At 35.4% G+C, this 142,033-nt stretch overlaps 14 protein-coding genes, 2 long non-coding RNA genes, 1 other non-coding gene and 1 pseudogene across 33 annotated transcripts in view; 11 read left to right on the top strand and 7 right to left on the bottom strand.

Moving 5' to 3' along the window:
• Positions 1-4,094, top strand: part of LOC122280413 — a 7,686-nt gene extending 3,592 nt beyond the window's left edge. The window contains exons 4-6 of one of the 2 annotated variants that reach the window (XR_006229897.1): positions 1,329-1,382; positions 1,475-3,080; positions 3,167-4,094. This is a non-coding gene — a long non-coding RNA (uncharacterized LOC122280413). The remainder of the gene's footprint in view (positions 1-1,328; positions 1,383-1,474; positions 3,081-3,166) is intronic. The other variant, XR_006229898.1, reaches the window with a different exon arrangement.
• A 3,597-nt stretch (positions 4,095-7,691) lies between these two features.
• On the top strand, positions 7,692-8,712 carry LOC122282839. The gene is made up of 2 exons (XR_006230475.1): positions 7,692-8,365; positions 8,449-8,712. It is a non-coding gene; the product is annotated as an uncharacterized LOC122282839 (long non-coding RNA).
• Positions 8,713-15,641: 6,929 nt separating this feature from the next.
• LOC122280503 (deoxycytidylate deaminase) lies at positions 15,642-19,316 on the bottom strand. Of its 2 annotated transcripts, XM_043091422.1 has the most exons (9): positions 18,926-19,314; positions 18,656-18,731; positions 18,079-18,118; positions 17,923-17,981; positions 17,809-17,846; positions 17,502-17,565; positions 17,156-17,209; positions 16,128-16,229; positions 15,642-15,889 (listed from the first exon to the last, which is right to left on the bottom strand). In XM_043091422.1, exons 1-9 carry the CDS (start codon positions 19,108-19,110, stop codon positions 15,833-15,835), a joined length of 675 nt encoding a protein of 224 aa, XP_042947356.1. In that variant the 5' UTR covers positions 19,111-19,314; the 3' UTR covers positions 15,642-15,832. The 2 variants fall into 2 exon arrangements, with proteins under 2 accessions (XP_042947356.1, XP_042947357.1); XM_043091423.1 differs by lacking the exon at positions 17,156-17,209 and having other exon boundaries at positions 18,926-19,316.
• Positions 19,317-21,161: 1,845 nt separating this feature from the next.
• On the top strand, positions 21,162-22,074 carry LOC122280779 (protein indeterminate-domain 16). The gene has a single exon (XM_043091798.1). It carries the CDS (start codon positions 21,281-21,283, stop codon positions 21,806-21,808), a length of 528 nt encoding a protein of 175 aa, XP_042947732.1. The 5' UTR covers positions 21,162-21,280; the 3' UTR covers positions 21,809-22,074.
• Positions 22,075-35,922: 13,848 nt separating this feature from the next.
• On the top strand, positions 35,923-37,057 carry LOC122281287. Its single transcript, XM_043092655.1, has 2 exons — positions 35,923-36,155; positions 36,439-37,057. Exons 1-2 carry the CDS (start codon positions 35,923-35,925, stop codon positions 37,055-37,057), a joined length of 852 nt encoding a protein of 283 aa, XP_042948589.1.
• A 7,519-nt stretch (positions 37,058-44,576) lies between these two features.
• Positions 44,577-50,602, top strand: LOC122281589 (TITAN-like protein). 3 transcript variants are annotated; one of them, XM_043093215.1, is made up of 7 exons: positions 44,577-45,088; positions 45,421-45,547; positions 45,725-46,052; positions 46,300-46,373; positions 47,058-47,103; positions 48,426-48,879; positions 50,153-50,602. In XM_043093215.1, the coding sequence occupies exons 1-7, from the start codon at positions 44,742-44,744 to the stop codon at positions 50,199-50,201; spliced, it is 1,425 nt and encodes a 474-aa protein (XP_042949149.1). In that variant the 5' UTR covers positions 44,577-44,741; the 3' UTR covers positions 50,202-50,602. The 3 variants fall into 3 exon arrangements, with proteins under 3 accessions (XP_042949149.1, XP_042949148.1, XP_042949150.1); XM_043093214.1 differs by having other exon boundaries at positions 44,578-45,088; positions 47,049-47,103; XM_043093216.1 differs by having other exon boundaries at positions 44,579-45,088; positions 47,049-47,103; positions 48,426-48,850.
• A 237-nt stretch (positions 50,603-50,839) lies between these two features.
• LOC122281590 (glucuronoxylan 4-O-methyltransferase 1) lies at positions 50,840-51,914 on the bottom strand. The gene has a single exon (XM_043093217.1). The coding sequence runs from the start codon at positions 51,817-51,819 to the stop codon at positions 50,860-50,862; it is 960 nt and encodes a 319-aa protein (XP_042949151.1). The 5' UTR covers positions 51,820-51,914; the 3' UTR covers positions 50,840-50,859.
• Positions 51,915-52,753: 839 nt separating this feature from the next.
• On the top strand, positions 52,754-56,637 carry LOC122281160. Its single transcript, XM_043092466.1, has 3 exons — positions 52,754-55,224; positions 55,300-55,392; positions 55,491-56,637. The coding sequence occupies exons 1-3, from the start codon at positions 55,177-55,179 to the stop codon at positions 56,217-56,219; spliced, it is 870 nt and encodes a 289-aa protein (XP_042948400.1). The 5' UTR covers positions 52,754-55,176; the 3' UTR covers positions 56,220-56,637.
• A 585-nt stretch (positions 56,638-57,222) lies between these two features.
• On the bottom strand, positions 57,223-59,472 carry LOC122281159 (acetolactate synthase 2, chloroplastic). The gene has a single exon (XM_043092465.1). The coding sequence runs from the start codon at positions 59,390-59,392 to the stop codon at positions 57,407-57,409; it is 1,986 nt and encodes a 661-aa protein (XP_042948399.1). The 5' UTR covers positions 59,393-59,472; the 3' UTR covers positions 57,223-57,406.
• A 5,083-nt stretch (positions 59,473-64,555) lies between these two features.
• Positions 64,556-70,316, bottom strand: LOC122280940. Of its 6 annotated transcripts, XM_043092077.1 has the most exons (3): positions 68,590-69,738; positions 67,717-67,732; positions 64,556-67,645 (listed from the first exon to the last, which is right to left on the bottom strand). In XM_043092077.1, the coding sequence occupies exon 3, from the start codon at positions 67,565-67,567 to the stop codon at positions 65,075-65,077; it is 2,493 nt and encodes an 830-aa protein (XP_042948011.1). In that variant the 5' UTR covers positions 67,568-67,645; positions 67,717-67,732; positions 68,590-69,738; the 3' UTR covers positions 64,556-65,074. The 6 variants fall into 6 exon arrangements, with proteins under 6 accessions (XP_042948011.1, XP_042948009.1, XP_042948013.1 ...); XM_043092075.1 differs by lacking the exon at positions 68,590-69,738 and adding an exon at positions 69,754-70,316 and having other exon boundaries at positions 64,556-67,732; XM_043092079.1 differs by lacking the exons at positions 67,717-67,732; positions 68,590-69,738 and adding an exon at positions 69,754-70,316.
• A 217-nt stretch (positions 70,317-70,533) lies between these two features.
• On the bottom strand, positions 70,534-74,610 carry LOC122280942 (protein NUCLEAR FUSION DEFECTIVE 4-like). 3 transcript variants are annotated; one of them, XM_043092081.1, is made up of 3 exons: positions 73,929-74,609; positions 71,471-72,402; positions 70,534-71,365 (listed from the first exon to the last, which is right to left on the bottom strand). In XM_043092081.1, the coding sequence occupies exons 1-3, from the start codon at positions 74,262-74,264 to the stop codon at positions 70,867-70,869; spliced, it is 1,767 nt and encodes a 588-aa protein (XP_042948015.1). In that variant the 5' UTR covers positions 74,265-74,609; the 3' UTR covers positions 70,534-70,866. The 3 variants fall into 3 exon arrangements, with proteins under 3 accessions (XP_042948015.1, XP_042948016.1, XP_042948017.1); XM_043092082.1 differs by having other exon boundaries at positions 71,471-72,409; positions 73,929-74,129; XM_043092083.1 differs by having other exon boundaries at positions 71,111-71,322; positions 73,929-74,610.
• Positions 74,611-83,205: 8,595 nt separating this feature from the next.
• On the top strand, positions 83,206-83,287 carry TRNAS-UGA. The gene has a single exon. It is a non-coding gene; the product is annotated as a tRNA-Ser (tRNA).
• On the top strand, positions 83,240-85,246 carry LOC122280808 (mediator of RNA polymerase II transcription subunit 30-like). 2 transcript variants are annotated; one of them, XM_043091846.1, is made up of 3 exons: positions 83,241-83,837; positions 84,474-84,575; positions 84,872-85,246. In XM_043091846.1, the coding sequence occupies exons 1-3, from the start codon at positions 83,448-83,450 to the stop codon at positions 84,968-84,970; spliced, it is 591 nt and encodes a 196-aa protein (XP_042947780.1). In that variant the 5' UTR covers positions 83,241-83,447; the 3' UTR covers positions 84,971-85,246. The 2 variants fall into 2 exon arrangements, with proteins under 2 accessions (XP_042947781.1, XP_042947780.1); XM_043091847.1 differs by lacking the exon at positions 84,474-84,575 and having other exon boundaries at positions 83,240-83,837.
• Positions 85,247-87,429: 2,183 nt separating this feature from the next.
• Positions 87,430-90,336, bottom strand: LOC122280807 (non-specific phospholipase C6). Its single transcript, XM_043091845.1, has 3 exons — positions 88,813-90,336; positions 88,102-88,278; positions 87,430-87,994 (listed from the first exon to the last, which is right to left on the bottom strand). The coding sequence occupies exons 1-3, from the start codon at positions 89,921-89,923 to the stop codon at positions 87,696-87,698; spliced, it is 1,587 nt and encodes a 528-aa protein (XP_042947779.1). The 5' UTR covers positions 89,924-90,336; the 3' UTR covers positions 87,430-87,695.
• Positions 90,337-92,007: 1,671 nt separating this feature from the next.
• On the bottom strand, positions 92,008-98,385 carry LOC122280806 (CBS domain-containing protein CBSCBSPB5-like). 4 transcript variants are annotated; one of them, XM_043091843.1, is made up of 15 exons: positions 98,082-98,385; positions 97,587-97,740; positions 97,066-97,234; positions 96,797-96,929; positions 96,550-96,660; positions 96,306-96,384; positions 96,054-96,167; positions 95,563-95,629; positions 95,258-95,363; positions 95,116-95,174; positions 93,771-93,877; positions 93,531-93,664; positions 92,991-93,076; positions 92,793-92,882; positions 92,008-92,504 (listed from the first exon to the last, which is right to left on the bottom strand). In XM_043091843.1, the coding sequence occupies exons 2-15, from the start codon at positions 97,700-97,702 to the stop codon at positions 92,328-92,330; spliced, it is 1,548 nt and encodes a 515-aa protein (XP_042947777.1). In that variant the 5' UTR covers positions 97,703-97,740; positions 98,082-98,385; the 3' UTR covers positions 92,008-92,327. The 4 variants fall into 4 exon arrangements, with proteins under 4 accessions (XP_042947777.1, XP_042947774.1, XP_042947775.1 ...); XM_043091840.1 differs by having other exon boundaries at positions 96,490-96,660; positions 98,082-98,384; XM_043091841.1 differs by having other exon boundaries at positions 96,490-96,660; positions 97,587-97,737; positions 98,082-98,384.
• A 6,542-nt stretch (positions 98,386-104,927) lies between these two features.
• Positions 104,928-106,343, top strand: LOC122280825. Its single transcript, XM_043091871.1, has one exon. The coding sequence runs from the start codon at positions 105,792-105,794 to the stop codon at positions 105,999-106,001; it is 210 nt and encodes a 69-aa protein (XP_042947805.1). The 5' UTR covers positions 104,928-105,791; the 3' UTR covers positions 106,002-106,343.
• A 14,783-nt stretch (positions 106,344-121,126) lies between these two features.
• Positions 121,127-129,676, top strand: LOC122282039 (MADS-box transcription factor 23-like). Of its 2 annotated transcripts, none has more exons than XM_043093950.1 (8): positions 121,127-121,738; positions 121,954-122,032; positions 123,243-123,304; positions 123,406-123,505; positions 123,647-123,688; positions 124,222-124,263; positions 124,380-124,459; positions 129,309-129,676. In XM_043093950.1, the coding sequence occupies exons 1-8, from the start codon at positions 121,557-121,559 to the stop codon at positions 129,322-129,324; spliced, it is 603 nt and encodes a 200-aa protein (XP_042949884.1). In that variant the 5' UTR covers positions 121,127-121,556; the 3' UTR covers positions 129,325-129,676. The 2 variants fall into 2 exon arrangements, with proteins under 2 accessions (XP_042949884.1, XP_042949885.1); XM_043093951.1 differs by having other exon boundaries at positions 121,128-121,738; positions 124,386-124,459; positions 129,309-129,670.
• A 3,078-nt stretch (positions 129,677-132,754) lies between these two features.
• LOC122280647 lies at positions 132,755-136,842 on the top strand (annotated as a pseudogene).
• Positions 136,843-142,033: the final 5,191 nt, after the last annotated feature.

The following is a 142,033-nucleotide window of genomic DNA, read 5'->3' as shown; positions in this document are numbered from 1 at the left end:
AACCCATCCAACTCCTCTTCCACTGTCCCTATTACAGTACTACACCATACGTTTATGTTCTCTCTCCACACTACAAGTACCACAACTTAATGATTGACAAAAAAAAAAAAACATAAAAAAAAAATAAAAATAAAAATATATGAGTGAGTATATTAGGTGAGTGTCTTTTTCATGCGCCTTTGTTAGGCTTAATTAGCTTTTAATATTAGGGGGCGTCCCTCGTCGGAAGAAAAAGTCATATTATTTTTTTAATTTTATTCTTTCTAAATTAATTAATATATTCTACTTTTATCCATATACTATATATTTAATAACAGAAAAAAAAATAAAAATGATGTATGGTGAATAGTATAAAAATGATAGATAGAAGCTTTTATTATATAATTTTTAATTGGTTCTTTCTAGGAATTTTTTGACAAAATCTATACCGAAATGACCCAAACTACCACAAATATGCGTGATCCCAATTGGGAAATGCAAGAATAAATAAAAATAAACTTGAAACAATGAATAAATTAATTTGAATTAATAATAATATTAAACTAATGTTAGATATAGTTAAATATTGTGAAAATATTGTGTGATTATTCTTAAACATTTTTTGTATGTGATATTGAAATATGATTTTGTTAGATTCTAGTTTCATTGTATTTTATCATTTGATTATTTATTTAATTGAGTGTAGGAAATAATTGTTATTTATTTCTTTCATGCTGCCTATGTAAAACAGTATACAACAGTTGAAACAATCATTTCCTTCATTAATATCTACTGAATGATTGATGCACATCTAGCTTTATTATTATTATTATTATTATTATTATTATTATTATTATTTAGCTAAGTTCATATATATCCACTGATGACACACTAATATATAAATCCAAACACTTAATTTATATAAATTGAAAGATACAAAATTTGAAAAGATAGTAATTAAAAATTTTAAAAATGTGTAAATTTAAATGATCTAGGTATAATAAAAGACCAATTGATACAAATCATATGTCCCAGTAATTGATTTATTTTCTCAAGACTCAAATCATCCATTTTTCTCTAAAAATTAACAATAAAAAACTAAAAAATCATAACATTGAAATAAAAAATTAGTAGAGAAACATTTTAAAATAATTAGTAGAGAAATAGTTGGTAGTTGCTTAAAATAGGGAATTAAGTTTGACAAATAGCTTCTAAAATATTTTTTTTGTATGTGATTTTGAAATATGCTTTTGTTAGATTCCAATTTCATAATATTTTATCATTTGATTATTTATTTAATTGAGTGTAGGAAATAATTGTTATTTATTTCTTTCATCTTACTTGTGTAGAACAATATCCAACAGTTGAAACAATCACTTCCTTCATTAACATAATGAGAAGTAGTAAGATTCTGTAAATAATTTTTTTTTAAAAAATTTACAAACAAAAATATAAATTTATGTAAAATTTAAGTTTGTAAACTATTTTTTTGAAGATCATGGAAAAGAACCTGCAAAAAGAATCTTGTATAGAGATTTACCAGAAGAGAAAAAGGAAGAGATCTGTAGAAAACAAAGAGAAAGATATGCTAAACAAAAAGCATCCAAAAGGAACTTGATTCGTATAAATGATATCGATACATCTGTTGGTGATCAAATGACTACGTCGATTGCTCAATATTCAAACAATGATGTCCAATATGCAGACAACATTCAAGACTTTAGTATTGTTTAAAGAGTATTAAAGAGAAAGCGAAATTCTAATGTTCATATTGATATCGTTGAAGAGGATTCGTCTCGTGAAGTATGTGTTATTCCTGGTGTTGAAGTCTGTGTCATTAATTCAAAGACAAATTCATCCATAAACAATGTCTCCGAATCTTCTAATCAACTCTTTATCCAGCAGGTTCTCCTCTAATCATTTTTCGATATTTCTTATTCAACCATCATTCTATTCTTTTCATCTGAGATTTTGAAATATATTATACAAATAGGATCCACATGTTTTTCGAGAGGAGTCGAGCTACAATACAAATATGCTGACACCTTGTAGGGGTAAGAAACAAATATAAAATAGTTGGTTCTTTTAATTCAGTCATCGAATCTAGCAACTGTACCAGTAATGTCCTTACTCAAATAATTTAAACAATATGACAAGCTTGTGTCTGTTGCTTATTTTCATTTTTTAACCAAATAGGTTAGTCGCATCACGGTTATGCCGGATTTAGACAATTGTTGAAGGTAGTGCCATCTGAATCATATTCTCTGCCATTAGTCCCCAGCTGCATACATTGTAAAGTAAAGTGATTCCACCATGAAACAACTGGCTTTTGCTGTGCTGATGGAAAAATTTCTTTAGCCATAAATGATGTTCCTGATCAGATTTATGCGTTGTTTACCTCCAACATAGATGAATCTACACATTTTAGAACATACATTCGAACTTATAATAACAAGTTCGCTTTTACATCCTTTGGAGTGAAATTTGATAAAGATCTTTGCAGGAGAAATAGAGGAATCTATACTTTCAGAACTCAAGGACAGATCTATCACTATATCAACGATTTGGTTCCTTCAAATCGTCCTTCTTATCTCCAGTTGTATTTCTATGATACAGAACATGAATTAGAAAATTGCATTTCTGATTCAAATCGAATGTATCCATCAATTGTACTCAACTCATTGATATTTTCTACATCAATCCGTATTCTATTTTTTTCCGCTCTCTTGGTGATTTGCCAAATTTGAAAAATCAAATAATTCATATAAGATCAGAAGCTGGCCTAGATCAACGTGTATTCAATGCACCCACATCTTCACAAGTTGCAGCAATATGGGTAGAAAATGATGCTGAAGATCAACTAAGAGGATGTGGCATTTTTGTCTTTAACCATTCTGGTGGAAGTGATATAGTTCAGTAATATTTTGGATGTTATGATCCATTGCAATATCCGTTGTTATTTCCATTTGGCGATATTGGTTGGCATCAAGGGATTGAAAGGGTTAGTAGAGGAAGGAGATCTACATATAACGAAACAAATGGATCAATAAATCCTCAACAATCAGTGACTGCAGAAGAATTACTTGCAAGAGAACAACGAGGTTAGATTGCAGTATTAATATTCAAAAATTTCATTTAGTATGTACGTCCAACTTAGTAACGTTTCATTCACATTCAACTTTTGTAGCGTCAAACAGAAAAAGGAAGGATCCAGTTGTTTCATGCCGTGAATATTATTGCTACAAATTACAAATCAGAGAAAATGTCAGATCAATTTTGCTACTTTCTGGTCGACTATTGCAACAATTTGTAGTAGATATGTATGTTAAGATCGAGATGTTAAGATTAGATTATTTTAGGAAGAAGCAACAACATATTCAATTAGAGTTATATCAAGGTATTGTTGATACAATTACGCTTGGGGAAACAAATGCTTCTAATATTGGAAAATGGATTATACTGCCTTCATCATTTATTGGAGGTCCAAGAGACATGAGAAAAAGATATATAGAAGCAATGACTTTAGTTCAGCGTTATGGCAAACCAGACGTTTTCTTAACAATGACGTGCAATCCAAATTGGAAAGAAATTACAAATGAACTACATCTGCATGAGGAGAGTCAGAATCAACCTGATTTGGTTGCTCGAGTCTTTCGTGCAAAATTAGAAGAATTAAAGGATCAATTATTCAAGAGGAAAATATTTGGTAAAGTCTCAGCATATGTCTACGTTATTGAGCATCAAAAGAGAGGTCTTCCACATGCACATTTTTTAATTATCTTATAGAAGGATTGGAAGGTCTATGCGCCTGAATCTTTTGACGAGATCGTATCAACAGAGATACCTGATAAAAATATAAACTTGCACTTGCATAACGCTGTTGTAAAGCATATGATGCATGGGCCATGTGGAGTGTTAAACCCATCAAATGTTTGCATGAAAAAAAATGGTTGTTGCAAAAGTAATTATCCAAAGAATTAAGCATTTGCTACAATCGTTAGAAATGATTGCTTCCCAATATATAGGCGTTCAAACAATGGAGTAACTGTCAAAGTCAGATGCCAAAATTTAGATAATCGTTGGGTTGTTCCATATAATTCATATCTGCTTGTAACATTTGACTGTCACATTAACTCGAGATTTGTTCTACGATAAAAGCAGTCAAATATCTTTATAAATACATTTATAAAGGACATGATCGTGTTGCTTTCAACTTGATTTCTGAACAAAAAAGTTAACAAGTTGATGAAATCCAACAATTCCAATCGGCCCTATGGATTGCTCCTCCCGAAGTTATGTGGAGGATATATGGCTTTACTATTAATGAGATGTACCCAGCAGTGTATAGTTTACATTTACATCTGGAGGATCAACACCCAGTGACTTTCCGAGCAAATGATGATCTAATCAATGTTGTCAACTTAGATCGTTCTAGAAAATCGATGTTAACATAATTTTTTGCATTAAATCAAGTAGATGAGAATGTATAGAGATTACTGTATAAAGAATTTCTAGAATATTATGTTTGGAACTAACAAAATAAATATTGGACTCCTCGAAAAAAGAAAACTATTATAGGTCGTATTGTTACAGCAAATCCATTTGAAGGCGAAAGGTATTATCTGCCGATATTGCTAAACCATATAAGAGGACCTTCGTCGTTTGACGATCTCAGGACAGTTGATGGTGTTGTGGCTCCAACATTTCGCGAGGCAGCAACAATACATGGGTTGCTATAGAGAGACAATAGTTTAGAAGATTGTTTACATGAAGAATCTTTATATCAAATGCCATCCAGTTTGAGACGGTTATTTGCAACAATATTGGTTTATTGTAATCCAACCAATCTGAGGGAGCTCTGGGAACGTTTTGAGCAAGATATGTCAGCTGATTTCAAATCAACAGAAGCTTCTATATCAAATGTAAGAACCCAAGTATTGAGGTTAATCTCTTTTACAATTGAATCAATGGGGAAAGACATTAATTCCTACCATCTTCTTGATGACGACATTTGCTTCGATGAAGAAGAATTTCAATCTAGAGAAATCGATGATGAATTGTCTGTTGAAATTCTAGAAGAAGATATTGCCGCATCACAATCTCTTAATAGTGAACAACAACATGTCTATAATGCAATGCTGGAAAAAGTATTTACAAACCAAAATGCTGCATTCACCTACTACGTGCAGCAAAATTAATAATTTGGGATGAAGCTCCAATGACAAGAAAACAACACATAGAAGCATTGGATAAAATGCTACGAGACATTAATGATTCATATATAACATTTGGTGCGAAGGTCGTTGTTTTCGGTGGAGATTTTTGACAGGTTTTACCCGTGGTTCGTAAAGGAACAAGACAACAACAGGTTAATTCCAGTTTGGTTTATTCCTATTTGTGGCCTACATTGACCAAGTTCCAATTAACTGAAAATATACGAGCAAGACTTGATCCAGATTTTTCAGATTATGTGTTAGAAGTTGGAAACAGAATGTCGTCAAACACAGTTGATGAAACCATAAAAATTTCGAATAGGATGCTTATTCCCTATTATGATGACAACACTTATTTAGATCATTTGATAGAAGATGTTTTCCACAATATTCATGAATATTCAATAAATATTTCAACTATGATGAATTGGGCAATATTAACACCGAAGAACAGTTATATTGATGAAATAAACGCATTATTGATTCATAGGCTCCCAGGTGAAATTCAGCGATATTATAGTTTTGATGAGACAATAGATGTATCTGAACAATCAGTTATGGAAGATTTTTTAAATACTCTAACCCCAAACGGACTTCCACCTCATCAATTATTATTCAAGAAAAATTGTCCCATCATGCTGCTTAGAAACATTAATCCTTCAAAAGGGCTATGAAACGGAACCCGTTTAATTTGTCGGACTTTTGATCGAAATGTCATAGATGCAGAAATTGCAGTTGGATACCATATCGGAAAAAGAGTGTTCATTCCAAGGATACCATTCTTACCAAATGTTGATGAAAATAGTGGCTTTCCATTCAAACGAACTCAGTTTCCTATAAGATTAAGTTTTGCAATGACTATAAATAAGTCACAAGGGCAGACATTAGATTGCGTTGGGATTTATTTACCTCAGCCAGTTTTTTCACATGGTCAATTATATGTGGCTTTATCGAGGACAAATACATCATCTGTAGTGAGGATTCTAATACGACCAGTGTCCACTAAACAACGTGAAAGAACTGTACAAAAAATATTGTGTTTACAGAATTACTTACATTATCATGTTTGAATTAATGTTATACAGGTAACTAGATTTAATTGTATAGTTTCGATTTATTGTGTATTATAATATTTTTGTCTATATGTCTAATATTCAGTCATTTATTTAAATGTCTTTGTCATTTATTTTAGTAATATATGAATTTAAATTAAGATTTGTTATACTTATACATTTGATATTTTTGTATATGAAAAGGGAAAAAATGTGGACGGTGTATGCATCAATAAAGGATATCACTTCGAAAACAAAAAACTGGAAGATTAAGATGATCGTTGCGGAAAAGTCACCTTAGTGAATAAGCCAATGCACAACAGTGAAGTACCAAAATTTGATATTAATTGATAAAGAGGTTTGATGTTTGTTAGCATATATTATGTTTCCAATTTTCAATATCCTTTGAAATTAGAGGTTCTTAAATTCTATGTTATTATAAAAAAATATCAATTACATTAAATTTTTTTATTTATCTTCTTACGACATATTTTGTTTAAAAAAAATACATAAATTATTTAAAATAATTAGTATAGTAAAATAATCCTCATAATTTTATATGATACACTACTAATTACAATTATTTTTATTATTGGTTCAGGGAAATCGAGTGCAGGCAAAAATGTTTGGAACTGATATTGAACCCTGGGAGAACACTTTAAAAATTTTACAGTCCGATTATATCATCGATGCATATGTCAAACCAGTAGATCCAAAGTACAAAATTGGAGAATATCAATATCAATGGACCCTGAACTCAAAAACAATAATAGAAGATGTTCCATAGAACGAAGAGCAAATAGATGCACTGAAATATGAGATCATCTCATTCAAGGACTTGGAGGCTTATAGAGGGTCGATTGAAGAAATAGGTAATTTAATTTAAATTTTATTATAAATTAATTATCAATAAATTAACATTTCATATTTAAATATTTAGATAGTTTAGCTATCGCAATCAAAATTAAGCCAACTAAAAAGGTAACGACAGCATCTGGACCAACAACGATTCAAGAGATATATATTATTGATGAAAGATAAAAAAATTCTTATAACTTCTTATTTTTTTTAAAATTGAATTCCAATATTAATTTAGGAATATTTTATTAATTCTTTTAATTATTTTAATTTTGTAGCTTGAACCCCATATGTTTGACTATGTGGGGTCGATTTGTCCAAGACAAATGTCAAAAAATATCAGATATTATTGAAGATAAGCCAATAATACTTGGAACAAAAATATCTGTTGGATCATATAACGGTATTTATAATAATAAAACAGCCCAGATATTTTTCCATATCGTATAACTAGCACTAATATTTATCTCAATTTCAACAAAGGATTGTCTCTATCATCACGTCCATCAAGTACCTTTATAATCAATCCTCTTCTTCCTAGAGTAGCTGCAATGAAGCAATGGTGATTCTTGAAAATTAACAATTACATATTAATGCATTTTTATTAGAGTTATTTATGTGATTTATGTAATTTACATGTATATTTTATTTCCTTACATTATTATTCTTTTCTGAATTTTAAGTGCGGAGAATAACGATTTGATAATTAAAAGTATTATTGCAAGATCCTTGACATACCCATCTGCACCACTGTCATCTGTTGGTATTCGGGAAATTGTGAAGAATTGTGATATTGCAGAGTTGATTAAGGGTTTACAATCCATGACGGTAAATATTATTTTATTAGTAATAAATTAAAATATTTACACAAACATTCATTCTAAAAATTGATTATAATTTAATGTAGAAAGCAAAATTTTAAATAAAGGCGAAGATAAATGTTATTGACTTTACCCAAGTATTTTATTACATGTCATGCATTGACTGTAATAAAGGAACTGGATATAAATATAATGAAAGCTTCGTTTGTATGTATTGCAAAAGCCAAGGGATCTTACAATTTTAATTTAAAATTGATATCTGATTTAATTCATCATTTAACACTATTCAAATTGAAATTAATATATTCAACGCATTTAAAGTGTTAGGGCATATGTTGAACTGGACGATAATAATGGAAAGCTAGCTGCTACTATGTTTGGTGAAGTAGCAGAACAAGCACTTGGTTGTTCGGCAGCTGAATTGATGGAACATGCTGGAGAGGTATCTCTTTAATTTTTCTTCAAAAGTTGAGTTTTGCTATAATGAATTAATTACAAAAAAAATTGGATTTTTTTATTTTGTAGGAAAATCGACCGTATGTTAAATGCGTTGCGGAGAAATTATCAAAAAAAATTTGGAAGATTCAAGTCTATGCAGATCCAGAGAAACTGAAGGAGAAAAAATATAAGCAATTTAATGTCCTCTCTATTGAAGCGGTGCAAGATGAGGAAAATATTGGATCGTCATCCTAAAATCAAAATTATCTTAAACAGCTTTCATAAAACTATGGGCGATGTTTATTTATAAGACAATGTTATAAATTCTATTAATGGTCTTATTTTATAATATATCACAATGTGTAATTATTTATCAATTACATAAACATTACATTGATAGTTATTTAATTAACCAAAAACATTACGCCTTTATTAATAAAAAATTTATTCTTAACCAAAAAAATTAAATATAAACTAAGCAAACGTGCATTGCACGTTGCTTTCACCTAGTATATAGTTAACGTACAAAGGTGTAAGAAAAGACTAGACGTTATACAAATGAAGAATAATTGAAATTAGAAAGGAAATTAGGTCTCTGTTTCCATATTAGGATTGTAGCCGTTGAGTATTGTTTCCTTGTATAGCTTTGTGTTCGTTTGGTGTGATTTGATGTCTTTGGTCTTGGTAAGGTTGAGGTTGAGTTGCCTTAGTTTCCACGTTTGGTTTTGTAGCCGTTGGTGTAAAGGCTTGATTATCGTCAATAGTCCCCCGCAAACTGAGCCAAAATATAAGGCCAAGTTTGGTCTGTAAAGATTGAAGCGCAGGATGTCCAAGAGGCTTGGTGAAAATATCCGCAAGTTGTGAAGATGCTGGAATGTGTTGAGTATGGAGGAGACCTAAAGCAACACGCTCGCGTACGAAATGATAATTGATTTCAATATGTTTGCTGCGTGCATGGAAAATAGGATTGGCTGTCATGTGTAATGCACTGAGATTGTCACAAAAAAGAATTGGCGCTGAAGGGAGAGTAACACCAAGATCTCGCAGTAGAAAGGAAATCCAAGTGAGTTCTGCAGTGGTGCTGGCCATTGCACGATATTCTGCTTCAGAACTTGATCGAGATACTGTATTTTGTTTCTTGGCAGACCAGGAAATGCAGTTACTTCCTAAGAAAATGCAATAACCTGTAGTAGAGCAACGAGTAAGAGGACAACTAGGTTTAATGTAGAATGTGAACTAAAATGAAGATTGGTATCAAGAGTACCATGCAAATAACGAAGGATACGCTTTACCATTTTGTAATGAGCCAGACTAGGAGAGTGCAAAATTTGAGATACAAAATTAACACTAAATGCCAAATCAGGGCGAGTAAGAGTGAGATATTGAAGGGCTCCAACAATGCTACGATAGTGAGCCGGATTAGGAAAAGGAACATCACTTGTGAGTCCTTTAGTTTTTGGCATCATAGGTGTACCCATTGGTTTACAATTTGTCATTTGAGCATGATCCAAAATTTCAAGGGCATACTTAGCCTGAGATAATGTAAGGCCATCTGAATTGTGAGTCACTTGAACTCCCAAAAAATAATGCAAAGGACTAAGATCTTTCATTGCAAATTGTTGCCCAAGACATTAATAAAAGTAATAAGGTGTGTGGGGTCGGAACCCGTGAGAATGATATCATCGACATAAAGTAGTAAGTAAATTGTGCTTAGAAATGAAATGTAAATAAAAAGAGATGGGTCAGTAGAACTACAAGTAAAACCATAAGCAATTAAAAAATTACTAAATTTATCAAACCAAGCACGAGGTGCTTGTTTTAACCCATATAAAGCTTTATTTAATTTGCACACATGAGAGTCAAGAGTCGGATGGATAAAACCTAGAGGTTGTTCCATAAACATGTCTTCTTGGAGATCACCATGGAGAAAGGCATTCTTGACATCGAGCTGACGAATATCCCAATTATGAACAAGAGCAAGGCTGAGGACAATCCGTATAGTGCATGGTTTGATGACAGGAGAGAAGGTCTCAGTGTAATTAATGCCATCAATTTGGTGGAAGCCCTTGGCTACAAGCCGAGCTTTAAGACGATCTAAGGAACCATCCACCTTGAGTTTTGTTTTGAAGATCCACTTGCATCCAATAACATCCATGTGTGGTTGGTGAGGGACAAGAGTCCAAGTGTTGTTTGCATGAAGTGCTTGAATTTCCTCCTTCATTGCTTTGGTCCAACTGGGATGGTTAAGAGTGGTACGGACAGCCTTGGGTTCCTTGGGAATTTCAATCAGGGAGTGATAGTGGGCATACTTGGGATTAGGTTTGCGGATCCCAACTTGAGATCGGGTTACCATGGGGTGAGGAGGAGGGGGGGAGTTAGGTGTATGAGTAGGGGAGGGTGGAGGGCTTGGTGTTGGAATGGGAGGTGCCTCGGGTATAAGGGGCAAGGGTGGAATAGGGATATGATCAATCTCGTGTGAGGTGGGGATAGGTGGTGATAGTGGTACCTGCATAGGAGAAACACTAGAACCATCCATAGGATTAGTAGAACGCCAAAAAATAAAGGTAGATAAAATTTGATTGTCAGGAGAGGGAAGATGAAGATTTTCAGGTTGTTTGTAAGGAAAAGATGACTCATCAAAAACAACATGTCGTGAAAATGAATGTACGATGAGAGATAGGATGATAACATTTATAACCTTGATGTTTGTCACTATAGCCCATAAAAATACAAGGAAGAGTTTTGGGTTCAAACTTGTTTTGTTTAATATCCCAAGTATAGGGATAACATTTTGAGCCAAAAATTCGAAGAGAGGTATAGTCAGGTTGATGGCCATAGAGGAGGAAAAACGGAGATTGCAATTCCCAAGTAGTAGAGGGAAGACAATTTATTAAAAAAAAGCAGTTGAAAAAGCTTCGACCCAAAAACGTTTAGGAACTCCACTTTGAAAAAGTAAGGTCATACCTAGTTCACGAATGGTACGATATCGTCGTTCAACTAAACCATTTTGCTCAGGAGTGTGAGGGCATGAATCTTGATGGATAATGCCTTGGTTTTGAAGATGCATATTTAGTTGATGGTTAGTGAATTCACCACCGCCATCAGTTTGAAAAACTTTAATTTTTTTGTTAAATTGTCGTTCAATTAAATTTTCAAATAAGATAAAAGCATTAAAAAAATCAGATTTTTTGCGTAAAGGAATAAACCACATATACTTAGTGAAAGTATCAATAAAACATACATAATATTGAAATTTACCAACAGATAAAATAGGAGCGGGTCCCTATAAATCGCAATAAATTTTATCAAATACATGAAAAACATTATTAGAAGATTGTAAAAAGGGGAGTTTACTCATTTTTCCTAATTGACAACTCTCACAAATAGAGTTGGTTTTATTTTTTCTAATAAATGAAATAAGATCTTTAGAATGTAAAACTTGAAGAGTAGAGGCTTGAGGATGTCCCAACCGTTGATGCCACACTTCCTCAGAAACAGTGCGAAAGCGGTTCGAGAAGTGTACCTCAAGGGGTGGGGACAACACATATAAATTACCCTTCCGTTGGCCGGTCAGTAATGTGCGGTTGGTCACCCTTTCCTTAATAGAAAAACCAACACTAGAAAAGTCACAATTATAAGGATAATCTAAGGTTAATTGACTGATGGATAATAAATTTTTTGCTAATTCCGGAACAAGTCAAACATCTTTCAATTTAATAAAAGAATGACCAAATTGAATAAATGTGTCTCCAATATGAGTTATTGTGTGGAGACTACCATCACCAATTAGAACAACATCATGACCAAGATATTGACGTAAATTTGAAAGCATACCTGAATTACCTGTCATGTGGGCAGAAGCACCGGTATCAGCTATCCACTCAGCATCATGAATATTATTTTCAAGTGTCAGGGCAGCCAATGCTTGGGGTATATCATCAGGTTGGAGAGCATGATCAAACCGGTGCCAACATTTAATCACAGTATGGCCTTGTTTCCCTCATATTTGACAAGTGGGTATACGGTTATTGTCCCTGTTATGGTCACGATCAGGCCGTATATTTTGAGCAGGAAAAGTTTTTGGCCCATTGGGCCCACTCGGCTGAGGAGTTTTCTATGCCACTTATGTGGCTTGAGAGAGCCCACGTCCATGAGAAGACCATGACTTTCCTCTACCTCGGTTTTGACCCATTGACTGGCCATAAAACACAATATGCTGTGCATGAAATGCACTCTGTTGTGTCGTGTACATCTCGTGCAGCTGAGTTCGAGTTTCAAATCCTTGCAGCAACAGCACCACCTCAGAGTAGGAAGGCATCGGAGGCTTGAGCATGGTGGTGGTGAAGGGCTCATACTTGGGACCGAGACCGTTGAGGTACAGATTTAAAGTTTTTGAGATGTACCTGAGGGAAACCGATTCCTCCTTCCGCATATATGTTAATTGTTCGGTAAGTTGAAACTCCCTTTCTTGTGAATCTTGAGCATGAGCTTCTTGAAGAGCATGCCACACTTGATAAGCAGAGTTAAGACCACCAACCAAGCCAAACGATTCTTCAGATAGGGTGCCGATAATCCATCCACAAAGCAATCAATCTTCCTTTCGCCATTGGAGGTAAGTAGAGCTAATCTGAGGCTGTGTGGTGGTTGTTGGGTCATCAAGTGGCATGAATTGAGGGGGAGAAACAAAATTGTTGAGATGATTCATGAGGTCTTGGCTCTCGGCCAAGGCCACTACTTGTTCTCGCCCTGATTCAATCGGAGGGTGACAAAATTATTAACAGATAGGGAAATAGCTGCCATGTGAGGAAGACTCTCTTGCTCTCACAAGGCTCTGATTACCATAAAGACAGTTGAATATAAACTGTTTGACACAATGTATCACAAAGCGTGAGAATATTTTAGAGAGCCATTTCATATATATAGTTAACGTATAAAGGTGTAAGAAAAGACTAGACGTTATACAAATGAAGAATAATCGGAATTAGAAAGGAAATTAGGTCTCTATTTCCATATTAGGATTGTAGCCGTTGAGTATTGTTTCCTTGTATAGCTTTGTGTCCGTTTGGTGTGATCTGCTGTTTTTGGTCTTAGTAAGGTTGAGGTTGAGTTGCCTTAGTTTCCATGTTTGGTTTTGTAGCCGTTGGTGTAAAGGCTTGATTATCATCAATAAGTATCACCATAAGAAAATGATAATGGATATTGAAGTGGATCATGACATCTAAAGTAGTATTGAGCTATATGACTATCGCCTAAATGATTGTAAATCATAACATTTTTTCCACGTAGTTGTTTTGAATCGTTATTTTCAATCCAAATTATTGCCACTTGTGATGCTATAGGAGCATTAAAAGCACATTGATTTAAACCAGGATTTGATTTGATATAGATTTTATGATTTTCTATGTTGGGCATATCACCAAGTCTTTAGGAAAAAACTAAATATGGATTAATAGAAAGAACCACCATGAGCTACGCAATAATTGATGCATCCATTCTTCCTGAATTAGAAATACGATTTTATAATTCATGTTCAATATTGTAGAAATATAATTGTAAATATGAAGGATGTCCATCCAAATGAGTCAGATCATTAATATAATGATATATTTGTTCTTGAGCTCGAAATGTATAGATTATTTTATTTCTTCTGCAAAGATTTCTATCAAATTTCACGGTAAAATTTCTTTGCTCCACAATATTTACAACACGACACCAATGCAAAATAGTTTGTCTCATTTGGTACAATTTGTAATATTTGCCCAAAGTGAGCGAATTGATGAGGCTGTTTATAATCTAAAGCATAAAAGAAAAATATTCTAAAAAAATAAACAAAGTTTTAAAATTTTATACAAATTCTCATAAAAAAGATTGTTGTAAAAATAACAAAATAGTAAAAAGATGATGAAAACAACAATTTAATGTTATAGAAAAAAAAAATTTCTTACCTTGCTAAGACCTTAATGTGCTACTTTCACAGTTGAATTGGTCTTGAAGAGTACAAGTAGCCTATTGAATAAAATGTTTACTACTTTGAATATAATATCAAAAATAAAAAGTTTCGTTTAAAAATATCATATAAAATGAAGGGTACACAATAAACCTGTCCAATTACAATTTGATCACATCTATTTGAAATTTCTATAGATGTATTTGTTGATCTTGGTGGCAAGGAGTCTCTTGAATTGTTCTGTTTGTCATAATTTGTTGTATTGAGTTTAGATGCATCCATTTCTTGATCAATAAAAAAAGATATTCATCTCTTGAGAATAGCCAACATCTTGTGAAATGGAGATCTCAATTGGATTGATATCATCATGAGAGATACATTGTCCCTTTTGTTGTAGAACATCAACATTTTCATTACTGTTGAGAATCTGTGTATAATCATTCAAGACATTTGTTTGATAGATGGAAGATTGTCCAAGTTGAATAGCAACATTTGTTTATGATTTATGTCGATGATACATTTTTCTACCTTCTACACGCACAAGGATTACCCTTTTACTGATACAAGAATCGATAGTAGGTAAGTTATAAAAAAAAATTCATCAACAAGTGAAATAAGAATAATACAGCGCAAACTATATCTCTCTCAAAATGAAAAAAAGTTCGGCTTGTCCCCTGCTCTCAGGCCCTGGGTCTTCATGGGCTCTATAGGCCAAGCCGATTAGTCTCAGCCCGGCCCTAGTGATAACGCCCCTCACATGGCCTTTCAATTCAGATGCTCTTTCAGAATGTCTTGTTCACGAGCCCCCAAGCGCAAACAGGCCTAAAAAAGTGTTCATTCCTAAAGCACCACTTACTTCTATCGACTTAAAAGATCTTCGGAGGCAACTAGAGGCCCTGAGGCGTATTGGACGGGAAATAGTACTGAAGACTCTTACAATGTTGTGACTTTTTTGAAAGTACGTTTTGTAATTGTTGATTTTAATCTTTCTGGGGAGAGAGGAAAACAGGGTGCTGGGGCGAGGATTACATCATCTCCCCCTAAATGAAAGTTCCATTCAGGCATTAGATCCTTACACCCAAGTAGGATTCAAACCTCATCTTGGGCCAGAAGGCCCAGCTGAGTCTGGTGGGCTGGGCTTACTTAGGCTGTTTAAAACCATTGATATTAATTAGATTTTATTTTATTTTTTTAAAATGCTAGGGCTAGGCGCTTAAAAGCCCAAGCCGGGGTCTAACTTCTCCACAGAGTGACAACCATGCTTCAAGATTTCTGGAGGAGATATGAGTCAGGTTTTCTGGTTTCCTGTGAGTATCCTGATTAGCCCTCACTGTTAACTGCCAAAAATCCTTTCAGTGATTATATTCCATAATTGTACTCAAATTGAACAAAGGAGCAAGCAAATATCTAAGTTGTAACAATCAAAAACAGACTCACAGAACAAGATTAGTCGATGGGTCTAGTGCAATAAAATACAAGTGATGATCCCGTTAGACGATATATATTCTAAATGAAAACTGAAAACTAGGGCTCCTCAAACTTGATTAAAATATCATTCATCTGGGGTTGGTGTTTCCTAACCTGCAATTTGGAAAAGATTCCCATGTTAGAGACCTGGCTAATGTACGACTATATCCCAAGCCGTATGGCACATTTTCCACATGAAGCCAACTTTTGCAGGAATCAATAAAACAGAATAATGAGGGTGTTCTTACGCCAAATCAGGCCCAAAGTTTGTGAATTTTTATATGACTGATTCCAATTAGTTGAAAGATTCAGAATTTGGAAAGAAATATACAACGAGATGTGGAAGGCTTACTTTTACACCGGCCATTGACAGTAGTTTGTTAGATGCTATATATGCAATGTCTGTATTACTTAGCCTCTTCTCCACAAAATATATAACTTCAGAGACACCTGCCTGCAGGAAAGATGCGTTAGATCTATTAACCACCTACCTATAAAGCCACGAGCAGAAGGGAAGGAAACAACTGCAGAAAGTCAATATATGCCAGGTCAGATCTCAATCTTTTTTTTTAGATAGGTAACAAGTCTCAATAATTGGTAAAAAGTTATGATCTAGAAGGCTAAGACCTCTATGCCACTGATAGCTAAATACTATTCCGGACTCATGCTGTCCAAAGACATTGGTAAGATTACTAATTCTAGAATTCTATTGAAAATGTCTAATGAAACTGCAGCCAGCAATAAAAGTTTCTGCATCTAAAATATCACAATGCAGTATAAACAGGATTCTGCCATCATTATTTGGTTGTCACAAAATATTTGTGGAAATTTCAAAACTGCCCTTTCCTAATTCTTATCATCTTGATACACTGAAATTGTATTTTAAACTTTTTTTTGGGTAAGTTGCTAATCTGACATTAGTTTTCTAGAAAAGTATTGTTTCGGAATTCGCTATGGCCTCACCAGTCTAGATTTCAGGCTGACTACAATTGCTGTTTTGTTGAGTAAAAGTTACGCATCAAAGGCAATCACTTGTGAATTGTTACAGTGGATTTAGTCCAGTAGTCAGCATCGTGTCTCACAGAAGAAGGTACAAGGGCAAAAACCAGGTGCAAGAATGGAAGGGTTCATGCTAATAGTAAAAAAAATTGGGGGTGACTGGTTATGAAATTCCTGCATTATGGCTAAACAAGATGTAGTTGAAACTCTGTTTCAGTTCCCTGACAAGTAGAAGAGTAAACACATAGCACTCCCAGCAAGCCCCTTAGGCATGGTCAAATTCTTGACATCTTTTGGACATAATAGTGTAATCTAATGGGGGCCATTCCAAATCTAAATAATCATTATTTATAACACTGAAAGGGAACTTTAAAACCAGACCTGAATAATTAACTTGGCACATTCGTTGCAAGGAAACATGGTCACGTAAAGCCTCTGCAATGACCATAAGGAGATCAAAACAGCCCTTGTGTATCATAAGTTCTCAAATGGCTATTTTTTCTCAAAAAAAAAAGTTCTCAAATGGCTATTTTCACAATGGTAGCAAGATCTTGAAGAAAATAGCCGAAAACATCGTTGACAATCATTTATATTTTCAACTTCCATTCTTTAATTCTGAGTTCAAATATAGAAAATTCTGGATACTGACTTATTGGAGCAAGCGTGTGTGAAACATGCTTACAACAGAGAATTGAAAAGAAACTCTGATAGGATGCGTGAAACAAACCTGCCCAGCAGCAGAAGCGTGATTTGTATTAAGGATAGCATTGACTTCAGCATGACAAACATAACTGCGGTAAGCAATTTAAAAGGTAAACAACAGCAGAGGGTTCAAAGAATTTTGTCCAAAATAAGATATGGAATAAGATGGTGATATTTTAGCAAAGTACCATGCATTTGGAAATTTGATCACATGGTAGTTGGATCACGATTATGAAGCAGAAGACATCAAGCATCCATTGTGAATTTATACATGTATATAATAAAACAGGTTTCAAAAAGAAGAGCGAAGATCATGAGATCACAAGACTTACGGATACTTTGTCTCTAAAGGATCCCCAGTTTTAGATTTCTGGAACACAAGAGGGAAGATTTACTACTAGCCTTTTCTTAATATAAGAGGAATTTATTTATTATAAGATGCTGACCTTTGCCCAAGGAAGCTTGTCATCGGCACAGCCTCTCGGAAATCCATTATAGCCAATCCCTGAACAAAGAACATAACGCGCGAAACTCTCACCTACATGCTATACATGGCTTTCACTGTTTTGCAGTAATTGTCAAACCCACCAATTTGAACTTACCGAGAATAACACCATTTTCACTCACTAAGCATGCACCAACCTGCATCACCAAATATACAACTTGAATTGGCTAGGATTCTCCAAGTAAACTAGCAAAACAACCACACAATATGAAAATCACGATTTTCACTACATAAATGACAATAAATTAGTGATCGGAGGAACTCCTCTTGTAATGTTTTTGTTAATAATTATTAGGAAGATATAGTATTGCAGATTATGTTTGAGACAGTGAAGGTGTTGCGTATAAGTGTGTTGACTTCCAAATCAACATGTTTTATGCCAAGCTGACTTATAGTAACGATTACAAGGAGTTCAACTATGACTAATACTTCACCATATGGAGTTATGTATTTAGAGCATTTCACCGGATTGGGGCAAATGATATCAAAATCAGCCCGATTATCTCATTTGGAGTCCTACTTCGGGCATATACTACTTTGATCCGGACTGTGTTAAGTGATTACGGAGACTCAACACACGCTTACACAATTTCTTCACAATCCTAATCCATATAGAAACCAAGCACTGCACAATCTTATACACAAGCGCATATCTAAAATATTTGATGTATGACCTGCCTGTTAGGATCTTTGGATCTCTCAGCTGACAAAAATGCAATTGCCATAAAATAATCATCCCATGAAAGATATCTGCATTCAAAATCAAACAATGGAACAAAATAAAACCAATTATTTCCACACAAAAAAAGAAAAACACATACAGTGAATAGTTAGAGCAAATCATTCACGGAAACCTTAAACCGCAACAATCTCCATCAGCTCAATCTGTTATCGAAACAGAACTGAGCATTGTCGAGCGAACAAAAATCGGAATTAATACTGACCCTTGGCGTTTGGAGGGATCGAAGGGGCTACGAGAAGTGCTTTTATTCGAGACGACGCCGTTCCGTGAGGAACTGGTTCTGGAAAAGTGACTTTTGGGGATGAGGAAGAAGCGGAAAGCAAGTGCAGATGCTAAAGCACCGAATACAGTGGCCGTGGACACCAGAGCGAGCTCACGGGAGTTCATGGAACTCGATGATGAAGGAAATGCGAGAAGATTTGTGGAGGGAGGGGTCGAAGGTCACTTTCCCGAGAAAATTATGCTTCTCTAGCACAGCTGCTGAGAGAAAGCAGCGGGAAAGTTAAAATGGAAAAACAGGACACTGAAGAGCACGCGCGCCAGAGCCGGGATTCGTTGCAAAACCTAAAAAGAGAATTTGTTATGAAATTTATACAGCTATGAATGATGTAATTGCTAATGTATCGCCTTTCTTTTTAAAAAGAGTAATATTTATCTTATAGATTTTATATTTATTTTTTTAAAAAGAAAAAAGTGTGTGACATCTGCACTCTTTTTATACTTTTAAATCATAATAAAATAAAAATAAAAATAATAAAACAAAAAAAAAAAATTCCATACCTTCAAATCTCAATTGAACCCCCCTTTGAAAAATTCAATCAATATTATTTGATAGGAAAAATATAATTATAAATATAATTATATATTAATTTATGAATTAATATAATGTGATTAGTTAAAAAAATAAATTTTATTAAAAATAATATTAATTTAAATTTTAGATATGAATAAATTAATATTAATATACAGATTAATATATTTTATATATAGTAAAATTATATTAGATAATATTCTGGAAGAGTGTAATCAAATTACAAAAGTGTACACGCACGAACGATGTGAGTGAGAACTGGGAAGCAGAAAAGGTCTTGCCAAAAAGGGGACCCACCCACTGGGTCAAAGTGGCAGAGGCAGTAACCCACAATCATGGTCAGCCTCACGAGTGTGCCCATCCCACGTGCCGACCTGCCCCTGGCATGGGCTCCTCGTTAAAAAAGTGACAAACCTTTTTTTTTTTTTTGTTTTTTTGGGTACTGCGGGCCGACAAGCCACGCCTACCAATTTCATAAACGTATTAAGGTGGTGTATGGATAGGATTTCAACTCAATTTAATTTATTTTATATTATTTAATTATTATAATTTTTTATATTTTTAATATAAAATATAATAAATAATTTAATTTTTTAAATTTTAATAATTTTTTTTTTAATTTTAAACTAATAATAATATTAATAAATAATATTTTAAATTTTCATCTCAATTCAAATGATTAAATCTTAAATATTCATTTAATGTTTAATTATTTTTTCTGAAAAAAAAAAAATCCGTGCGAGTGTATTATTACACACCCACCCCACCCTTTCACCTTTCTTTCCAAGAAAAGGAAAGAAATGAAAAAGTCAAATAAATTTATAAACATTAAAAAAATTAAAAAAGGCAAAACATAAAAGAAGCAACACAAAATGTCACTTATACCCTCGTAAGTTGTTAATGTATCGAATGTTGGGTTTATGGACTTTGGTTTATTTTTGTGACGGACTGATTTGATGACCTAATCTAACAAAAATTTATTATGACTTTTTAATAGATTTTCAATTAGGCTTAAGCTATTGGGTGATTTTTTATTAGGTTTGTGACTCAAGAAATGCCAAACAAAAATTTCACTTTATAGGTTGCTCGAGTGAATTAGTTTAAGCAGAGAGTTTATTCAACACTTATTCAATATGTCGCTTGAGCGAACATTAAACAAAGAGTTCATTTGAACAAATAACTTAGTAATTATGAAATTAAGATTTCCATCGTACAATTTTATAAATATGTAATTAATGAATAGTACTATAATTGTTTGGAACAACATATTTCACCCCAAAGTATATTTTACATATCTATGATGAAAAAGATTTGTGGAAGCTCTATATTCTACGTATGTATAAGAAAAAAGATTTGTGAAAGCTTAGTCATTTATTAATTTATACGTAGCGCCTCTAATTTTTTTTTTTTTTAAAGAGACGACTTTACATATATTAACCTATACATAACGTCTAGCTATATGCATTCCGATGATTGTCTAACATGATCACTTGTGTATGGTTTTAGAATTTTAGTTTTGAGTTGATTGCCTATCCTTATCATGGTTTGGGAGGGGGTTAAGACATTTTGCATGGGAAGCATAGGGCATACTAGTAACTTGAACAACTTGAGATTCTTTATATACAGCCACAAGTTTCTGGTAACCCCCCACAAGGCCTAACTCCCCTCACCACCACCTTCTTAATTGATCATTTCCAGTACTGCACCTAGCTAGCTTAGCTAGACCCTTTTCAATTCCTTTGATCAATGGAAGAGGACGATCAAAAGGAGTTGCAGTTACTTCCTGCTCCATACTCTCTACCTTCTTCTTCATCAATCATGTCATCTTGGCCATCTGACTCGTCTTCGACAAGGAGTCGATCAACGGTGTCTGATCGTAACTCCAGCTTTCACGGCCAAGCACTAGACCTGCAGTTATCAATCAGCTTAAGGCCAATCCAGCCACCTTCGGATTGTATTCTCTCTGGTCCTAGTCTCTGTGCCTGCGACGATGTCAAGTCCGAGACGAGCTGTGTCGATGCTTTGAAATGGCAGGCGGCGGAGCAAGTTCGGCTGGCGGCAATAGAGAAAGCGTATGCAGAACGAGTGAGGGAGCTGACGAGGAGAGAAATGGAGTTGGCGCAGTCGGAGTTTGCGCGAGCAAGGCACCTGTGGGAGAGGGCCAGGGAAGAGGTGGAAAGAGCAGAAAGAATGAAGGAGAGGGCGACGCGCCAGATAGACTCTACGTGCATGGAGATCACTTGCCAGTCTTGCAGGCAAAGGTTCCGGTCTTAAATAGTACTGCTCAAGCTGGATATATATAGAATCCAGCATTCATTTCAGGGCGTTCAAGGCAAAGGCCGATCAAGTATGCAAATTTGGGTTCTTGGGTTTCTGCAATTCGCTGTAACAAAAAGTTAGGTACAAGCTGATAAAGCACACAATTAATAAAAATGGCAGGAGAACCACTTCGTGATGAACTTTTCACTTTTGTCTGCGTGATCTGTATCCTGAATAATTAACACAACCATCTACGTTATATGGTCCCGCAGGGATGATTATATGTTCTGTTGCCACAAAATATTTTAAACTCAAATTAATTTTCACAACTCAGAAAGGTAGTACTACTCCTTCAGCTTGTATATAGCTTAAGACTAGGCGATATTGCTCGAGCTAGGGAGTTTTTTTATGCCATTTCATCTCTCGGGATTTGATGACAGGGAATGCATCATCTTGATTCATCGGAAGCCACAGCACATGCATGTTCAGTTGATCATTTGATAGCTTTTAGGGGTATGAGTCACTGACAATCATATCTTTCGCCAAGATCTACAAACTCTAGCTAGCTGCAATGGACACACGTCGTACAGTACTGCCCGAGTTTGATTCTTTCTCTTTTGGCTGGGTACTTGATCCAGTTTTGAAATCTTTTTCTTTCTCAAATGCATGTACTTGATTGTCGTTCTAAATGAATTTTCAATCAATTGCCTCGCTTCCATACATAATTAAGCTGACAAGCTAGGGACCCAGATCAGTGAATCTATTTTTTATGATGATCAGAAGATCTTGAACACATAGCTAGTGATCATAGCATATAACTTTATGCATGGATATCGAATATTTTGAGAATTCCTAGACGCTAATTGATCTGCGCACTAGCTGCTCTATACAGAAAGAATTATCCTATTTGTAGATAAAACAACAATCATACACGAGAATGTAAACAGATCCATTTCATCGAATTGTGCAATTAGGTGACTACAAGTTTGGCCGAGCTGGTTTATGATTATTCCCACAATATTCCAGAATCAAAACAGTTTCAGCTCTTCGATCGATCATTTCATGGCTTGAAACTTCACTGTGGAGATATGGCATCAGAACCTTTGAAAGCAAACAGAAGGAAATTAATGAGAAAATAATCAAATCCAAAACACATCAAGATCTGTAGTACTAAATATTTGCCGATGAACACCGGGTCTTTGATCACTATCTTAATATTAATTCTTTTTGGATACGGAACTTGTTTGATATTTCTTAATGCTACTGAGAGAAGTCAAACCTGATACAGCCAGGGTCAAGTTTGGAACCTTGATGTTGATAGAAGGCATGTATATCCGAACAAAAAGTGAGTAATTCATCCAGAAGAAGACAGGATATATAGCTGTATCCACTTGTATTCAACTTCTTAGCTTTTGCTCATCAGAAACCAAACACCCACTACCCATGTCTGGGATCCAACACAGAAAAGGAACATTTTTGGATAGGATGACTACTAAAAAGCATCCTTCACAACAGTGAGCGCCAGTGTTCCTTTTTACGATGTCGCTGAAATGGCATTGGCCGGGTTGATCGATCTGTCAGCAACCTGCAAGCATATTACTCAAATACAGTTAATCAGTTAAGATCAGTGGCTTCAATAATGCACTTAGATTCTTTAATGAGGTGATGACATAAAGTTTCAGCATCAGGTCTTTCTGAAAAGTACATTTTCGAGACAGCTAGCTAGCTAGGAAATTAAGCAAGGGAAACCAAAAAAAAAGAAAAAGAAAAAGAAAAGAAAAGAAAAAGAAAGGAGATCCTAATCTAATTGAACAGTTTATCCCTATCTTCAATTTGGTTGCCAGAATCTCCTTAACTGCCAAACCTAATTAAGGATCTAAAGATCCACTTAATCTTTCGTCTCTTATAATCACTTTCCATTATCTTGCCTTGCCACCGACTTTTGCTGACATAAATTTAAAAAGACGTTAAGACCACACTTAATGTCTTCCACTTGCCTTTGGTAAATGGGTTCTTTCTGATCTTCAAAGGATCACGCGTACTATAACCAATAATTAGCAATATTAAGTATTTCCTATTCTTGTTTTGTTTTTCCTTTCGGTAAAGAAAATTAAATATATATATATATATAGAGGCTAATGTACGTCCATGTTAGCTTTAAAAAGTTTTAACTTTTGAAGGATGAAAATCTTCAAAAGATACTAGGAAGAGTGTTAAGATTTCTCAGAAAATGAGTGTAGTTGTCCTGTAGGGAACCAAACTGTGCATGTGATGCTCTCCAGTCTCCACTCAAAAGCCTGGATGCATGGCAGTAATAGAAAATGTACAACCCTTTGAGTGCAGGTAACCAAACAGACTGCTCACTTGGGGACTCCTCATCATCATGTACATGCCACATCTGCAAATAATCTAATTCATCATAAATTGTACTCCTCCGACATATGACCACTTCCATTATACATAATTTGTCTTTTATCTTTTATTTGTTACGATGATAGAAATGCGAGGCCATCAATTATTAATTCAGAAAGTCGAAGAGCAGTATAAAGATGTAGGACATGTTTGCCCAGTTATCAAAGCAGTCATTATGACAGAACCTTAAAATTTGTCTTTTTTCACCTTGTCTACATTCGATTGTCAAGTGATACGATTTCATGTTCTATTCATTCAGGAACTGCAGATAATAATATATATGTCAAGTCAATATCTAGCATATATATCACCAGCAGTAATACAATAGCTTTATGAATGTAGATGGCAACTACATAAATAATAGATGATTGTAAACGGGTGCCAAATTCATAGAGATCATAAGAAGAGGGGAAACACACCTCGCTTGCATATGATGATTTCCTACGGCTTACACAGCAAAAGTAGTTCATTCTGGCACGTACAGAATTCTGTTTCCATGTATATATTGTATTAATGGAGATGAATATATGTGAGCTAAATACTAAAAACTTTTTCTTAGTTTCAATATATAGTATACTATATCCATATGTAAGCGGCCAAAGATGAGAATCTAGTACACCTTAATTAAGAACATGAGTGCTAATTCTCACTCCAAGAAAATTGAATTTTTGTGACTAATTTATTGCAACTAAAATATTATTTACAACTAATTTTAGCTAGAAATAATCATTTTGCTGAATTAATTGGTTGCAAATAAATAATTTTTTTATAGTGTCTTTTCAAATATTCAGAGTTGAAGTACTAATGTTTTGATGAGAGTGGCATGATTGACCACATAGCATTAAGAAGGGACAAAAAATGGTGCAGTTTACACCATCATGTGAGGATTCATGAAGAAATTCGATTCTGACAAGATAGTAATCTATATTTAATTATTTCTAGTCAGGAAGATGAAATTAAATTTCTGCAAGTATTTTAACTTTTTGTCTAAACCAATCAAGAAAAAAAAAAATCTTTGGTGACCTTTGAAGGTGGGCGCAAGTTCAGATCATAGTGGGACTAAACTCTCACTGTCACACCATGTGAGAATGGGATTCACATGACAATATTCACATTGGTAGGTAATTGAATGGATATTATATTGTTGATCTAGGTGCTTTATGATCGGATTTCCTAGTACTACAAGTTCATCATTTACATGATTTGACATCAATAAAATATAAAGAGTTGGCCGCTATATTACAATGAAGCATCTATCTGCTTATATATATCCATTCCAATAGCTAAAATAAACACGCTAGCGCAGATAAACATGAAAACTTTTCATTATCATAGAAAGAAGGAAGCTTTCTATTCGAAAGATAATTAATGAGGGATCTAATTAACAACATTCTAGGACTGAAAAGCTAGAAGAAATGCATATGCTTCTATAAGTATATATTTTCCTAATGTTGCTCGCTTCTCTTGGATATACTTGGCCCCCTCTAAAAACGCTCTCAACTTCCACCACCCCATTATCGCTCGCTTCTCTTCTTGCAAACATACAATTTTTTCCTTTCTCTCCTTTCCTCTCCACTGAAAATGCCTCATGATCTCTAGTATTTTAGCCATCAAAATATCATATGCACCACATCACGCATCACGCTCTTCGACTACCAGTCTTCACAAGCCAGTGCTTATTCTGATCTCCAACAACCACATGCTCAGCACAATTGAATTTTTTACCTCCAAACCTTCCAAATCTAGCTCACATCTTCTAATCACTCTCATTATATTAGCACGTATGCACTCTGTAAGTCGTCGTGCTAGTATAGAACTTTCAATTCTAACTATCCAACTATCTTTTAGGCCACCATTATGGCCATCCAATCCTAGTTATTTTGTTTTTTATGTAAGTAAACAATTATATTAATGAGAATAGGCATATTCTAAATACACAAGAAGGTATACAAGAAGTAACACCTATCTAGAATGAAAAATTAATGAACACAAGAAAATCGTGAAAATCAATGCCAATAAAGTCAACAGGTTTGCCTATAAAAATAAAGTTCTAGCAAAAGGTAATCCAATCTCCTCTAGAGAGCGCTCATTATCTTTGAATGTCCAGTCATTACGCTCCTACCATAAGCATCACAAAATACATATAGAAATCATCTTCCATACAGTTGTGATATGTGGAATACTACCTAGGTTTGTCCAACTGGCCAAAAGTTCAATCATTGTGGCTATCATAACCCAGCTTAGCTCTAATCGTCTAAAAACATCTTCCCATAATGTTCTAGCAATCTCGCAATGCAGTAGAAGATGATCTACAGCCTCACCGCTTTTTTTGCACATGTAGCACCAATCCACTTTAATCACCATGCTTTTCTGCAAATTATACACCGTCAGAATCTTTCCCATAAAAGTTATCCAAGCAAAAATGCTGCCCTAGGAGGAGCATTTCTCCTAATCCTTCTCTATGGAAAGTGATTGTTTTGTAGCTATGTGAGGGACTTATAAAGAGAACGGATCAAAAAATATACCTTTCTAGTGGGTACCCACCACAAAGAGTCAGTTCCTTGAGTGCTCAGTCTCATGGAGTACAAGAATCTAAGAAAATTGGCAAAATTACTAACTTTCCAATCTTGAGCCACCCTAGTAAAACTCACATTCTATTGGACCAAGTCACTAGACATCTCTATAAGGTCCGCCACTGATGTTTCTTTCCCCCATGTAATCCTAAACACTGTAGGGAATGAGTCATTGAGGGCGCTATCTCCACACCATATATCATGCAAAAATTTTATTCTTAAGCCATCTCCCATCACAATTCTAGTATGGTGACCAAACACATCCCATCCTCGTTTAATATGCTTCCATACACCTAATCCATAAGTTCCACATACCCCCCTAGTAAACCATCCCCCCACGAACCTCCGTTCTTGTAGTTAATCACCTACTTCCATAAAGCTTCTTGTTCTGTATTATATCGCTAGAACTATTTTCCAAGTAAAGCTCAATTGAAGGCTCTCAAATTTCTAATTCCCAACCCACCAGTAGAGATTGAGAAGCATATCTTGTCACACTTGACTAGATGAAATTTAAATTCATCCCCAAGACTACTCCAAAGGAAGTCACGATAGAGTTTCTCAATTCGGAATGTCATACTCGCTGGAATTGGGAACAAGGATAAGAAATAATTAGTTGGTAAATTCGATAGAGTGCTTTTGATTAGGGTAATCCTATCACCTTTTGACAAATACAATCTATTTCAACCTACTAATTTGCATTCAATCTTCTTAATTACTACATCCCAAATGGTTTTAGCCCTAGAGGCGGCCCCCAAAGGAAAGCCAAGGTAATTCATAGGAGAATAGGAGACCTTACATCTAAGAGTCTTAGCCAATAGCCAGATGTTGCGAACATTACCAACTGGGACCAACTCTGACTTGGATAAATTCACTTTCAACCCGGATATAACCTCAAAGCATAGTAGTAGAAATGCCCTTAATGCCTAGATCTAGTTTTGATTAGCCTCACAAAATGTTAAAGTATCATTTGCAAACAACAAATGAGAAATGTTTATAGGACCCTGATTGATGTCACCAACAAAAGATCAAGTAAAAAAACCATTGGTAACCATAGCAAAGATCATTCTACTAAAAGCTTTCATGACTATGACAAAAAGGAATGGGGATAAAGGATCTCCTTGTCTTAAATCTCGAGAGCTGTCAAAGAAACTCACAAGGCTATCATTCACCAAAATTGAGAACCTTGTCGATAATGTGTACCATCTAATCCAAGAGCACTATCTCTCCCCAAAACTACACCTCCTAATTGGGTGTGCAAATTTTCGAAGATTCCAATTCTGATCGACACCAACTCTGATTTTGACAGAGTCGGAGTGTTAAAAAATTAGAGTCGGAATTGAACTACTTCGATTTCGTAAACTGAGTTTAGAGTTGGAGCCAGAGTCCAGTGAGCATTCAACTTTCAATTCCGAATTATGACTTTAACAAAAAAAAAAAAACAAACCCACAAATGCAAAACGACGTGGTTTTTTTTTTTTTTTTAACTCCTAACTTAAACGACACTATTCCATTTAAATAGGAACAATGTCATTTTCCTAACCGGTATGAAATCCCTTTGGCTCTTTCTTTCTTCTTCATTTCTTCTATCTTTTTCACTTAGCTCTCACAATTCTCTCTCAATTCTTCACGCCACAAAGCCGTAGATTCCACCATTAACAAAAGCTCAAATTCTGTAGATTGCTTCACACCGCCGTCGCCGCAGTGCCGTCGTCCACCATTTTCCAATTTGCAGTCGTCTTGCTGCCACCAATAGGAAATTTTAGGGTTTTAAATTTAGTAATTTTAGTTACCTTGAGTTTTTTTTATTATTTCTTATTCACGTTAGTTATTGATTTTGGATTGTGTAGATTGTATAATTGTGTGTACTTTTGTGTTGAGAAAATGGTTGTGATGAACTTTGTTGAAATTCTTGATTTTGGACAATGAATGAAAGGTGCTTGTGGAAATGTCTATGAGAAAAAATAGCAAGAAAACTTCTCTGTTTGGGCAGGGCTCACTCCTTAGGTTATAGTCTAACTAAGCAAACAAATTAAGAAAAAAAATGCAATGAAAAAGGTCATTTTTAGCTTCTGATTTCGTTATTTTTTAGTGGTATGAAAAATATAATGAAAAGATCAAATTATATAACTAATTGTTGTAGAAACAAGATAACATGACACCTATCCCTTTGATGCATACTCATGTTTTTGTCTCTTTTGTCAATACATATATATATATATATATATACACACACACACATCTATCATTTCATGGAAACATCTATGATGCTGCTTTTAAATTAATAAAACTACAATTCATATATAATAAATCTAAAATGATACTGAAATCAGAAATAGTCCTAAACTAGAAGTCTCCCATGATTGATACTTCATATGGCAAGTTAGCTTGAAACATAAAAACCAAATAAACTCCAATGACATGAATGTGATAGTAATGACATTAGTAGGTAATGAACCCAAAATGATATAAAGATTTTCCAACCTACAATGTTGTCAAAGGCAACAAAAGCCTTAAGGTGCCAAGTCCTAGTGTCACCCTAACATCTTGAATAAAACTTTGAAGCCAAACTAGTTCCTGTTAGCACAAAGGAAATGATTCAATAACTTCAATGCAGTGCATGATAACCATAGAATTATTGTATTTATAGGAGACAATAAATGAACGAAGGTGCCCTCAATTTAAAACAGAGTTGAAAAAAGAATTGTAAAATGGTTGTATATGTATAATTTTCATTTTCTTTCTCCTGTGTCAATATATGACATCCCATTTCAACATGGGGGAAGTATGTATGTAATTATACCAGCATGCATGTATAATTCCATATATGGATGCTTCACCTAGTGGGACTCCAGAACTAGATCAAGATGCCACAATTATGTCCCAAGCACCAAAATTTAGACCCATTTCTAGAACACAAACTTCGTATGCAAGTAGTCAATTCTCACTCTCATTAGACATAGAAGATGAGGATGTATTTAATGAAGAGGATAAGATGGCTATTGGGGACAGTTGGATGTACCACCTCTATCTGCGAGGCACCACAACCACAATCAAATAAAAAAAAGTCGTAGATATGAGACCATTTCACCAAAGTTGACGGTAATCTTGAGAAACCGCAGGCGAGTTGCCACTATTGTGGACAACACCTTGGATATCATTCAAAGAAACAAGGTAGTACTTGTTTGATAGCACATCTTAATGGTTGCCAAAGGTATAAGATAGCAAAGGGATTGGTGGCCAAAGATCATACCAAGCTTAATTACGAAACTTCTACGACTATTGATGGTACACAAGTTAGGAAAATGGTCATCTCTCAATATAGTGAGAAGATTTTGAGGGATGCGCTTGTAAAGATGATAAAGGAAGATGAAATACCTTTTACCACAGTCGACAAAAGAGGGTTTGAAAGTTTGTCAAGCTGATTAAGCCACGATTTCTATTGCCATCACAGTATATAGTGGTGCGAGATTGTATGAAGAGGCATGCAAAATACAAGGCTAAGATGAAAAAGATGTTTATCACCACTGGCCAAAGAGTGTCATCTACGACTGACACATAGACGTCCGTACAGAACGTTTCTTACATGTGTATCATCGCACACTACATTGACAGCAAATGAAATTTGAAAAAACTAATTATAGAATTCAAAGAAATCGTTGATCATAAGGGTGTACCCATTGGGTGGAGATGGATGATTGTGTAAAGGATTGGGGAATTCAAAAAGTTTTATGCATTATAATTGACAATGCCAATGCGTTCAGTCCACCGGATACACATGATTGGACGAGTATGGGGTAATTTGTCACATATTTATAGATTTTTTATGACATCACTATGCGGATATCTGAATCTATATATACGACTGCAAACTTGTGGTTTAGTGAGGTCTCGGCGCTAAACTACCACTTGCAAGAAGGTTGTGATGACCCTAGCGGATTGTTATTTAATATGGCTAAGAGAATATAGATTAAATATGATAAATATTGGAGGCAAGTTGAGAAGATAAATAGATTACTCTTTGTGGCCGTGATATAATTTTGGGCAAATTCTATCCAAGGGGCAGTGAAGGTTGTGTCCTTTATTACAGTGCTTAAAAGTGATCTCAATTATTTATACAACCACTACAGCAATAATAGAGAGCCTTCATTCGTAGCAGGTACCTCACACTCGATTTTGACACCTCCCTTCGATGACCTTAGCCCAGATGGAGTATTGCGTCCATGCCGTTGAGGTTACAATGTTATGTCGTAGTATCATCAACTCATTGCATCGAGTAATATTATGTAATGTACTTTTGAGATTGAACGGTATTTTATAGAAGAGATCGATACACCTAATGTTGTATTTCAAATATTAACTTGGTGAAAAACTAATTCCACCAAATATCCAATCTTTTCCTGTATTGCTTGAGATGTGCTAGTCATTTCTATCACTACGGTTGCATCTGAGTCTGCTTTTAGTACTGAAGGTCGAGTGTTGGATGCTTACTGGAGTTCATTGTCACTGTCAACCGTGGAGGCCCTTGTTTGTACACAGAACTAAATCAATGATACACCCATTGGACTAGATACCATTGACATTGATGCTGAGAGTTATAGGCTTGAATCGAGTAACCTTATTTTACTTTTTTTTTACTATTAAAAGTTTATTGAAATAAGTATTTAAGTATTTCAATGATTATTTAATTCTTTTTATAAGTTCATAAATCTATTTAACCTATACTTTTTATGATTTCACAGATATAATTATGAACCCTAGCATAATTACCGATGACTGATGGAGTACAGATAATGATAAGTTGATAACAGAACCCCCTTTAATCTTTATTGGTGATAAATGGTAATCAAATTCTACTTTTACTGTATTAAATTTTTTGAATTAATTTTGGTTCCTTTTATTGATTGAGGACTTTTTATCTTAATTTCAGGTATGACCAACGACCAAGCATGGTGCTTCAGATAATGTTTTTCCTTTTAGTTTAATCAATATGTATTTTCTTATGGACTTTTTGAATTGGACTATTTTTTCTATTATCAATATTTTAAATCATTGTATAGGACTTTTTGAATGATGTATTTACATTAATTATATTATTTTTTATTTTTTTATTTAGGGTTCAAAATGGGCCCATTTAAATGTAGGAATTTCGATTTCAGATCGGAGTCAAACTCTGAACTCCATTCAGAGTCAGAGTTGGAATGGTTTTTGGGTTTCAACTCAAGTCAAAGTCAGAAGTTGGAAGGCACTGTTCCGACTCCGATGGAGTTGGAGCATAGACCTACCTCCTAAGCAAGTACAACAGGAAACACCAATTAAAGTTACAGTAGGTTTTCTCCATATCTAACTTGCATACAATGCCCAAATTGTTAGATTTTAATCTACTATCTAGGCATTTATTAGCGATGAGAACAGAGTATAATATTTGTCTTCCCTGAACGAACACATTTTGGGATTTCATAATGATTTGCTCCAAAAACTCCAATATGTGATTTGCAAGCACTTTAGAGATAATCTTATACACCTCGCTCATAAGACTAATAAGTAGGTAATCCTTGACCTCTAATGTCCTAATCGTCTTGGGAATAAGTGCAATAAAAGTGATGTTGAGACTCCTTTCAAATTTCCCAACTTAAAAAAAAAATAAAAAAAAAATAAAATATAATTTCATAGAATACCTTTATTAAGTCATCTTTCACAACTTCCTAGCATGATTGGAAGAAACACATATAAAACCTATCTGGACCCAATGCTTTGTTGTGGAGCATCTTCCTCACCACATCATGAATCTCGGTCACCTCGAAAGACCTTTCCAACCAAGAGACATTCGGTAAGCAAATTAATAGACCCCATTCCTCATAAAGAAAATGTCGACCCCATCCCTTTAGACTTTTCTCTGCTTGAGCTACTCTTTTAATTAATAGACCAAATTAGTCTCTTGAGCTCCCTCTATTTTTTAGAATCAAATTTCTTGAGCTGAGCGTTTCCGATTTCAATGGCACATAGCAAAGCTATGAATTGTTCTTCAAAACCCTCACACTCAATCCCCACATAATGTTGTATTTTCTTCACTTTGTGAATAACCTAGTTAGAGGAAATAGATTCAAATGGTGGCATAGAACTCACAGGTATAGGCTCCCCCTTCACCTCAAACTCCTTCTTGGATGCCCATTGCAATACCATCAACACCCTTGAGTCCAAAGCAAAGAGAGACCCGCACTCTCATTCAAGAAGTTCCTTTAGAGGAACTAGCATCCTTACAAGCCTATTGATGGAAAACTCATTACCCCACCCTCACTACACAGCTCATGAGCCATTGACTAAAGAGTCTTCCCCAAAGAGGATATCACCTGAAGCTCGACATCTCGGTCATCTATTATGCCAATCAACATTTTTTGTCTATTTTGTGCTGAAAAATAGACAATCAATAGTGATGAACAGTGGTGATTGAGTTTGGTTCGGGACCTATCATTGCTATTGACTCCACCCCTACAGTGTTCTCCAACTTAGTCGTCGTTGGTGGTTCCTCGGCCTGACGTGAGTATATCAAGACCACCTTTGGTGAGCTTGGCTGACTCCCACTAGCTGAGGGCCTTGCACCATTGCCTTCACGAATCTTCCATACAAGTCTATCGGGGTTGGCCTTCATCTTTCATTTGTCTTGGCTTGCAGGCTGAGGCCCATCAGCTCGACCTAAGTTAGCATTAGCTTTGCCTTTGTCTTATGGCCCTCGGGCTGAAGCCTATTAGCTCAGCCCGAGTTAATCATAGTTATTTAACTATCTTTTAATTTTGTTTAATCGAGTTAGGAGAAAAGAAGATGTGTAGTTCTCATTCAATAATATCAAAACAATTCAGTCATGTCTATTTCTCAATATAGTCTAACCTAAATCCAAAGAGTCCATCAATTAGATTGTAAAATTATTTTTTTATTAGTTTTCTGCTTGACTCAACTAAAGAACATGAACTAAGTCTAATTTATAAAATTCATTATTCAATTATTTGTTTCTACCTTTTGCACTCACATATAATGGGATTTATTTTTTGGGTCTCTCACCCCGTCCCTCTTCTTGTAATCTTGTGTTAATAGATAAAATCTTATTTAAAAAAGTAGTTGCTATTAGTTTCCACTCAAAGCAAGCTTTATGAACTTCTTTGAATCTATAAATGCAACAACAACAGGACATGGTATTATTTTAAAAAAATGACATGGTATATATAGGTCTAATTTGCGAAAAAAAAATGCACTCTCGATTAGAACTTCAGGTTATAGCCCATATATGAATTTTTAACTTTCAATTTGAGTAGAACATTGGAGAAGATATTTATCCATTGGGCAAAGGATTCATGAACAAAGTGAATTACCAAATTCTTGAAAACTAATGATATTAAACTAATGTAGTAATGATATTAAACGAATTTTTTTCATGCTGCGCTGAAAGTAAAGAATTCAAAAAATAAGGTAGAGAAAATGGTAATGAAGGACGGTAAAGTGATTGATTCTGTTGAACAAATACATACGAAGGTAGTGAATTTTTTTTAGAGGATATTTACGTGTTCTAGTGTAAATACAGAGGTTCTGGAAATGGATTTGCTTGTTTCGATTGTAACTGCAGAGGAGAATGTTGAGCTGTGCAGATTGCCGTCTGTTGAAGAAGTGTAGGCTGCTTTTCGGTCTATTCCGGTTGACAACAGTTAGGGTCCAGATGGTTTTTCAGCTTCTTTTTTCTCTTTGGCTTGAGACATTGTGAAAGATGATCTTGTAGAAATGGCAAAGGATTTTTTTGCAGGGCAACCTTTCTCTAATTTTTTTGGGATGACAAATTTGGCTTTGATTCCAAAGGTGGAAGAACCTGTTGAGTTTGGACAATTTAGGCCAATTAGCTTTTGTTCGATGGTGTATAAAATTATGACAAAGATTATGGTTGGTCGTTTGGCCCCGGTGCTTAAAAGAATTATATCTAAGGAGCAGGCAGCATTTATTCTAGATCAGAGCATTTTTGATAATATGGCTTTGGCTTAGGAGTTGGTGCAAGGAATAAATCAAAAGGTTCGAGGTGGAAATGTGATGTTAAAGATTGATATGGCAAAGACGTATAATCGTGTGAATTGGAAATTCTTAATGGAAGTGTTACGTCATTTGGGCTTTTCTGAGGAATGGAGAAATTTAGTTTATAATGCTATCTCTTCTTCTTTTATTCGGTAATGTTGAATGGCTGTGCTAAATGTTTTTTTTAGGCATCACGAGGAATTCAGTAAGGTGATCCTTTATCATCTTCTTTATTTATCTTGTCTCAGGAAATTCTTTCGCGCATGTTGCACCAGCAAATCAGTTTGGGTCGTATCAAATGCTATCATCTGGGTGGAGGAACTCTCATTTCTCATTTATTGTATGCAGATGATATATTAATTTTTGTAAATGGTGGCAAGGGTTCTATTAGGAGACTAATGTCAACTTTGCATCGCTATGAGGAGATGTCTAGCCAGCTAATGAATCCAAGTAAATCAACTATTTATTTTTCCTCCTCTATTGGTGTGGAACGGAAGAGGGAGCTAAAATTAATATCTGGGTTTCAAGAGGGAGAGTGGCCGTGTGGTTATTTAGGAATTTCTTTGTATGTGGGTCGATTAAAAATAAATTTTTTTGATGGTTTCTTGTCAAAGTTACAAAAGAAATTGGCAGGGTGGAAAAACAAGATATTATCTTTTAGGGGGAAGATCATTCTTCTAAGACATGTGTTGAATAGCATGCTGATTCATATGCTCTCGGTTTTGAAAGTGCCTAAAGGGGTGTTTGTGATGATAAAAAAAAAATTTCAGACTTTCTCTGGGGTTTCTCGACGGAATTAAGAAAGAATAAGTGAGTTTCTTGGAGTGTGATTTGTAAACCTGTGGAGGAGGGGGGTCTTGGTGTTCGAGATTTGAATGAGGTGCAGGATTCTCTATATATTAAGTTTGCCTAGAAGTTGCTTAAGGGAGTGTCTATTTGGGCAGATTTTTTAGAAAAAAGTACCTTGGGCGAGAACATGTTTATAAGGCAATCCAGTTGAAAAAGGGTTCACGGTTTTGGAAAGGTGTTTCTGAGTTGATGCCTAGAGTTTTATAGAATTCTAAATGGTTGGTTGGAAATGGGAATTTAAATTTTTGGATGGATAATTGGGTTGGGTGTGGTCCTTTACAAGATTTTTGCTCGGTGATAGGAGATATAAGCCTTTCAGTTGCTGAAGTGATTGATGTTAGGGGACCAAAAAATGAGATTATTTCTGGTTTGGTTCCGTCAAAGATAGTGCAGCAGATAAATGAAGCTGGTGTGAGGTTGAAATCTAATAAACTAGATGTGTTGATTTGGAAACATTCAGTAGAGGCGAATTTTACAACAAGGTCTGCTTTGGAGATTTCTAGACAAATTTGTGAATGGAAAAAGTGGTTATGGCAACCTAATATTTCCAAGAATATGTCTTTTTTTCCGCTGGAGGACGAAGAGAAGGGCAGTGCCGACAAATGATATAGTACAGAGTTTGGATATCCCATTTGTATCTAAGTGTCACTGCTGTATATTGTTGTGTGTTGAGTCGTTGCAACATATACTGTGTGAGGGGTCGAGTGTTCAAAGAGTTTGGAGCTATTTTGCTAATAGCTGTCAAATTCGATTGCCACATATTAGGAATTGGAAAGGAATGATGATGTACTGGTGGCAGAGAGCATCAATCATAACTCAAGTAGGATGGATAATGGGTGTACTACCAATTCTTATTTCTTGGGCTTTATGGGAGGCTAGATGCTCATCAAGAATGGAAGGAATTATTTTCAACATAGAAGGTGCAGTTCGTTATGTAAAATGTCTTCTTAAAGAGGCTTCTTGTTTGCTGCAGAATTTTCAAAAAATAAGAAAGGGAGACAACGTGGTAATGCAAAACTTTAGATTGCTGATAATACCAACGCATAAGAAAAAAGTGAAGTTTGTGAAATGGGAAATGCCACATTCGGATATGATAAAATTAAATGTTGATGGTGGGGCTTGTACGAATCTGAGAGAGGCAGGAGGTGGAGGTGTGATTCAGGATTCTAATGGGAGTTGTATTGCTGGTTTTGCGCATTGCTACGGATATGCGACGAATACGGTTGCCGAATGTCGTGCATTACTAGATGGTCTCCGCCTTTGTAAACAGTTACGGTTTCAGATTCAGAGTGTTCTAGTAGAATCAGATTCATTGGTGGTTATGAATTGGCTAGCTTCTGGTATTTGTCATCTTTGGTTTCTTGGAATTTTTGGGAGGAGATAAAGGAGATTTCTACAGAGATTAATGCGAGGTTTCGACATATTTATAGGGAAGTAAATATGATAGCAGATTTTTTGACAAAGGAAGGAACACATGGTGTAAGCTTTGATTTTTTTGGCTTGGGATTTGAGAACTCGCGTTTGCGAGGCTTGATCCGTATGGATCGGTTAAGGATGGTTTGTATTCGAGAGAAGTAAGGTTTTTGATTTCTTTGTGAATTGTTTATGGTATTCCTCCGCCACAAGTAAAGGTTTTTAATAAACTTGAGACGGAGCTGCTATATGGGTGGTTACCGACTCTTTACAAAAAAAAAAAAAAAACTAATGCACTATTTTTATTAGATGTGACATTGAGTGGAATCAAGGCTTACTCTTTAAATTTTAAAATACATTTTATGTATTAAATATTGAAATAATCTATTCATCATCAATTTTTTTTATTATCCTCTCATCATCACATGTTGTGGCATTAGATAATAAGTCCACAAGTGAAATATAATAAATAGTTTCTAATCATCTAATACCACATCATGGATGATAAGAGGATAATAAGAATTGAAATTGATGAGTAGCATCGCTCGAGAATACGTCATTTTCAAAGAAAGAATGTTGTTCTTCGCTATAGATTATTAGATTTTGTTATTTTCGATCACAATAACTAATGTGATATAATTATATCTAATAGAGAATGAAGGCCACTCTCTCACAAGAGTCTTTCTCCACTAAATAGTGTCTTTCCGTTTTCTTGCTTCTCAACTTCATCATATTTAAACTTTCTTCCCCATGAACCCAAACCCGCGCTTCGGAAACAAATATGGATGTGGAAAATCTGATACAACAAATAGAGGCCCTTTCTTGGAAAGATATCAACCTTATTTTAGAAATAAACACTACAAATGGAAATACTAAACTAGCTCTTATTGGAAGGATAGTGGCCACTCATCCCAATCAATAGAATATCTCTACATTCAAACTTCAAAGCAGCTTGGAGCTTTGTCAAAAATATCCACATTGAAGACTTGTATGTCAATCTTTTTCTATTCACTTTCCAATTAGAATGTGACAAGCAAAGAGTTTGGAATCAGGCCCCTTGGAACATTAAAGGTCACCTCCTCATCCTTAAACCATGGCCAGCCAGTTCTACATGGCAAGAGATAAGTCTTAACACTTCTATCTTTCATATTCGAGTTCATAGCTTAACAAGAGATCATATGAACGAAAAAATGGTGAGAAAATAGGAAATGCATTGGGGAATTTTTTGGAAGTGGATGTGGTCAGTTTGGTATTGCATGCAAAAAGGCACTTAGAATCAAGGTCGAGATAGACATCACAAAACCTCTAAAAATAGCTTTTAGCTCCCAAGAGATTACAACATCGATATATGGGTATCTTTAAAATTTGAACATCTCTCAAACTTTTCCTATGCTTGTGATTGTATTGGGCATGTCCAAGTTTTCTACGCATTCTTGAAAGAAATTCCCAACCAAGTCCCCTACAAGCTATGGCTTAGAGCTGAGTTCCAAAACTCAACTCCTTATATTCCATCCCATCAAAATAAGGCCATAATATCAAGCTTCCTCGAGCTGGAAAACTTAACAGAGAGTGAAATCTACAATGAAAATCCCCTACATAATTTGAGACTGGGTGAAAATATGTTGTTGGATATTCCTAACCCAATAATGCCACACCTGCTACTTGCAGATCAGGAATGTTCTATAGGAAAAAAACACTGCGGGGCTCAAACCAGCACAAACATGTAGTTCAACATTTCTCTCAATCATCAATTATAAAGAGAAAAAAGGAGGCAAAAATCAATAAAGGAAAAGAATTGATGGTGGAAGAGCAAAATCCTTTACTTGTAGACACTGAGAAATGGATGCTACCGAACGAAGCCATCCAAACCACCATCAGAGCAACACCTCATTTGTTAGCACCAATACGGGTAAATTCACCCAGAGAGCTCCTCACAAACATATCAAACACACTGATTAGAAGGGGTGAAACACAAAAAGAAACTCAGAATAGAAAAATGAAGAACATTACTAGGAAAGTGATCCTCTTAACTCCAGTTGATTCGGAACTGGTTGAAGAAGCAACTCAAGCGGCGATACATCGACAGCCTTTTCAGATCTAGTGGTGCATTCCCAACATCTTCTCAAAGAGAATCATTGCATGCCAGAGGCCTCGCCACTGTAGATCACTGTAACAGTAAAGCACTGTTAACAATAAAAGCTTAGCACCAACTGGCTTGTAGATTTCCACCTAATCTAGTTCCATCAATCATTCACTCACATCACAACTCTCAACTGACAGCAACACAACTTCTATATTCCAATTTAATGGAGTCGGCACTTCAAAACTTTACATACCCCTCTGCTCTAAACAAAGATGCATGGGCAAATCAATGGTTGAAGATACAAAAAATATTCATGGGATTTAAAGCTCTTCAAAGCCAGCAGCAATGGGCTAGGCCAGCCCCTTTATTCTCTACAACCCATCTCTCGGAAACTCAAGCTGAACCCATGTGGGAGTCCAAAGAGAGTAATAATCCTCACAGCCTAAAGAAACAGGTCAAGCCTAGTGACTCTCACCCCAAGGCCCAGAATTTGGAAGCAACGGTGGAGACCTCTGTGGAACATTTATGGGTTAGGCCTAATATCCCCCCTCTCATTTCATTAGCCCAAATCCCCATAACCCTTTCTTTAAGACCTAAGGAAACCCCTTTCATCCAAAGCCCAAAGCACTAAACTTTGTTCCCTCCATCTCTTACAATCTGGTCCACCTCACCTCTCCCAACCCATCTAACGAGAATACATCTCATGGAACAAAGCTTGGCCTTTTCTTAGAACCAACACTTAAAGGTAAATCTGTTAGTTCTACTCAAGCACATCTCTCAAGTGTATCAGTGAAATTGACCCAACCATTATACACGAACAACCTCCTAGTGACCACTATCTCTAGTCCTCACCCTTTCTCCAGTCAGCCTCTCCTCAACCTCGTGACCTCATTACATATGCTAGTACCGAAAAGAGAAAAATCTCCAGGTGTTAAAGCAAATTATCAACCAAGCCAAAAATTACAAAAACTATCCTCGGATAGTTCTACTTAAGAATTGAAAGCAGTGAAAGAGATTAATCAAGAGGACAAGGAAATGACACTCATGCTCTTATCAATGCAAGCTAAGAAATCAGGGAAAGTAAAGAAGCAAAAAGTAACTCCTAAAGCAAAACCATATAGCCGCACTACAAAAAAGATGGCTACTCCAGAATGTCCAAAAAAAGCTGGTGAGGTCGGCTCTAAGCCTCCAACCCCCCCATGAGAGCTATGGCATAGAATTGTAGTGGTCTTGTCCGCCCTAAAGTAATCAAAAGTATAAGGGCAACTATTAGAATACATAATTCGGATATTATCTTTTTGTCAGAAACCATGGTGACGGATGATCGCACCACTTCTATTGTAAATAGTTTAGGTTTCCACCATTTGGTACATTTCCCTGCCTCGGAAGAAAAATGAGGCCTTTTGTTGCGCTGGCGATTGGGTGTTGATATTGAACCGGTTCAAATTATTACTAATGCAATATCTATTTTGATCTACTCTGATCCTCTAACAATTATTGGCTTGGTACTTTTGTATATGCACCAACTCAATAGCAAAACAGAGCTCAATTTTGGAAGCTACTCGACTCAACTTATAAATATTTCCTTGGGCCTTTGCTTTATATTAGTGACTTCAATGATTTAATAAGCCAATCCGACAAATACGGGGCATGTCCAGTCACCTCAACATCAATAGGTGGTTTGAAACACCTCATAGACACTCATGGACTCATAGACATTGGTTTTTCAGGGCCTACTTTTACCGGGACAAGCAACCGACATGGTACTGTAATGATTAGAAAAAGACTGGATCGTGGCATAGCAAGATCAAAATGGTGATTACTTTTTTCGGATGCAACTATCCAACATCTCACAAATTCAGCCTCAGATCATCATTATCTCTTAATAAATACAATAAGTAGGGAGAAAAGGTACACCATTCAAATTCAAAGAATTTTGGAGGTGGGACCCACTAAGTAATCTTATCATCCAATAAGCTTGGCAGAAAAACTTCAACGACAATCCAGCTTTTATACTCTGCAGTAAGATTAAGGCAACTTAAGAAGCTCTTAAGCATTGAAATAAGGTTCACTTTGGAAAAATTTAGGTAAATATTTAGCACATTGAAAGGGAGCTTATTCAATTGCAAAGTAGTTCTCCAATACACTGGGGTTTGCAAAGAGAGAAAATCTTGCATCTTAAGTTTCACAATCAACTTAAAAATGAAGAATCACTATAGAGGCAAAAATCAAAAATAAATTGGCTCAAGACTTTAAACCTAAACACAAAATTTTACCATCTGTCAACAACAATCCAAAGAATAAGAAATGGAATTGACTCTATCAAAATATCCCAAGTAATTGGACAATGGACTAGCATATTATTGAATCAAATTTCATTAACCATTTCAGGACAATCTATGCCTCTTCAAACACCACTGTCTCGAAAGATCTTGAAAACCTTTTTGAGAAGCAAATCTCAGATCACGAGAATGAATTACTCAAAGCTCTGTCCTTTGAAGAAGAAATATATAGAGCACTAAAGCAAATCCCAAACCACAAAGTGCCGGGTTAGAACGGAGTGCTGACCCTCTTCTACAAACACTATTAGAAGATTGTTAAAAAAGAGGTCATTGTAGTAGTTAAAATTTTTTTTCAGAAGTGAAAAATTGCCAAGGCAAATGAATCACATGAACATTGCCCTCATTCCAAAAATTGAAAACCCAAGCTCTCCCCAGAACTTCAGGCTGATTAGCTTAACAAATATCATTTACAAAACCATCACAAAAATTTTGGCTAACCGTCTGAAGAGAACTCTCCCAAGCATCATTTCCTCTCTCCAAACAGCTTTTGTCCTTGGCCGTAATATCAAAGAAAATTCAATCATTACCCATGAAATGTTTCATTATCTTAAAATATCTCCAAGGAAAAAGGGACAAGTGGCGCTGAAGTTGAACATGGAGAAAGCTTTTGGCTACATAGAATGGAATTTTTTGTTCATTATTATGAGAGCTCTGGGGTATAGCTCAACATGGATCAATTTAATTAGGGAGTGTATTACGATGGCTACTTCTCCATCCTTATCAATGGCTTCCCAAGAGGTTTTTTCTAAATTCAGAGAGGTCTCAAGCAAGGTGACCCCATCTCTCATTTTCTTTTTATTCTATGCACAGAGGTGCTCTTAAGACTCATAGCCAGATTTGAAGCTACAGGGCACATTGAAGGCATTAAAATTAGTTGAAACAACCCTTCCATCTCCCACTTATTCTTCACCGATGATCTAATAATTTTCCGGAAAGTAGAAGAGAAAACAACAAGATTGATTAGAGATAACCTAGAAAAATACCAAGCTTGGTTTGTGCGAAAAGTTAACCAACAAAAGTTTTCAATTTTTATCACTCGAAATACCAACAACACGGCAAAAGCAATTATTCTGGCCAACCTACCATATAAGGAAGCTTTATCTAGAATGAATTACTTGGGGCTTCAGACTTTGCATTCAGCATATCAAATAAAGATAACTATAAACCAATGTTGGCGAAAATAAACAATAAACTCGAAGGGTCGAAATCAAAGGTAATATCTCAAGCAGGAAGAACTATGCTCATCAAAATAGTGGCAAGTACTATACTAACATATCAAATGTTAACTCACAAGTTTCCAAATTCGGTCAGTAAATCTCTTATTACCAGCTTTAAAAACTTTTGGTGGGGAATGAAGAAGGATTAAAAACACAAGCTATATATAAAATTTTGGAAGTCCATTTGTCAGCCAAAAAAAGCAGGCTTAAGACTGCGTCTCATGAGAAATATGAATGAAGTTTTACCAGCAAAAATAGGATGAGAAATGAGTCAACCCAATACTAGTATCTGGAAAACACTCATCTCCAAGATAAGGCTTCAGACTCATACTTGTGGAAAGGCATTCTCAAGACAAAGACTATTAGAAAAAGGTACTTGCTTTCAAATTTTTAATGGCTTATTAGTAAGGGTTTGGCTAGATCCCTGGATACCAACTATGGATAATTTTTAGCCCCTCCCATTTAGCCACATTACAGATTTCTCATCAACTCTTATAGTTTTAGATTTGATAAACCAAGTCAATAAAACTTGGAATGCCCAGAAAATGTAAACCTTGTTTCAGCAAGAATGCATCATAGAAATACAAAAAATAGCTTTGCCAAATTCCACTTCTAGAGATGATAGCCTATTCTAGACAAGAAATCAAAATGGAAAATTCTCAGTTAAAACAACTTATCACCTTGCTTCTGTGAGCGAGAATACAACATTGAATATGCTCCCAAGTTTTCCCATGGACAAGATTTGGAAACCGAAGATCCAAGACCGACATAAGCTCCTTCTTAGGAAAATAGCTTTGGGACATCCTTCCCACGAAAGAGAGGCTCAAAAGCTTTATCCCCAATATCTCATCGCTTCAATGCCCGCTTTGTGACGGTCAGGAAGAATCTCTACTTCATCTCTTAATTGAATGCCTGATCACCAGAATCTATAGAGTCAAAGTAGTTAGCCCCTAAATCTCTCTTCTTTGTCTATAAGTTCTATGAATGACTGGATCCTCCTAATCCTCAACCCAAATATGAAATTGGGCTTAACCTCTCAAAAAGAGCACCATTTCTAGATTTTTACAACTCTGGTCCTAGATTTTATACGGCGACTGCGAAATAATGTAGCTTACAATCAAATTAAACTCTCTCTACAAAAAGCATCAAAGCAACTAAACTCCTCCTACCAGGAAAATCTTGAAGCTTGGCCCTAAAATCATTTTAGTATCTCTTTTGATGCAGCAATTAGAAACTCATCTTCAACAGCCTCAGCTATTTGTAAAAACTCAAAAGAAGAAATTTTAGAGATATGGACAAAGGAAAACCCTTCGTTCCTACCGGTTTTTGCAAAAGTTTTAATAGTAAAATTGGCTATCAAATTGGCAAAGCATCTAAACTTTTCTTCAAACTACTCTAGAATGTGATGCCCAATTAGTAATTTCATCCATCGGGAGAAAATTACTGATTGGAGAATCTCTACTATTATCGAGGATATTGCATCAACACTGTTTACTCACAAAGGCTGGTACTTTAAAAAAATTGATCAATTTCAAAATCAATTTTCACACTCAGTAGTGCAATGGGTCACAACCAACTTTAAGTTTGGTAGCATTTTTTTAACTATTGTCCATTTTAGCTATCTGAATATTGATAATGGATAAGACCATTTTTAGATTAATAGTTTATATCTTCATTTCCTTCCATGAAAGTTTGATTTAAAAAAAAAAAAAAAACTAATGTGATATATTTTAAATATTTTTATTTATATAATTAATCAAATAATCATTTAAATTATAACATATTGGAAAATATAACTGAAAATTGCAATTTTGAATAGTAAATTACTCTTTTCATTTATCAAAGATAACAAAACAAAACAAAACAAAATTGCAGTTGTAAACTTACAGGCACTTTGACACTCGAAGGCGTGCAGATGAAGAGAGCCGGATCCTCTTTTTCCCAAAAGAATCCGATCGGCAAATAGCCTGCAAGGCGTCCCGATCCGTGCGAGAGAGAAGCGTCGGCACGGTAATGGAAGAACAATCGAAAACGCGGAAGCCAAAACCTAAACCTAGAACCAACACGTCGAAGACTAATTGTGCCTATGATAACGGTCATAACAAGAAGCAGAAGAAGAGCGAGTACGAGTTCTGCAAGGTGTGCAATCTGAACCACGACCAGGGCCAGCGCCACAAGTACTTCCCCAGTCACAAGACCTCCCTCTCTACCTTCCTCTCTCGGTTCCAATCCAAGCTTGCTGATGTCCGTTTTTTCCTCAAGAATCCCTGCCCTCTCCCCTCCAACCTCGCCTCTCGCAACCGCCTCTGGTGCGTTTTTTGCGACAGCAACATCGACGAGCTTGGTTGCACCTTCGCTTGGTAACTGCATTCAATGTATCCTATTTTTTTTATTATGTTCTTTAATTTCTGTTTGGTTGCGCGAGGAGAAACGGAAAGACGGTTAAAGGTTTTAGAAATTCTATGCTTTATGTTTTTCTGGTTTCCAAATTATAGGGTTGTAATCAACCGGGGTTCATTCTTGACTCAGTTTAGTGGAGCTTCTGATTTCGAACAGCGAAAAAAAGTCCGAGAATTATAGAATTTCTCGCCTATATTGATTTTTAGGCAGCCAGACTGTTGAATGTGGTTTCAGATCTCTGCTTTGGTGGATTTTTTTCTTGTTTTTGTAAATGCTTGTGTGCTGTTAACAGTTATAATGCAATTAATCATCTAGCGAGTGCGGATCATCTCAAGAATTTGAAGCATTTTCTATGGAAATATGGTGGTGCGGTGGATCGCTTGGATGCTTTTAGGATTTTAGAATCTGACGTAGCTAAGGTACTTGGTTAAGCCCTTTCTAATCAAGGTTTTTTTAAACATTTTGGAAGAGTGATTCTTCGGGACTTCTCACGTCACTGAATTATCGAGATAGCTGATATTTTAAAAATCAGGGAAAGAAACCTAATACTGCTTTCATTTACAGACTGATTACTCTTTTTTTTTTTGTGACTGCAGTGGGAGAAGAAGTGCAAATCTTTGAGAAATGATGATGTACTGTCTACTGAAGGGCCTATAGGACCAGTGCTTGGACCTTCACATGATATCCACAATGAACTCAACTCTGGAAATATTGATAGTTTTGAAAATTGTAGTATCCAATCTGTTAAATCAAGTCATTCAAATGGTGTTTTGCCTTTACAGTGTTATACGAATGAGTATCAGGTATCCCATTCAGGACGCTTCGAAGTTCCAAGTGCTGGAATGTATGAGTATGATGCTCAATCTTCTTTACCTGCAGAGACATGCTCTGGTAAAAAAATTTCAGAATTGATGGATTTTAGAGGTGAGCGTGCAATATATTTGAAGTACTTCTTTCTTTATTGTTATGTTGTATTATTATTATTGTTATTATTATTATTATTATTATTATTATTATTATTTGACAAAGAGGCCAACACCCTGTAATTTCTTTATTATTATTATTCTTAATTCAAGTTTTTAGTATATGTTATGGAGGAGATTTCTCGTACTGGATAAGAATGCTTATTCTAGTCTTTTGTTGTCTTCTATTTTTTACAATGTCGACTCAGTTAACAGGAATAGCCAACATGCTCTCCTTTATGACACAAAATGCTCAGCTGATGGATATTTCAGTAATGAAAGGGTAAGTTCTGTCATTATTGTGCTGAATTTTATTAGCTAAAAATATCGGGATCCCCAAGAAAAATGCCTCGTTATGTAGAAATGGTTTGAGAAATTGAAGGTGGCAGTAGCATCTGCTTGGTTGTCTTCCTGTGGAGACCATCCACCACTGCCCTAAGTTTGAAAAAGAAATTACTACTATCTGTACATTAGAGTGATATCATTCTTGTTTATATATGCAACTAATTGACGGTTTTGTACCATTCACGTATTATGATATTTGTTGCAGTTGTGAATTAACAATTTTTTATGTTCCACAAACTTGTGCCAACAATGGGGCTAGTTATTTGTAAACAATTCCCAATTCTTGAATATACTAAGCTCTTAATGCTTGGAAAATTTGAATCAGCATGCTATAGGGCAGAATGACTGTATAGTGCTTGCGTATGTTCAGGTATAGCTATGTTTGGCATTTTGTATCTTCTGGAAGATACCGGTATTATATACTAACTTATCAGTAATGAAAAGGTCGACCTTTCACTTCTTTCATGACCCGCCTGTAAATCTACTCTCTCTCTCTCTCTCTCTCTCTCTCTCTCTCTCTCTCTCTCTCTCTCTCTCTCTCTCCTTTTTTTCCCCCCTTGTGCATTAATATGTACTGACAACAGCTTCGAACATTTAATCTATTTTGATATAGACGTACCAGGTGCATGAGGATCAAGGGATTGTAAAAGGAGAGAGCAGTTTTCAAGGTACCAATCTTTGACTACATCAATTTTGGTTTTTGCTTTTTCTTTTTGTCTTTTAGTATTATTATTTTTAGATAAAATACACAAACCTTCTCAAACTACCAGCTAATTTGCAATCAGCCCCCAATCTATCAGTTGTGGCAATTACCTCTCAAACTACCAAAACATTGTAGTATACTTCCTGTGTGTACTCTGGCTTTGCCTAGATTCTATTAATAAAATTCCTTCTTACTTATCATAAAAAAAAGCTGTTTTGACAATAGGGAACGCTCTCTGGATGGTTTTAGGGCTTTTTTCTTTCACACATTGTTGCTTTGGGCCTCTTCTATTGTATTGTATGGAACGAGTCTTAATGACTTTTACGCTACTTTCCGTAGTGTGTGGTTTGTAATTAGGCACTATCATGTATACCTCTTGTGTACTTGGGCTTTACCTATTTACGTGGATTAATAAAATCTTTTTTACCTATCAAAAAAAAAAAAAAAACTTATCATAAAAAAAAAAAAAATAACCTACCAAGAAATTGTAATCTACCCACTCTATATATATAAAAAAAAAATAACATAAATGATAAATGCCATTAATAAAAGATAAAATTAAAAATCTATATGTAAAATACACTTTTATAAAATAAAAAAAAATAAAAAAAAAACTAAAAAATGGAAATTTATTTCAAAGAAATAAAAAAAAAAAAAAGATAATATTTTTTCAGACAGAAAAGGCAAAACATTAAAAATCATAGAAAGAATTAAAATTTCAAAAGTAATGTAAAGTTATTTTTAGAAAATATTTTTAAAAATTGAACATAGGGCATCCAAGCCATTAGGCCATGGTAGTAGTATAGGAAGCACCCGAGCGAATAACTCCACCCTCAGGTTTGCAACTTTGGAAGAGCAAAGTTATTTAAGTTTTTAGTTTTTTAAAATATATTTTTTTGATAAGTAAAAGAACGATGTTTTTAAATATATTTATTTCTTTTTATTGTATATTTAGGGGTAATTTTGTCTTCTACGGGGAAAAGGGTGTACATTGCAATTTGGTAGTTTGGTGATTGCCTAAATTGATAGTTTGGGGGGTTGGTTGCAAATTGGGTGGTAGTTTGAGGGGTTGCGCATTGTCCCATTTCTTTTTGTCACAGAGCTTTTAGCTAGACTCCATATGAATTCTTCATTAGAGTGGCATGTGTTCGAAGGATTGATGTAACTGAGATTGTATGCAGCAAAATTCACATATAGACTTATGGTTAGTTTAGTGCACAAGTTGGTGGAGTGATGCATTATTTGACACCTGATGTCCTTTCCTCATCTTGTGATTCATTTCTTTAGGCTTGCAAAATCTCACAAGAATTTCTACCTCGGCTGCTGACAAGGCTATAGATAATGTGCATTCTGGAGCTCCTCCTCCATGGTTCGAAGCAACTGAAGAAAGTCAGATCAATGTTCAACGAAAACCCACAGCAGACAGCCTTATGTCCCTAAATAAGTCAGGGAAGTCCAAAAAATTGAACCCGAAACGGGTTGGAGCTGCTTGGGCTGAAAAGAGAAAGATTGAGCTTGAGATGGAGAAAAGAGGAGAGATTGTCAATAGTGACTGCACTGCTAACTGGCTTCCTAACTTCGGTAGAGTATGGCAATCTGGCAGCCGAAAAGAATCTAGAAAAGAGTTTATGATGGAGAAACAAGAATTTATCAAGCCTGAAAGTAAATCTGAGATGCCAGTTAAGATACAACCTTACGTCAGCAAGCGAATGGTGAGCTCCAAATTTTCGCATGCCACTTTGTAGGTTCCAAAATCCTTTAGGCTAATTCTTGTAAGTTGAGGTTATGGAAATTCCTTATTGTATCATGTCACTAGTACAGCATTGCATTCCAAGGTTGTCTGCATTTTTTTTTTTTTTCTTTTTCTCTTTTTTATTTTATTTTTTATTTTTTTATTTTGTACTTACTGGCACTTAGAATTAGCATTTTATCTGCTACATGTTATTAAGGCTAGGTTTGGATACAAAGATTATTTCAACTCATCTCATATCATCATTACTACTTTTCCAAATTCGCACACAAAATATAATAAACAATTCAACTTTTTCAAATTTCAAAACAATAATAATATTAAAAAATAATATTCTAACAATATTTTATTCATCTCTCAACTTTCATCTAAAACCATCTTATTTCATTTCATTATCCAAACCTCACCTAAGTTGTGGAATACCATCGGTGGGTAGCCCAAGTGGTAAGGGCGAACTTGTGTCCATGAACCCCATGTCATAGGTTCGATTCCCCTTGGGATCAATCTGCTATTTAAGTGGGAGGCATGGTGGTGGGTTGCTGTGCTAGTCTCCCCCGGGGTTTATGTTCCATGGGTGAGTCCTAAGGACTCTGCCTGGGATGGTTCCCCCGTCATTAGAAAAAAAAAAAGGTTATTTAGTTGTGAAATGCCAGGAGCTGTAAATGGCTTCAGCACGTTCCCCAATACAATTAATCAAGACAGAAGAAAGATATGCTGTAAGCTAAAATGGAATGTGTTTCACTGCCTAACCTGCAGTAAGACAGTTTTTATGGTACTTGGGGTCTTAACTCTTTAAGCGCTGAACTCTACTGGATATAGCAGCTTATTCATTAGAGATGAATTGCCATCATTGATGGGTAACGGTTGATTTTCTTTGGAACTTAAAAAGCTAGCTCTGTTTTATATTCTAGACTTCTAGAATATGTACATGCATGTGTAACTTGTGTGGAACTTAAAAGCTAGCTCATTTTATATTCTAGTTCGTGTTGATATGTGTGGGCACACACCTTAGTATGTGAGGCTGTATATGTGCTAAATAAATGCTTGTTGTTTCCTGAATGGACCAGAAGTGATGTTTAGCTTTAGCGTAATTGTTTGAAACCTTCGTGGAGTTTGTTGCATGTAGTTTGGATGATTTCACACATATAGCATGATAATGAAGAAAGTTCCTTGCCAAAAATAATAATGTAAATAGTTATGCCTGAGTTTGGCTGTTATGAAGGGAGTTCCTAAGGCTTATACTTTTCTTTGGTCACCCTTGCAGCGAAGAGAAGCAGGTGAATGATCATATTGGAGACACAAATGACAAATGACAAATGTTGCGGGCCTGGTGGCTGTCATGTTAGAGAATCACTGCATGTATTCACCCCTTCCCTATGCCAAGTTTTTATTGGAGATTAAATAGAGTACCGATCTTGTAGCAAGAATTGGAAGCAGAGTTGGTGCAATGCAGCCTAAAATGGGTTATATAGTTACTAGGTCATTGTACATTAAAAGAAAAAAGGACCACTACGTATAATCAATGACATTGTAGGCATTTTGTCTGTTGTGCCAAATGCATTCAACACAATCCTTTTTCCCACATCTCATATATGCAGGATCAATTTTTGGTAGAATCAATGTTACCATGTAAAGAACGTATATAATAGCTGTGATCCTGAGTTTTAACAGTTCCCTCGATTTCTAGATTGCGAGAAGCTGCTTCTGTCTGAAATGTTGCCCATATTGCATATTTCACCTTTTACATCGACGTGGTAATAGTGCATCAGGCTGTTGAAATTGATATATTAGCATCATCTTGTGTTGCCTCATATGCTTGCGGCCCTAAAACTTGATTGGCATGCTCTAGGCTGGTACATGCAAATTCCCATGTCCATGTTTCTTATTTTTCTTTTGTTTAGGGGGAAAAACCGCTCAGTAATAAAATCAGCTTGTTTCTATGTGCTCTCACTTTTGACAAAAAGAATTATATTACACTATCACAACAGTATTAGCTGCGCAAAATTTAGTAGAATTGAATTGATCTCTGATCCTGAAAACCCATAGGCTCCCTTTGGAAGAAACCAAGTTCTCTTCACATAGGAACTCCCACGAAAACCACTTTTCTACCACTCGATGGACATCATGTATGACTACATCTGTTGCGTTCCCAGATCTGGCTATTATACTAGCAGTATAGATTGTTGGCATCCTACCTGGTGCCTCTGGTGTATCTCCACTCGGTCCATCGACCACTATCACATCCCACTTGTGCTGGTATACTACTTGCGGTAGATTTGTCAATGCAAGCTTGCATGTCGATCTCTGAAGCGGTCCTGAGCTAGGTGCACAGGCTGGATTCTGTCTTGCTTGCTTGAGCAGCTTGAAAGCCTTGTTGCCAGGTATCTGATAATCAACCTTGTACGTTCTAGTGCTATTTGAATTTGCTTTGATTGTGCTTAGGTCGTCAATCTCATCCACTAGAAAGATGGTGGTGCCACCTTCATTGATCTGCGAGAGGTTCAGATATTGGTATGCAAACCCAAAGATAAGCAGGTTGCAGGGGGCCTTGTTGATAATAAGATTTGATAGGAGCAGAAATTCCTTTTCTGTGAGGGTGCTGGCATTGGCAGAGGTTTTTAGCTGATTTGTTGGACCCTCAATGCATGGGGGAAAAAGGCATGTGTGGTGAACAATAGTGGGTAAAGTAGGCTTTGAAGAGGAACTGGATGAATTAGTGATTGTGATCAAAAGAAATCTGATGATGGAGAAACTTGATAGGATCATGAGGAGGACCGGGATAACTTTCTTTACGGCGATGTTCATCCTTCTCCGTCCTCTGCAATATTTGTAAATAATGGGTAGATCGTGTTGTGTCTCAGGCAAGAGTGCAGGAGAAAACTGAACAAGAGGAGTTGCAAGAGAACGGCAATGAAGCACTTCTGGGGGCATTGTTTCTGCAGTAGCACAGCTACCAGCACCCCCTACCCTCTTAACAGGGCAGTTGGACTCAGGGTTGTTAAATCTAATGGAGCCCCCTTGGTATCTTCTTGAGTGACAAGGAAGGAAACGGTTTGCTTTTGTTTCAAGTGTTTTCTTTTTATTTTTGAGTTGTCACCTAATTCCTGTGATGTTTGCAATATATTTTGCGAATTGGAAATATAAATTAAATTACAAACTGCGTGCGTGTATCCATTTGAAAAAGATGGGTGAAGAAGATTGGTGTTTCAATCATTTTAAAGGGGGCGGTAATGGTGGTGACTTGGGTTTTGAACTTCTAAGAGATAACGATGTTCGTTCATTAGGTTACCTTTTCTTTTTGTTTTTGGGTATCTTGTGCTAGTTTTGAGTGAAGTTGAAGAAGGCTAGCATGTAGTTGAAAGGCCACTTTCAAGCAATGACTTTCTAGGATCTTTTTTCATTTTATTTTTCATTTATTTATATTAGGATCGAATCTGTCTGTTATCCATTTAGATGACCAGTGGACTTTGGTGTTGTAATTTGCTTATAGAATTACCAAGGCATGGGAGGAAACGTGATCATGATTCATGGGGCACAAAATACAAAAGTGGGTTGGTATACGTTTTAAATCTGAAACCGTTAGATTCTAATGTACGCATACGCGGACATTTTAACCTGCTGCAAAGAGAATGTGAACAACTGATATCATTTATTTTAAGAGTAATGTTAAAAGCACAAGTTCTAAATAGACAAGTTTTATGCAAATCTTTTGTAAAAATTGGATCCTATTAAAAAATAATATATATTTTTTCGAACTTTTTACGTTGGAGTTCATTTTTTTTTTTCAAAAGGATTTCATGGGACTTGTCTATTCGGGATTGAATAAATCATTACTCTTATTTTAATTGAAATGAAGAATATCCTCTCGGAAAAAGAGACAAAAGCTAGGGATAAACATGAATGCACCAATTAAATATAGATTGCTGAGGATGAATGCAAAAGGTAAGGTGCTGCTGAAAGATCTTGATATTTGCTGCTACAGAATGGAAAGTGATACGAACTCCTCCTTGGTTTGCATCAGAAAGAGTTGGTGAGAGACGTGTGAAGGAAAAAGGGAAGAAGGACGTTCTTTCAACACTCTTCGCTTTAAATATTTCAAATCTATGAGCATACAAATATTGTGACATTCATCTCCTCGAGTCTTGAAGGAGATTTCTCTAGTCCTGAACATAAGGAAGGCACAGGAAACTCTCATCTTTTAGGAAAGAAAGGTAAGGTTCCAAAGTCCCAAGCCATAGTTGAGAAAAGGGGAGTTTTTGGCTTCGCAGTCCCTTTCAAGAGCAGCTTCCCAGAAGCTTCAATGCAAGAGAATTGTTCAAACAAGGGTTGATATATGTATTCTAGGAAAGAATAAACAGAGCTACAGCTAATATTATAGGTTATAATATTAACTAATAAGAATGTCTTTGCACTGTTAGGCTCAACTGAGACATAAGGTCTATGAGTATGAATGAGGGAGATATGCTGTTCCTGGTCTGGCATATATATTTTGATTAATCTTATAATATTTAATTTCAATGTCATTGTCCGTGACTAATCGCTTGTTCTTATGACCTTGTCTGTATGGAAGCTGATGTCTCGAGCATCTCTACACGGCATATACTCTCTCCTGTATCCCTCTCTCCTCAACATTGTTTACACCGAATCACAAGCATTTGTTTTATGGTTTCTTCTGTACTTGGACAAAGATTCGAGTCATGTCTAATTGACCCCATTTTAACATTATTTAGCCAAGAATGGCTGATGAGCTCATACATTATAGCAAGCAATTGGCAGCAAAAATTCATATAGTTTCAAAAGAATCTTTTGCTTTTATTCTTTTCTATCGTATATACCTCAGTAGGATGAGTACTTCTTATATATTATTCAAAAAGGTTTTGTATTGGATGTGAGATAACCAACAATACCTTGACAGATGAGATTCTCTAAGACTCAAACTATTTGATGCCAAAAGTTTTTTGCTTTGTTATTTGTTCTTTGCATAAATGCTAAATTTATACATGTAACCTTTATACTAAAGATAATACCGAAAGGTATAGGTATAAGAATAATGAACAGCATATGTATAGGTATAACCATCTCTCCTTTATGGCTTACCCATTTTTCATTTTTATGTAAAATGACTAACCAACATGTCAATGACATATCATGTCTCCGTTGAATTATGTAAAATCAATGCAAATTACATATGAGCTTGTAAAGTCATTCTCTACAGTTATTTAACATGCATTTTTTTTTTATCTATGGAAACATTTTTTTCTTATTTCTTTCCTTTTTCTTATCTTTCTTTATATTTCTACGTTTACTCTTTTTATTGATATAATATGAAAAAGTTATAACATTTGTGTTCTCCCATGATGCAGGTGGAACCAGATCACAGATTACCAGGGAACTCGATGAGGGTCAAATTCTGAGAAAATTTCGTACTTACGTTTTCCAGCTATCGGAAGTAACTCTGCCCTTAAAGGCATTACCAATAAATGGGTCCATTGCTCCAAGCCAAACGCTCTCAAGGGTCATTTTCCCTCCAAATTTAATATTTCAGAGCTTGTGATTTCATCTCCAATCAAATATATATTGAGTTTTCTTCTCAAAGTCATAGTTTCATTTAAAATTTTGAGTCGGTAGGTATTCTAGCCAAACCAAAGGTTTAATATGATACTTAAACTCAACCAGAGATAATCTAAATACTAAACCATGGTTATAGCAACAAAAACTAGTTCTAATGGTTCTTGGTATCTTGTTTCAAAGCATTGCTGCTGTCATTGTGGACGTGACAATCATTAGTTCTAATAATTTCTTTAGTACCCCACCTTTCAGATCCACATCTGCAATAACCAAAGTTTTGGCGAGTTTGGCTTGGCTTTCTCTTTACAGCTGACTATGTTTGTTCCTCCAGATCCTCTCTTTCTCTCTTTCCAGTTGTTTCTTTTAGTTTATCTAGTATACCAATCTATATCAACAAGATGTTTTGATCAGTTCGGCTTGTTTTTCTCTATTTCCTCTTCTTCTCTCTTCTGTCCTCTCTTCCATATCTTCTATTCTTTCCTAAATCTTTCAGCCTAAACCCATTCTGCAGCAAGAGTCTTTTTTTCTTTTTTCTTTTTTTTTTTATTCTTTTTTTTTTTTTTCTCAAGAGAATTTGTAAATACATACCTCTCTTTCTTGTCTTGATTTCTTGAATTTGTAGATACATACCTCTTTTTCTTTCACAGATCTTCCCAAAACTTGCATATTTAGCCAATAAAAAGTTCTTCTATGTTTCAATAGTGGCAGAGGATACATCCTATGGGAAGGAACACTGAAGAACAGATTGTTTCACATGCAGGATCTAAGGTGAGTGCTTATAATTCAAAACCATATTCTTTATTGTCATATTCAATTCCGTCTCACAAAGTTATAACAAATCAGGCAATGAAGGAAGGTGATAAAGAAAAATCCCTCTTTGCTTCTACGCACAAACCACCTGCATCAAATGGCAGACCAAGCAGTATGGTTGTTAAGGTATAATTCATTTTCTTATGTCTTAGTTTTCTGGAAGGTTTTAATGGTGCCTAATATAATCTCTTTTTGATTATTCTTTTTTCTTGAACTAAAAACAGAAAGCACGTACTGTGATACCTGCTCATATTGTAGCCGAAGCCATATCAACACTTCATGGTCTTGACCTCAGATGGTCAGGTCCGATCACACCAACAGAAATGCGGTATGTTGAGCAGTATGTCTTAGCAAAGTATCCGGAGTACGCCAGGCTAGTGGAAGGAGAAAAGAGAGATCTCTCTGGTCTTTGCATCAATGAGGAGCCTTCAGATCCCACGTTTGATGATAGGCGGAAGCTCTCTAGGGGTAGTTTAAGAGATCCTTCCACCCCTACTTTTGGAAGCAGTCAACCTGATTTGGATAGGACCCAGTTGGAGCCATCAAGATTGGTTGATATTCTCACCAAAAAATCCACGTTTCCTGGAAGTTTTATCTCGATCCCTGAAATCCAAGCTCGAAACAAGGTTTTGAAGCACTGTGGATTATCCGATGATGACTATCTTGTGCTCTTCACTCCCAGCTACCAGGATGCCATGAAGTTGGTTGGGGAAAGCTACCCTTTCTTCAAGGGAAACCTTTACATGACAGCTATAGGGGAAGAAGAAGAAGAAGAAGACTGCATACGGGAGTTTGCAATTTTCAAGGAGTCCAAAGTGATATCAGCACCTAAGGATTGGCTGGATTTGAGGATCAAGGGATCACAGCTTAGCCAGTATTTTAGGAGGAAGTGTAAGCACAGCCCAAAAGGACTATTCGCTTATCCTGCCGATATTAATGGGACTCGTTATTGAATGCATTGGGTTTCAGAAGCCCACAGGTACTACTGGCATGTTCTGCTTGATGCTACCGCACTGGTTGTAGGGGAGGATAGGTTGAATCTCGCACTCCACCAGCCAGACTATGTATTGTGTAGTCTTGACAATACACATGCTAATCCTACAAGGATCACTTGCCCCTTGGTCAGAAGGAAATCCTTTGACACCACAACAGCTTCATCTCAGGCAAATTAGTGAGAAGGATAGGAAGTTCTTAATCTGATGCTAACACGGCTTTGGATCAGAGCGACTGAGTTAACGAGGTTTGATTGACATTGTATTGTAGGATATGTTTCAACTGGTGTAGCAATATCATTACATTTTAGCAACTTGGACATTTACATTTATACTGTTTTTCAAGAAATACCAGATAAGTCGTTAGCTGATTATGATATATAGACACGATTATGCAGCAAGTCTAGTGACTGAAACAACAGGGAAGCCTAGCCGAGCCTAAAGGAGCTTTTCAAATTCCACCCATAGTGACTCCTGTTATAAAACCAGGAGAGTTCCTTTCACATCTCCTTTGGAATTTTCAAGGACAAAAAAGGTGGACTCCATTCGTACAAACTAATCGCACAGGGATGATCAGAGTTCAGATGTGTCCCTCATATACCACATAAGCGTGAAGAGTGTAAAGCAATTTACGCGGGGAAAGTGCAAATCTTTTCTAGATTGACGGGATAGAGTTTAATAGCAATGCAATTTCACATGAAAAATGCTAAATGTACTTACAAAATACTTACTTTTTCATATATCAGTTATTGATATTCTGTATATCATAATATTTGAATAATAACTAACAAAATGAATTTTGTAAATAAAAATGTAAATAAAACTCTAATTACATGTAGCAATACTCGTTTCATTGCAATAAGAGAACTAGAGATCCTCTTTAGATTCATAGGGCGTGAAAGAAAATATTTTGCACTCCCACGTATAAGCAAAGAATAACTACTTTAAAAAGTGAGAGATGAGATGACATAAAACATACTTCATATATCCAAACCGGGAATAATTAAAACGGGAGAAAGGTTGACTGATGGAATTTGTCCGAGGAAAAGACATCACAGCTACTAACTCAAGAACTAACTTACTTTAAGCATGAGCCGACTCAAAACATACATACAAAAGCATAAAAAGCAGATATAATGGCCACGAAATCAGTAAGAAGACCTCCCATCACCCTCAACGATCACATCTTTGAAAGCCCCACCACTCGGAATCATAGGAAGCACATGTTCTTGATGTGGTACAATTACATCCAGTAAATACGGTCCAGGAGTGTCCAGCATCTTCTGAATTGCTGCTCTTAGATCTCCCTTCTTTGTGACGCGGGCAGCAGGTATATCACAAGCTTCTGCAAACTTCAACATATTCGGAAAAATCTCCGACTCCCGAGATGGGTCTCCGAGATAAGTGTGAGCCCTGTTAGCCTTGTAGAACCTGTCCTCCCATTGCATCACCATACCCAGATGCTGGTTATTCAGCAGCATTATCTTAACCGGAAGATTTTCCACCCGGATAGTTGCCAACTCTTGGACATTCATGATAAAACTTCCATCACCATCAATATCTACAACAACAGCATCTGGGTTCGCAACTGCTGCTCCAATGGCAGCAGGAAGTCCAAAACCCATTGCCCCCAATCCCCCAGAAGTCAACCAATGGCGCGGCTCCTTATAGTTGTAAAACTGAGCAGCCCACATCTGATGCTGTCCAACACCGGTGCTTATAATTGCATTCCCATCAGTTAACTCATCAAGTACCTGAATCGCATATTGAGGAGGAATAGCCTCCCCAAAAGTCTTAAAACTCAATGGATATTTCACTTTCTGCTCTTTCAACTCCTCCCTCCAAGCCGAAAAATCAAGATTGAGCTTATTACGTTTCCCCTCCAATATCCGGTTCATTCCCGCCAATGCCAACCTCAGATCAGAACAGATGGACACATGGGGCTGCTTATTCTTCCCAATCTCGGCTGGATCAATGTCAATATGAACAATCTTAGCTCGGCTTGCAAAAGCCTCGAGCTTCCCCGTCACACGGTCATCAAACCTAACCCCGAAGGCAAGCAACAAGTCAGACTTATCCACAGCATAATTGGCATACACAGTGCCGTGCATCCCCAGCATCTGAAGCGATAACTCGTCTGATAATGGGAATGCCCCAAGACCCATCAAAGTACTCGCCACTGGGATCCCAGTCAACTCAACAAAGCGCCTCAACTCCTCACTCGAATTCAAGCACCCACCACCAACATACAGCACCGGTTTCCTCGACTCAGACACCAACCTCACAATCTGGTCCAAATGCACTTCGCTCGGCGCCTTTGGCAACCTGGAAGTGTAACCAGCCAACCCAATGGGTTGATTCCAATTCGGAACCACCAACTGCTGCTGAATGTCTTTCGGTATATCAATCAGAACCGGACCTGGGCGACCCGACGTGGCCAAGTAATAGGCTTCGCTAACAATCCTAGGAATGTCTTCAACATCGAGAACAAGATAATTATGCTTGGTGATAGAGCGAGTTACCTCCACAATCGGGGTTTCTTGGAACGCGTCCGTACCGATCATTCGGCGAGGAACCTGGCCGGTGATGGCAACAAGTGGGACGCTATCGAGCAAGGCATCAGCGAGGCCGCTGACAAGGTTGGTGGCGCCTGGGCCGGAGGTGGCAATGCACACCCCAGGGAGGCCAGAGGAGCGAGCGTAGCCCTCCGCTGCAAAAACTCCGCCTTGCTCGTGGCGGGGAAGGACGTTGCGGATGATAGAGGAGCGCGTCAGAGCCTGGTGAATTTCCATGGAGGCGCCGCCAGGATAGGCGAAGACGGTGTTCACACCAAGGCGCTCGAGGGCCTCGACGAGGACATCAGCGCCTTTACGCGGCGCGTCGGGAGCAAATCGGGAGACGAAAGATTGTGGGGTGGTGGACGTTGTTTCCTGGATGTCAGTGGTGAATGCAACGGTGGGGTTGGGGAGGGAGTTGGAGACATGAAGGGAGATCGGGGACTGGCGGGGTGTGGAGCGGTTGTGGAGAACGTGGTGAGAGAAGGGAATGGAAAATCTTGAAATTAGGGATTTGGAAGATAAAGGAGAGGGTTTAGGGAAGGTGGTGGGTGCAGCAGCGGCAGCCATCGAAGACATTAGGGGTAGAACCAGAGTATGAGAGATAAGGAGACGTCTGAAATCAGAACTATAAGAAGAAGAAGAGGAGCGGCGGCGAAGTATTGAATGGTGGCCACGGAAACAAAATTGGCTGATTTTATTAGAATGCCCTCGGCCTGTCGGTCGTCGTGTTTGCTTATTTAGGGCAGGATTGGAAAGTTGAATCACACACAATATTTTCTTTTTTAATTTATTATTATAAACTTTTTAAATTTTTATATAAAATATAATAAATAATTTAAATTTTTAAAATTTTATAATAATAATATTATTATTATTATAAAATAATATTTTAAACTTTTATCTAAAATTAAAATTTCTCATCTTACTGTCTAAATCTATTCAGCTTGTTGGAAAATAAGATTATCCTTCTCATTAACTCATTTTTTTTATTTGTTTATTTATTACACTCAAAATCTAATTTTGCATAGAATTATTTATTTAAATTTTATATAAGAATAGGACATAATTAATTTCTGACTTTTTAATTAATTTTATCTAATTTATTCTCATTATACTTTATAGATCTATCTATCATATTTTAATTTTTAATCAAATAAAATATATTTTGTATTAATTTTCATAATTTATAGTTTACATTATTTGATGATTTTATATTTAAAAAATTATAGTTTTAATTTTAGTATATGTGAGTCTCGTATATTTTTTAAAAAAAATATAGATAAATTTAAGATCTACATAAAAAAAAATAATAATAAATTCTACCTTTTTTTTCAAATAAAGTACACATTATTTACACATCCTAAGAATATATATAACATTACTCCTTATATTTAATAGCACAATAGTTTGATTGGATGAAATAATTAGATTTTCAACATTTTGGTTTGAAGAAATAATTAATACTTTACTTCAATTATTTTCGAAAACATTAGGGTTTGGTGGGATGAAATAATCATAAAAATTAAATGATTACTACAGTACACACTATATTTGTCGATACCCTCGAAGTCTATGTCATCGTGTGAAAAAAAAAAAAGATAGTTTTATGACCTGTTCCAATGTACTCCGGTTTTAATGCACATTAGTAATTTTAAGTGCTCCACTTCTATTAGGAACAAACAATTCCATCTCTAAATCATATTTAGGGGTATAATTGGTTCATATTGATTCAGTTTTAGACATATTTTGAAATTGAATCAGTCTAAATCAATTTTAGAAATTTGAAAATTAATATAGACTTGTTCATCCAGGAAATCGAAACTTTCAATTTTTTTGATTTTGATTCAATTCGATTCGATTTTATATGTTTAATTCAGTTTTGAATTCCTTTGTTGGGCTAGTTGGTTTTTCTGATCCAAATGAAAAAAAAAATCATAAAAAAAATGTATAAAAATATACTTATAAAAATTGTATTTATGCCGTAATATATAATATTATATATGTAATAAGTAAGTTAATAAGGATAATTAATAACATATTAATAATCTAATATTAATATTCATGTTTAAGAATAAATTTATATCATTTCACCAACTTAGTCAACTTTTGTTCAAGGGAGACTAATATCAGATAATATATTTGTAGCTTATGAAGCCACGCATACTATGAATAACAAATTACCAAGCAAATTAGATTATATAGCTTTGAAGCTCGACATGAGCAAGATTTATGATCATGTAAAATGGACATTCTTAAGAGCTACCATGAGAAAGATGGACTTTGCACAATAATAGATTGACTTAATGATAAATGGGATTGAATCAGTTTCTTACTCTATCTTGATTAATGGTATTCCTAATTTTTAAACCATCTAAGGGATTAGGCAATGTGATACTTTATCACCTTATATGTTCGTCATTTGTGTTGAAGCTCTAAGTTCCCTTTTGAAGAAATGAAAAATTTATATTAATCATCTCTTTTTTACAGATGATAGTTTGCTTTTTTCCATAGCCAATTCTCTTGATGGAGCAGGTTGATCTTCTTGCTGAATACCTATGAAGAAGCATCTAGACAAAGACTTAATAAGGATAAGACCTCTATACAATTCAGCAAGAATACCCCTAGAGAAACTCAAGACATTGTATTGAGCATTGTAGGGATCAGATCAAGTATGTCCTATGAAAAATACTTGGGATTACCAGCCTTGGTGGGAAGAGCTTGATCTAAGTCTTTTGGAAGTATATTGGATAAAGTCAGACACATCATCAGCAACTTCAAAGTCAAGTCTCTCTCTCTCTCTCTCTCTCTCTCTCTCTCTCTCTCTCTCTCTCTCTCTCTCTCTCTCTCTCTCTCTCTCTCTCTCTCTCATGCAGCCAAAGAAATTCTTCTTAAAGCTATTGTTCAGGCCTTGCCTATTTATAGTGTTTTTAACTCCCTCATAACTTGCTTAGAGATATTAACAAGGTGATGTAGAATTTCTGGTGGAGGCAACAAGAACAGGAGAGGAGCATCCACTAGATCTTATGGAACATAATGGGAAAATCTAAGGTTGTAGGGGGGATGGGATTCAGAGAATTGGAAAGCTTCAATTTGGCAATGCTAGCTAAACAAGGGTGGAGGTCACTATAAGATCCTCATCCACTTGCTTCTCAAGTGTTAAAACTGAAGTATTTCCTAATGGTTCATTTCTTTCAAGCCAAACTGGGTGGAAAACCTTCTTATATTTGGAGAAGCATCCTTGCTACTCGACCTCTGTTGGAGAATGGCACTTCTTGAAAAGTTGGAAATGGAAGAGAGATTCATATCTAGAAGGACAAGTGAATTTCAAAATCCAATACTTTCAGAATTTAGAGTGAAGTTAAAGATCTAGATGAAAATGCAAAAGTCTATGAGCTTATTGATCCAGATACTAATCACTGGAAAGCTTTTATAATTGTAGGGATCTTCTCAAAGAAAGAAGCTGAGAACATAATGAAGATTCTAATAAGCTGTACCAATAAACCATATAAACTGATTTGGAATAGGGCTTCCAATGGCCAGTTTATAGTGAGAAGTGCATACCACTTTTAAAAAGATTTGAAAGAACTATCAAAAGGTCAACCTACAATCTCTAACAATAGAAGTGCAATGTGGTTAGCTCTATGGAAGATGAATATCCATCCTACTGATAGGATATTTTTGTAGAGAGCTTGCTTAGAAGGTCCTCCCACTAATTTGAATCTTTTTTTACAAAAGGTTGTTGACAATCCAAAGTGTCCTGTTTGTTTTGAAGAAGAGTTTGTCGTTCATGCTTGTGATCATGTTTGGCAGCATAAGATGTCTGGAGCCTATGTTGTAAACAAATTCATAAGAGTGCCTACTGGAAGAAGACTTTTCTAGAAATGTTTGAGCTCTTTTGTTTAGCATTCGAGACAATAATTGTGTAGGAGATTGCAGTGGTGATAAGAATAATTTGGCATAGAAGGAACCAATTTGTTTTTTAAAGTGAGTTTAAGCATCCAAGAGTGGTTGCTCAGCAATTTAAAGAAGTCCTAAAGGAGCTACATGAAGCTCACTCAAAGAAGGCCACTACCGCTACAACATATAGCAATCTGGTTCCAAAGTGGGAACCTCCCCATTTGAATGTTTTCAAGGTAAATTGAGATATTGCAACAGATAAGATTAAATGTATCATTGGTATTGAAGTTGTAATAAGAGACTGTGAAGGTTCAGTATCAACTAGCTTACGAATGAACAGATCTTTTGTATTTGATCCTTTATTGGCAGAAGTCACTGGAGCCCTACAAGCAATTATATTTAGTCTAGATTTGGGTTTGTAGACAATAATTCTAGAATGAGACTCCCTTCATGTGATTAATGACATCTCAAAGGATAAAGGTAATCTATCTAGCTATGGGATGGTGTTAAGTGGCATCAAGTCGAAGCCATTGAGCTTTACAAGTTGGTTTACTCATAAGGTGAAAATGGAGGCTAATAGTGTAGCTCATACTTTAGCCAAATTCGCATTGAAAAAAGCTAGTGTGCCTCCCAATGTGTACCACTCAGCAATTTTTTTTTTTTACTTAGTGATTAAGGAAGTGATTTTAAGTGTATTGATATATTTTTTTATTTTTTAAAAATATTAAAATATATTAAAAAAATTTGAAAAGAAAAATGAAAAAAAGAAAAGAAAACTAACTAGGGATCAAATAGAGTGGTGCTACTCAGGCGGTAGAGTAGCCTGCTCAGCATTACTAGTTACTGATGTAACAGTGAATAAAGAGGAATGTCCTTCAAGTATTATTTTCCTACTTTATGGATTTTGATGAATAAAAATTTCCTTTAAAAAAAAGAGTAAATTTATTTCAATGAAGCATAAATAATAAGATTAAAATTTTTTGTTATATTAATTTTATAATATGTATAATATATAATATACAATTAAAAAATATATATTTCAATTTGATTTTGTCTAAATCCAATTTCAAAATATAAAATTTGAGGTTTCATTTTTAGCATTTTTTTGTTTTTTCCTTACGAGTAATAATATACACACAATACATTTTCACAATACATTTCACAACGTTGTTATAAGATGAGGATATTTTTGTAAAATAATGTTATTTTTATAAGATATTTTACAAAAATACCTCTCATTTAACACATTGTTGTGAAATATGTTGTGAAAAATATTGTGGGTAAATCATTTTCCTTTCCTTACACCCCTACTCATATATACTCGCAAGCCTTTTTTCCATTTGTGCTATCCCATATTTATTGATCCAAAAGAAACGTCGTTTCTGTTGTGATTGGTTCGAATCTACTATTTTTCTTCACCATTTCTTTTATCTGAACTACAGTTTTTTTTTTTTTTTTTCACTTGAACAAGTAAAAAAAAAAAAAAAATCAAATTCTTGACATAAAAAATGAAAAGGAAGAAAACCACAAGTGATGCGAAAATCCCATGTTTCATGAAGCCATTGTTAAAAAAATGCTGCTTATTGGGACAGGAATGTGAAGAAACATCTCACACTAGAAGTATTTTGGGATTGCAGTGCCTATGGAATTCCAACTTTCATTCCTATGCAGTAGATTGTAAAATGATAGCTACTATTATATTAAAAAGAAACGTATGCTTGTGTCCATAGGACGATATGTAATTATGGAAATAATTGTTCGAGACTAAAATTAAAAATTAAAAATTAAAAAAAAAAGACTAAGAAAGCAACAGATATCTAGAGAGAGAGAGAGAGAGAGAGATTGGAAGGAATAAAGAGGTGTATCCATAAAAATATAAGTTCATGGTACACAAATTTGACTAGCTTTAAAGAAAGAATTATGCATTTTGGAGGGTAATAAAATGAAATTATAAAAATCCGCTTTTGCAGCCTATTGGAGATATTGAATGATCACCTTCAGAAATCATGCATATCATGTAAACTGGCCTTCCCTTCACGTTATGGTAAAGCTGAATTAATCTTGAGGGCCTCCTAAAACCTCAAACAAAACTGTGGTTCCACCAAAGTATCCAACAAAAATCGAAGCTGCTGAATTGGTATCAGTATAATGAGTCACCATTAGTCTTCAGATTAATTGCCGAAAAGATGACAAAATGAAAAGCAAACTTCAAACCGAAATCAATTTGGGTTGAAATGAAAAGCCTAAACTTGTAAGTTTTCAAAACTAGTTTCTGCCATTTTCTTGCCCACTAGAGTAAAAACAGAATCCCTGCCGTCCAGTGCCATAACTTTTGGTATTCACTTCGCACTTTCCACCATTTTATCTTTCTCTTAACCGTCTCCGATTATATACTAGTATCTTTTCTGCCTTCGTCCCATTTCCCTTCATTATCACGTCTGCCACAACTTTTCTTTTGATATCTTCTACCAGACCTTTTTCCTCGGTTGGTTTGCCAATATTCACCAGCTCTTCTTCCTTGGGTTTTCCCATGCACCCTAATATATCTTCTTCCGTAGCTTTGTCAGCAATTCCAGTCATCTCTTTGTCCTGAGCATTCATTGCTACATGAAGAAGTTCCAAAGGTGTAGCTGCTGGATCAAGCTCCCGGCAACCTTTAGGGGCATTAGGACCCTCTTCGCCTGTAAGCAAGTAAGAAGGGACTTGGTGTGAGAACCGAAACATTTCTTCTCTTGGGATTGTTCTCCTGATTCTACTTGGGTCCAAATTACGGTGGAAAACTGCCCTGAATCCAGCAACTTTAACAAGCGGAACAACAGTCACACCTCCCTCACTGTAATCTTCAAGCACTTCCACCATGTCATATTTGTGTATCACTTCGTCTGGGGTAAACTCATTCCAATCAGGTGACCAGTTCCTATAAAGAGCCCAAACATCTCCCTTCATAGGATATATTTGAATGGAACCTCTTGTGCCCTTTTTCCACTTAACCTTATGCGAGAAAGAATTAAGAGAGCGATTGATCTCATGCTTGCCAACATAGAAATCCCCACTAGTCTTGTAAAAGCCAGAGCTAATCCAGTTCAGAGGGGCCAGCTCATCATTGGTTTTGGAATTAAGCCAACTAATCCGCATCTTTAGTGGTCTCCTAGAAATCACACCATGAATCATAGCATAATAACGAGGCATCCCATCATCATTATCATAAGCAGCCCAAACCTGGTTATCACCAAATGACTTTTCTGTACGGTCCATGTCAAAATCATGAAAATCTGGATCTGGTACACTCATTGACATTGGATCTGCACCTTTTGTATCAGAATCAATACCAGAATTGGCAGGGGAAGGCTTTTTAACGTTAGCTGTGTTTTTGTTTTGCACAAAAGCTCTATGTTTCTCAGCTTTTACCCCATTGACAGCAAGTGCCTTCTCTCCTGAATTCTTCTCTCCAATCTCCTTCTCCGAAGTCTTTAACTTGTATGAAGTCTTTGATGCAGAGTCCATTCTCCACTCATTAAGCTTCTTGTGAATATCTCTCTTAGCCTTCTCCATCAACATATTTCGCATTTCTAGTGGTGAAATCTCCCTTGTCACATTCAGTCTATGTTTTCTAGCAGCATTCATCCTTCCTGTTTCAAAGCTACTCTTCTGAGTTCTAGATGCACTCTCCATGTGAAACCCTCCATCCATTACCATTTGATCTGCCATTTCTCTACCTTTATTACCCATCCTAGGCCTATCCATGCACCTTTTTTTCTTAGGCCTGTCTGCTTTCTGAACGGCACTGAAATTAGCATTGGAAGATTCAAAACTAGTCCCTGCTTTCATAGTAGCATGAGCTTTCCCCTGATAAGCCTCCTCACTCATGGCAGCAGCTGCTGCATCTTCATGCACTCCATTTGATTGCTTGAATAATGGCTGAAAAACACCAGGGGCGTGAGCAGCAGAGGAAGTTGATGCTGGCGCAGTTGCAACATCACCTGATTTAGAGAATGCACCTGAATGGAATTTTTTCTTTGACCAGACAGAAGAGGAAAATCCTGCTAGTCCTGCATTTGTCGTAGAAGTAGGTATCTTTCCTGGAGCATATTGGTTATTGACCGTTTTCTGCGGACCCGAATTATGTCGCTGCATGTAAGAAATCCATGAAGCAGAAGAAGCATCAAAATTGAGAGGTGCAGGAGGTGGCGTCTCAAAAGCCTTAAATGGCTTATGGCAGTTAGAGCAAACAAGGTTGTAGTTGAGATAAGTTCTAAGATACTCAAACTGCATCTTGCAAGAATCACACACGGTCCAAAATGTGGGCTTCAATGACTCGGGAGTCTGAGCAGGCCTGGGATGAGTAGCAGATCTCTGATACTTTGAAGTGAAATTATGACCATTAGAGAGATTTTTAGAATAATTCTGACCATCTACCACAGAAGTTTTCAAATCTGCGATTTTTCCATATGTACCCATTAGGTTTCGCTTCTGGTCATAGACAATTCTCTTGGCTTTGTCAGACAACAAACTCCAGGCCTCAGACAGTATTTTAAAGGCCCCATCTGCACCAACTGATTTGTTTTTATCAGGGTGAAGAATAAGAGCCAGTTTCCTAAAATGTTTCCGGATTGTGTCATCATCAGCCAAGGGCTCAACACCAAGGACCCTGTACCAATCAACCTCTCCATTTATTCTTTCCTCAGCAGAAGTGTACACATCAAGAGTTACCAGCAACTGAGGAAGACCATCAAGCCTAGGATATAAGTTTTGAGCCTTCAAAGCATATCTTGTTGCGCCAGAAATGTCCATCTCCATAAGCTTCTTCTCCGCAATTTCTTTAGCCCTGATGGCCTCATCCTTATTACATTCCATTCTCAGAGTTTTTCGCTCACCGTTTCTAACCGCTTACTAATTTCTTCTTTAGTTATTTCTTCATAAGGAAAGCCAGCACTACATGAACAAAGATATCAACCGTCAAATTCCATATCTAGATCCCCGCACGTGCATGGTTAAGGAGCTACCTTCAATTGTCCAAGCCTAAAAAACCACGAGGATTAACCCAAAATAAGGAAACTAAAGCAAATAAGGAAAAAAATGATGCGAAGTTTATGCCGATCCATAAGGACATGATTAAGTATAATACAACTATTAAACACTCATGAATGCTTCTTCTGATCCATCAATTCCACTACCATAAAACGTCTTAATCTAAAATCCGTTAATTTATCAAGCGCAATACCCGCGAAAGGCTTTAAATTCGAAAAACCCGAGTAACGAACTTTCAAAATAAGCAAAATGCCTTTTTAAAATACAAACAAGAGAAAAATATAATAGCAGTGCCATCTCCATTGCTCACTCATATTGAATACAGAAATCACAACACAAACCAGTACTGATCTATTGTTCTTTTTTCTTTTCCATGAGATCAAACAAAGCTAATGATGGAAACGAAAAACAAAATCTTTCAATAGGTAGCAGTTGAAAATCTCTCCTAAGAATGCAATATTTCAACCACTTTTCCTTAATTTCACAGAAACCAGACGTGGCAAAGTTCCTTTGTAAGAGAAATCTCAGCTATTACAAACTTCAAGTGAAACAAGTCATTCCAACCTAAAGCCAGGATTTTGAAACCAAAAAGAGAACAAATACACACTTCTCAGTTCGACTTACATTTTGGCCAAAACAAACAAAACCGAACAATCCAATAACTTCTAACAACAGAAAAATTTCACAATCAAAGCGCACAATGTTAGTAGCTTTAAATTAAACCATATAAAGTTTCTATCACCAGTAACACAATCTAACAAAGAAACAATGGAAAAAATAATATTCCATAGACAACATAATGATGTATAATAGATACGTAAATGGATTTTTAAGACAACGAAAATTACCCTTTCGCTTTCAGAAATTTAGAGTTTGAACCACAGAGACGCCAATGATGAATTACCTTGGAAGTTTTTAATCTGCCGTCTTTTATATGCCACCCGGATCAAAATATAGAACAATTCAGGTATTTCCAAAACGCAGGAAATGCAGGCAAAATAGTATTTTACAATGAAAAGGAAACGTGGGTTTTCCTGGTATTTAAGTGATTTTGTTAACCACACAGCCTTCTCTTTTGGGGGCTTGGAATTTCGTAAAAAACCCTAACTATGATTAATTTTTAACTCTGGTTAACATTGTTACAGCTTTGCCAATTTTCTAAATATGGTAGAATTAGCAAGAGTGGAGAATTTCAAGGGACCTGTATTTTAAAGCTTTAATTTTGGAACTTTTATTTTTATTTTTCAAAACTATTGGATTGTTAAAAGAAATCAGTTTTAATCATCTAATCCAATCGGATAGTATATTTTTAGAGAAACATAAAAATATCTGACAACATATAACGATGATCGTGTAGTATCTTCAAGTAGTGTGAATTCTTTGTTTAGGTTTAATATTATGCATATTTCCATATTCCACCGTTCAATTTCATCGAATAATTAGAAAACATCTCAATTGTTTTTGATTTGTTGGATGGAAAATATGTCAATTACACATGATTGAAGCTTAATATTTTGTTATGCCCCAACAATTGCAACACTCACCCAAAAACATGGCACACCATGTAGCATGAGGGCACATTTCGGCTATCATTGATTTTCGTGTCTAAAATCTGTCATCAACAACGTATAATTCCTTTTCTTTTCATTCTCAATATGGTTCATACTTAATATGGTTCATTCAACTCAGGAAATACAAAACCTCTATTTTAATTACCTTATCATCTAAGAAAATTTGTTATTACCATATATTTTCCCTTTATTGGCATATATTGATTGGGCAATAAGAGTTGTATTTCCAACCTTGAGGATTAGACTCCATTAATGCAATCCTCTAAATATGTCTATATTTGAATACAGCGGACAAGAATACAAGCCTAATTGCAATTTCTTCTCTTGCAAAATCCCCCTTTTTTTTTTTAAGAAATTCTTAGAGAATGGATGTATTTGAATTATTTCCTAGTAAAAAGGATTACGAGAATTCTTAAGTGGGACCAGGACTACAAGAGTTACCTTCCCTAAAAGAGGTCCAAGTTCAAACTGTATTCACTCCCCTGAGTAGAAGTGTGCACAGTTAAATACCAGAAAATCACACAGAAGATACTCTGCGTGTAAGATTGATACTGGCAAGGTGCCTTTCGTATGTGAAAAAGAATGATTTGGTCCTCCTTCTTTTACCTTTCTTCGATGAAATCATCAGTAAGAGAGTAAAACTCTTTATTTGCAAATAATAACAAGCTTAGCTGTCTAGATGGTCGGGCTTTAGCACAAATGGACAGTAACATCATTTAGACTAGATCAGGACACTGAAAATTGCCCCACTGGATCTTACTGTTTGCCTGCCGCATCATGCGTCGAAGACTGGAATGCGCAATGTTATCCATTCTTGTGAAGGAACTAGAGCATCTTCCTGACTGATGACTTGGTTGACAGACACTAGTCTGTTTAAGCAAGTTCATATTTTCATATGGAATAGTCCACTCGAAAAGTCATTGTTAAGGCACTTCTGTGTATTAATCGGCTAAACAAGATGCCCATGAATGAAGATGTTGGAACCAGGCAAACTAGCAGCACAATATGCCTGACTGCCTGAGTCACAAATTAGATTGTTCTCCTCTATTTGTTCTGCACATATATTCAAGGGAACTTGGTTTTCTGTACAGTATAAGTTGTCAGCCTCAAATTTACCAGATCTGAAATAATGATTCACTTTAGAGTAAAAGAGAAGAAATATAGGTGAATCAACAAAAATGTACTCTTATTTTCAAAAATAGGGAAAAAAAAAAAAAAACAGATGGAAAGCGAGGGATTATCCCACAGATAATGAAAGAAAAAATTGTATTTTACAAGTACAAGAATTATTTATGATAATTATATGCCCAAAACAAGCACATACTTCAACCAATATTCCAACCAGAAACCTATGCAGGTCTTGGTTCCCATAATAAACAGATGAAGGTTAGAAGTAGAACTTGCTTGGTTGCTCGTCCCCAGCTTATTACGTGTAACAATGCACTGCTAATATTTTCTGCTCTACACTTCCACTTAAAAGCTTTTCAGCCATATGGTAAGAATGCAGAATTCTTGGCAACCTTCTCGCACTATTGGGTTTCCTCTTCTTGCGACTCAAGAGCGAGAGTTTCCATAGAGTTGGGTATAAACGCTCTTTGTACGATAAACAACAATCATACTCAAGGCTGTTGCAACAATGCAAAGTCCAGACAAGATCCCAAACGTGATGGAATAGCATATGGAACCCTCACAAGTAAGTGAGTCGTCATCCTGAAGAGGTACTGCAAGCATGGCTGCAGAAATTTGCAGCGAGACTGCAGCTTGCTGCTCTGCATAGTAGTCGTATATACCACTAGCAATGACACCTGAGAATATTAGAGAACCTGCTGTACTGGCAAGTGTAAGAAAGTTATACAATGCCCCGAAACTCTTCAGTCCAAATAGCTCAGAAGCTGAGGCTGGCACAATTGCCCAGTGGGCACCATAGCCAAGCCCTATCAACACGGTGACAACGTAAATTTGTCCAGGCCATCCCATGGTATAGTAGAAAAGTCCAATTGCCATGACAACCTGAGCCACAGCCATTGTCACTGGTCTAGGATATGCAAACTTTCTGGTAAAATGACCAGTAAAAATGAGGATTAGGAAAATCGTGTGCTGGTAATGGCTGAAAGAAAATATGAAATTTGTGATTTTAATTTAAATAATTATATTGTACCTTACAACAAGCTCAGAGAAGTAGCCACCACCAACACGGCCAAGAAAGTTCCAAATGCTGATCATGGATACGTATATACTTGAATCAGTATATCCCAGTGATTGACAAATCTGACCCAAGTTATCAATAACTGTCAAACCAGTTCCAGAAGCCAGTACAAGGGAGAAGAAGATAAGCAAAAAATCTGCTTTTTTTAATGCCTGCAATAAGGTGAAATCCTCTCCTCTACGTGGGCCTTTTCTCCGCTTAATTCTAACGGCTCCTTCTGCAGCTGCTTGAAACAGTTTAAGTTGCAGATGAGCAATTCGTTTCTGCCTTTCTGATGCTGGAAGCAAGTCCACTTCTGGAGACTTCTCATCCTCAACCTCACTAAGAATAACCTCATTTCCATCCTGCTCAGAGTTACCTGATTCTTGTTTCTGTGTCTCAGAGAGAAGGCTCTCTTCAGCTGGAGGTCTTGACTTTGAGAAGAAAACCATTAGAACAGGAATTAGAACTGGAAGCAAAATCAAAATGATTAAGAGAACTGCCAGTAATACGATAACAGTTTGCTTCAAGTCGATCAGATCTTCAAGCAGCAACACTCCCAGCAAATAAACAGCCAGAATGAGGCAAAGACTATACGTAAATAAGAAGCTTCTACCATCAGATGGTCTAACTTGTTTGTGACCTCCCACAGGTCTAAGAATGAGCATCAGGGCCAAAACAACTATTGATGGCCCGACTGCAATCATGAATATGAGTGATGATTGATCAGGGAAATTCATCATAAGATAAATCTGAGTCAAAATTGCACCACTCAGTCCAGCAAATCCCTTCAATATCCCCACAATGGGACCCCGGCTTTTGGGGAAGTTTTGCACACAAGAAACTAGAGCAGCTGTGTTGAAGTAGGTTTCACCATTTGTTCCCACAAATATAGCAATGCACAACTGCACACTAAAACCTGGTTAACACTTTTGCTTGAACTAGTTTAAAAAATCTACGAAGTTACTAATTAACATGAACTAATCAAATTTTAAGCACTTTATGCTAAATAGTTTGTCAATCTGTGATAGAAAACTAAACAGCATAGCTATAATCAATGTGCATGGCTCCTTATACACTTCGTGGACTCTGAAATGCATCTGTCTCTGCTGTGCTTCATGCTATTGGTTTATGAGCATCTCTGATACATATCCATGTTGCAAGTGCACAACATGCCTGGGTTTCACAAAAAAGATGAAGTGCCAAAGTCCAAAATGTGATAAACAAACTTCAACAGCATGGTCTCGAACATATCTCAAGAGAAATGGCGATGGCAGCAAGAAGTATAACTCCCAATAAAAAGAAAAATTTATCTTTATTTATTAATAATGTTATATGAAAAGGCCCCATATTTATATTTATTTTTTTCAAAATGTTAAATGAAAAGGACATGTACAAAGCCGTGGTCAAATGTATTTCATGCTAAAATAAACAATCCCCAACACCAGGCATAAACTATCAGGGCTTCAAGCAGATAGGCACTTAAAAGAACTAGAAGAACCCTCTCCTCTTTCAACATGTATGTCATCTTTCCGGACATCTACAGTTGCAAATTAAGAAAATTGGCTAATCTAACCTACAGGCAACAACTGAAAGGTTTCTTTATAAACGCAAACCCTTGTACCAAATACAGGACCTCTTGTATTGCTGATGAAGAAATTATACGCTAGAACTTCAAGCTCGTGTGTTCTACTTCTGGAATCAAGAGATATACGCTAATCTAACCTAGAGGCAACAACTGATGATTTCTTTATAAATGTAATTCTACCATATCCAGGACCTCTTGTGTTGCTTATCAAGACATTATACGCTTGACTTTCAAGCTCGTGTGCAGTCATTTTCAGCAAGCAAAGCCAATGGCAGGCTTTTTAAGCGGATTTCACTATCTATTAAAATGTCGCTAAATCCAAGTTTTACGCTAATCAGTCGCTAAATTTCACTATTATTAAAGTTATATTGACTACGATTATCAGTCAAAACCAAATCTGGAAGGACCCATCAAGCATGCTGATCAATCAGAAGGATTGTACTATGAGACTAATAACAGTTCTGCAACACAATGAGAAAGATCAGAGTTTTACGCTTTTGTGTCCCATTTCATTATCTTTCTGCCACTCTGCTCGGTTGAGAAACTTCAAGCGTCTCAAAATTTTGATGAATTGAGAAACAGCGACTAAAATAAAATTTGGTTGCAGAACACTCGGATTTTGGGTATGCATCTTCCAACTAAGACAACAAATATCCAAGTTTTGGCATACGTGTTGGACCATAAAGAGCCCAAGTCCGCGGAAGATGATCGCCATGACCATCTCTACCAACGAGAGAGAGAGAGAGATAGAGAGAGATCAAATATTTCTTAAGGCTCAACAAGGAAAAAAGCCCAAACCAGACAAAAAGGGAAATGAACAACTAGGAAGTTGATTAAACTCACCACCCACAATGGCAGAGACGGCACCATACCCGCGACAACAAGCCAAAGCAAACCATACCCAACAAAGTTCTGCACCACCCCAATGAGCAAAATCACCCAGATGGGCAAGACCTCGGACAAGCTTCCCGCCACAAACCCAATACTATCACCCAAATCTTTGACCACACCCAGTATGGCCACCTGCCTCTGGTTGTAACCCATGGCGCTCTTTATCACTGGCGATATGCTCCCAAACAAGTACCCAACCCCTGCACAGGATTGAATCCACATTGCACACACAAACACCAGCCATCTGTTGTTGATGAAAGTCTTGAATTTGCCACGAAATTGATACATCCTTTCTCAGACAGTCAATATTCAAAGAGGTTCAGCTTTACATATATACCAGCTGGATGGGATTGGAGAAGTTTCGAAGGCGTAAAGTTGTATTTTTTAGGAGAATTAAAGCTGTTTGACTCCTTTAAATGGGATGAGAGGAAGACGAATGATCAGCAAGAGTGGATCATCTGGCGTGCTGTAAAATAACTGTGGTTTGGTCTTGACGAACGGTCACTCAGGCTACCTGGACTGAGTTGCCATGTACGACTTTTCCGGCTTCTCAATGATAAGTTCTGCAACCATATAGCTTGACACCCTCTCCTCTGAATCTTCCCACCACCTATCAGATCTATTATAGCATTGTCAATGCCTTATCTATAATAAAAAGAATTGTAAATTATTTGAAGAATTAATCAATGAGTTCCATTCCATTACGTAAAAGAATGTATAAAATATAAATTACTACAGTAACTGTAGATACTGTTCATTCTCGAAATAATTTTTTATTATTTATATTCCATTTACTCATTCATTTTCTTTTACTTTTTTTTTAACATTTCAAAATAAATCATTTTTATTGTTCATCATTTTAAACACCTCTATTTTATTTTTTTTCTAAAAAATTATCTTGAAAATATCATTTATCTAATTTTTTCATATTTCGATTTTATTTTTATTTTTTATTTGACTTATATATTTTTATTTTATGTGTATATGACTGAATTATATTACATTATATATAATAATATATTGCAAATAAAAAAATATATAGATATTACAAATTTATTAGTAGAAATACAATGTTTAAAAAAAATAAAATGTATTATTTAAATAATATGAAAAAAATAGATAAGATAATGTATGATATATATTATAAAAATCAGTATGTAAAATAGAAAAAATAAAATTTAATGATATATTTTAAAAAATAAGATAAAACAACCATTGTGAATGCTAGTGCTCATATTAATATTGGATCGCAAAACATAAATAATTTTTCGTAATTACGCCTCAAATCATTTAGGGAAAATTTTAGTCTAATAACTTAACAAAATAGATGGTTAAGGGAAAACTTTAGATAAATAACTCTAAAAATACTTTGTAATAGTTAGTTAAGTAGATGGACACCACTCAAATCTCAAGTAATCATCATCTAGAAAAGAAACGTACCTCGATAGATAATTTACAAGAAAAAAGTTGGATGCAGGTGTGTTTGCGTACACCTTACGCACACCCTGGTTTCATGCACAAACTCACCTGTACCTGAATTTACAACGCATTCCGATTTGTCCATTGCTGAACTTAGCCCACAAAACAAAACCAAACTGGGACCCTGACAAAACTCATCATGCATGTCGATGAACTTGACTGTCTAATGATGGCTGAGGAGATCCAAGAACAGTGGGGACTAACGTAACAAAGGGGAATTATTGCTATTGAAATGGATCACCATTACTAGACTCGTTGGACACGTTTCAAATAAGACAAGGAATAAAAAAAAAAAAAAAGAGTTTTGAAAAAGCAGGAATAATTGAAATTATTTTGCCACTTGCATATTTGATGGGTCAATACATACCTGATCACGAGAGTTTAGAAAAAAAAAAAAAAAAAATTAAAATCCTATCACTTGATTTGATTTGATGTCATTGTAGAACTAACTTCAACTTGTGTTGGGTGTATGCGTACAAACAAAATTGTAAATATTTTTTTTATTACTATTCAACAATGAAACTCATTAGATAAAAGAAAAATATTTTAATCATAAAGATTAAATAAAAATAACATCACAAACTAATATTATTTAATATAATTTATTAAATTAAAAATTATTTTTAATATAAAACAAATATCAAATAACATCACATCAATTCATAAATAAAAAATTGTCTGGAGACATCGATCCTAACTACAAGCATTATGACTGGTGGGTATGATTAAAAAATAAAATAAAATAATTACAAGATGTTAAACTCAGCATGTTAAACCCATGGGTTTCATAATCAATATTAAATAAGTAGCCATGAAATGATTGAATATCTTGTAGGTTAACCTCTTTATCATGATTAAACTGGACTTAGCTGGTCTCGAATACCAGGTGCAAAACGTCACTCCAATCACGTTTAGGTTACTTCGACCCAATTAAAGACAATTATATATATATATGCATCAAACACAAAGAAGACACATAAAATTTTCCCCTAGAAAGTCCAAAAAATAAGAAGGGTATGTGTTCATTTGTTTAAACACTTGAGATATTTAATTAAAAATTTAAATATAAGTTATTGTCATATGCAGAAGTTAATTATTCTTTTCTGATTTAGTTATTAATATATATATATATATATATATATATATTTCCAATGCGTCGTTATCTTCATTCCACCTCTCACCAAACTGTCTTAAAGAAAATATTTTTTAATATTAATTTAATTAAATAAAGAATATTTGAGAGGTCATGGGAGTGGCTAGACGGACACCTGCATCACACGCGCTGTTTATTTTTTTTTTTATTATTCCATCTATTAGTAAAGCGAGGCGATAATCATGTGTCGTAATTGTTTATATTATTTCATATTGGAAATAATCTATTTTATAGAGTTAACAAAATTTATTTTATGTTTCTATATATTTTTTATTCACTAATAAAACGTGACCTGAATTGCTGAAGATTGAGAAAATTTGGAAATATTTGGATCTTATTTACAAGTTTTAAATAGATAAATTTTATAAAATTTATTTATAAAGAAAATGGATCTTATTCATAAAAAAAATAATTTTTCTTATATTTTTTTAAATTTTTTTATTTTTTAATATATATATAATTTATCTATTTAAAATTTATATAAATTATTTCTCAATTTTATATAATATTACATGGCCAACAACCGTATCTTTCTTTTTTGTTTTTTACAATCTTTTGGCACCCGACAAATCTACCGTGAAGTGTGACGCGTCAAGGGCCGGGGCCGGAAGTGGGAAGGTCAGACAATTAGAACACGTCAGGGGACCGAACTTAGACCTAACATTGATTAGTTATTTTAAAATATAATTAAGTCCATATAATATGACTTAATTAAGTTTTCTTTAAACCAATTACATGGATAATTATTTTATTAATTCTAAATATGTTTATAATCTTATTGTAAAACTATTTAAAAATGGTTTACTTTGATTACCAATTATAATAAAATTATTCAATTAATTATAAAATTAGAAAGAAGGCAACCAAGAATTTTAAAGTACTTTAAAATTCATGCTCCAACATTACTTTTTAACTTATTTTAAACTTATTTTTAATCATATAGCACGTGAATGAATGACGTGACTCATTTAGAATTAATAATTCATTTTTATAAAATTTTTTATCTTATTTTATTATTATAATTTTTTTAAATTTTTACATAAAATAAAATAAATAATTTAAATTTTAATATAAAAATAATATTAAAATAATATATTCTAATAATATTATATTTAATTTTTAATTTTAATCTCAATTCATTTTATTTTATCTTTAAAAATTTATCGATGCAATACAATATGCTCAATAAATTGTGACAGAGAAGCAATGAAAACATAGCCCCAACAAGCATGGTTCAGCGACAACCACGCGCCAGCACATGCCGTTCCTGCATGTTTTTGTAAGTAGTCTTTGATAAAACTGAATGATTTTGATGATGCGAAAGATTTTATGTTCATTTAGGCATGCATGCATGCATGCGAAGTGATTGGCGTGACAGCTGGTCAAGGCATTTCTAAATCAATACATGAATAAGCAAATGGAATTTAAAAAAAAATAAAAACTTCCGTATGAGCTGTCTATGTAGTAGAAAAGTTGTACACTCTCAAAGAGTTAAAGAAGCAAAGAAATAAATGCCATTAGCGGTTGGTCCATGAATCTAAAGTCATAAACTTAGGTATTAAATGTCCAACCACCTGCGCGCCCGCGGGTCCATGCAAGTTTGTCTTCGCATGATAAACACATGGTGATGCATAGAATGCATGCACCCTCTTCTTTTCTTTGATAATACTTTTGACATGTTAGATTTATAATGTTCTTGTACATTATCTTTATACATATAGCAAGTTGTCAATCCAATACTACTAGAATTCTTATATTTTGTTATTCTTTTCCCTTTTAAGCTATGATACTCGTGATCTCCACTCCACAATCAATATGATCAATTTAGCCATAAGTTTTGCATGAAATTAATTTAATTGAAATGAGGTCATATGGCAACAGTACTAGTCTTCTCAGCTCTTTTTTGTGTACCTACTTGGTTATATAAAAGGAAAAAGCTATTCCTACTGCAAATGGTACCGATTCTACCTTCTTCTTCTTTTTCCCTCAATGTATTTTTTTAATAATTTTATTTTAAATATTTAAAGGGCTTTAAAAAAATGTATGAAAAAAAAATATTACTTGATCGGTAAGGATTCTTGGTGAGAATCCTTGTGGACGTAGCAGTCCCCTGCACAAAATAAGAAGTTGATTATCAACTTTCCACTCATAATGGAGCAATTAATGTAACTTCTTTAAGAAGTAAACATATGTGGGAAAAAAAAAACAGGTGGTCGGTTTTGGGAGAATTGAATCCATTGATCTAAGTGGTGTCACGCATGACGGTGGTAGAAACTCAGTACTGGATGTCTTTTGCTGTGGTATCGACACTTCATCTGATTGCTGCGTTTCTATATTTCTACTTTTCTTAACTAATGATCAAGACAAAATAGTTGTAGAAGACTCTTATAGCCAGTCTAAACAAACAAAATGTAGCACACTTTGTTTCAGTCGCAATGGGTTAGACTATTTATCAGACTATTTTAAAATCGCTTCAAACTGCTTTCCATTAGTGAGAAATGGGTGGGAGACATTTTTTTGGCTCTAGATCCTTTATTTTCCTCATTTCATTGATGTTGCACTTAGGGCCGACTCTTCCCTAAGGCAAATTAGGCAATGACCTAAGGCCCCAAGGAAAAAAGAAGCCCCTTTTAAAAAAGTTTAAAATAGAATTTTAAAAAAATATTTAATTAAAAAATTAATTAATTCAATAAGATAACATCAAAAGTATTAAATATATATTATGTTATTATTAGTTTTAAAAATATTCCACATAATAATTATTTCAAGTATTCTTCTTCTATTCTCTTTTGTCATTATTAGTTTAATATATAATGTAAAAATTATAAATAACAAAATCTAATCTTTGAATGTTGATAAAAAATTTAGTATGATCTTTGAAAAGGTAAGGACCTACTTTTTCCTAAATGTGTAGGTTATTTATAAAACTTTATTGACAATTATAATTATAATTGCTTTTAGGACTTGTTTATATATTAAGAATATATGTGAATAGTAGTGAAATAGTTTGAGTTAAGATGTTTTGTTTGGTTTTGAGAAATGAGAGAGAAAAATTTGAATCTGAGAATACTTAAAAGCAGTTGTGTTCCCAAACGGCCTCTAAGAGTCTAAAACACGTGTTGTTAAACTAGATTTGATAAAATCCTCTCTAAATCAAAAATTTTTTAATAAAAATTAAGTCGGTTATTAGTTGAAAATGTAGTATAAAATCTCAAACGGTAATTTTACTTGACAAGCGATTGGAATTATTTGTAAATAAAAATATAATGTAAAAATTAAAATAATTTTATTTAATTTTACTTTTTAAAATAAAAAAAGCCCCAATAAAAATTTTAGCCTTAGGCCTCCTCTTGAGCTCAAGGTTTCAAGTTTCGTATAATTATATATTTACACATAAATTTTGATGATAATAAATGAATTCAAATAATAAAGGAGTCTCAAACTCAAGTTGTCTACACAATGGAGTCAAACACATCAAGAAACCAATCATTAGCAAGAAGGGAACAAGTTCACATTAAAGTCATAGAGTAATGTTGTAAATTTCTTAAAAATTTGAAATTAGGATTAAGACTCAATTAATATTTTATCATAAAGCATTAAAATACATTTTCAATATGTGCATGAATATTTTAAAAATTTAGAAAGATAATTGATTGTCATCTTTCACATGTGCATTACATGATTAAAGGTTTGAACTTTAAAAATATTAATGATGATTAATTGTCATCTTTTATATGTGCATGTTTTATTTGAATATTTTCAAAAATGATTGATGCTTTTTTTTTACTTATGCAAAAAGTAGATAATTTGTTTGAAAAATTTAAAAAGTAAAATGCGCTCATTTTTTCATATGCAAAAAGTAAAAATATTATGTTTGAAATTCTTGAAAAGTAAAGTGTGCTCCTTTTGTCATATGCAAAAAGTACAAAAATTAGGTTTGAAATTTTTGAAAAGTAAAGTGTGCTCTTTTTGTCATATGCAAAAGCAAAAAGTAAAATTTTGAAAGATGATTGATTGTCATCTTTCACATGTGCATTACATGATTAAAGGTTTGAACTTTGAAAATATTAAAAATAATTAATTGTCATCTTTTATATGTGCATGTTTTATTTGAATATTTTCAAAAGTGATTGATGCTTTTTTTGACTTATACAAAAGGTAGATGATTTGTTTGAAAAATTTGAAAAGTAAAGTATGCTTCTTTTGTCATATGCAAAGAGTAAAAAGATTAGGTTTGAAATTTTTGAAAAGTAAAATGTACTCCTTTTATCATATGCAAAAAGTAAAAAGATTAGGTTTGAATTTTTTGAAAAGTGAATGATGTTATCTTTGACATGTGAATTTTTTTAAATTTGAATATGAAGTCTCATATGCCTATAAATAGATCATTTGATAGCTTCACATTTACAACACCAAGAACATACAATATTCATTCAAAACTTTCATTCTCTATTCTCTAAGCATTGAGCCTTAACCCTTTTTCATTTTGAGAGATATAGTTTGCGTTGTATTGTTCTTGTTTCATTCATTGAGGAGTGGTTTTTGATAACTTATCCACTATCAGCTCTTGTATCAGTAAAAGGGTATGTATAACCTTTATGCGTGTAGAAAGTGTTTTATACAGGGAATAGTTGAATCACCACGTGTAAGGTGATTGCAAGTGTAGGGAGTGTTCTATACGAATTCTTTGTAGCGGTGTTGTTCAAAGGTGTAATAGGTTTCTTTTTTCACCTAAAAGTAGTTGAATATTGAATTTGGAGATTTTCAAGGAGTAGCTTGAGGCGAGGATGTAGGCAATGAGGCTGAACCTCGTTAACATACTGAGTTTGCTTCTTTCTTACCCTTAATCTTTATATTTATTGTTATTTCGTATTTCGTTTATATTTTATATTGTATATTTGATTTATAATTATTATTTTTTTAATACAACTCAATTCATTCCCCTCTTGTGTTAGTCATCTAGGCAACACCCCCATTCCTATTGAGCTGGCCCTGGTTGCACTTGTTTATTTTAGGTTGATTGTTAGGGACTCCCACCCTATTAAATCTTATCTCATGTAACTTTTAGTTTATCTATAAACTTGCTTACTTAGAAACTTGCCACTTAAAACTTGAATTGGACACAAAATATCTATGATTGAAGATGCCAAAATTCAAATTTAAGATTAATCTTCACCTAAAATGTCCTTTCGAAGAGTGATACATATGAAGAAGCCGAGGAATTAGATGATCACATAGGTACTGCTTTGTCAGAGTTCTATTTTTATCGAGAAAAAGATTTGCCAAGATTACAAACCCAACTAATATTAATCAACCCCATGCATGCACGAAAGTTCTCAATAGCTCTATTTCAATTTGACACACCTACCTAACATAATATTAATTTCTTTCCATCCTTTCAAGTTGGTCCACACGCAAACCCACTCATTCATAAATTCAAGTACAGAGCCCCATAATTCTTCAATTAGCTCAAATAAAAATACGTACAGATGCTATAATTCAACGTCAAACAAGTTGCACCTTACCTAGACCCATATATATCATGTTTGTTTTTGGCAAGCGTTAAATTCTAGCAGCACAGAGTTTTACAAAGCTTGCATTGGACATAGTAGATTACGATAAATTCCAAGTTCTGCTAGCTCTCTATGGCGTATGATTTTCGAGATTTCTCACAATCCTCTTCATATAAAAGTAGGTGAACAGATCCTGATCTAACACTGGTGGTAAAACATCGTGGCTGTTATAGAAATTGATCGGCCGGCGGCCATGGTGGACTTGGTTTCTAAAGACAATTAATCCTGGCCATATTCATGGTGAAGGTCGTAAGAGAGATCACGGTTGCTGTGGTGAGGAGATATAAGAGCATTTCCAACGGGTACCGCATAGGTACATTTTTCTTATAATTTGAGGAAAAATATAGGGATTTAATCAAAATCACTTCTACATCCAAATCTTCGTTTTAGAAAAAGTATTTAGGGGATGTATAATAGTTCTCCATATTTTAGGAAAAATATTTAGAAACTACTGTTCGTCCCTAAATTATTTTTTATTAATATTTTATTCTAATCATCTATACTTTTTTATTATACTCATCTACTTCTAATCATCTACACTTTCTATCATATTTATATTTGTTATAGTTTTAAATAATAATTTTAAAAATAATTTAAATAAATACAAAAATATAAAAAAATATTATCATACCCATAAAAAAATAATTTAAATTTTTGTTTAAAATATTTACTAGAGTAATAGTTCAAAATATAAAAAAAAAATATTGAGTAGTTAAGTTTGTAAATAGAAATGAGAGAAAAAAAGTAATAAAGAAAGAATAGACAAGAAAAAAGTAATGAAGAAAGAATAGAGAAATATTATTTTAATAGAATAGAAAAAATATAGGGAATGAGTTGTAAAAAATTTTTGTAAGATAAGTAAAATTAGGAAAAAATTTTAAGCAATGTCATTTTTAGCTAAATTATAAGAAATTTTATAGGAACTTAATGTGAATGCTCTCACTAACTACAAAACATCTGCCATTGTCATATAAAAGAGGGATGAAATCAATTTAAAATATAATATAATACGTAGAACCTAAGCGTCGATATGTCCGAGTGGTTAAGGAGACAGACTTGAAATCTGTTGGGCTACGCCCGCGCAGGTTCGAACCCTGCTGTCGACGTTTCTGTTCATCTTTTTGAGAAACTTCTGTTTGGGAGCTAAGAAACCGTGGGAAAATATATATATTTCTTACAAAATAAATCATTCGTTTTTTTCCTTTTTCTTTTCCCTTGCTACCTATACTTTCTCAGCAACCAAACTAATACTCCCGAATTCCGAAAATGGAAGAGAAAACCGCGACTGCGATAACGAACCCAAAGTCCACGCAAGAGCTGGCAATGGATGGCCAGAAGCTTCTAGAAGAAACCATAGAGTCCGCCTTTCATATCCTCTCTTCCATGAACGACGAGCTCTGCAACCCCGCCTTATGGTCCACCACTTCTTCTGCTTCTTCTTCTTCTTTATCATCTACTTCTAATATAACCTCAATTGCTAATGGTCCTTCGCAAGCCTCGAACGGTATCGCCAATGGCGACGCGGCCTCTTCCGATACGCATCACGGAGAGAGTGGTGGTGGTAGTGGAGGAGCGCTCGAAGAGGCTCGTTTTCGGTATAAGAGTTCTGTGAACTCGCTTCGTGCAGTTCTCGCCGCAATCCCCAACTCTCAGAAGGTAAATCAATTTCAAAACCCTATCTCACTTTTTGACTATTTTGGTATCAAAATCCAATCTTGGTTGATATATTTTGTTCTCGAATTTATTGTTTTCCGTTTTTCCAAACTAGAACTCTCCCCATTTAACAAAAACGGCGTGCTTAGTATCGAAGACAACCATGCATTACGGACAAAACTTGATACATTTTAGCGCAATTATTAAATTTAGGTTGTTTTGGAGTTGTGGGGAGGGGGTTGTTTGTCGATTGTTCTGCTAAAGCTTGGGCCGCAAATTTATTCCAAAAGACTGAAGAAAACATATGGATGTAGTAAACGCCGAAAACTTTGAAAATCATGGACTGATTTATACTTTTAACAACAGAGTAGTTCTAAGTGTAGTGAGAAACTATTCTTAGTGCTCCTCCTTTGTAGTCCTAGCTGTTTAGTTAATGAAGTGGTGCAAGGTAAACCTGATCATTGTCACATTGTTGGTGCTTATTGGAAAGGGATTTGCATTTCTTCAGTTAGTTATGTTTCTTAATAAATGAAAGTGATATTTTTATTCGGTGAGATGTTTTGTCTACAATAAAGATGTATACTTTACTTTTTGTAGCCTCCTATTTGAGCCAACTCAATTTTGGTTGTGTTAAAATAGGCGAAAACATTTGAATTGGGTTCAACTCCAAGTGGTCCGCTATCCCCAGCAGGTCAGGATGAGATTGAGAAGTTAGAAGAGCGAGCCTCTGGTTTAAGAAAGGTAGCATGCGCTGAGTTGTAAATTTATTTTGGTGAATCTTATAGTCCATACTCCATAGGCCATGTTGTGTCGAATGTTTGTTTCTCATAATAGTGGTGGGAGTCGTGACATCTCTCCTTTGACGGGGATTGGATGGTGGGGGTGGGGTGCGTGTATGCTTCAGACTATGAGTATTCTTAGGCATTTAGCATGCCCTTGCAATGTATCTATGTTTTTACTTAAAGTTTTTGACCTTTTAGGGCTCACATTAAACTGTCTTTAGATTCCAATTTGAAATCTTGTGTTTCTAAATATAGGAACTTGCAAGCAAGAACAGGTATCTCAAGGTTCTCATAGATCAACTACGAGATCTTATTACTGACATATCCACATGGCAAAGTCCTTGTTCCATCTGAAGTTCCGGACAGATACAGTCATTTTGAGTGCCGTGCCTGAGAATAGAGACTTCGGTCCATATGTTCCCATTAAGTGATGATGCTTCTGTGCCAACTGTCTTACTCATTCTATTAGACTTTTTGCATATATTCCTTTTAGAGGTTAAGGAGGGAGATCAGGTTTCACAGAGTGAAAATTATATCAGACATTTTGAATGAAAAATAGAGTAGTGATCTTGTATATCCTTGTACATTTAACATTATGAATTAAGTGCTTGTTGAAAAGGATTTCAGGTATGACTAGCCTAGTTTATTCATGCTATTCATTCATGTGATGAGACTCTTCATGTAATGGATATCATACCAATCTTAATAGAATAAATCTACATAGCAGCCACTGTTTGGCTGCATCCAGTGCACACATGACGTGTAGACCGGGTTTATTAACACCAATGAACCGGTTTGTTCCCGTTCCGTCTCAGCCCTCATTCCCCTCGTTCAGAAATTTTTTCCTAAGTTCTGCACCTTCTCTCAAGCCCATCCATGTTCTCTCTCCCGAGACCCATCCCACCCCACCGAAGGCATCCCCTGTTCCGTCTCAGCCCTCATTCTCCTCGTTCAGAAATTTCCCCCCGAGCTCTGCACCTTCTCTCAAATCCATCCTTGTTCTCTCCCTCCCAAGACCCATCCCACCCCACCGAAGGCATCCCCCGAGCCCTCAAAGCCATCGAAACCTTATCTGCACCTTCTTTCAACCCCATGTTCTCTACCTCTCGAGACCCATCCCACCCCCCCGAAAGAAGCCGCCCGAAGCACCCCCCGAGCCCTCAAAGCCATCGAAAACCCATTTCTGCACCTTCTCTCAAACCCATCCCCGCTCTCTCCCTCCCGAGATCCATCCCACCCCCCGAAGCACTGAACCCTCAAAGCCATCGAAACCCATCTCTGTACCTTCTCTCAAACCCATTCCTCTTCTCTCCTTCTCTCTCTCAACTCCCAAACCCTCTGCACATCCCAACCCCAACCCCTTTGTCTCACTCCCGTTGAAAAGGGTACATCATTCTCTTGTTAGCTTCAGCGTCCGTTGGCTTTCCATTCTCGAGCAAAGATTTTATTTTTAATATTTGTAGCACAAGATTCTAATTCTGCATCTGGAGATAAAATCAGGAAGAACGAAGAATCAATCGAATCTTTGTTATTTTCTTCTTTGTTTTCTCGGCAACCAAACATAAGGCTACGGACTTTTGCATGCAGTAGATTTTGCTGTCGAGGAAGGAAGGTGCTTCACGGGCTGATTTTGAATTTGTGATGAAAAAATGAAACCGTATTGAATCAAAACGGTGCGTTTTGTTTGGTTTAAAAAAAAAAAAAAAAAAAAACCTGAAGCTGCCACGTTGTGAGTGCAATGTGTGCACTGTTACAGTGGCTTCTCCGTACAACGACTCATCTTAATATGTAGTCTGATGTATGCATTTCAGGAGTTTGTTCCCATAGGGCTGCAACTTGAGGATTGTTATTTTCCTCAAGACGGCTGCTACTGAAAATTATTTAACTCCAGCACCAACAACTTTTTGCTTAAATGATGCGAGTGGTTTGTTTGGCTTCACTGCAATGATTATAGGGCACTGAGTTGCTGCTTTTTCGCTCCTCACAGATTCACAAATACTTGCATCGGCTGATTTAGTTGCTGTTTTGACTTGCATCGGCTAATTGGTTGCTGCACAGGGGCTGCTGACTATACCTATACTGCTATTAGCCTATTACATAGAAAATTACCATTGACACGCTTGTTTGGATTCAAATATGAGATAGGATGGGTTTAAATGAAAGTTGAATAAAATATTATTAAAATATTATTTTTTAATATTATTATTATTTTGAGATTTGAAAAAGTTGAATTGTTTATTATATTTTGTGTGAGAATTTAGAAAAGTTGTAATGATGAGATGAGATAAAATACTTTGAATCCAAAGTTGAATTGAGATTTAAAAAAGCTAAATTGCATCTATCCTTTGTTTTCCTAGGGCTGAATCGTGGAATTGGTTTCATGTAGCCAATCTCAAATACGTGGGTTTGAGTTTTGTTAGGCTGACTTAAGTTTAAGAAAAATATGTTGGGCTGTGCACATCCCTGTGAAATATATGGACCTTTTTGTGCAACCTTCCTCTAAACAGAACAATTGCATGCACCTGACCCGTTAGCACATAAAAATCCAATTTCATTATTCTGTTTTTGACATCGGCCAATACAAAAATATACAATAGTTGCCATAGTCACTTGTATTATAGATGTAAATTTTTACCGTACCATCGTTGGCACCCTTTTCCCATGCGTCCTAAATCTTTTAGTTGTCTCATTTCATTCCAGAACGCCTCTTGAATGCTATGAATTCCAGAGGCTTCGCACATATTGTTCTGCCTAATCTTGCTTACTAAAGTACCAGAAAAAGGCAAACAAGCTAAGATAGAAAAAAGGCCGTATAAACGTAAGAGTTTCTTAATCTATTATACTAATATCACTTACGTTGCTTTGGGTAACACTAAGTTCTTTACAGTTTTCTTTGATTGCTTCCATAAACCCTTAAAGCAAAGGAGACGACAATAGAAATATCTGAATCACTCGAGAAACTATTGCTTCCCCCTGTTTTCATTGCATTCTACTGAAAGAAAACCAAGACAGAAGGGATGCCTACTGAGATATTTTATAAGACAGGCATGGACACTACGATATGACCTAGGAGGATTGATTAATTATGAGTTGAGGATCTGGTAGTGAGGGATGATCTCATATCAACAATGGCAGACTGCTCTGCGCCTAACTTGATGGCTTCTTTGCTTGCTCTTGTGAACCTTGCAACAGCACCCTTCACATAATCATGCGCTGCTTTTACAGTCATTTTGTTGGTCATTTCATTTGGGAAGCTGCTCAAGAAGTGATCCCCATTGAGAACAGCTGCTAGTTGAACTACCTCACTCTGAAACTCGGATAGCTCACTATCTTCCTTTGCTTCTGTTGTCCTCAAAGGTGCCACATCTGGCAGGGTCTCTGCAGCAAAACCGCATTACACTATTCTAAGGTCTTGTGGGTATAATTTATAAAAGATCATACATAAACTAAATATTAGTATGGGGCTGGAATAGTAGGATAGGTACCAGGGCAATCGGTTCTGGGAGAGGTTAATTCCCCAACAACCTGCTCAAATGTCCCAGCCCATGCATCCCTGTGAGTCAGGAAATTAGAGGAGAGGTTGAAGATCTTCTTTATGGTTGCAGGGATTGAAGAGTGCTCGAACTCGGAGTTTGGAGCAGGCCCTTTTGGGCCACTTATCACTGTGGAAAGAGATAGAGATCAGTACAATAATAGATGAAAGTGAGTGAAACAACAAACATTAAATTTGAGTTTGAAGCAAAACTCTCAAGTAATATGCACTAGGACTTCGGGTACCAACCAAACCACTCATAACCTCTAATCTCTGGCAGCATTCGAAAATCAATCATCACCTAGTCAAACTTGCTGACTTGAAACCCATAGCCACGCTCCTCAATCTATTTTCTCCCACTCAACCCATAGATACGTGTACAGAAGACACGTCACTAAGAAAATCAACCGCCACCTAATCCAACTTAATCTCAGCAACAACATAATGAGATTGTAACCTTACTAGCTACAGAAATAGTTAGCAACTATGATATAATTATGTAGTTACCAACCCATTCTATGCAACAAAAAGCATCTCTAACATCAGCACAAACATCTTTAACAGGACAAAAGAACTACACAAAAAAAACAAAAAAGAAGAAGAAGAAGAAGATAGAGAGAGAGAGAGAGAGAGAGAGGTTAAAATATGAACATTTTGAACTTACCAGTCCCTTTTTTAATCCAAGGAGAGACCATAATTGTGGGTACACGAACACCAAGCCTATCAAATTTGAAGAAGGAAGGAGCAGGCCCTGTGTTCCCATCTGGGTTAGGAACATTAACATAAGGAGTATGGACATGATCATAGAACCCACCATGTTCATCATAGGTAATGACCAAAAGGGTCTGATTCCACTGCGGGCTTGCTCTCAATGTCTCATAAACCTCCTTAACTAGTTTTTGCCCGTTAGCCACATCATGAGAAGGGTGATCGTCATTTGCAGGCATTCCATTTAGATCGAAATACCCAGGCTCGATTACGGTTAAGCTTGGAAGTTTACCTTTTAAAGCATCTTTCTTGAACTTTGAATCAAACTGGTGGAACTTGAATATGTACTTTAACTTCCTCAAATTTCTATAAAAGAGAGTTGTGGGTATGTTTCGGAAGTAGATCCCAAAGTTCATTCCATTCTCATGAAGAGAATCAAATATGGTTTTTTGTGGATACCCTAAAGCCAATTGCTTCTTAACGTGGGAGGTTGAACCATGAGAAGTAGCCGAGTACACAAACAGCCTATTGGGTTGAGTTGGGCCGGGGAGTGAAGAAAACCATCTATCAAAGACCGCAAATTCACGAACCAAAGTAGCGTAGACTGGCACGGCTTCAGGTCGGAAGCCTTTCATGACAGTTTCTGAGTGGTTTGGGAAAACAGACAGTGCTTGTTCCACAAAACCAGTCATGGAAGGAATGGAAGCAGAGCCAAATACCTGTTGCGTTACTGCCTCAAAGGAGTGTCCCGGATTCGGATCCACGAACTCAGAATCATCTGTGAAGCAAACGGACTCTGAGTTTGGGTTTTTGGTGGATACCGGGTTGCATTCTTTTCCTGTGACTCCATTGATTAATGGGTTAATGGCTTTTTTCATCCATCCAAGTATATGGTCAAAGGACCTATTCTCCATGACCAAAACAACAATAGTTTTGATGGGTTGTTGGGGTGGCGGGACTGCTGAGGCAAAATGGGCAGGTGGCAAAACCCATGATTGTGTGAGAAATAGACAGAAAATGCAGGCAAATGAAGGTGGACCTGGTAACCTGATTTTGGAACTTCCCATACTTACAGCTTGCTCACTGAAAGCCGAATGTTTTGGCTCGATGGGTTTGCTTTGTTTCGCTCCCTCTCTCTCTCTGGGCTCTGTGAGTAATGCCACAAAATAGCAGTTGGGAGGGATATCTAGTCTAATACACTATCACTGATATTTAGCAGAGAGGGAGAGAGTTACAGTAGTTGATTTGGGAGTACGGAGCAAGGAGAGGGGAAGAAGTTTCTGGTTTTCGTGCTGTTTCTGCTAAATGGTTCTTTTAGAAAAGGAAAGCAATAAAGGGAAAGTGAAAACGGTACCGATGTCTCTCGTGCTGCTAAACTTTTTCCAAAGTTGAGATCTACCCACTCTTATATTATATTCGCACTGTTGTTTGAGAGAATGTGGCTGATCTATGGTTTTGAGGACGTAAAAGAGACAAGGTCAAACAGCCCACCGCCTCTTTTGCAGCTTCAGTTAGCAGAATTGCGGTGAACATGGCGCACCACGACAAATCAAACTGTCGGATCATCAAGAGGATGGATCTATGACAGTTACAAATCGATTCAGTAATTTCCCAAAAATGGAGCCCAATAATAAAAATTTATATAATTTGTTTTGACATGTTAAACTAAAAAACATTGGTTCATACCATAGTTGGGCCTTAAAGTTCAACAATAAACCTACGCTTAATAGTATGCATAAGAGGCATATTTGACTGACGGACATTGTAAGGATCAGCTGGCCTTAATTTCCTTATCAATTAAAACAATAAGAAGTAAGAACAGGTTTTTTATGGAAAAAACTACTAGTGTTTACAAGACACGCCCATAACGAGATTTGGTTGAGATAACATCCCAATTAACAATTGAAAGACAGCATCTTTAATGCTGCTTTGACATCACTGTCAACCTCTGTCTCTCCACTATCATATTTCATATACCTCCTTTCAAGTGGCCTTCATCCCCACAACTTGTCAAAAAATTAAAAAGAAAAGAGGTCTTCATCCCCACAAATCCCACATAGAACCGCTGCCATTGGCTTACTTTTCTTTTCCTTTTGTTCGCATGCATGGATATGAATTACCATTGGTGCTAGTAAAATTTCTCATGCGCTTGAAGATGGTAGGTATATTTCAATTTTGGGGGTCGTTTATGAACGATAAAGTGATTCTTGAGTAGGACGAATGAGATCATATTGAGGGCAGGGCCATGTGAGGATTCAATTTCCGAATATCTATCATAAAAGAATAGGACGAATGACATCATATTGAAACGTTATTAACAAGGTAATTACGTTTCAAAAATAATTATGTTCACAGGTAAATCTTGTCATCAAATTGAGGTATAAATTGTAGCTGTTCCATTTCTTGCCCTTTCCTACGCCTTGATGCCCCATTCATCTCTCTCTCTCTCTCTCTCTAATCTGATCGTCCTTTGTCAGCATAAAGTGAGACATTTGTACCAAAAAATGTAAAAAAGGAATTAGAAAGATATTGCCACGTGGGTCAAACTCAAACAGGTGACAGTGCATCGTTCTGGAATTGTCGTTGAACACTGATGGGCTCAGACCAAACCCCTCTCCCCCGGTTGATGAAGAAGGTGCATCAGCGTCTTGTGGTTGCTCCATTCATGCCTCGCCAAAAGTACTTTCCGACTCCCAATTTTCCCTCAAATCCAATATATCAAAACCCTATTTTATTTTTTAAAAATTATCACACCTATCCCTCTAGCAAAAGATATCGTAACATCAGAGTTATTTCTCATCACTAATTTCTTGATGATGCAATCAATGTCTTGTTATTTTTATATTTCGAGTAATGTCTTGATACTTCCCACTTTGTACATTAAACACGTTGTTCGTTGGATAGGCAACGAAACTGTGTTCGGATCAAGAATTTAGGAAATCTTCAGAATTCTGGAAGGGGGCTTAAAGTTCATCGCAAAGTATTATGTTGGTTAAAACGATGATAATAATGGTACGAATAACTACTTATAAAGACATTTGTGACAATATGTAGTTTTGAATGCTCATCCAAAATAGTGGTGAAGATGAATGTGATAATAACAATAGTGTTAATGATGCGGAATGGATGATAATGACAGAGAGCAAAGAGATCCATCCTAATTTGTCTCTTAAAAGTCTTATAATTTTAGAAATACGAAACAAATTACAGATTTCACATGGATCATCATTTATTTTTCACACAATCTCCAGAGTCCACCAAGCTGAAAAACCTTGGTGGTGGACAAGAATACACAGGTAGAGAATCAGTCGTATCAATAGCCACTGCCCAAAAATTGATTGTACTTTGTATATAGGTGATACAATAACAGATATCAATCAGAAGACATGCCCTTCGGACCAATTTTGATTTGGAGTCTAATCTTTGGAAGCAAATCAATCATTCGCTTAAATACCACGTACTCTTATGATATTAGGTTGATCTTCTCAAGAATGCTAATACACCTAATCCAGCAACAAGGGCAGCTCCTGCTGCAACAGCGCTATATGCAGAGGCCCATGCATCTGCATTGGCATAATCCAAATCTCCTGAACCGGTAGCTCTCCTTCGACCATGTGCTCCTGAATAATCTAAATACAATTTCAATCCCTGCAAAGTTTGAATTTGCTTGAACGTCAAACTTTGTAGAGTTCTTATGAGAAAACAAAATTCCTTTGCTAAGAAAAAATGTCTCCATTGTGTTGGACAGTAAAATGCTACAACACTCCCCCAAAGGAAAAGAGTTCTGAATGCTTTTTTCCAAAAACCAATAAAGAAAAAAGGAAAGGCAAAGTTTTCGTGGGTATCCAAATTTTGAACATTCACAGTCCTCTCTAAACTCTACAAGATGATACCTCATTGAAAAATATCAAGGACAAATAGACAGATCAACCATACCTTCCAACCAGCTGACTTTGCATGGTCCACAGCGGCAGCCAGATCGTTATCTGATGCTAGTACAACTTTGTCATGGTCTTCATCTTCATACTACAGAATTTAGCTAATATCAGCTTATAATTGGGTGACAAGGAAAAACATAAAAAAAAAAAAAAATCCATCCAAATGAAGATGAAATACAATCATCATAAAATATACCAGAATTTGAGGTAGCCTGTTGGGATCAATGTCATCTCCCACCCTCTGAAGGATTGCAGCTATGAGATCTGCCAAACTGTGGGCAGCTGAACTCAAGCAACAATACAAATACCCAGTCAACCACCAAATATAAGTACAGTGCTATATTCGGATGCTGGGGGTGAACCCTGATCTAAATGACTCATCCAGATCATCTCCAAAACAACAAGCTTGATCCAATGTCCAAAAATAAATAAATAACAAGTTATCAACAAGCTTTTTCTATACTAGTATAGTGTTACCAGCGCAGCTTACTATCTTTACAATTAAAACAACATATATGGTAGTGAAACTGCTAAGTTCAGAATTCAGGGCCAAACAGAGAGCCACTTATTTAAACGAGTCACCTAGATGAACCGAATGGACAAAGGAATTGAACAATGGGCTAAATATGCGGCACGGCGGAAAATGGAATACCACAAACTAAAAATTAAAAAAGAATACCACAAATGATGGCCACTTGATGGATGCCTTAAGTGACAAGAGGAACAAGTAGCATACCGCAAGTAAACCTATGCATTCTTCCCTTCTTGTCTTGGATTTTATAAGCAAATGAATTTGGCAGGTTTGGTGAGGGAAAAGGAACTGATTTCCCAGCCTCCGTTCCTTCTGAAGCCAATTTAAAGGAACCTTCACTGAGACCTCACAATGTGTAAGTACAAAATGTGTAAGTACAAATTAATGGTCAAGTGACCAAGTCAGAATGATACTCTTGCAGTATCACCAATGCATATAAATAACCTTTGCGTATCTTCATCATCATGGTTGCTTAAGGCCATGGCAGAATCCCAGAACTTTTGCATCATAGTGTTTGTGGCTTCATTACTTATGCCAGTAGTACTTCCAGCCTGGTCAATAAAGGAAAAAACGAAGCTAGATTACCCTCCATAACAATTACATTTTGAAGGTCCTAGAAGAAGAAAAAGCATCATATGCTTCTTCAAAATGAAATCTCAATAGCAGAACTTTGGAATTTGTTCTGGCCAAGTAATTTCTGCAAGAGGTATTTACTTATATCTTCTGTATGGAAGAAGAATCGGAAAGAGAAAGCAAAGAAAATTACACTATTTTATAAATTTGTATCAACCCAAGGCTAAAATTAGATGGGCAGCGAAAGAACGGGCGGGTGAAGGTGACAAATCAGACAAAAACATAAACTTCCTGCTAATGCCATATTTATGCTAACGAGTGATCAAGAGAAGCCATATAACTTGCTACTTTAGTGAATAGCACGGCATGTCATCTTTTTTTTTGTTCTGTTGCTAATGTCCTACTGCCTCCATATTATAGTTTAGAATCATACGATTTTTAATGAACATGTAAAAACATAGTGATTTTAATAACATGTCTGCCACTTTATGTTAAAGCTGATGCAAATGTTTATAAACATCTTGTTTGCTAAGGTGAGGCAAATAAAGAAACTTGAAAAAGTGAAAATTTTTTGGAAACTTTCTTATATTATGTGACAATCCAAAAGGAAGCGCATCATATATTGTGGGACGGACAAGTATTTGGCTATTTCCCATTTCTCCACGAAGAAAATTATAAATCACAATGGATATTTTGGTTGAGTTGCTGAATAGGTTTATACTTCTGATCAACTGCAAAGCACTCAGAACTGGTGCACTCACTTGTTCTCACCCAACAGAACTGGTGCATTCAATCACCGAAGACTGTTCCAGCCTTAGGATAAACATGTACAGACATGATATGTCCATCTGCTTGGGCCTCCCAATCATTCTAAACAGTAGGACATACTGAAAAATTATAAGTTTTAATTCATAGGATAATATTGAAAACTACATTATTATTAAAGCAGTCAATTAAAACAAAAGGAACGAGAAAAAGTGAACTGATGTTTCCTCAACAAGACTTGCATTTTTTTCTAAGTTATATCAACAATCAAATAGAAACTACAACTAAGATACTGGTGCAACTTAAAATAGGTTATCTCTTTCAATATTCTGAAATGTGATTGGATGTGGTGGCATTTATCCTGTAAAATTCATGTGAGATTAAAATTAACTCTGTGGACAGAACATTATCAAGCATTATATAGTCCCAGATAGGTACAGAATTGACTTACCGTAGCTACAGCAGCATGAGTGATATGTATCACATCCACAACAGCAACCACAGCTCCATCTGTATCCAACAATCAGTACTTACCAGAAACAACAATGACTTGTTTACAACATTTGTGCTATTTAATAGTAGCGGTGGAATACCTCTATCTACTACAGGAAGATGCAAAAACTTCCCATCATGCATACTATGCAGTGCATCAACAATTGGTGTATCAACCGTAGCACATTCTGGATTCGGTGTCATGACCTATATATTGAATCAGAAGCATGCACATCAATAATTGATTTAGTTTCTTGTCTTAATTATACAAAAAAAAAAAAATTGAGGTGCCTCTTTGCAATAACTGATATTTCAAGGAAAGATGTCTACAGGAAGTTCTTTGTTGCTTCTTCTTCTTCTGTGAAAATAACCCAAACATGTTTCCCTAGATGGAAAAGGAAAATACCTTCTCCACTGAAGTGGACTCTGGAGGAAGATTTTGTGCTACTACTCGCATCAAGATATCCTTTGAACTGACAAGATTAAATTGCAGAAATTATGAACATACTAATGATAAAAAACAAAAGATGCATCACAACAGTTAATGGTTTTCTACGAGGAGAAACCCAGAGACCGTGCAAATGCAGTTGTGTCTTTTAGCTGTTAAACTCTGGCCCCGTTTAATGGCCCCACATCACATGGATCAAGAATTATCGGCTTTCACTGATGAGATGTGGCCCCTAAAAATTGTTTGCAAGGGTTCAAACCTTAGAGCTAGGGAGCATACCCCCAAGACAAGGCCCTCACCACTTGAGCCAACCCCTAGGGGTCGCATCACAACAGTTGAAGTTAACAACTCTTCTCTAAGAAATAGAAAAATGACGGGCAATGTGAAGTTTTTCTTTAGGTGTTGAGAGCTAATCAAGAGTTAAGTGCAGCTACCCATAACAGACTTACGTAAGTATTCCCCGCGGTTTGTTATCAATTGTCACAACTGCAAAGCTTAATCGAAGTTCAAGCATCTTCTTTGTTGCCGCTAAAACTGTTTCTGTCGGGGAAACTGTCACAACCCTGAAAGATGCCACTATTTGTTGAATAAAGTACTTTATTCTTTTTAATAGTTGTAAACAAAATAAGTTGTATAATACTGTCAACATATAGCATTATATTATACCACATAACAAATTATAAAAAAGAGATATTACCTACTTTGAATTCTCCGGAATGATTGTAGACAGAGAAGGACTAAACATCCGCTCCCGAAGTGTTTCAATGAAGGTATTGGGACCTGTACATCAATTGAAACAGCAGACAATTACATCTTTTACTGGAGACACCTAAACAAGTATTACAAAACCATAGAAAATAAGGTACTCTAAATAACTACACCGACCCGAAACTGATGTTCCCCAATGTTTTTCTACGCCCTCAACAGCAGCGGCAATAGCCTTACCCTTTTCAGCTGCCCTTTCCATACGTGCAATGGCATCATATAAACACTTTGCTATATCAAGTAAAGCAACAACCTCCCCCTTCTCCACTACTGGCAAATGTCTGAATCTTCCTGTACAGACACAGACATCAGACAGGTGTTCAGAGAGTAAGATTGTTTTTTATAAGAATTCAAAAAGCAAGATATCAGACAGTGTTTCTTATGAAAAAGTGAGAAAACTTGGAGGGTCTATAAAATTTCCATCAACCTTGCACCATCTTCTGAAGGGCTTCTACAGCAAGAGTGTCAGAAAGAACAAAAACCGGGTTTCTCGTCATAACTTTCGAAACATGTGTCTCCTCAAGGTTAACCTCACGGGCAATAACCCTAGTTGCTATATCCTTCAACCATAAAAAAGAATAGTTACATGAAACATATTACAGAACTGTTAAAATCCCAGTATATGCAGCATTTAAGCCAATGTTTTTGCTTTTGTTATTTTTTTGGGAATTTGGTCACAACGAATTCAAGTCTCACCTTGTCTGTAAGGATTCCACAAAGTAATGCGTTGGAGTCAGTTAGCAATAAAGCATCAACCCTACGAGCAGCCATCCGTCGGCAAGCCTCAAGAATAGTTGTATTTTCAGGAAGCGTTAGAGCTTTCGAGAGCCGCAGTCTTTTTACAGTGCGCTCTCCAGTTGGCCCCCTGTTCAAGATGCAAGTTGGCAAGGAACTTTCTTAGAGTATATTTTACGAAAAGTCGACTTGAGCTAGCCTATTAGCCTTCTTAGAACAGTTTGTAGGGTTGGTGCGTATAGCTACATATATATCAATTTGCTTCTGCTAATGCGACTGTAAACGTTTTCATAACATTTCAATGCTCTCATGACAGATGATAATCAAGCAAACGAACACACACTGATTCAGTAACAAATCAGATAACCAAAACAAAATTTTCTAACAAATTTGCCCATGAGACATCAAACGGCAGAATCTCTACAGAAATAATAATAATAACCATAATAAAAAACTGTAACATATAGCGGACTCGTACATACATAGAACGCGAAGATGAAACAGACTTTCGCGTATGATCAGGGCCTTCATTCTCCGAGTTTTTACTCTTGTTCATTAATGATATACTTCTCCTTGAAACACCGCCTTGGCTCGCCATCTTCAACGATATTAAAACAACTCAAGCTCCTCCACCTTCTATTTCAAATAAATAAATCACCATCAGTCTTGCGCAAAATGAAAAGAAACATGTGACAGCTCTGTTTCGTTGCTGAGAAAATTGAAAAGAAAACGAAATTTTTATTACAAAAAAAAAAAATATCATTTCCGGTCTTTTGGTTTTTTTTTTTTTTTCTTTGTACATAGCTTTTGAATGAAAATAGAGAATATATGGGAAAGAAAGAAAGAACGAGAACAGGAAATATGAGTTCCAAATCATATCGAGGCGGTTTCTTCCATTTCCACCTCTTTTCTTAGCAACCAATCGAGGCGCAAATTCAAAAAATTATAAATTTTCCGCAAAGCAAAAGCAAACTCACCGAAACTGGAATACTCGATTTCAAAGTCGGCGGTTTCAATGAAATTAGAGATCAGATGAATGACAGCTAAATCGCGGTGAAAGAAATTGAAAATCGCACGAGATGAAGGGCAGTCGAAGATGCTTTTGCCTCGGGGAGCGTGAGCGAGGTTTTCTTGGAAAAGTGAAATAAGCGCGGTCGGAAATGCTATCGGAAAATTAGGAATCTTCCGGAATGCACCGACCGCGCGCGCGAGAGAGGGAAAGAGGAATGGAGCCCCAATAAATGGGAGGAATCCTGGAAAATTCTAAACGACGGGAGAAGAGACCAATACAATTCGTGCACGTCAACGAAACCTTCAACGGAGCTCCAATTTCCCAGCATCTTTTGCGAATAGTGAATTGCTAGCTTTCGAATTATTAATTTACAATTTTAGCCTTTGGATAGGTTAAATATGTGAAAAATTTAAGAGAATTAAAAAAAATGAAGTGATTAAATTGTTTAATAACTCAAAAAAAAATCGAATTTATTCATCAAATGTAATTATGATTAAAATTAATCTAATAAATTAATTTATTAGATTAAAATTAAAAAAATTATTCTTATTTATAATTATGAAATAAGACAGTCAAAGTCAAAGAGAAAAAGTAATAAATAAATAAAATTAGTAAGACAGGAATTGAATAGTCATTTCACATGGAAATGAGTAAAGGCCGCTTAATTAAAAAGAGGAAAGAGTTGAGAAAAATATAAAACTTTATGGGGGATTGATTTGGTAACATAAGCCGGTTTCAAAGGAAACGCATTGAAAATGCAAGTCAATGTCGCCTCCACTTCGTAAAATCACTTTTAGAGAGAGAGAGATAGAGAGAGAGTCAATGGGTCAGGGCTGTACAGGTGTGGGTATACAGTAATCCCGGGTCCCACGCTGAGTCACCACCAATGCACAATGAAAATGCTCAAGTATTTTTGGAGAACGAAAAATAGTGCTGTAAATTGTAATATTCCACGCGAATGGTCAAAATGTAATCCACGTGCGCTAACTAAGATCTTGTGCTAACGACAAAGTGTCCTTAGATCTTTGTACAACACTTTGCGGAGGAGATTTAAAGTACTAATTTGGGTAGTGAAGTAATTTTATCATTATTTTTTATTATTTTATATTAATATTCATTAATATTTAATACTTTTTTATTATATTTTCAATTTCACTATCTAAAGTACAACTATCTCCCAAAACATATACAAATATTTGTCAAAATTATTATTATGCTTAATTTTATTAATGATGATGATAATATGTTAATTAATTCATAGAGATAAGTCAAAGAGCAAACCCAAATGCAAATATATGTATATGTATATATATATATATATATATATATGGGATAAGCTGATTAATCATAGTCCTAGTCTGATGAGATAAATAGTTTATCTCATACTCAATTATTGATACTTATTTAAGCTAACTCAACTAAAGAGTTGTCTACCACTTCCAAATGCCCACGTGTTTGAAAGTATATGATACATAATCGTATACTATATATGTAATACGTAATATTAGTTACCCTACGATGTCAAGAATACACCCTCCATATAGTTATTTGATAAGATTAGATTTGTAACAAAACTTTTAAACTAAATTATCTTACAAATCAAATTGTCAACTACGTTGAAGGTATATCCTCCATTCCGACTTAAAATTATCCTTTGCATATAACATTATGCCTCTTACAAATATTAACGAACCTTCATGACCATTTTTAAAAGGGAATGATCTATATAGTTTTAGGGTATATAAGTTCGTGTATTTTCTTTTTAAAAAATTTGACAAATCTTGAACCCACATTAAAAAAAATCCACTTTGTAACGGTGAGTCCCATTTTTTCAAAATGGAATATACAAAACTTGTACATTATAAGACTGTATCTAACATTACTCCATTCTAAATCCTACCAACTTCTTCATTATGTGTTTCGTTTCATAGCTTGTTCTCCAAAACATCTAACAATATGCTAGGTGTGCCATTGTCTTTAATTGGTTAAGTAGTTAGTAGATAATTTCTCACAATTGTTCCCAAGTTTACCCGGTCAGTCCAAAATTGTGTTGATGCTAATTTATTTGAAGAATAGACACAAGTAGAGACTAACATGGCGCAGTAGATAATTATATTAATATATATATTAATGATAAAGGTGATTCAAGATATAGCATATAGGACTTATATCGATTTAAGATATATATATATATATATATATATAATATATGTAAATCGAATGGTGGGTAGAGGAGGAAGAGGTGGAGTAAGCAATCATAAGATTGACAGAATCCTCCTCACAAGGGTGGCCTAGCTATAGAATCAATGCCACTATCTTTGAAAATGGTCACTCATATGATCTGGTGGCCGGCGCATGTAGCGCACATGCCAGACAGGTTGCAATTTGGGTGATGTTGGTTGAGATAGAGGAAGCTGAAGATCTTCAAGATCATGCATGTTGAGGTGATGTCTGGTGGTTAAAGAAGTCCCAAATTGGCACATCTTTTTGAGAAAACCATTATAAGGAGGAGATAGAAAAAGGGAAAATGAATAGACAATAGAAAAGGATGAGAAAGAGCACCAAGGGATCAGCTTCGACACTGCAAGTTTGCCAAAATAATAATAATAATAATAATAATAATAATATTTGCGGTTAAATTTATTTTTGGTGATTGAAATTTAGATGCAAAAATTGATTTTTACTGTAGCAGATTTTTCTTTTTGGCGAAAGAGGAAAAACACCACAAATTTGACTTTTTGTAGTGACTTTTTGTCGCTACAACAAAACTTGGTGGGAATGGGATGGAAATCATGAATTTTGTGGTGAGAAAATTTTCGTCAAAACTTATTGCAACCATTTTTAACATTTTAAGGCAACACTTGACACCGCTAAAACTTTTTCGTGCAAAAGTACATTTTGCGGCAACAAATAATCTCTGCAAAAAGTTACGATTTCAAAATTTCGCCTTCTATTTCTTTTCCCCCCATCTCAATAGTTTATGTTTTCTCCATTCATGCGTCTCTCTCTCTCTCTCTCTCTCTCTCTCTCATTTGATATTATTTTGATTTGAGTTTTATAATATTTAAGATATTTACCTTATCTTATTTCAATATAATTTATCTATAAATAAAGATATATGCCTTTTATTCAATAACAATTGGGAAATCAAAGATATAGCCCTCAAAGTCTATCTCCCTCATTTTCTCATCTCCATCTTCTTTTCTATTATATTTTATTTTCTAACTTGGTATCAGAGCCATTGGCTAATATTAGGCTCAATTATATGAAATATTTATTCTTCTGCTAACTTTACCTCTCACAAAATTTTTATCTCCGTTCAATTATGTATCATCTCAAATCAATGTATTCGGATTATCTTTATTAGCTGTGAGACATTTTTTATTGAGTTTTGATCTGTTGTGAGCATTGTTTGAATCCTCATATCCAATTTTGGCCTTTTGATTTTGGTCCAATAGTTGACCAAGGCTATATAATCCATTGTTGGCTACAACTCCAAATTTGATATTCTAGCTGCCAGCCATTTCATCACCAACATCATCATCTCATCGGCGATCAATTAATGAATATGATGCCTATTTTCAAATTTCAAACTCAATATTCTAAAGTTTTCCACCTTGAGTTTGAGAAGGGATATTCAAGATAATATCAAATCAATAATTTGATATGATATTATCTTGATTTGATTTTCATAATATTTAAAAATATTTATTTATCTTATCTTAATGTAATTTTTCTATAAATAGGAATGTATATATTTCTTGTATTCAATAACAATTAAGAAAATAAAGATATAGCCATCAAAGTCTATTTCCCTCCTCTCTTGATTTTCATCTTCTTTTATATTATATTTTATTTTCTATCAATTGAGGAGGGTGAATCGAAGGGACTTCAATTAGGGGTGAGTTCGGTCCGGTCCGATTCGGACCAGTCCGGGGAGGTTTTGTAGATCGGACCAGACCTATTCGGTCCAGGGTTTTTCCACCCTGGATTAGATCGAACTCCCTCAGGACCGGTTCGGTTCCGTCTGGTCCGGTCGGTTCATTTGGTCTATGGTTGATTTTTTTTTTAAATTTTTATCTAATGACATTTTGTTTAATACTTATGTAATTATATTGTGATATATTTAATATATATACATATAGTATACTATTATATATATATATTAGTAATACGCTAATACTATTAGTCTATTAGTAATAATACTATAACTAATAACTATATGTAATAATTGTAATAGTGATAACTATATATGTAACTATATGTAATACTAATAACTAATATTATTAGTCTATTAGTACTAATAACTATACTAGTACTAATACTATAACTAATAACTATATGTAATGATAGTAATACTATATGTAATATTATATTAAATAATAGTAATACTCTTATTACTAATACTCTATGTAGTTATAGTGATTTAATGCTAACATATTACATATTATGCTAACTATACTAATACTATTATAAATTTACAAATATATGATATACTATAATTTATACTATAACTTTTATAATATGTTAATACATTAATACATTAATATATATATTAATACTATATATATTTTTTTGATCAGTTATACTAGTACTATATATTATAGTTAATAGTTATATATTAAAGACTATAGTAATACATTGATACTAAATATATATAGTTTTAGACTTATAATGATTTAGTTAATATGAATTTATGATTAATATAACTATATAATTGTATTAGTATTAGACTATTAGTAATTCAATTTGGCTATATTATATTAGTAATATTAGTTATGTTGAATCAGTTGGTTAGTATAACTATATTCTACATTATCAGTATTAATATAAATATTAGTATTAGTTATAACTATATAGCATATATTAGAAATTTAGAATTGAGTCTTAGACTATATAATAGACTAATAGTATTAGTACAACTATATAGTGATTTAGTATATTAGTACAACTAATAGATTGATACTATTAGTACAACTAATAGTATTAGTACAACTATATAAGTATATTGTATAGCTATATATTAGTTTTAATTATAGTGATTAGTATAACTATATAATAGTAGACTATTAGTATAACTATATATTAGTATTAGTTATCCTGTTATGGTAATTTAGTATATTATAATTTATATATTATATTTATACTATAACTCTTATAATATATTAATATATACTAGAACTATATATTATAGTTATATATTAAATAATATAATAATACATTCATACTAAATATATATAGTTATATTTCTAGTGATTTAGTTATTAACTTATTATGATTAGTATAACTATATAATATAATATTATATTAGTATTAATAGTAGACTATTAGTATAGGTCACTATAGCTATTGTTGAAGTATTAGTTATAGTGATTTAGTATAACTATATTAGTATAAGTATAACTATAGTCTACTATTAATATTTTTTTATACCATATATAATTATATAATTAATTATATACAACTATTATATAAATAATTATTTTTTTTATTTTTTTATTTTCTATTCGGTTCGGTCTGGGGTGAAAATTCCCCGGACCGGGACCGGACCGAACCCTTTCGGTCCCTTAGAAATTGGACCGGACCGGACTAATTCCAATTCGGTCTGGTCTAGTCTGGTCCAAATAGTACCGATCCGGTTAATTTATCCGGTCCGGGCCATCCGATTCTCAGCCCTAACTTCAATCATGAAGAGAGAAAAAAACTGCAGAGAGAACTCAAAAAATAACAACGATATTTTCCTGCTACGCATTCATGTTATTGCAAATTTATCAATATTATTAATTGAGTGCGTGCAAGTTCGTTGATGTTAGTTTTTTTCAAACAACACCGATCATATGCAATTCACGTGCATTATTACTATGCATATTTTTTAAAAAGTCACGAAAGAAAGCTCATGAGATATCGATGCGAAACCCAACAACTGGGGCGCCTTGTAGATGCATTTCTTTAGTGGAAAGAAACAATACAGAATTAAGAGGCCTTTGTGGAAGAATCTTCTTGCCATTTGCAGGAATGATCAAAAGCTCGCAACCTTAAGTAATGGTACTTGCGTTTGATGCAAGATGTGTATAAAGCGATAGATTCTCATATTAGTTTTAGAAGCTACATATATATATGATTGCAATGCTTAAGGAGAATAAAGATGAAAAAGGACAATGGATCAAAAGTTTATGATACATTACTTGATCGAAAAGATATCTTTGGATCCCCAGCTTTTCTAGCTAGCTTCATCAAAATTTCCTCTCATGATCTCTAATTGATGTATTGTCTGAACTGACATAGGTGATTAAAAAGACCCATGATCACCTCTCTAGCCAATTACAATTGTTTGTGCTTTGGCCAAGCAAAGAAGAAGCACATAAATTAATTATCTAGCTAGAGGAGGCCAACCATATAGATAAATGAATAATTAAAGAGGGACATACATGCAGAAAAACGTAAAGCAATTCAATTTAAAGTACTGATGCGGAATCAAACTTTTCTTCAACAAACGTTCTATAAAATTCCCAAGCTTTGTTGGTTGGACTCTATTCAATTAATGATCACAGTCTGCAATTAAATTTCAAAGCCAAAGCCAAAGCCGGAGACAAAGGCAGCTAGCAATGTTGGACTGGGCACCCATTTTAATTGGGTTACTGCTGTTCATTCTGCTATCCCCAGGACTCCTATTCCAGCTCCCCGGGAACACCCACCACATCGAATTTGGCAGTTTCGCCACCAATGTCAAGGCCGTACTTGTCCACACCCTCCTTTTCTTTTGCATCTACACTATCCTCATTTCGGCACTTGGCATTCACATCTACACTGGCTAGCTCACGATTTCTTCTTTGTGTGATTGTAGCTGCTTCATGCCTTCATCTGATCTTTGTATATCTTCATGATGTTCGTTGTAATTTTGGCCTCTTTTGATTTTCTTTGATTCAAATACCTTGTTTTACTGGTTCTTTAATTGCGATGGCGTGGTTGGTTTGTAGTTTTTCCTTATTGATAACCGTGTAACCCAAAAAAGAAAGTGATACAATTGTTCTATATATAATATTTTTTACAATCTAAATTACTTTGATCATCATCTGCGAACATTTTGTTTCTGGATAATTCAAATTATCAGAGTACTATAGCATTAATAGTTGCATTGGAAGATCACGTCTGATACATTTGTAGTCGTACACAGTTTGGAAAATACCTTTCTGCAACAGTTGGCATGTCTGCCATCTGAAAGATGCCTATTTTTCATATATATCATAATTAATTATCAGTTAGCATATTGGATGTAATCCCATGATCAACGTTTACATGGGCAAACCAAGTAAAAACCAGAGAGAAGCTTAACCAGATCAGTGAAAATTAATCAGAAGCAGGCGCAAAAGCAGACAACCCCAGATGAAGCACAAACTGTCCCATCTTTGATCAGTACAAGAGAATCGAGGCCGTTGAAAGCACGAAAACAATATGCTTTGTTACGAGAAGCCAGCTCAGATCAACGCACTTGTCATTTGTTAATTTCCCAAGTAGAGAGCCGGCCCCACCGCTCTTTCTCAGATCTTACGCAGTACCTTAATACTCCCAAGATTTGTGCACTACCCTTTTGTAACTCGGGCTTCGTGTTTCGCTGTCTCTGTATCTCTCTCGTTCTCTCCCTGAAAGCCTCTGTTTTTAGTGTGCAAAGTGTGATATGGCGGACTGGGGGCCAGTGATAATAGCAGTGGTGCTGTTCGTGCTGCTTAGTCCGGGGCTGTTGTTTCAGATACCAGCGGGAGGGAGGTTGATCGAATTTGGGAACATGCAGACAAGCGGTGCTTCTATCTTGGTCCATGCCATCATTTACTTCGGCCTCATCACCATCTTCCTAATTGTCATTGGTGTCCACATCTACACCGGCTAAACCTACACTCATTTTTTCTGGTTTGTTTTGTCATGGATGATCGGTTGCTTAACATCCAATATCTTTCTTTTCTAGAAAATAAAATAAACAAGATCTTGTTTATTTTCTTTTCTTTTTTCTTTATCGTGCGTGTGTTTGGAATCTGGATCGATGGTTTGATGCTTTGTAATTTAGAGACATGATGAGGCTTTGGCAGTACTGTTAGAAAATGCCGTTCCTTACTTAGATTTGCTTCTATCGATGATTGTGGTCTTGTACTTATTCAAACAAAATATGGCATATATGATTGCGTGAGAATTTTTGGAATAAATTTTATAGTACTGGTGTTGAAAAAGCTCTGAATATGTATGTAGCTCAGTCGCTTATTTGTAAAAGAGTTATGTTACTTATAGTTATTTTTATGTATTTTTTGTGTATTGATATAATTAGTTAAAACAGTTATTTTATATTAAAAAAATAACGCAATCATATTAATAGAATGCGTAAAAAATATGTAAAAGTGATTGTACATAAAATTTTTGTTTGTAAAAGTTGCTTTATTTTTTTACCAAATGTTTGCACAACTTAGACTTATACCTAGTTAGCATTTCTCTTTAAAAAAATAGAGGTTTTGATTTTTGATAAGAAATTGTAAGATTTAGGCTGTGTTTGAATATTGAAGTGATTTTAGATGATCTGAATTCATATATGAATAGTAATATTTTGTGGATCTTATTGAGATATATTGAATGTGAACAAGTTGAAATATGTGTTTGGATTTATGAAATAGGTTGAGATGTGGGTTTAACTTTTTATAAGAAGTTGAAAAAAAAATGGATCCTATTAATAATTGGTTTGAGATGGATTGAGGTAATCTTAATATCCAAACATAGTCTTTCCATTACAACTTTTCTAAATTTTCATATTTGGATAGTGAAAGTATTTTATTTTATCTCATCTCAACTTATCATTATAATTTTTTTAAATTTTCACACAAAATATAATAAACAATTCAATTTTTTTCAAATCTAAAAACAAGAATAATATTAAAAAGTAATATTTTAATAATATTTTATTTAATTTTCAACTTTTATTTAAAACCATTTCATCTCATAGCTCAATATCCAAACTGCACCTAAGTTTTGAAAAGAAAAGAATGAGACCAATAGAGAGTAGAGCGGAGAGAGAACAGTGTACATTGTATTATTTTGCTAAAATTGCTAGCTATCTTCTTAAATTTTAGAGTTTAGAATGAAAGTCGTATAGAATTACATGTTATATTTGTATGTAGATTTTATTGAATATTACTTTTGGTTGATAATTCAAAAACATAATATATAATAAATATTATGAACAACATTTGTATTTAGATCTTAATCTTCCTATGGGCATTTCAAAGTACTGTGTGTAGACAAGGAATTTTTCTTTAGTGAGAGAAACTCTCCATTCTCTCTAGGAAACAAGCCCAAGGAACCGTTAGAGGGAGGTGGGAGCCTCGGCTCCTCCTCCCTCCCCTCTCTCTTTTTCGGTTAGCTTTAGGGTGACTTTTTATGGGTTGTTTGGCTTTTTAGATTGTTAATAAAAGCTGTTGGCCGTGACTTTGATGGGATGAATGACCATTACCAGGCCTGGTTCCCGAGTCTTTAACCATAATAAATCACGCAGTTTGGGTAGAGAGAATTTACACGAAGGTGGTCGAGGATCTTGACTTCGTATGGCCATGGTTTTGGGTGGTTTGAAAACCATGATCCTGTCCAGTGTCTTTGACCATTTTGGCTAGGAGGCGTTAGCTCTCAGATGTATAAAATGAAGATATGCATGTTGGAGAGTTGCATGTGGGGATGAGTTGATGGTTTGGGGTTAGTTCGCTTGAAAGAATGGTCTGTTAAGGGGACGGTTTTGGAGAATTTACGACGGGAGCGGGGTCAACGTGGCTTGCTCTCGGGTGAAGATTTATATGCGGGTTTGGGATGCATTCCGCCGAGGTTAAGGGACTCTGTTTCATCCATGAAAAATAAAGGAGGTTTTCGGTTTGTATGCTATCGTGCATGGGAGAATAAGGCGTCTTTCGGGGGTGGAGCCTAGCCATGGCTCATGGTGGATATTCTCTTGGATGGTGGTCGGGGAAGGGGTGACAGGGACGGTGCAGTCAGTTTTCTTTTAGTTTTTCGGTTTCCTGTCTTGTTCATTTTTTATAGTCTAGACATAGTTTGCTATGGGTTAGCTTTTCTTTCCGTTTGGTTTCTTCCAATTTGTAATAAGGGTATGAAGGCGGTGAGGCATTCCAGTTTAGTATGTTTAGTTTTTGGTTTCTGTTTCTCAGTGCTTAACCTAGTATGCTTAGTTTTGGGTGTATCAGTTTAGTCTGGAAATAAGGGCTTTCGATGGCTGTGTTAAGGAGTTGAGTTCTGCGGTGGCAGCCAAGAAATTATGGCCATGAGTTTTCCGGTGGCAATAGTTCTTTCTTGAGGCATCCGTTGCACCCTGAGGATGGCTCGCCTTCCACTCTGTCATGTACGCCGCATGCTTGCTGTGTCGAGTCAATTGCAAGACGAGGCAGGAGGTAGAGTGGGCTGGGGCAATACTCTGTCAGTTGCTCTGTAATGTACGGGTAGCAGGGATAGTGGGGGACAAAGTGGGGAGCATAGTATTTTTTTTTTTTTTTTTGTTTTCTCTTTTGTTATGAGAATAACTTGAAATAGGTAATTCCCTTTCCTCTTTTGGAGGAGAACTATAGTGAGTCTTTATCTTTCTTTGGAGGATGATGGTGGAAAATCTCCATTCTTCTTTGGAGGGTAGGGGTGAAATGATTTGTTTTCTCATAGACAAGTCGAGATGGACACTTCTGTTTTTACAAAGTCTAGCATCTCAGAAAAGCTGTGTCATTAGAGAGTTTTAGAAGTTTTTTAGACGGTGTCTGACACAAGGAAAGTTGTGTGCGGGGAGTTTATAACTGATGAGTATTTGGCTTGTAATCGGAATTTGTATTCGGATTTATTGGTCATAGTTGTAACTTCCTTTATTCATAAATTGAATTGAAGTTTATTTAAAAAAAAAAAAAAAAACAAATCTTCCTATAAGCTAAAATAATTTGAATAAAAACTCTAGAAAATCTTTGTAGTCTTTGGATTTTTGTAATTTATTTTCCCTAAGTGTGTTTCTTTTGGTTTAATGATGTGAAGTTACATGAACTTTTTCAACAACATAGCGTAAAATTGCACACAAGAAAATCTCAAAAACAACATCGTGCGAAATTGCTCATTTTTCTTTTCTTGATCTCACAGAGATTTTTGTTTTCATTGAAAAGTTTTTTAAATTGGTAAGAGTTTATTTTTGTTTGAGTTTTGGGCTTTTGAACCGCCTGTGATTGACCTATGATCTCAAAAGAGGGGTGATACAATGACAAAAGATTTATATAAAACTAATTATACAAACTGACGTAATTTTATGTATTAATATATTATATTTACTTTATATATAATAAAAATAATTTTATACTCTAACGAATCACATCAAGATATATCAATTTATAAGATTACTTTTATGTAATTTTTTTCATATTTTTCACCTAAAAAAAGTTATATAATGGCCTTGTAATTAAGGATTTAATTGGCTTTGCCAAACATGTACAAAGATATGATTTTGGGAATTTAGGGTGTAAAGGTCATGAATGAGTTCAAATTGCTAGGAACAATATTAATTATATGGATCAACACCCATTGATTAATCAAGTGCCTCGTCATGAGCCAAGGTTTCCCGAGCCTATTCGCAGGCACACCTCTACTATCGATCTCTACTATATATAGTTATTAATTAATCATGTCCTTAGGAATTAGCTCACCCAAATTTATAAATTTGATAGTCCATGAATGATCTTCGAGCAATTCTGTTTCTTTCTTGGTACACATGATGCTTGATTTCACAATTCAAGCATAAAAAGACCCTGAACATGATATATGTTAATAGTTCGGGCACTTAAAATTAGTAGGAGTTCATGAGTAATAACAAAACCACTAGGTTTATATATATATATATATATATATGTTGAACATCAACACCAAATTAAACAAACTCTATACAAATCGTAGCAGTTTTTTTTTTCTTTTCTTTTTCTAAAGTTACAAATCGTACCAGTGTGTCACATATATAGAATTGTTAAGGACGTATGTCACACCACCCACTGCATGAATGACCTGCAACAGAGGAGATGGCGGCATTGTGTGCCTAGTGGGAGTCCAGTGCCTAGTTAGAGAGAAGTTATTTCAATATAAGTATATGAATAAATGCCAAATACGTTACATTTATGTGTTATTTATAGGAGCATGATGGTGATGCTAATGACTGACATCTTGGATAACCCTCGAATAAATTGGTAGGATGACCTTCCTAATCAAACGAAGGCGTTATCTGTTCACTACATTATCCTCCACGCACCCGTATGTTGAATCTTTGGACTTGCAGACTAATCCCAATTCTTGAAACCTCATACTTGGGCTCTCCAACAGATGGGCTTATCCATCCAAGGTCCTAATTATCTCTTCCAAGAATAATTATGGTTTTGAGCTTATTAACATCATGATCGGGCTGCTACTTCTAGTGTGCGATCGAGGCTAAAGGTCCGATTGAGAGTCTGAGACATTAAAATTGAGATGAGCTTATAACAATAGTACTCTCCAATTGAGATGTTGATCAAATACATGAGCTTAAATATTATGCGTGAGGCTAAAAGTTGTATATGAGAAGGAGGCTTCTAACTCTAGACTACATATCATGCTCCAATTGAGGCATACCACTCATTCTCTTCACTTCCCTGCCCCTTTTCATTTTCTTCCTTTTTTCCAAGTTATTTTTTTCTTACGAGCTCGTTTGGATGCTAATCAAGGGGATGTGTGGGGAATGAGATGAGATGTTTAGTAGTGAAATAATTTTTGAATAGTAATGAAATAGTTTGAGTTAAGATTTTATTGGATTTTGGAAAAGGAGAGACAAAAATTGAATAAATTTTTTTATAAAATTAAAATATTGTTAAAATATAATTTTTTAATATAATTTTTTTTTTTTTGGATATGAAAATGTTGATTTTTGTTTTGTTTGAAAGTTTGGAAAAATTGTCATAATTAGGTAACAATTAAATGAAAATGTTGAAAATTTAAAATTAAAAAGTATTTGTGTTTGAGTGATGTTTAGAAAGAAAATTATGAGAAATTTTGAAATGAGATGAGTTATGTTTTCCCAACCACCCTTAAGAATATTTCATAATATTTATCAATAGTAATGAAAAAGTAATGAATAGTTTATGAATATCAACCTAAGTAAAGCAGGTGGACAGCCAAAGCAAAAGCACTTGGCCACATCTCAGCTATAGAAGATTCAGTAAATATTCCTTGATTTGCAGTTTGTAAGTAGTGGAGCACTGATGTAACTGATTAATATTCCTTATCTTTACTTTTATATTATTTTCTATACTTGTACTGATGTCTATATAAAGAGACACATACACTGTAAAGATAGTGATAGTGAATATGCAGAGCATTTAAGCAAATATTGTGTCTTCCTTTTTCTTTATTTTGTTATTGTATTAGAGCTGCTGACTACCAGTCTCTTAATCCTCATTATCACCATGGTAGTCAAAGCAGCCAACCTCAACTCACCATCTCCCTCTTGTTCTTCTTCTCATATAGTCACCATCAAACTCAACTCAGATAATTACCTATAGAGACTTCAAATTTTTGCATATTTGAGAGGCCAAGACCTTTTTTTCATATATTGATGGTAATCAACCTATTCTGTCTCCTACTCTCTTGAATACACAAACTGCTTCTTCTCCTTCTACTTCCAATCTAAACACTCAACCCAACCCCTTTTACCTTTCTTGGAGACGGACAGATCAACTGATTTTCAGCATTCTTTTGTCTTCCCTTACTGAATCGGTCATAGGTCATGCTGCCTCTACAACTACATCCCTAGAGCTTTGGCGTGCTCTTGAATCCACATTTAACTCTCAACCACAAGCAAAAGAATTCCAAATTCGGCTCCAACTCATCAACTTGGCTTGTGGTGAACGAACCATCTTGGACTATTTCAGAAAGGTGCGTATGTTGGTTGATGCTCTCTCATCCACTGGAAATCCCCTCCCTGATAAATATTTTGTGACTTACCTCTTGATTGATCTTGGCCCCTCCTACGAATCTTTTATAACTACTCGAGTTGAGCAAATTTCCTTTCATGAATTATATTTTCTGCTAGTGATTCACGAAAGTAAAATGTCACACTTCTCTAGCAGCAATAGCACTTCTCATATGTTTGAGCTCTCTACAAACTTGACTACTGGACACTCTCGTGACCAACGAGGAAGACCACCTTACCGTGGTGGTCGTTTTAATAGAGGAAGAAGCAAGTTTTCCAATAACAGAGGCCGTAACTCACCCTCTTACCATCCTCTCTCTAATCTACAATCTTATCATTAACAAAGACCCACAATCTTACTTGGCCATGTTCCCCTATAATGTCACTATTGATTTGACAATGCCTATCAGTTTTCACCTCTCAACTCTTTCTCTGCCAACTACACCTCTCCCTTAGCCATACTTGACCCAACCTAGTATCCTGACTCTGCTATAACCTACCCTTTACCCATGATCTCTCCTAACTTAACCTATCATTTGAGCCTTACAGTGAGACTGACTAGATTCGTGTGGGCAACGACAACGGACTACCAATCAGTAACATCAGTGACTTTTCTCTTCATACTTCTTCTTCTTCATTTTGTCTTTTTAATCTCCTTCATGCTCCTTCAATTAACAAGAACCTTGTCTCAGTTTCTAAATTTTGTATTGACAATGCATGTTTCTTTGAATTCCTTTCAAATTATTTTTTGGTCAAGGACAAGTCGAAGGGGATGCTCCTCATCTGCAAACCTTTTCGTGATGGCCTCTATCAATTTCCTTCACCATGACTTTCAACCACTTCTTCTGCTACAGTTGGTGAACGTGTTCCTCTCCATCAATGGCACAAAGCGTTTGGGTAACCCCTCTCTTGACTTGGTCTCTTGCATAGTGCACAAGAGTTGTTGCCCTTTGTTCCCACTAGTTTCTTGTTTACATGTCCCAATCGCCCATCAGCTAAATCTCATCAATTTCCTTTTTCAAAAGGCTCCACTAGGTCTATAAAGCCTTCATAAAAACTTTGGGCCGATGTATAGGGATTAGGGCCTGACCCCTTTTATTTCAAGAAATAGATTTTGTTATTACTTTTCCGTTTATTAAATATAAATATGATGTATTAAACGTCTTTACTTCCTTCATTACCTTTGCTAAAAGATTTTTCAACACCAAAGTTCTTTCCTTACAAACATATGTTGTTGGTGAATTTTGGCCCTTAACTAATCTTTGTAAACAATTATGCATCTCTCATTGTTGAAGTATATGGCTCATACAGTGAAAGTAGGCAAATGTCGGGGCAAGTGGAGCGGAGTGACATGGCATCTGTCTTTGGGACGTTGATTAGGTTGGGGGTATTTTTGTAATTTTTTCTAAATAGGTACGTATGTCTAGGGTTAGTATAAATACACATTATGTAACCCAAATTGACAATAGTGAATTTCGCGCGCTCGTTCCCTATGAATGTAGGCACATCACTAAACCACGTTAAATCTCTGTGTCGATTTCTACTATTTTTCTCTTTTAATTATTCCATACAATTTATTAGCAATTGCCGTATGTTTTACAACAATTGGTATCAAGAGCTCAGGTCACGATGTCTGAGATCTCTTCTGCGAAGCTCGACATGGTCAAGTTCAACGGATCTGGAAATTTTGGATTATGTCAAAGGAGGGTGAGGATCTGTTAGTGCAGCAGGGCATGGTGAATGTGTTATACGGAAAGCAACCAGACATGAACGACATGGATTGGAAGGAATTGGAAATGAAGGTTGTGGCGACTATCACGTTTTGTTTGGCTGATGACGTGATGTATCATGTCATAGATGATGAATCATCGATGGAAGTTTGGTTGAAACTGAAAAGTTGGTATATGTCCAAGTCATTGACGAAGAAGCTAAGCAGAAATTGTATGGTCTTAAAATGTCAGAGGGCTCGGATTTGAGCCAGCATATCAACGTCTTTAACCAGATCATCAGTGATTTGAGGTGGGGTGATGTGAAGTTTGAAGATGAAGACAAGGCATTGATGTTACTGAATTCCGTACCAAATTCTCCTACGTACGAAAATTTGGTTACGACTCTGATGTGAGGAAAAGAAACTCTCAAATTGGAGGAGACCACAAGTGCTCTATTAGGTTTTTATAAGAGGAAGAAAGCCAGTGACGAGAATTCACAAGGTGAAGGGTAACCAGGAACGTGAGAGAAACAAGTCCTGGAGCAGACCGAGTAAAAATAAAGCTCGGTTTAAATCCAAGAAGATGAATGACATAATGTTTTTTAAGTGCGGTACAAAGGGGCACATAAAACGGGACTATCCAAAGAAAAATAATAGGAATACAGAGAATAAAGAGGGTCCATCAAAATCTACGAATGTAGTAGAAGAAGAAGACTCAGAGAGCGGTGGCGGGGATATGCTTTCTATTTCATCCAGTTAGATCATCTTATAGATTCTTGGATTCTGGATTTAGTATGTTCTTATCACATGACAACCAATAAAGATTAGTTTGACACCTACATGATGGTAAATTCTAAAATTCTAGTTCTGTTTGGATGGGTAACGATGCTTCATGCAAAGTTGTTGGAATAGAGAATATCAAAATCAAAATATTTGATGGTGGTTTTAGAACGTTGTGTGATGTTAGACACATACCAGATCTAAGGAAGAATCTGATTTCATTAGGCATTTTAGATTGTAATGGTTATATTTACAAATTTGCAAGTGGAGTAATGAAGGTGAGTAAATGTGTCTTAATAATGATGAAGGGGCAGAAACTATCTAAAAATATTTATACACTGCAAGGTATGACGGTTGTAGGTGGAGGTGAAACTGCAGAGTCTAAGTCAGATTGTACAATCTTGTGGCATATGCAGTTAGGCCATATGGGTGAGCCTGGGATGAAGGAGCTTCATAAGAGAAATATATTAAAGGGTGTCAAAACATGCAAAAATATGCAAGCTTGATTTCTACAAGTACTGTGTTCTTGGGAAACATAATAGAGTGTAATTCAAAACAGGCACATAAAAGACAAAGGGGATTCTTGACTATATTCATACAGATGTTTGGGAGCCAGTACGGGTAGCATCACGGGGAGCACATATGTATTTTGTGAGTTTTATTAATGACTACCCATGAAAATTTTGTGTGTACTTTATGCAATACAAGTTAGAAACATTTGCCAAGTTCAAGTTGTGGAAAGCTGAAGTAGAAAACCAAATAGGGAGGAAGATCAAATGTCTTAGGTCCGACAATGGTACTGAGTACACATATTCAAAGTTCATAGAGTTGTGTGAGCAGCATGGGATTAAGAGACACTTTATAGTAGGCAAGACACCATAACAGAATGTTGTGGTAGAAAGGATGAACATAATAATAACTGAGAGAGCTCGGTGTCTCAGGTTAAATGCATGGCTTGCAAAGAACTTCTGGGTAAAAGCAGTGAATATGACATGTTTCTTGATTAAGAGATCACCTAGGGCAACACTAGATGAGAAAGTAGCAGAGGAGGTGTGGACAAGCAGTGTGGTAGACTACTTTGGTTTGAGAGTGTTTGGATGTCCAGCCTACATGCATGTTTCTAGTGAGGAGAGATCAAAGCTTGGTGTGAAGTCTAGACAGTGTATCTTTCTAGGGTATCAGAAAGGGGTGAAAGACTTCAAGCTCTGGGATCCTAAGGCAAACAAGGTGGTGATTAGTAGGAATGTGGTTTTTGATGAAAAAACCATGTTATAGTATACTCAAGAAGAAGAGAAACAGGTGCTGAAAAATTGTAGCACCAATGAACATATGGTGCAGGTGGAGCTAGAAACCCATGGCAGAGAAGACAATGTTTAGAATGCAGAGAGTTCTAGCTTAGAAAATTAGCAACATCATAGCATAGCAACAGACAGGCCCATATGCACTATTACGCCACCTTCCAGGTATGGTTTTGAGGATTCAGTTTCTTATACACTCATTACTAGCAGCGGGGATCCTACGACCTTTCAGGAGGTAGTACACAGCCAAGAGAAAAGTAGATGGATGGGTGCTATGTTGGAGGAGATGGTGTCTCTACATAAGAATTAGACATAGGAGTTGGTGGAGCTTCCAGAGGGGAAGAGAGCGATAGGGTGCAAATGGGTGTGTAAGAAGAAAGAAGCAGTATCAGAAAAAGAGGGGGAAAAGTTCAAGGCTCGTCCAGTAGCAAAGGATTAATCACACAGGAAAGGGATTGACTATGATGAGATCTTATTTCCTGTGGTCAGACACATTTTCATCATAGCAATGTTGGGTTTGGTAGCACATTTTGATATGTAATTGGAGCAGATGGATGTACAGACAACTTTTCTTCATGGTGATTTAGAGGAGCAGATTTACATGGTACAGCCAGAAGGGTTGAGTTAGCCTGGACAGGAACACTTTATCGGTAAATTGAGGAAATCACTTTATGGGTTGAAACAGTCTCTGAGGCAGTGGTACAAGCGGTTTGACTCTTACATGATTCGAATTGGCTACATGCTATGTAAGTATGATTGTTGTGCTTATGTGAAGAGCCTTGATGATGATTTATCTATTTTTCTGTTACTTTATGTGGATGATTTGTTGATTTCTATGAAGAGTATGAGTAAGGCCAACAAGTTGAAGACTTTGTTGAGCAATGAATTTGACATGAAGGATTTGGGTGTGGCCAAATTGATTCTTGGGATGGAGATTCGTAGAGACATAGCTTCCAGGAGATTATGGCTATCTCAACATAGCTATTTTGAGAATGTGTTGGATAGGTTCAGCAAGGGTAATGCAAAACCAATAAGTACACATTTGGCGAATCAATTCAGATTGTTTACTGCTCAGTGCTCGAAAACAAATGATGAAGTTCAAGACATGTCAAGTGTTTCATATGCCAGTACAGTGGGGTACTTGATGTATGCTATGGTTTGTACAAGATTAGATTTGGCACAAGTTGTCAGTGTGGCGAGCAAGTTTCTATCAAATCCAAGACGACAACATTGAGATGTAGTCAAGTAGATTTTCAGATACTTAAGGGGTACGACAGAATATGCTATCATGTTTGGCAGACAACGTGGTGATCCTTTAGTTGTGGGATATGTAGATATAGACTATTCAGAGGACTTGGATAATAGGAGATCTACCACAGGTTATGTATTCACTTTTGTGGGTGTGCCTATTTGTTGGAGGTCCATGATTCAGTCTCTAGTTGCACTATCTACTAGTGAATCAGAGTATATGGCAGTGGCTGAGGCTAGCAAGGAAGTTTTGTGGCTTACAATGTTGGTCAAGGAGCTAGGTATTAAGCAAGGTAGAGTTTAGTTGCATTGTGATAGTCAGAGTGCCATTTACTTGGAAAAGAACCAAGTGTATTATGCAAGGACCAAGCACATAGATGTGAGATTTCACAAAATCAGGGAATTGGTTTCTTCTGGTGAACTTTTGCTTGAGAAAGTTTACACTTTTGAAAATGCAGCAAACATGTTGGGAGACGTCCGAACCTATTGTCCTAGGTGGAGTCCCAAGTTATGCTTTCTTTTCTCCTAAGGGGTGGATATTCGCCAAGATGGAGATTGTTGAATTATATGGTTCATACAATGAAAGTAGTCAGATGCCAGAGCGAGCAGAGCGGAGTGAAAGTATGGTTCGTGGGGTATTTTTGTAATTTTTTCTAAATATGTGCATACGTTTAGGGTTAGTATAAATATACATATATAACCCTAATTGACATATAGTGAATTTCGTGCCACTTGCTCCTTGTGGATTTAGGCACATCGCCGACTAGGTAGTCTGTTTTTTCCCTTAATGCATATTCAGATGCTGACTGGATAGGTTGTCCAGATGATTGGCGTTCTACTAGTGGGTACTGCATATTCGTGGGTAGACATCTTATTTCATGGAGTTCACATAAATAACATATTGTTGCTAGATCAAGTGCTGAGGCTGAATACAAAGCCTTAGCCAATGCCACTGCTAAATTAATATGGCTCCAAACACTTGTCAAAGAACTCAACTAAATTGTTTTGTGATGTGATAATTAAGGAGCCGCTTACCTAACAAACAATCATGTGTATCATTCTTGTACAAAACATATGGAGATAGATTTTCACTTTATCTGGGATCAGGTAGCTGCAAAGACACTTCAAGTATCCTTTTGCAGCAGTAAAGATCAATTGGTTGATGTCTGCATCAAGCCTTTAGTCGCTGACAGATTCATCTCTTTTAGATCGAATATCATTGTGTTAGATACCCCACTGGACTTGAAGGGGTGTATCAACCTAAGCAATGCAGGTGCACAGCCAAAACAAAAGCACTCGACCGGCCACATCCACCTCAACTTTAGAAGATTTAGGAAATATTCCTTGAGTTGCAGTTTGTTACTAGTGGAGCACTGATGTAACTAATTAATATTCCTTCTCTTTTTTCTTATATTAGTTTTTATACTTGTATTGATGTCTTTATAAAGAGACACATACACTGTCAAGATAGTGATAGTGAATATGCAGAACATTTCAGCAAGTATCCTATCTTTCTTTTTCTTTATTATGTTAGTGAATAATATTGAAATAATTTGAGAATATCTTAAAATAATTATGTTTCCTAACAAGCACCGAGCATGTAACATGAAGCGAGTAATTAAGGGAGAAGATTTATATATAATGGAGAGAGCTAGCTAGGGAGTGTTCTTAAAAACGAAACCTAGCAGCTTACAGAATACATGATCAATGCTTTCTTTTTCTTTCTTCTTCTTTTTTAATGAAAATGTTTGGAGTTTGGTTAATTGGCTAGTTAATTGGGGCTCCTTTTGTTAATTAGCTCTAAAGTCCTCCGCAATCAAAGCTTAATTTGTTCTTTCAAACCATAAAAACACCTGATCTTACCAAGAATATATAATGAGGAGGAGGTCTCATTCACCTTAATTTGTCCCTTGTACGTTCTTCTCCTCCAAATTGATACTTATAGGTTTACAAGAAACAATAAAATGAGGAAATCATGATTACACTCGTTACAAGATATATAAAGTCTGGAAAATTATATTTATTTACCAAATAAAATAAAATACTCTTTAACCAAATAACATATATATGCATTCCGCGTTGATCTATTATATGGTCTTAGCCAATATATTATATCCAAGCTCCACCCATTGCTTTCACTCTCTTTAGATCTAGCACTGAGACTAGCTTGACAGATCCTTCGTCTAATATTCCACATTTAATGGCCTTCTCATCTACGTACCATACCACAAACTAGCTAGCAAGTAGATGACTTTCTCGGAAAGAATTCAAATTAATAGATGACCTGTGCAGACCAAACATTAAACTAGCTAGTTGTATCTATGACTAGGTACTACCCTAACTTGAGAATTCTAACCGTTCTTCATGCGCCGTAGTCCCGAGTTATTAATTGAATTAGGGTTTTGAGGAGAGTAGAAGAGGAGAGGAGAAGGCAAGCCTTACGATCCACATTAATTAATGAGAAAGAGGCTAGAGTAGTTCGATGTCCGAGGTTTGAAATTAACTTTGAATCATAATGTAGTTTTGTGGGCCATGGGGAGGTGTGTCTTCTTCAACCATGAGTGATCTTGAGGGGTCAAAATGGGTGATCAAGAAGGCCCCACTTGGGATTAATGGAATGAAATCTTGACATCTGTTACTCCACTTGACTTCTTTGTAACATGATCAACTTCTTTGTTCAACATGATATGATGGGATTCGCAAACTTTTCATCTTGGTGACCCAAGAACGTCTAATCACAACTTTCTAAGATCGTAAAGCTATCATATCCACGTAACACGTGTTGATCTCTCGTACACCCTTTGAGCGCCTTTTTAATGCTAATAAATCTTTACGTGTCGAGTTCTGATTGTTGTTCTTCATAATATATATATATATATATATTGAAACTACGGTTTATCAGTTTTTTTTTTGAACAAACTACGGTTTATCAGTTGATCCCAAAAGAAGAAAATGGAAAGACATATAATTAAGAGGTTAAGCACATTATGGCTTTCTTTTCTTTCAAAATGCTGAGCATAAAAGACAAAACATACCTAATTATATATCTTGTATGATTTGATGTTGTTTTTTTTTTTTTTTTTTAAAATGTTTTAGACTTTTACTTTTTTTTAAAGCATACGATGATCATATTGATTAATTATTTTAAATACTATATATTTGCATCTTCTTTTAAAAAAAAAATTACCAGGAAGCATTATTTATAACATATGTACAGTACTCACTTGCAATATGAACTTTACCTCTTCAATAGTTTTATGGAATATTTTACAGGAATTTGTTTGAAACTTAGATTTAGTTCAATCTAATTTTAAATTAAGTTTAATATCTAAATATTTAATTATTAAATTATTAAATTTATATCAATTCAAATTATTTTTATACGTAAGATTCATAATTAAGTTTTTTTTTCAACTCAGCACCTCTTTACAAGGAACTCACAATTATTTTTAATTTTTTATAAGTATATCTAAATTTATCTTAACATCTAAACACATCTAAACTCATCTTAAGTAGAGTTTATAAAATTCAAACTCACTCTACTATCTTAACTCACTAATATTCATAAAGAATATAACTTATCTCAATTTAACTCAATATCCAAACGGAATCTTAGAATTTTACTACATATAAATTGGTCATGTGTTAACACATAACTTATAATAGGACCATTATAACTTTATAATAACTTAAAAAAATATAAACATCAATAATATTTTTAGTATATATAATTGATGAGAAAAGCTTTTACGTCAGTAGTGTGTTAGGTTTCATGTTAAAAGTAAGATTTATAAATAAATTTTCTCATTAAAGTTATACGTAATTAATATACGTTAACATCCTTCACTTAAAACAAAAAGAGGCTCAATGCATATTCAAGATATAGACTTTTATCTGCATCGAAAATGATCGATACAGTACCCCTATTTCCTCTAAACAAACAAAGAAGACAAAACAAAAACCATGAAAAGTAGTAGTACTGTTAATTAACCATGGAGGAGTTGAGGTTTGAGAATATGCCGAAGATGCATGCATTGTAACTAATAATCCTGTAGGGTCTTCCTGATAATAATGAAGATGTTCATATCATAAAGTGAATGGGTAGTGCTGTCGTGTCACTCCAGTGTCATTTGCGCCTTGACTGTAAACCAATCTCCTAAATCTTCATTCATTTTGCATCATTTTGTGTTTTTTCTTTCCTGAGCAATTTTGCGTCATTCTTGATATATATTAAAGTAGAACAGTTTGCGCATTTTTGTTTGCATGGGCATATATCATGTATTAGTTTTCTTCCGTATATACACTCTAATTTCTCAGAAACTACCCATTGTTTAGGTCGATCATTTATTAGATTATTATCATATATAGTGTATCATAAGGTTTTGCATGCTATATTTTGTAACGGCTGATCAATAAATGGGGAGAGGAAAAGTCGAGCTGAAGAGAATAGAGAACCCAACAAGCAGGCAGGTGACCTTCTCAAAGAGGAGAAATGGGCTTTTGAAGAAGTCTCTTGAGTTGTCCATCTTATGCGATGCTGAAGTTGCAATCCTAATCTTCTCTCCCTCTGGAAAGGCTTACCAGTTTGCTAGTCATGAGTTAGTATCAATCATTATATCTCTTGATCTGCGTGCCTAGCTAGAGCTTGAACCCCCTTCTTTCTGTCAGTTTTTAGTATCCTGATGATCATTTTCTTTTTCTTTTGGGGTGAAATGCCCCTTTTATTAGATGTGTAATTATTAATATGCAATGATCTGAATGTAAAACAAATGTTAATACAATATTATTTCTGTGTTCATGTTATCGGATGCAGCATGAACAGGACCATTGCGAGGTATCGCAGAGAAGTTGGATTTCCTCTATCAAGTGACCAACGCTCTGTATCAATGGAGGTATTATCGCTATTGCATGTTAAACTAGTACTAGCTAGCTAGTACTTGAGCCTTTTTGCGTTAGTCTTGTGTTTGTGGTTGAAAGATAGTCATTCAAGACGCCGTAAGAAAATTATCTGAGCCTAAGGCGACTAAACAAATTAAGGGTTGATCAGCTGCTAGACTGTCACATGCATTTAATCTTGAAGTTAAATACAGTGACTGAGACTACGTACGTACCATGCTATACTTCCTATTCTTTTTTCCCTATGAAAGGCCAAAGAAATACAAGGACTCTCATTTTGGACAACTAGAAGAAAAATGGTAAGAGAATATATATATATATATAGATATATAAATAAATTAACTATATATTTCCACTTATATATACAAAGCCAGTACTGCTGATAGACCGATGATAGAGATTTTTCTGTTTTCTATTCTCTGTAAAACCATTTATTTTAAGTACCTCACTATGATCTCCTGTTGTTTAAATCACGAAAATGAACCAGACTTTGATTGTATCTGTACCCTATAACAGAGATGGGGCTCCTTAATTGATTGATTTTGTGCACTGGGGGTACTCTTCAATGTCTTCATCTTCTCCCGTGATTTTTGGGGAAGCTAGCTCTTGTTGCAATGGTCATGGATTCTTGAGGTTGTAGAGGTGCTTTATCACTAAGCACCAGATAACTAGTCGCCAAGGTCTGGAAAATATTTTTCAGATGATTCGAGTATCAAAATTTTGTTGGAAAAATTATGGTTTCAGATCGAAGGCAAAAGGCTCATGATCTTCACAACTTGGATTTCTAGTGGGGTTACTGATCTCCTTTATCGTTAACTGGCCGTGCCTATGGTTAAGAATTAAGAAGTAAAGCCTAGAACGGAGGATAAAATGGAGGGGAAAGAGTCTGATTTTTAAAAATAAAGATCTGGCTGGTAATTGAGCTCTTCTATATATAATATTTCCAAGGTAAAAACAACTAAGAGGACGGATATCCTTAGACTCCAACAACTCGATATTAATTCCCAGTACTTTTGTAAGGAACCAAAGTTCCAAGTATTAACATCGTGTAGTACAATTAATGGCAGAAAGGGTCAAAATGATTGTGAAAAGCAGCTGTGAATTAGAGTTAAAATAATTAAATGTGTGTACAGATATTTGGTGGAGTTAAATTATTGAGTAGTGGTTTTAGCTAAAGTCCTCGATCGAATTTCCTATCGATAACAGTTTTGGAAAACGGAAATTGAAGAGCTAAAGAGATCAGCAAACCTATTGGAGACAAGACTCAAGTATGTTCCATATACTACCCCCTTCCTTCTGTCAGCTTTATGATTGTCACAGCTGCCAACCATAAATTAATTAACTTAGGTATATGATATTGTACGTGTAGGCACTTAGCTGGAGAAGATCTATCAATGTTGGGCATGAAGGAGTTAAAACAGATAGAGCGACAGATAAAGACGGGGGTTGAACGTATCCGTTCTAGAAAGGTAAATCATTAATTCAGAGCTATAAATTCACATAATTTGTTTTTTTTTTTTTTAAGCATAACTACTAATTATAAGTGAACATCTCGAGATTAAAGGATTGTTTTTGGGGGGAACTAATGTTCAATTCTTACTAATTAACAGAGGCGCATCATGTCAGAGAACATCAAGTTGCTGAAAATGAAGGTGAGATACAAACCTTATAATTTGGAACCTGTCTGCTATTCTAGGATTGAAACTTCCTTGGACTCAAATGCCAAACCCAAGAAAAACAAAATTGAGGACTGACTTCATGATGATTTCCTGGCCGTAACTTGATCTTAGGCGATTATAACCTTTTATTAAGGTTCACAAACGTTTGTGAACCTTGACAAGCTGGGCCTGACCTGAAGTTGGATGGCCTTAGTTGTATGAGCAAACCATCACATTTTCCAGGCCATTTTTTTTTTTTTTCACTTTTTGTACAAGGATCATAAACGGAAGGCCGACGTTGGCAGTACAGGAATGAGACCCAACATCACCTGTGAGGTTTGTGGTAATTTAAGCTAGTCTCACTTTCGAGTATTTTTGGGAAAACATTCGATCTCCAAACTTTAACTCACAAACCTTTCCTTAATTACATCTTCAGACACCACACTTCATTCTGTCAAAATGAAACTATTTATATATGTCTAATATTACTTGGAAGAAGAATCAATTTTATTCGTGTTTAAACGCAGCAAAAAGCCCTGCAAGAAGAAAACTCTCGTCTGCAGAAAAGGGTAAGATCTCAAAGATTATATATGTGTTTGTGTCATCTTATATGCATGCAAATTTCTTCATTTTATTTCACTCATATATATCTAAGTTTGACACGTAATTTCACGTTTTCTTTGAGGTTAAGTTGCATGAGCTGCATGATGATAACGTAAGCTCAAGAGCTTCGGGAAAGAATGTGTATAATGCATACCATGCAAGGTACGTACGTACGATAATTACTGGGGTTTTTTTTTGGTGATGTTTAAATTGATAAAAGAAAAATGCCTCCATGTACACTTGAATGGTTTTGCCGATGGTTTTCCATGCAACCGATGACAATATAACCGTACGTATATAACAAGGGAAGTATACATGAATCCTAAAATTAAGTTAGCATGCGGTACTACTGCACGGCTAGCTAGGTTTCTAACGTCTGTAGGTACGTACGTAGTAAACAATTACTCTCTTGTTCCGTTTACAACACCATGACCAGTTTTTTTTTAGAAGAGAATGATACTCCAATTTATTGATTATCTTCATTCAGTTATGGCGGATGAATATCTTATGTAAATAATAAAACTTGGGGGTTACAAAGATAAAAAGTAAAAGCCCCAAACCAAGTTCTTAAAAAAATTAAAGACCTTATTATAAAAGCAACTTAATTACAAGAAGACTAAGAAATAACCTAGAAAACTATGCTTGATATAAGCAGGAAGACTAGTATGATCCAAAGAGAATAGAGCAATTCTTATGCTTTAGGAGTTGATGAAAGAGAGATGAAAAACTTATTTTGTTTCATAGCATCATAATCTGCTAGACTGTCTGCTAGCTCATTACCTTCTTTATAAACAAGATTAATATTGAAAGGAAAATAATTCTTGAAATGTAGAGTATCATCCCAAATGTCTGAGTAAATGCCATTATGACGTCAGGTTAGAATAAGGATTATTCTAACAACTAGCTAAACAATGGAAGTTAGTGATTGAAATTGAGAAAAACAGAAACAGAGAAAAATCTCTTAGATAAACTCTGATCGAGATTAGGAATCTTTACAAAAATCGAATAATCTTACAAAGCCTACAAGCTGGGCTTAAATAGCTAAGGAAAATAAAGCAAAATTATAATTTTGACCATATAATAAAATATGGAATAAAATAAATATCGCGCTAAAATCTAGACCATAAAATGGGAATAAAATCGCTCCTAAAAATAAGCAAACGAAAAAAAAAGAAAAAAAAAACTTAAAATGACGACTTGGAAGCAAAAAGGGCTGATTTTGGACCCAAAAGAACCAGCAGGCATAGCATAGTGACCACGATGTGCATGCTGAAGATAGCTTTCTAAATTGAGGTCATATATGTGATTCTGATACCTGTAGCCAAAATTATGACTGAAATACTTGCATGTGCATAATACCACTCTCCTTTTCTCGTCAATCGAGGAATGCAGTTTCTTGCCCAACTGAGGAATATTCACCTTTTCTCACCAGTTTTACGCTGATCTGCCTTCTCAAGGTAGTACAGTGCTATTAACATAAAATTCATTAGACTCGAACTCAGATTCCCTTACATCACTTTATTAAGCCAATTAACAATAATAAGGGAGCCAGCCTCAACAATTAGATCAATGATGCTTAGTTCATAGCACAAAGTGAAACAAAATCTTAAGGCAAAATAATTCTGTAAAAGTGTTAGTACTTACACCCAAAAATAAAGAAAAACCAACAATGATAAAGCAAGTATTGGAACATAATACACCACCACAACCAGCATGCCCAAGGTTACCTTTAGAAGTACAATCAATATTCAACTTGAGAATGCCTAAGGGAAGCGGAATCCATTTGACTAAGATGTGCATTTTTGTCCTAATAGTGATTAAAGAGATATGCAAAGAAATGAGAATATCAATGTTCATGTTCGACACAATATCCTTAGTCTTCAACAAGGGTTTTAGCTCTCAGAGTCACTTCTTAATCTTACTAATAATGTTAATGGCAGTTGTATTAGAACCCTTAAATCTTGATCTATTATGTGCTAGCCATAATTCCCAAAATAGAATAGATGGTAGAAAAGGAGCAAGTAAATTAGATTGATCATAACCCTTGAAAAAAGATCACCAATGAATAACAATACTTTTCCAACAGCTAGAGTCCAAAGAAAATGATCAAAAAAACAAACTAGAAATAATGTCAAATTCTCTTCACAAGATAACAATCCAAAAAAATATGGTTAGCATATTTGATAGAGCTCTCAGAAGAATAAGAGCATTTAGAAGCCATGTGAATCCCACATTGTTGAACTTTATCATCAAGGGAGATTCCATTATGCCACAGTTTCCAAACAAAGATTGAAATCTTGGTAGGGAGGACTTGGTTCCAAATAAAACTCAAGGCAATGACGGGAGATAAGTGGTCCTGAAAAAGGTTCGAAGCAGACTTGGAAGATAATTTCCCATCATGGAATATTTCCAAATTTTGATATTATGATGGCCAGGTTTAAGAATGATGGGGTAGTGGTTAACTTCATGAAGCAGGGAGGTGTCACCCAAATTATAAAGGATTGGCGTGTTCCATCCAATAGATGAACAAGCATCTTTCAATTGAAGATGAGAGTTGTTGATATGGAATCTTTTCTAAGCTAAGAAATCATTCCCAGTCTAGTTCTCATACCAGAAACTTAAAGCATTGACTTTCTTGGTGAATGATAGGGATGTAGCACCATATAATTTTCCAAAAGTTGGAATGATAAGTCTTAGCCTCTATAATGTTAAGTGAGAGAGCGTTTCTGATACATATATATATATATATATATATATATATGGTGAAGAAAAGTAGTCCAAGGATAAGAAGAAGTGAGAAAACACCATGCAAGCTTACAATAAAGGGCTTGGAGAACATCATGTAAGTTTCTAATACCCATGTCTCCTTCAAGAATAGGATGGGTAATATGATGCCAAGAGATTCTTTTTTTATTTTTTTGTATGACCCTTAGACTCCTCCCAGAAAAAGTGGCAAAAGCTTTATGAATGGAATCGATGACTTTTTTGAGTGGATTGGGAACAGAGAAAATATGGATAGGAATGGTGGTAAGGACAAATTTGATCAAAGTATATATACACGACCTCCTGTGGATAATAAATAACATTTCCACCCTGCCATTTCCTTTATGATTTTATTCAAAATAGAGTAAAAAAAGGTAAATGAAGAGCTTATTATAGGAGAGGGGGGTACCAAGATAAACAATGGGAAATTTACCCTTGTTGAAACTCTGGCAATTCTTTTTATTATTATTATTAGAAACTCTGGTAATTCTAATAATATTCTTCTTAGCACTAGGCATTTTTTTTTTTTTTTTGCAGTAGGAACACACTTAATTTTAGAGTGATTGATCTTTTACCCTGAGATATTGTAAATGTCTCTTATTGAGAAAAAGGTCAAAAGAGCTTGAAGACTTTTCTTGGAGATATTTGTAAAAACTAAAAGAGCATTAGCCAAAAGGATGTGAGTGATAGATTGGCATCCACGAGGAATAACACAAGGAGTGGTATGACCATCAATATTCAGCTAATGGAGAACTCTACCTAATGACTTTTCATTAAGAATAAAAAGAAAAGAGGATAAATGGCCCCATTGTCTAAGATCTCTAGTAGCTGTGAAATAGCATGCTTGAGTACCATTGAGGCATATAAACAAAGTAGACTTAGAACCAAAAGTGGATAGAACATGGGAAAGATAAACCCAATTGACTCTATCAAAAGATTTGGCCACGTACGTCAACTTCAAGCATGAGATTATTACCACGAATATTTTTAGCCAAGCTATGAGTTAATTTATAAGCTAAACCAATACTATCAAAGATGATCATCCCTTCAACAAAATTACTTAGATGTCTGGAGGTAACCATAGGTGTAATAGTAGTGAGAGGAGAAGCTAGAATTTTGGAGATCATTTTTTAAGATACTTGACAAAAACTAATGGGCCTAAATTAAGAGAGAGTAGTAGACTTATCAGTTTTAGGAATTACAAACGTGATGAAAGTGCGCGTGTTACATGGAGGAAAAGACCACGTTGGAAAAAACAACTACGACCTCAAGAAGATCATTGAAGATAATGAACCAACATGCAATGTAGAAAGAAGAGGAGAAACTATCGAGACCAGAATCAGAGTCCATAGGGATGCTCCAAACTACATGTTTAACTTCTTCATGTCAAGAGTGGGAGTTTTAAGCAATAAATCATTGTTGTCATCATTAACAAGATTGGGAATATGATTAAGTAAATAGGTGGCCTCCTGAATAGGTTCAACAGTTAATTAAGTATGAAAAAAGTCAATGGCCGTAGCATGAATGATATTATGATTAGAAGTAGCTGTTCCACCAGGGAGAGTGAGCTTTGCTTCTCTTGCAAGCAGCCATCTGATAAAAGAATTTAGTGTTTTTGTCACTCTTTAACAATCAGTGTATTCTAGACTTCTATTTAAGAAAAATCTCTTCTTGAATGAGCTTGTCATGATCATATTCTTTTTCTAATTCTTGGAAAGCGGTATGATCAGAATCAAGATTGGATTGTTACAAAGTAATTTCAACAATTTTTATATTGTTCCTTAGCAAAGTAAGGGTTTGAAGGTCCTTTATTTTGTTAGCCATTTCCAAGTTTAGGTTGCTTAAGATGATATAACTTGTTGGGATACAACTCTTGCGAGCTTAAGCCTAAGGGTTGTTATCTACTTAACTATGCTACATTACTTTGGTTTTCTTTTTCTGTTCTTTTCTTTTCTTTTCTTTTCTTTTTTTTGTTTTTTTTTTGTTTTTTCGAGTGTGAATGCCATACAACATGGGACATGACCACTTTTCCCTACACACAATACTCCAAAATGTCGCCGTTTGCAACTTTAAAGTCCTACACTTGCAAGTTCCCAACATTTTCCCAACATCAATATTGACTAGCTTGTAATATTGGCTGTACTTGGGAATATTGCCATATGCTCTGATTCCATTCGATAAAATTATTTGACCGGCCCGTTGATCGATCGCAGTACTATACATGAGATTCTGAAATTAATGCATGCAGGGTTCTTCAGAAGTGAGTTGGCCATTAAAGTACTGGCTAGACCTCCGGCCCACCGGTTACGTGCAATATCAAAGGATCTTCAATTAATATTACACCTTTAGCTCCATAATTTGGTGTTGACGTGTGTGTACTATATATGTTTTTTTTCCCCCCATAAAACTAGCCAGCCGAGGTCTGAAAGAATTCAGCAGTGCATGTGTACTATATATGTAAACTTAGTTTCTTGTTGTGGAGTGTTACATGAATTTCTGTACGATCGACAAGCAATTGAAAATTGAATTGAACCAGATTGCTTGATTTCTCCAAGAAATATTCCATCTTAAAGTAGAAACGTCGTCCTTACGATCGATCGCGAGTAGTAAATACCGGCCTTTGAAAATGGATATATAATCAGATCGAACAGCTGGCTCATGAAACATGCATGCTTTTCAGGAATTGTTCAAAACGCGATGATCTATCGACCTTAACCTCAAATGCATGCATGCATGCTAATTCCTGGTCGGGATGATCATCAGGACATCATATTTTAGGATGTTTCTCGATCGGTCGCTATAGTTATGAATTTATTATATATATAAATTAGGGGTTTCTGACATCAATTCTGACTCCACTTTGTCTCATATTTTTAGATCTTTATAACTCATGCTATATATATATATATATATATATGTATATATATGTATGTATTACGATGTCATCAATATATAAAATGGCAGATTTAACCAAGAAAGTAATTATATATTTAATCAGCTTTAACCGCTCTTTTTATTTTGTCAATAATTTATAATTTTCCTTGTACTGCTATATATATACGTACTTTCATAAAGAGTGAGACAAGCAAATAAACTCACTGTTCCTTTGATCAGTACTACATGATGATCATACAAAACATAAATGTATTACATGCATGAGTACTTCAATTACCAGCTGATCTTTCAAGCCGGCCAAAACGCTCTTGAACGCATGAGATGTACCTCGCAGCTCTGGCATCTATGCTTTCATGATCACAGCTCTTGAGTTGGTTCTGATCAGCTTCAAATAAAGGCGCTACAGAAGCAGATGCAGCAGCTGGGCCGAGTTTCATGTTGACTGCAGTACTATACTGCAAAGAAGCAGATGGCTTGGGTGATCGAAACAGAGATGCATACTGTTCTTGCTTACAACTTGACGCCATAATTAGCTAATCTATACAAAAGGTACTTTGTGATGGTACTTGAATTTCTCGATCTCTATATATGTAATTCCATGCCTACTTATATATATATATGCAAAAGTAGACGTATGGTACGCACTATATATTGAGATAAGAACAAATTAAACCTGCAAGGACGCGGCGGGTCCTTCCAAAAAAGATCTACCGTATTAGATCCTTATCAGATAGGTGCGTATCTTTTTTAGAAATCCGATTTTTAGCTTGTGGGAGCAACATACGGACAGCAGATCACAGATGTTTTAAGAAATCTTGAAATGCCAAGCAATAAAATGCAATAAGATCATCAGCTAGCTTTGAATGGGTATAGCATCATTGGAATATTTAAACACAAAAAAATATCTTTAAATAATTAATAAGACATAAAAAAATCTTCACATTGAATTAATCAAATCTTAACTACAATAAATTTAAATCTAAAATTAAATTTGATAAGTACTATATACACATCAAATATTTATTTTATTTTTTTAATAACTCTCTCTTCTCTCTATTTACTTCCACAATATTCACGTGAGTTTCTTTAAATTAAATAATAAAATATGATAAGATAAAATAAATTAATAATTAAAAAAATTAAATATTTTTTTTAAAATTTATTAATTACTCATTACTATATAATAAATAAATAGATAATCTAATATAAAGATTTGATATGAATAGTCAAAGTTAAATTCATCTTATATTATTTTAATGCTCATGTTTGTTAAGATAATGTTTACTTCAAAATCTCTTCTGTTTTAATCCGAAATATGTCTGATAAAGTCATATTAGGAATCCCTTTTATCTCTGCTTTATATCCTTTTATTTCTGACAAAGATGATATCACTACTGATCCTTTTGGACAGAAAGTAAAATTTACTTTCGCTACAAAATTCGAAATCGACACTGATAAAAGTTTGAAATCCTTGCTTTTGGTAAAAACCCAGCATTTGAATTCCGTTCAACAGGAAATCAAATACAAAAAATAATTATTTCAATATAGAGATTTAATTATATAAATAAAATAATAAAAATTTAAATTTATCTTATATTTATTAAAATTATCATTTACGTATACATTAAGAATTCTCTTAGATCATTTTCTTGGAGATGCTGCTTGGTCTGACGCAACATAAAGCAAAACACGGAGCATGAGCGCATTGGCCGGCCTCGTACCTCTTATGTAAATTAAAGATTATATTCTTCTTTAAATGTTGTATATATGCTTTTTTTCGATCTACTACTGTTACCATTAATGCTTGAGGAAGAATGATTATATGCGCGCTTTTCTAATTGTCTGAAAATATCTTATAAATTGCTTGATTCCTACGTACCCAAAGATTGTGTTGCAACTGGCTGGCTAATTTCTTTTTTTTTTTATAAGAATTTTCCAACTTAAACTTACAATTATAACCCTTTTTATGGACCAATATTATGTTAAGAAAAGTAGTGAAAGTAATAAAATAAGTGTCTTTTTCAATCATCATGCATCATCCTACTGCTAAGAATCGGATCACGTACGCAATAATATAAGTGAAAGCAAGATTCGATGCATCATGCAAATTGCATGGGTAAGCCAATTTTATAAGTGTGAAATCACTTTTCTCTCTCTCAATTAAGTTGGTTTAAAAATTGCATTTTTAATGAGTGGACTAAATTCAATACTATAGATATTTTCGCATTCAAATAAAATATAAAAGATCACGTCACTTATATTATCATGAGCTCTAAAAAATCTATTCATCATCTATTTTTTTATCATCTTTTTATTATTTCATGATATAGCATTATATAATAAGTTTACAAGTAAAATATAATAAATAATCTCTAATTATCTAATACTACATCATGTGATGATGAGATTATGATAAAAATTGAGATAATGAGTAACATTATTTGCGCACAACTTATAAGTCAGTATTGTGTAAATACGTCACGCATGCACTCACTCATGTGAAATTAAAATGATTATAAAAATTTGTAAAAAAATATTTATTTATGTTAGATAATGTGGCAGAAAATGTCGCGTCACTATAAAATGACCGAGAAATAAGACTATTATAAGAGAATAACTAGTGAGAATTTATAGGAAATTTGGGTATGGTTCTTTTGTAAAAAAATGATTAAATATATGCAAGAAATATAGAAAAGATGTACAAACTGGGCCGGTATAGAAAACCCACCAGCTGAAAATCACATGAGCCCACAAACTGCAATGAAAACCCATCTGCTGTCCCAAAGATCTACCTCTCCGGCCCGGTCCACCCACCTACTCATCCTTGTAGTCTTACCACTCTCATTTTCAGCTGCCTCCTACCCATCGAAGCCAAGCCATGGCAGCGACTCTAGCTCGCTTTTCGAGCGGAGCTCTGCGCTACACCCACGCTAAAATCCTCCTACAGCGTACGCTCGCCACCGCCACCGCATCACCATCGGCATCGAAGAGTATCATGGAGTCGCCAGATCCCGTGTGGTGGGACTAAAGAGGGCAGAGGAAAATAATACCGCTGGGGCAGTGGATTCCGAAGGTCGCCGTGGATGCCTACGTGGCACCTAACGTGGTGCTGGCTGGCCAGGTCACCGTATACGATGGAGCCTCCGTCTGGGCCGTCTCTGTTCTCCGTGGTGATCTCAATAAGATCACCGTCGGATTCTGCTCCAATATCCAGGAACGATGTGTCCTCCACGCCGCCTGGTCATCCCCAACAGGTTCCAATCCATTCTCGTTGGTTCCGTTGTATGGTTGCGGAGAAGTTGTTGAGTAAAAAAAGTGCTTGTGTATTGATTGTAGCGTATATTTTGCTTTGAAGTTTGATGTTAAGAATGTATCTTTGTGGAGTTTTACAAATTTCGTCAATAGGTCGTGGCATAAAGCTCGTGAATTTACTGAACTGAGGCTACGAGTCCAATGTAGTTTACGAGTTCATACCTTTTCTGACAATTTAATTAAGGTTTAAAAGACTGAAGCTTTGTGGCGCAGCTTCGTGGACTTTGTACCTTTTGTCTAATTTCATGATTTTTCGCCACGATTAGAAAGAGAAAGAAAATAAAACATAGTTTTGAATTGGATTCTGAGGTTAAAAGTATAGATTATATTTTAGTTTTCAGGCATTTAATTAATGGGTCATAGTACCTATCAAAAATAAGTGTACCTGGGCTATGCCCATCTTTATCTAAGCAAAATTACTTATTACCTAAAAATAAATAAATAAAAAAATTAAAAATAAATAAATAAAAAAAATTCTGAATTGAGCGAGTGTTAGGTCCAGTATGGTTTAAAACATGATAGCTTTTGCTTACTTAGAAAGAATTCATATCTCTGCTATAATTGAGGTGGGCTTTTATGGTTTTGTTGAAAGCCTGAAACTTTATATCGGATTGACTAGATGCAGCTGGTTTTCATTAGATGGTCACTAATTTGTTGTAGGGATTGGTGGATGGTAGGCATATTTACTAAATATGTGTATCGCGTGACACATATTAGTGGAACATTTTGGTAAGCCATTCCATATGTTGTATTACCCCTTTTTCTTAGCCTATTGGAGCTTCTCAGTCAATATTAGGACCTATTTGGGTCATGCTTTCAACCACACCCAGATAGATATGCTGGTTATTGTACTTATATATATATATATATTTATATAAAAGATATGCTGGTTGTTGCTTTCAAAAACCAAGTGATGTTAACAATAATTCTTCTTGATCCTTATGCAACAACCTGAATTTTTAAGTTTCAACAGACATGAATGGAGATCGATTTTCAATTTGGTTTTTTGTCTTTCACCTTTTATTGATTTACCCTTTTCGTTCTTTTTTTCCTTTTGTTTTTTGTAATGAAAATTCTGCAAATCGTGTACTCTTTTTTTTTATACTTTTGCTTGCATGATAGATTGGAACATTAGTAGGTGGTGTTTCTTTCAAATTCAGTTGATTACCTTAGCTTTAAAATGATCTCTGTTACCCAAAGGAAGGTTTCTCTTAAAGAGTATGGATGAGATGTACCATGTGAATAATGCATGGCAGATTGGAACAATAGCAGACGCTGTTTCTTTCAAATTTGATTGCATTAGCTTATTGAAAGTCTTTGACACCCAAAAAAGGGTTGCTTATAGAGTTTGGATGGGATGTGAATGATGCATGGTAGATTAGAACATTGCTACATGCTGTTTCTGCAAAGTCCGTTGATTACCTTGGCATACAGAAAGATCTTTGACACCAAAAAGAAAGTTTTGTACATGGTGCGGAAGGGATGTGAAGGATTACCTCTCTGTGTCTCTCCCTCTCGTATATGCTGCTACACACCTTCATTGATTGGTCAATTTTGCGAACTTAACCAGGTATATAGGTAATAGATCTCGCCACTAGAAAGCCAAGGGGTGCATATTTGGGAACCTTATTTATGCTTGGAATTTCTGAGTGATAATGTTGTTTGCAGTTCAAATTATGTTTGAAGTGTTCTCCGTTTGCAGTTAGCTTCAAGCTATCCATATGCTTCCATTGATTTTACTTCATTTGGGCTTTTATGTCTTGAAAAAAATCATGAAGAGTTTAGATTCTTGATTGCTACTTAGTCTTTGATGTAATCTGTTCTGGAGCCATGGGTCTGGAAGCTGACTCATAATTTCTAGCAAGAGAAGTACTTGAGGGAGATATTTTGTGCTAGATTTTAGGTCAACTTTGAAAACCCTATAATAGAATGTTTACATGAAGGAATAATAACCTCTTCCTCTCATTTACAACGTGAACCCTATTCTTTACAGGTTTCTTAATGTGTATCACAAGCATCGAACTATTCAGGTTCTGCTCCCATGGTGTAACATGTTGTTTTATCCATACTCATTAACTTACATCAGGACCTAGCAGTACCCCTAGCTGTGTCTCAAACGTTTATACATATATACACAGGTCACTGGTTTCAGTTTACAAATGTAAGCTTTGTATAGCCTGTCTAGTTTGAGACAGACTTTGGTGAAGTTCTTCTTTGTCAACCGGAAATAATCATCACCCAACCCATAAAATAATGTAGCCTTGATGAAGGTGTAATTTGATCCGATGAAGTGGTTGTCTCCAGCTTGGAGTTTCCTTCAATTCCTGATTGGACGTAGAATTGTAAGGAAATGCATGTAATAAATCCCTCGTGATGTTGGGTTTGTGGAGCCTAGTTTGTTGGTGTGTTGGTCTAATTCGATAACCTGACCCGACCTGAGGATACATTAGCTTTTTTTTTTTTTTTGGGGGGGGGGGGGGGGGGTGGGGGGGCTGATTCTCAAGGTGGCTTGGGCCGAAGTGAAAAAGCGTCAGGCAGAAAGTTTACTTAACGTTTGCACGATAGGTGGCTCGAACGAAACTCAGGCAGAAAGTTCGCTCAAGTCTTGCTGAGGCGCTCGACACTCCGCTTGAGCAAATAAACCAAAGAAGTGAAAATCATTATGTGATACTATAAATGTCTTTAATGAATATTTTTAAGTACATATTTCTAGTATGCCCTGAGTATTCTAAACAGTGAGATTTTGTCCCAAAGTATATTTTGTGATTCTTCAGTATAATAAAATCTATTGCACGTTTATAGACGTAAGGCACGTTGCCGAATCACGTTAATTTTGTGTCATGTGATTGATTTGCTTGTATTTGCTTTCACTTGTTTGTGGTCATTGTTGCACAACACATGACAGATCTGCCAAATACGTTAATAGCACGTGCAACTCTTTCCCATGTATCAGGCCTGCCAGCGGAGACATCTATTGAAAGATTTGTGACGGTTGGTGCATACAGTCTTCTGCGGTCCTGCACAATTGAACCGGAGTGCATAATTGGGCAGCACTCCATTCTTATGGAAGGTTCCTTGGTTGAGACCCACTCCATTCTTGAAGCTGGGTCTGTGGTTCCCCCTGGTAGAAGAATACCAACTGGTGAACTTTGGGCAGGAAATCCAGCAAGATTTGTCAGGACTCTGACCCATGAAGAGACCTTAGAAATCCCTAAACTTGCTGTTGCAATTAATGATCTGAGCAAAGAACATTTCTCAGAGTTCCTTCCTTACTCTACAGTGTATTTGGAGGTTGAGAAGTTGAAGAAGTCTTTAGGGATATCTATTTGATTAATATATTTGTTGTCATTTTTGTTTCTCTTGTATCGAATTGTGGAGGTTTCCCTGTATAACGAAAATAGCAGGTCCAAGATATGAAGCAAGCTTTTTAGTTACTTGTCTTTATATTGGGCTGTTTAAAAAGTTTTTGTAAGTACCAGTCCAAATATGTAATAGCTCGCTACGCGTTCATCACATATGGCTAGCTGGGTGACATTTTTGGGTATGATTAATGAACATGTTCCATCTTCACTGGAGTTCTTTGCTTGAGTTTCTTGATCTTATAAAGAGCAATCAGATTAAAGATCGGTATAACCATATACCTTTTCCACCCAAAAAAAACGATTAAAATTATACAAGAGAGCTATATATATATATCAAACACAAGTATAATTTATAATCATAATTAACAGGGAAGTATTTTACTTTTCCAGAAACATGATTGCAAGAAAGATAAACAGATCAAACATCATGTGGAGTTTATTAAAAATAAAATAAAATCCGGAGTTTGAGAAAGAAATAAATCAGATGCGGATACTTAATAGATTGATAGGCTCAATGGATCATATTGGGACGTGACCGATTCCATCCACCTCTCTTCTTTTGTTTGTTACTTCAATCAATCAAAATGAAAAATGATAATTGTGTCGAAAGTGTTAAGAGTATAAGCTGGCACAACATCCACTGAAAGATTAGGAGAGGATTTCAAAGATTCTGCAGCAACAGTTTAGCCATTTTTTGAATTATTTTGAATTTCAAATGACTTGCAATCTTTATTTTATTCTCTTTCTATTACTCAATTAGTTGTATGTAAATCTCTATATATACGAATGAATACAAAGTAAACGGCATCAAGCCATTCTATTCAAACGTAAACATATATATATTTTTATAGTTTTACATGGTATCAACCCCCAAATAGGCTAACGCCTGATCCTGTCCAACAGCTTCTGCACAACCATCTTTCTCATCCTCTCCATTTCTACTATGGCTTCCTTTGATTCCACCAATCTTTCATCTCCATCTACTCAACAAATTCAATCCATTTCACAATCCATCAGTCAAAAACTTGAAGGACACAATTACCTGCCATGGAGTGTTCAGTTTCAAGTTTTCCTTTAGAGTCATGATTTGAATGGTATGATTGATGGTTCTATAGATGCACCATCCAAGACTCTTTCAGATGGCTCTTCTAATCCAGCTTATGCAATTTGGTTCAAGAAAGACAATTGTGTTTTGAGCTAGTTACTAGCCTCTATTTCTGAGAAGCTAGTATCTACTGTCTTTAGTCTGAAAACTTCCAAACAGGTTTGGGATTCTCTTCGAACCAGATTTTCAGCTACCTCAAGGTCCCATATTGCTCTTTTTAGGCAACAACTTCAAACTATCGTTCAAGGCAATCGGTCATGCTTTGCATTTGTTGAAGATGCTAAGCAATCGGTTGAGTACCTTGCTGCTGCAGGCCAACCTGTGGATGATCAGGATTTCATCACTTTTTTAATTAGTGGTCTTTGTGCCACCTTTACTCCATTTATTACATCTTACAACTTTGCTTGCACGGATAAGGAATTATCTCTTGATAATTTTTAATCTAAACTTTTAAGTTTTGACACATTGATTGAAGCCTCTACTCTGATGCAAAATCTGAATTTTGCATTTGCTACCAAGACATCTAATTATCAAAAAAAGAAGCTTGCTGGTCTTGCTCCAAAATTTCAACAAGTTGCTGCATCAGCATAGCCTCGTGGCCCTCCAAGATTTCAGTCTAACAATGATCGTGTAGCTCCACATGAAAGACCACAATGTCAAATTGTGAGAAGCATGGTCACATTGCTTTGGATTGTTTCCAGCGATTTAATTTTTCTTTTTAAGGCAGGAGGCCACCTTTTGAATTGGCAACGATGGCTGTTGAAGCTAACAACACGTTTGAGCAGAAGACTTGGTATGCGGATAGTGGGGCTAACGCTCACATTACTGCCAATGCAGCAAATTTAACAACTCTTCAGCCATATGATGGCCTTGAAACTGTCCAAGTAGGCAATGGTTCAAGTTTAGTAATCCAAAACACTGGCTTTTCATCTCTAAATACAGCTCATAATTCCTTTCGAGTGAATAAAGTCTTTCATTGTCCTCAAGCTGCGACTAATCTTTTATTTATTAACCAATTTTGCCTAGATAATGACTGTTATTTCATTCTTACTTGCATTGATTTTTGTGTTAAGGAGAACAAGACAGGGAGACTGTTGCTCCATGGGCTAGTTGAGGATGGACTCTATCCAATCAATGGGAACAAGCGCTACATCAATAAGTTCCGCTGTTTAACTTCCAAGTTGGGGACAAAGGCTACCAGGGATCAATGGCATGATCGTCATGGTCATCCTTCCAAGTCCACCTTAGATGATTTATCTTCTTTCCTACCAATAAAAGAATCAGTTAGCAAGTCTAGTGTCAGTCATTCCTGCCAGTTAGGAAAAGCTAAAAGATTACCTTTTAGTGATTCCCATAGATAGTCCACAAGACCTTCAGTTTTGATGCATACTGATGTCTGGGTATCTCCTATCACTTCGGTTGGAGACTGCCGCTATTACATTTTATTTATTGATGATTTCAGTCGTTTTACATGGATGTATCCCATGCGTTTCAAAAGTGATGTTCTTTCAATTTTTCAGAAATATAAAGTTCTTGTTGAAAATTTATTTTCTTGTTCAATTCAACAATTGCAATCTGATAATGGTGGAGAATATTTATCTAATGATTTTCAAAGTTTTTTAGCAATCAATGGTATTTTTCATCGCTTAACATGCCCTTATACATCTCATCAAAATGGTATAGCTCACCGTAAACATAGACATATCCAAGAAATGGGAATAACTCTTTTAGCAAAAGCTAATCTTCTTATTTGTTACTGGGTAGATGCTTTCTTGACATCAGTATACTTGATAAATCGCTTACCAACCAAAGTTCTTAAGAATCTACCACCATACTTTCTCCTCCATAAAACAATGCCTAATTATTCTGAACTTCAAACCTTTGGCTGCACTTGTTACCCTTATCTTAGACCATATGAAAATCATAAGTTAGCCTTCCGAAATAAACAATGTATTTTCATAGGATATTCAAATCAACAAAAGGGGTATCATTGCTTAGATTATGACACGACCAGAGTTTTGATTTCCAGACATGTGGTTTTTTATGAAGACAGTTTCCCTCACTTGGACAAACGCCTATCCTCTACCAACCACACGAGCAACTAGTTTTTAGGTATGACTTCTATACCTCTTACAATTCCTTTAATTTCCAATGTCCAAAATTTAGATCCTATTCCAAGTATTACATGACCCGACTTCATACATCCGCAAGCTGTGCAACCCGAGAGTCCAATCTTACCAACAATTGCTACACAGTCCTCAAATCCCCCTGTAGCACCAGATACTGAGTTACCTGCACCTTCCTCCCTGCCATCTAATCCTCTTAATACAAACAATCTTCCTGAAACTCATCCTGAAACTCATCCTGAGCCATCTCCTATGCCACCTAGAGAAATTGTTACTAGGTCTAAAACAGGAAAACTCAAACCTAAAGAGTTCCCTGGTTTTAAAACATTATTTGCTACCCGTCACCCTCCGTGTTTTCTCCACCATTGTTATTGAATCTGAACCTACTTGTTTTACAAAGGCAGTGACTAAACCAGAATGGAAAGCAACAATGGGATGTGAATTTGATGCATTGATGGCTAATGGGACGTGGTCTCTTTGTCCAAGACCATTGAACAAACGTGTTGTTAGAAATAAATGGGTTTATAAGATTAAAAGGAATCCTGATGGCAGTATCGAACGCTACAAAGCAAGGCTTGTAGCTAAGGGGTTTGATCAACTTTCTAGTATTGATTACTATGACACTTACTCTCCAGTAGTGAAGCCTACAACCATCCGACTAGTTTTGGCTCTTGCTGTCTCTTTAAAATGGAATATTAGGTAGTTGGATGTTTCCAATGCCTTTCTCCATGGCATTTTGGATGAAAAGGTGTATATGGAGCAGCCGAAGGGCTATGTAGATGAAAAATTTCTAGATCATGTCTGTCGCCCGCATAAGTCACTCTATGGTCTTAAACAAGTTCCTAGAGCTTGGTTTAAACGTCTCTCACAGCAGCTACTTGATTTTGGATTTTCAGAATCCAAGATGGATTATTCTTTATTTACATACATTTCTGACACTTTATGCATTTTTGTGTTAGTATATGTTGATGATATATTTGTCACAGGTTCCAACAGTCAGGCAATCCATCAATTTATTGATAAACTAAAGCAAGAGTTTTAGGTTAAAGATTTGGGTGAGTAGAGCTATTTTCTTGGTGTTGAAGAACTAAGAAACCAAGATGGTTTACACCTCCGACAGGTTAAATATATTACGGATCTGCTGGACAGCACACACATGCTTGGTGCGAAGCCTCTAAACTGTCCATCATCTTCTGGTTCAAAGCTATCATCTACTACTGGTGACATATTATATAATCCAACTGAATATCGAAGTGTTGTGGGTGCTCTTCAGTATTGCACGATCACAAGACCAAATATTGCTTATTCGGTAAATCAGTTATGTCAGTTTATGCACTCTCCTCGTGATATACATTGGATGGCTATGAAACGTGTCTTAAGATATCTAAAAGGCATTGTAGATTTTGGTCTTTATTATGTTCCAGGGGACATAAAACTGAATGCCTATTGCGATTCAGATTGGGTAGGCAACCCAGATGATAGACGTAGCACTACTACTGGCTATGGGGTATTTCTTGGCAATAATCTCATTTCCTGGAGTAGTAAAAAACAAGGAGTTGTCTCTAGGTCAAGCACTGAGGCTGAATACAGAAGCATGTCTCATACAACTGCTAAGTTGTATTGGCTTCATATGATTTTTCAGGATTTAAATATCACGTTGCCAACTGCCCCAAGTTTGTGATGTGACAACATAGGTGCCATTGCTTTAGCTTCTAATCCCGTTTTCATGCACGCATGATGCACATAGAGATCAATTACCATTTCGTTAGGGCGAAGGTGGTTAATTGTGATATACAAGTTAAGCATATTTCAACACAAGACCAAGACTGCATATATTTTTACAAAAAGTCATACTGCCACTCGGTTTACATTTTTTAGAAACAAACTGTGTGTACATTTTCTCTCCAACAGTTTGAGGAGAGGTGTTAGAGTATTAGCTGGCATAACATCCACCGAAGATCATGAGAGGATTTCAAAGATTCTGTAGCAACAATTTAGCCATTTTTTAAATTTCAAATGACTTGTAATCTCCGTTTTATTCTTCTTCTATTATTCAATTAATTGTATGTAAATCTCTATATATAGGAATGAATACAAAGTAAACAGCATCAAGCCATTCTTTTCAAACGTGTATATGCATAAACATATACCTTTTTATAGTTTTACAGAAAGT

Source organism: Carya illinoinensis, chromosome 11, assembly GCF_018687715.1.
Source record: "Carya illinoinensis cultivar Pawnee chromosome 11, C.illinoinensisPawnee_v1, whole genome shotgun sequence".
NCBI lineage: Eukaryota > Viridiplantae > Streptophyta > Magnoliopsida > Fagales > Juglandaceae > Carya > Carya illinoinensis.
This window is presented reverse-complemented; position numbering and strand designations above follow the sequence as displayed.

Bases quoted from the DNA above. Each gene is read 5' to 3' on its own strand.
- LOC122280503 (XM_043091422.1), bottom strand. From the start codon at position 19,110: ATGAACTCCCGTGAGCTCGCTCTGGTGTCCACGGCCACTGTATTCGGT. The intron at 18,119-18,655 runs GTCATACATCAA...TTGGTGATGCAG, and splicing joins CCAAAGATCCTAACAGGCAG to GTTGGTGCATGCTTAGTGAG. The intron at 17,566-17,808 runs GTAAGTCTTGTG...TGCTTACCGCAG, and splicing joins CCTTTAGAGACAAAGTATCC to TTATGTTTGTCATGCTGAAG.
- LOC122280779 (XM_043091798.1), top strand. From the start codon at position 21,281: ATGGAAGAGGACGATCAAAAGGAGTTGCAGTTACTTCCTGCTCCATAC.
- LOC122281287 (XM_043092655.1), top strand. From the start codon at position 35,923: ATGGATAATTGGGTTGGGTGTGGTCCTTTACAAGATTTTTGCTCGGTG. The intron at 36,156-36,438 runs GTCTGCTTTGGA...GCCACATATTAG, and splicing joins GAGGCGAATTTTACAACAAG to GAATTGGAAAGGAATGATGA.
- LOC122281589 (XM_043093214.1), top strand. From the start codon at position 44,742: ATGGAAGAACAATCGAAAACGCGGAAGCCAAAACCTAAACCTAGAACC. The intron at 45,089-45,420 runs GTAACTGCATTC...TGCTGTTAACAG, and splicing joins CTTGGTTGCACCTTCGCTTG to TTATAATGCAATTAATCATC. The intron at 47,104-48,425 runs GTACCAATCTTT...TCATTTCTTTAG, and splicing joins AGGAGAGAGCAGTTTTCAAG to GCTTGCAAAATCTCACAAGA.
- LOC122281590 (XM_043093217.1), bottom strand. From the start codon at position 51,819: ATGCCCCCAGAAGTGCTTCATTGCCGTTCTCTTGCAACTCCTCTTGTT.
- LOC122281160 (XM_043092466.1), top strand. From the start codon at position 55,177: ATGGGAAGGAACACTGAAGAACAGATTGTTTCACATGCAGGATCTAAG. The intron at 55,225-55,299 runs GTGAGTGCTTAT...ATAACAAATCAG, and splicing joins TTTCACATGCAGGATCTAAG to GCAATGAAGGAAGGTGATAA. The intron at 55,393-55,490 runs GTATAATTCATT...AACTAAAAACAG, and splicing joins CAAGCAGTATGGTTGTTAAG to AAAGCACGTACTGTGATACC.
- LOC122281159 (XM_043092465.1), bottom strand. From the start codon at position 59,392: ATGTCTTCGATGGCTGCCGCTGCTGCACCCACCACCTTCCCTAAACCC.
- LOC122280940 (XM_043092075.1), bottom strand. From the start codon at position 67,567: ATGGAATGTAATAAGGATGAGGCCATCAGGGCTAAAGAAATTGCGGAG.
- LOC122280942 (XM_043092081.1), bottom strand. From the start codon at position 74,264: ATGTATCAATTTCGTGGCAAATTCAAGACTTTCATCAACAACAGATGG. The intron at 72,403-73,928 runs GTGAGTTTAATC...TTTAGTGTGCAG, and splicing joins CGTCTCTGCCATTGTGGGTG to TTGTGCATTGCTATATTTGT. The intron at 71,366-71,470 runs GTACAATATAAT...TCATTTTACCAG, and splicing joins TTCTCTGAGCTTGTTGTAAG to AAAGTTTGCATATCCTAGAC.
- LOC122280808 (XM_043091846.1), top strand. From the start codon at position 83,448: ATGGAAGAGAAAACCGCGACTGCGATAACGAACCCAAAGTCCACGCAA. The intron at 83,838-84,473 runs GTAAATCAATTT...GTGTTAAAATAG, and splicing joins CAATCCCCAACTCTCAGAAG to GCGAAAACATTTGAATTGGG. The intron at 84,576-84,871 runs GTAGCATGCGCT...TTCTAAATATAG, and splicing joins GAGCCTCTGGTTTAAGAAAG to GAACTTGCAAGCAAGAACAG.
- LOC122280807 (XM_043091845.1), bottom strand. From the start codon at position 89,923: ATGGGAAGTTCCAAAATCAGGTTACCAGGTCCACCTTCATTTGCCTGC. The intron at 88,279-88,812 runs GTAAGTTCAAAA...CTCTTTCCACAG, and splicing joins TTGGATTAAAAAAGGGACTG to TGATAAGTGGCCCAAAAGGG. The intron at 87,995-88,101 runs GTACCTATCCTA...GTTTTGCTGCAG, and splicing joins TCCCAGAACCGATTGCCCTG to AGACCCTGCCAGATGTGGCA.
- LOC122280806 (XM_043091840.1), bottom strand. From the start codon at position 97,702: ATGGCGAGCCAAGGCGGTGTTTCAAGGAGAAGTATATCATTAATGAAC. The intron at 96,385-96,489 runs GTCGGTGTAGTT...ATTGATGTACAG, and splicing joins TTGGGGAACATCAGTTTCGG to GTCCCAATACCTTCATTGAA. The intron at 96,168-96,305 runs GTAGGTAATATC...GGCATCTTTCAG, and splicing joins ATCATTCCGGAGAATTCAAA to GGTTGTGACAGTTTCCCCGA.
- LOC122280825 (XM_043091871.1), top strand. From the start codon at position 105,792: ATGGCGGACTGGGGGCCAGTGATAATAGCAGTGGTGCTGTTCGTGCTG.
- LOC122282039 (XM_043093950.1), top strand. From the start codon at position 121,557: ATGGGGAGAGGAAAAGTCGAGCTGAAGAGAATAGAGAACCCAACAAGC. The intron at 121,739-121,953 runs GTTAGTATCAAT...TATCGGATGCAG, and splicing joins TACCAGTTTGCTAGTCATGA to CATGAACAGGACCATTGCGA. The intron at 124,264-124,379 runs GTAAGATCTCAA...GTTTTCTTTGAG, and splicing joins ACTCTCGTCTGCAGAAAAGG to GTTAAGTTGCATGAGCTGCA.